We start from the raw sequence: 134396 nt of genomic DNA on the forward strand, positions 1-134396 counted from the left end.
TAAGAAAGGAGGGCTGGAACCATAGTACAGGAGGAGTAGGGCATTTGTCTTACATGTGGCCTACCAGTATTCGTTCTATCCCTGTCACCAAAGACCCTTACAGGGAGTACCTGAGACCCAACAGGAGGAATCCCTGAGCTCTTTGAGCCTAGAGCCAGGAGTAAGTCTTGAGCACCACTGGTTGTGGCCCAAAAAACAAAATAAAAAAGGTATATTGTTGAAGAGATAGTAGTGCTTGTCTTGTATGCAGTATGGTCCATAAGCCCTGCCCCCCACCCCCCAAGTACAAGGAGGTATATGGTCCAACCCCATTCTCAAGTTAAAGAGAGAGTGAAAAGCAATTGAAGAAACTTTCAAATAATCATCAACATGCAAATACAACAAAACTGACTATTGAATTAGCATTTATTTGCTAAATGAAGACACTGTGATATTTACAGTACACAAATCTAAAAATGTTAATGCTTAAAACTCAGATTTAGTCATGACAGCAGTTTCTCCTGTTGCAATCTCTTGAACATATCTCATCTGTGAAAACAAGCTGCTGGGCACACTGATTCTGTAATAAAAACTAAAGCATTAAACATCAAATCTCTGCAAAAATGAGACCATACCACTCAGATCAGTGTCTTTTTCTTTTCTGTATCACAGAAATTCAAATGTGCAATGTATTTCATGGTTCACTGAGGAAATTCACAGCTTAGAATTATATAAAGGTAAAAGAATGGATTCTTAAGGCCATTGGAAACTACTAGATGTAATTAAGAGATAAGAATATTCATATTAGATGCACCAATAATGAGAAAATATAGAAATGTCTTAGGACAATTATTCATTTTCTGGTTTCTGGTTTTCTGGTTTCCTGGTTTCTTCTGGATGTTTTCTTTTAGTTCCAAACACCTCTACAATTTCAGTCCTTATGACCCCTAGCTTTCGACAGCCACAACAGTCTTATTCTTAGTTAGTAGGTCAAAGGTTTTCTGAAGCATGATGAGTGAGCTCTTTAGCTGCAAAGAAAAAATTTCAGAATTAGATAGTTGAACCTTCCATTTTTTATGCCAAAAGTTTACATTTGCATTTAACATAATTTTATTCTCATACCCAAATGAAGGAGCATATAAAACACCCAGTTCTTTAGAGTTTTTGTCTGCATGATTGCTGCTGAGTTCCTTCCTTTTGCTGCTTTATCTTACATCTTTCCCCAATGTACCGCTGCTGTGTTTTCTATTACATGTCCATTAAACTGACTTGCTTGCTGATATATTCATATTCCTCTTCATCTCACAATAACCTACCTACCCCCACCCTCTACAAAGTGTTTTCTGGGTCACACGGGTGATGTTCAGAGGTTACTCCTGGCTTTGCACTCAGAAATCACTCCTGGAAAGCTCAGGGGATTATATGGGATGCCAGGAATTGAACCAGGGTCTGTCCTGGGTTGGCCACGTGCAAAGCAAACACCGTACCACTGTGCTATCGCTCTGGCCCCAGCCCTCTGCATAGTTTTACCTAAATATCTGGCCTCTTTTCTGTGGGGGAAGGCCACATCTGGTGGGCAGTGTTTGGGGGAACATATGTAGTACCCAGGATCAGGGTATACTGCAGACAAGGCAAGTGCCTTAACCCCTATACTACCTCTCTGGCCCTCATCCTAACATTCCCCCAAACATTTGAACTACTTGTACATTTAATGTTGTCTTTGACCATATAAATGGTCATCTGATATTTCATATAATTGTAGGCAACTTGAGAGTAAGAATATCTTTTTCTAATTGACTTATTCACCCAGAATTTATTGCTTACCTACTACATGTTCAACACAGTGCTAAGTTATGAGTATGCAATAGTGAACTCTACCTTTCTGGAGCTTACAGACAAATAAGGGTACAGAAGTAACAGGAGAAACTGTATACATGTATTCAGTTTTGATTCGAGCAAGTGGAGATGATAGTACCATTTTCTGAAATGAGGTCAATTAGAGAAAAGTTACAGGTTTAGTTTGGATTGAAAAATGATTATTTGGGGCCGGGCGGTGGCGCTAAAGGTAAGGTGCCTGCCTTGCCTGTGCTAACCTTGGACGGACCGCGGTTCGATCCCCCGGCGTCCCATATGGTCCCCCAAACCAGGAGCAACTTCTGAGCACATAGCCAGGAGTAACCCCTGAGCGTTACCAGGTGTGGCCCAAAAACCAAAAAAAAAAAAAAAAGAAAAAGAAAAATGATTATTTAGGGTACCCATTGGCATCCAGGTGAAGATGCCAGGTATGTGGCTAAAAGAGTCCAAAACTTGAGGTAAGGGTAAAGGATATGAATCTGAGAGTCACTGGCACATGAGGCAAAAGTTAAGAAAAAGGTCAAGTAAAGGAGATGATTCAACTAGCAAAAAAAAATAAATAAATAAAAATCACAATAGTGCAGATATGCAGACAGAAAGAAATCAGTCATAATGACAGTATATTGTATGATTCCACTTATATTAAAGTTCAGAATAGGACAATGCTATAGAAATGCTATAGAAAGTAAGTTAATGATTGCCAGCAGACATATAGTGTATGAGGGATAAAGTTACTGCTAATGGGTGGGTGAGGAATAAAATATTGTGGAATTAGTACTGTGAGTTGCAAAACGTTATAAATACACTAAAAATTCTTTAGAGGACTAAATGTCAATAACTACATTAAAGCTGAATTTCCACCCCATTTCATAATTGTAAAGAAAGATTGGATGCAATTCAAGAAAGAAGTGATCAGCTCCGTCAAATGCTGACATTGTAAGATGAAACTAAAAAAAGGTACATTAATTTTAAAAGCTAGAGGACACTGGGGATTTCAACTTGAGCAATATCTGTGGGAGATCTGAGGAAAGAAAACTAGGCAAGTGACCTAGTGCATTAAATGCATTAAATACGTATATTTATACGTATATTATTACGTATACATATATATTAAATACGTATATCCAATTCACACCCCCCTTTTGAAATCCCACAAAAAGATACAAGGCTATTATTTTCTTTTGGTTTTTGTTGTTGTTGTTGTTGTTTTCAGATACAAATCCAAGGAAGTGGACAAAGAAGATGGCTATGACAACAAAGTTTTTGAGACTATAAAGCAAAGTAAGGTTTCTTTGGCTTGGAAAGATTGAACTCTGCTAAAAGTAGAAGCTGAGGGGCCAGAGCGGTGGCGCAAAGTGGTAGGGCATTTGCCTGGCATGTGGCTAACCTAGGACAGACAGCGGTTCGATCCCCCAGGGTTTCATATGGTCCCCCAAGCCAGGAGTGATTTCTAAGTGCATAGCCAGGAGTAACCCCCAAGCGTCACTGGGTGTGCTCCCCCACAAAAAAAATAGAGAAGCTGAGATCCAAATTTATTCTGAAAATTGTCAAAAGTTCAATTCAGAAACCGATAACCATGATTTTCTAGAAGCAGAGTTAAATATGGATTGAAAGAAACTAAAAATTGGATGTACCTAGGCAAAAGTCTAAATTTTTATACTTCTGAAGCAGGGGTGTTAGACATAGTATGAGTTAAAATGCTTGTTTGGCATGTGGCTGACCTCAGTTTCATCCATGGTACCACATAAGATCTCCCAAACACCACTGGGAGTAACCACTGAGCACAGAGCCAGGAGTGAGATCTAAGCATGGCTGGTGTACCCCTCTTCCAAATTTTTTTACTTTTTTGGATGGGGTAGAGAGCATGGACTACACTGATACATAGAGAGCTAATATTAAACATAAAACTTTATATAGAAGAGCAACAAAAAGAAAGTGGTGATTGCATTCATCTGATATGAAAATATCTAAATCTATAACTAAGGAGAAAAAGGGATATGCAGTGAATTCTAGTGTGCTCCCAAGCTTGTTTTTGTTTTGTTTTGGTTTGTATTTTGGGGCCACACCCAAATATTCAGGGTGTATTCTTGGCTCTGCACTCAGGAATCATTTCTGGAGGTACATAGGGGACCATATGGGATCGAACCTGGAAATCAAACCTCAGTAGGCTATATGCAAGGCAAACACTGTTGGTTTTTTAAATGTCAGTGAGTACAACAGAGAAACCAACAAGGACAGTTGGCTCAAAGGAGGACATATCTTCAAATAATGATATAGTAAATATTGTCTCACAGCCATGGGAATCATACTGTTGCCAATGTTCTGAGTTCTGTTGTGCTGTTATCTACCTGTTCGAGCATCACAATTGAGTCTCGGAGCACTCCTTTTAAACGCTGCCCCTGATCTTTGTTCTTCTGAATGTTTTCTGCTCTTGACACCATATCAGAGGCTAAACTGAAAGAAAAATACCATCTGATTAGGAGAATAGCTGTTCATCCTTCATTACTAGAAAACATCAATACCCCATACATTTGCAAACAAAATAAAAAAAACCGAGACAAGTAGATGACTACAGTGTAGATGTGATACCAAAATATTTAAAACTGATAATAAGTTTTCTGCAACTAAAAATTGTATTCAAATAATATGATGAAAAAAGAGTAGGGGGTTTATAAAAGGACTTACTTTGAAGATTTTTCTTTCTGGAGGTGGAGACGATAAAAGGACTGAGTAGCATATTCTATTTTTGACAGCTTCAGAAATAGGGTCACATTCAACAAAACTAGAAACAGCAAACTAGACAGAGGAAATCAAAACTGATTAATCCACTTTAGCCAAACCCAAAGCACTGTTAATGCAGAATGCACGTGCAAAATCTTCAAAAACAAGTCTGATTGAGACTAGTTTTCAGCTCTAGTTGCTATTTAAGTCAGTGATCTCTATTTTATTGTATGAGATAATTACTTTTGTGTGTCAAATGGGCATTTAAGAAAAAGTCGAAAGGTAACTAGAATAATAGTAAGGTCTCAAATTCAGCAAAATGGGCTGCACCTAAAATCTTTTCTTCTCTGCTACAAATCCCAGTCAGCACAGTCGATATGCGACCACCAGCATAGAAATCTACCAGGTAAGCTTTCACAGTCTATTTTTGGGTGCTTTGGGCTTAAGCAATTACATGCCCATAATGTTCTACTTCAGAAAGGAAATGAAGATCAATAAAGACTTGATCTCAAATAGATCTTGTTCCCAGTAAGGAAAATCACCATTCAACAAAAATATTTTGTAGTCATTTTAAGCAAAAGAAGTATGAAATGCCAGGTATATTCAAATGGTATCATGAACAATGCTACATGCTGAATGAACTTTAGAGGGTTTTTGTTTTTGTTTTTTAATTTTTTGTTTTGGGGTCAAACCCAGCTATTCTCATGTGTTACTCATTATTCCTAGGGATAGATAGCAAGGTAAGCATCCTACTTTTGGCCCCAAATGAACTTACTTTATTGACTTTCATTACAACTTTTCTGGTCAATGTGTGTAAATATATATATATATATATATATATGTATTCTACTCATATATATGCAAGTAATGCATTTAAAATTTTCATCTGCATATGAAATTATGAAAAGTAATGCAGAAGGTCACTAATATTTGCTAACCAAAATTATCATTGTAAACTGACTTGAACAAAGTTGGGAATATTTTAAAGTTCAAAAGTACATTTTCTATGTCCTAAAATTTTTAATTAGAAAAACGGCTGATAAAATTAATTCATCACCCAAAATATTCACTCAAAGTATATCACCCAGTCAGAACCAATTCAGTTAAATCTAGTGAACTGCCTCAAGTTCCAAAAAGAATAAAAAAGATAACAGAAGCCTAACTATTACTTGTATAGTCCTATAGGACACACTGATATTCAGACAAATTGCCTTAATATTTTTAATCATGTGATTCTCAGATCACTTGCACCAAGACGATCTACAATCCGTATTTTAAAAATACTGATTTTCAATCCCTACTCCAGATATCTGGGCTCAATCTTTGGAAATGGCACTAAAAGACCTACATTTTAATAAGTGATTATAATGTGAAATAATAATGTAATTGATTAACTAATTGATCTAATCAAATAGTGAAATGACATTATTAAAATTTTACCAGCCTATATATTCCAGTTAAATTTATGGAATTTCCTATAAAACCTACAATGATAAAAATAAGAATTATTTTAAAAAGAAAAACATGGGGCCGGGCGGTGGCGCTGGAGGTAAGGTGCCTGCCTTACCTGCGCTAGCCTAGGAGACGGACCGTGGTTCGATCCCCCGGCGTCCCATATGGTCCCCCAAGCCAGGAGCGACTTCTGAGCGCATAGCCAGGAGTAACCCCTGAGCGTTACCGGGTGTGGCCCAAAAACAAAAAAAAAAAAAAAAAAAAAAGAAAAACATATTATGAATGTGTAGTCAGTATTCGCTGTGATTCAGAAAATCAAACATTAGGAATGATTAAACCAAAACATAAAATTCTGCTTTGTAAGCCAAAGTTGTCAACTAGTGGCAATATCTACATAAATGCAATAGCTACACAAAATGCATTTAAACCCTTTTGTTAACTGTAAAAGCACAAGCAAAATAACATCAAAACAAATACTTACAAAATACTCATCACCACGACCAGAGTGGTGCCATAGCTTCCCATTTCTTTTCTTGTGCCTGTAGATCGATCACACAATTAAGGCCATGTTACAATTAGAATTGTGATTATAATTGGTAACATTTGAGTTTCATTTGATAAGAGCCAGAGGAGGATTTTTAAAAACTCTTTGCAGTGATAAAGTAATTTGAAGGAATTTTACTATGCAATTTTCAAATTTTTCCATATCCCAGTAGATTTATAAATACAAGTACTTAAAAGTCAAACTCTTGGGGCTGGAGAGATAGCACAGCAGTAGGGCATTTGCCTTGCAAGTGGCTGACCCAGGACCAAAGGTGGTTCGAATGAATCCTGGCATCCCATTTGGTCCCCCGTGCCTACCAGGAGTGATTTCTGAGCAGATAGCTCAGAGTAACCCCTGAGTGCCACCAGGTGTGACCCAAAAACCAAAAGAAAAAAAAAGTGGGGGCTGGAGAGATAGCATAGAGGTAAAACGTTTGCCTTGCATGCAGAAGGACCGTGGTTTGAATCCTGGCATCCCATATGGTCCCCCGAGCCTGCCAAGAGCGATTTCTGAGCATAGAGCCAAGAGTAACCCAAAAACCAAAATAAATAAATAAATGAATAAATAAATAAAACTCTCATCCTACAAATTTGGCCTATGATGACGTTAATTTACCCTGAAATTAGATAATCAATTTACTACATCATTTATCTTTCTAAGTTGCATCCCTATAAATTATATTTGAGATGAATTTATAACATTACTTCACTCGTTTAAAATTTTTTTCTAAGGGGCTAGAGAGGTAGTACATTTGCCTTCCATACAGTCAACTGGGTTGGCAGTTGTCTCTTTAAACTTAGATATGGAGGTTTTTTTTTATTATTATTATTTGTTTTGTTTTGGGGCCACATCAAGCAGTGTCAGGGATTTCTCCTCTGCACTCAGGAATCAATCCTGGCAGACCTGGAGACTAAATAGGATGACAGTGGTTGAACCAGGATTGAACACAAACAAGGCAAGTGCCATTTCCACTATACTATCTCTCTGGCCCATAGCTCTTTAATTTTAAAAAGTTAAAGTTTGAGCAACAGAGAACAGATGAGGAAGATTAGTTTTATAAAAGAAATATTTAGAGGGGTCACACCCAGCACTGCTCAGGGCTTATGCTTGGCTCTGCACTCAGGGATCACTCCTACTGGGGCTTAGAGGATCATATAGGGTGCCTGGGACTGAACCCAGGTTAGCCATATGCAAGGCATACATCTTACCACCGTACTATTGTCCTGGTTCCAAAGAGTCTCATTTTTAACATACTATACATATCCAATACAGTATTTCTGTTGTTCATATAACTAGTATTATGCAATTGCTCCTTTATACTGTTACACTGCTTTAAAAGACTCAGATTTTGATATACATCAGAAAAGAAAGGGAGAACTGACATGTTTTATCAATAAGAAATGTATTCTAGGGCCCGGAGAGATAGCACAGCGGCGTTTGCCTTGCAAGCAGCTGATCCAGGACCAAAGGTGGTTGGTTCGAATCCCGGTGTCCCATATGGTCCCCCGTGCCTGCCAGGAGCTATTTCTGAGCAGACAGCCAGGAGTAACCCCTGAGCATCACTGGGTGTGGCCCAAATACCAAAAAAAAAAAAAAAAAAAAAAAAAGAAATGTATTCTACCTTGCTCTTGACTAACCCTACTTTAATTCCTAGAACCAGATATGGTCCACCAAACCATCTCAGGGGTGATCCCAGAGTAAGCCCTGAGCAAATTCTGGTGTTACCCAAAACTGCCTCCCAACATACACATGATATGGTTTTTGCTTGAACTAAAATCTTTCATCATGTTTCATCAGGGACCATATACCTGTAAAATCCCCTCTGGTGTCTGGGCTCACATCTCTAGAACATCCAGAAGAAAATTTAGGAATTGTTTCTACTGTTCGGTTGAATGTTCGCCTTCTCCTTCGAAGGCCAGGAACTTTTCCAGGGTCTTCTAAGGACTGATTTAACATCGATTCTTCCATTACCAAATCTGATTCTAAGGAGAAAAAAAATAATCTTTTAGAGAAACTTCTCAAATATAAGAGAAAAGGAGTTTTGTTGTTATGCTTTCAGTTTCTTTTTTAACCCATGATATGGCCTAGATTCACTTCTTACTCATAATGAAAAGTTTCAGAGACTATAATGATCCCATAATGAGGTTTCAATATTCTAGGAAGAATGAATTGTATTAATAAATGATGGGATCATCAGAGCAAATCAGCCATGTGCTACATTAAATATTAACGAAACTATATCAGTTATGGAAACAACAGGCTACCCACTTACACTGAATCACTAGAAAGATTTCCACGATATATTTTGATACTAGTCATTCTCAAAGGAAGAAGTTACATGTAATAGTTTTAATTTATAGTGAGAAATTGCAAAAAAGGAAGCACTAATAAAATCTGCCAACAACCTAGAAACCTCATTTTTGTCATCTGTTTTAACCTTTCCTTTCATCAGATTTTTTTTAATCAAAAGTATATTATTCTGTCAGAAACTAATTTTTGAGTTCCATCTTCTCTGTTCCTGATTAGGAATGTAATAATAAAAACAACCAAAGAGAAAAGAATAAAGAAAATAATCAGCCACTAGACAAAGCCTTAAATTACCCTGAGTTGACTGATTCTCAGCTTTTCTTCAACTAAAATTAACTATGTTTATGAATGCATTGACTTTGTCTTTCATATATAATTGAAGGAATACCCAAACAGCACAACTATACCACTTCCTCTGGCTTACTGCCCATCTCTTCCAAATCCATATATGTGTGTGACCCCATTGTTGAGCGACCCGCAGAAATCTAGGAGGATTCTGCCCTGGCTAGAGAATGTGGGTCCAAACACAATCCAGATCTTAGTATACATTGATGAGCATGTTCTGCAGTCTCTGTTCAGTCAGCTTCCTTGGTTCCTTAAAGGGATTCTCACAGCCTCAAACTAAGTGACTTTAACAAGTTATTTCATCTCTTTCTTCTTTAGTAAGTGGAGGAAAAAATAGGATCTCCCCACATGGTTGTAATGAATAGATAGCATATACAGCAAAGAGAAAAATGGCATATAATAAGCATTATACAAAATGTTCGTTAGATCAATAAAATTAAAAGATTACAAATTGTGTGAACAAGAAATTGTATAGAGATTGGGCATATGTCTTGCATGCGAACACTTTGATGCAATCTCCAGTACCATATGACCCCACCTCCAAACCACCATCAGTATCTCCAGAGTAATGTTAGGGTAGCCCTGGTGCTCCCCAGCACTGCACAGCCTAGGCAACTACTTGAGTCCTAGCAGTGACTCGCAGGTAGTTAACTGAGAATGACCAAAAGGGGGTCCAGAGGCCTTCTGAGAACTGCTTAGGTGATACCACCAAAAGTTTTAAATGTCTAGGTGTAGTGGTAGTTTGAACCATCCCAGTAGAAATTCTTCCTATTCAATAAAGAATCCAGTTTATAAAATATATTCTCTTTAAAAAATATATCAATCAAAATATTTACAAACCAAGCTTTTTGAAATACTCCTCCAATGAACTCCAAGAATTTTTCTCAATTAAAGACTTGACAAGAGCCCATGGTTGTTTTCTGTACTTCAAATCTGTGGAAACTCTAATCAGATAAAGAAGACAGATTATTTCTTTAAATGACATAATTTAGTTATGTTTACATTGAGATTAAATATAAGATTGTACTTAGCTAAAAGGATTCAAAGCTGTTAAGATTACAAAAAAAATTTTCCGTGACAATAACTTCCTTTAAAATTACTAAGTGCTGCTCATAATTTTATACAATTTTACTTTAAGTACTTGGCATTTTCTTTCTTTCCTTTTACTAGGCCTGAACTTAAAGGGTACAAGGGTTCATTTGTGCCACACCTGATGGTGTTTAGGGGCTATTACAGGCTCTACTTTGGGGGTCACTAGATACAATCCATACTTCTAGCAAGTAAATTATGTACTCATTTCACCTCTTTAAGCTATCATTTCCAGTCTTTCACTCTGAATTTCCTTTACTTAAATATCAATATATATTAAAAAAAGATAAATTTTCTACTTGCCAATATACTTTTAAAAGCAGTCATAAATTACTTGAAAGTAACTACACTTTAGCTAAGACTGGGCCAAGTATACCAGGGCATCATTGTTTTTTTTTTTTTGTTCGTTTTGTTTTTGCTTATGAGCCACACCTGAGAGTCCTCAGAGGTTACTCTTGGCTCTGCACTCGGGTCATTCTTGGCAGTGCTTGGAGGACTATATGGGATGCTGAGGATTGAACCCAGGTTGATCAGGTATAAGGCAAATGCTCTAATCGCTTTGTTATCTCTCTTGCCCAGAGTATCACTATTTTTTAAATGTCATCTAGTCTTGTTTACTCTGCAACAAAGTCATTTATAAATCGACATGTGATCTCCAAGGACTCTCAGCCTGTTAACCTTCAACAGATTCTGTCACTGGACATTGAGCACAGTTTTCCAACTCTCTTCCAATAGCAGCAGCTGAAATTATCAATAGAGTCTAAATTGCACAGTGCCACCATGCCAAAACATCATTTTAGATGAGGTTTTGAGTAAGGATTTCCACATTTGATTCAGCATTGCTAGACATAGTATTTTAACAATATATAAAGTTTTGTTCCATGAAGTTGCTAGTGGGATTTCAGGATAGATACATGACCAGAGGTTCTCCTCAAACTAAAACATCCATGTATAGCTCACCGTAGCCGACATTTCTGTTTGGAAGAGCGGATGATATAGTATCTGTTCAGGGTATAGAAGTAATCATGATAGGGAACGTCATGCGTCAGTACTTCTGAATCTACCAAATAGAATTGTGCTTCCCGGCTATCTTTATACAAAGTCTGCCAAAATAAGATTTTTGCGTGCACATATTTAATATATCAACTTCCGTGCCAAATTACAGCCATTAATAAATAAGTTTATATACACATATATATGTTAGTTTACATATATGTTTATAGGTACTAGGTATATAAGAATTTTTTCTCGCAAATTCTAAGAGACTTGAGAAGCCTGTATACAAAGTCAGCAGATGACTGTGCTATCTAGGACTGACAAGGGATCTGTAGAGATACTTGCTGCCTCTCTCAAATCATTATAATAACATTTTTTGTATTTTTTTTGGAATGAGGAGAAGAAAGGATCCACACTGGGGCTGAAGCGATTAGCACATCAGGCAGGGCATTTCGATTCAGGTTCAATCCCCAGCATCCCATATGGTACCCTGAGCCTGTCAGTAGTAACTTTTGAGCACTGAGTCAGGAGTAATCCCTGAGTGCCACAGGATTGGGCCAAAAATAAATAAACAACAACAAATCATTTTGTTTTAACCAGTACTTCTCAAATAGTGGGGCGTGCCCCCCAGGGTGGGCCGTGAGGCTCCATAAAGGGGAGCACATTTGACCTCGGCAAACACTGTCATAACAACCCCGTGTTTATGTCTCTGTATGTCTCTGGAGCTGAGAGTCACTGCATCCTGCTTCAAACCCTTCTTTAAAAAGCTATGCATTGCAAAGCATGCTCATTGGAGCCATTAATCCAGACATCACCACTAATTAAAAAATCAACTTAAATTATTTTATATATTTTTGTTTTGCAGGTTAAGTTTTTTTTTAATAAAAGATACTATTTACAGTCACGTGGGGGGGGCACAAAAATGTTTTCTTCTTTCTAGGGGGGCATGACAAAATAATTGAGAAGCACTGGTTTAAGCACATTAGGGGACTTGCTTTACATGTGGCTAACCTGTTTTTATCCCTGACATCCTATATAAATCCTTCAAGCACAGCTACAAATGATTTCTGAGTGCAAAGCCAGAAATAACCCCTTAACACTGAAGGATGTGGACTAACATCCCCCAAAAAAAGGGAAAAGATCCATATAATCTATAATTTTTAGCATGTAAAGAAATTTTATGCTCCTGTGGAGGAACAATTAAAGTTTGAATTGAACAAAGCAAGGACCCAACTAAAATTCATTCAAGTTTCACAAAATCATCATGTGTCCCCCACTCCCCCACCAAAAAATAATAAAGAAGAGGCAACTTGGCAAAGCAATGCTCTCCCAAATCTCCCTAAACAGGACTGAAGTAGTTACTAGTCAATCCTATCTCTTTTTTTGTTTGTTTTTTTGTTTTTGGGCCACACCCCGCATTGCTCAGGGGTTACTCCTGGCTGTCTGCTCAGAAATAGCTCCTGGCAGGCACGGGGGACCATATGGGACACCGGGATTTGAACCAACCGCCTTTGGTCCTGGATCGGCTGCTTGCAAGGCAAATGCCGCTGTGCTATCTCTCCGGGCCCCCTATCTCATTTTAACCAAGCATTTCTACCCTCCTCTGAGTTTTCTAGAAAGAGAGGCCACGCCCAGCAATATACAGGGCACCAGAAGACACTCATAGTAAAGCTCAGTCCAAAATGCCAGGTGAATGATGATTAAGAAGGTGGGACTTGTGCTCGCTTCGGCAGCACATATACTAAAATTGGAACGATACAGAGAAGATTAGCATGGCCCCTGCGCAAGGATGACACGCAAATTCGTGAAGCGTTCCATATTTTTATTCCTTTGATTTCTAATAAAATTTATTTGAGCATTCTCAAAAAAAAAAAAAAAAGAAGGTGGGACTTGGGCCCGGATCGATAGCATAGCGGTAGGGTGTTGTGCATAGCTAGAAGTAACCCCTGAGCATCACAGGATGTGATCCAAAACCAAAAAAGAAAAAAAAAAAAAAAAAAAAGAAAAGGTGGGACTCAGGCCTGAATGATATAGTACAGTGGGTAGTGTGCTTACTTTACATATGGTTTGATCCCGTGTACCCCATGGTTCCCAGGGCCCCACAAGTAATGCCTGAAAGCAGAGCCAGAAATAAGCCTCAGCACTGCCCAGTGTGCTGCTTCCCAGATGAAAAAGAGGGTGGAAATCCAGGGCCACAGTGGCTAGAGCTGGTCATGTTGGGGACCAGGCAGTGCTGGGATCAAATTCTTGGCCTTGCTACACAACTTGTACTCTAATACTTAAGTTATTTCCTAGGATCCCTATCAGGTTAAAGACTCTCCAAGGTTAGAATATCCAAAATTAGTTATTTGAAAATATGGGGAGTGGGGTGGAGGGTTGGATGTAAAATGTGTGCCCCCAGAGACAGGCAGGGGAAACAGCGGGGAGGGAAATGGAACATTGATGGTCGGAAACATTCATGGGTGAAGGTTGTATAGATTGTAAGACTGAAACTCAGGCTGAGAGATAGCACAGCAGTAGATTGTTTGCCTCCCACATGGCCTACTACAGTTTGATTCCTCGGCATCCCATATGGTCGAGCCTGTAGGAGCAATTTCTAAGCACAGAGCTAGGGAAACAGTTGAGTGTAGCCAGGTGTGGCCCCAAAACAAACAAACAAAAAGACTGAAACTCAATCATGAACAACTTTGTAACCACAGTGTTTAAATAAAAGACAATATATATATATGATATATATATCATATATATTAGCATATAAACACTAAAAATAAAAGGAAAGAAAAATATAGTTCAAAGCAAAAATAAATTATTCTATAACCCTGCTGGGCATGCTTAATGCTAACAAAAGCATATATATATTATTGGTTATTTCCTTTGACCAAAGAATCTGGTTACTCTCACTGGGCCTCAAAGTAGTATGTGTAAATTGAAAGGAAGGGATTAAACAATTGCCAATTATCTCTTCACCAGCAAAATAAATAAATAAAATAATTTTTAACGCTAATGGATGAAAGCTTCAATCAATAGTATATCTAGTTCAGATGTTAACAGATAGTTTCAAACTATTTTCGGTGTAATACACTTCAAAACAAATTGAGCAAATACCAACTCTACAGTAAATTGGGGCAACTATTAACTATTTTATCATCTCATCTTCATATACCACAGCAGCTACCTAGTTACCTGACTTTGATATGATCTAGTAAATCAGGTTCCAGCAGTGCTCCTTCTTAAAAACTACTTATTATTAAAGTTTAACCAAGTGAAAAAGGAGAAATGAACTATAGCAAACCTTCATAAACTCACCAACCAGCCAACACTAACTTTTGTTAGTCCTATTTCATCTATAACCCATCCTCATCTGCCTTTTCTCCCACCACCATCCTGACTTTTAAAGGAAATCTCAGATATTAATAAAATTTGACACATAAATCTCACTATATCTCTTTATAAGTTCTTCAGTTTGTCCCCTTGAAAGTTATTTTTCTTTAAAATATAACTATAACGTTATTATACACACAATATTAAAAATTACTTACATTTCATCAAATACAATTTACAGTTGGTATGTTTGAATTAGAATTTTGTTTATTTCATTAAAAGCCTCTTAAAACTTAGGTGGAGGAAAAAACTGAACCAGCACAATAGTTTAGTGGGAAGGTGCTTGCCTGGCATGCAGTTAACCAAGGTTTGATTCCCAGCACTACATATGATTCTGCCAGGAGTGATCCAGGAGAGCAGAGCCAGGAATGAGCCCTTAGCACTGCCAGGCATGGCCCAAATCCCAAAATTCAAAACAACCCTTGAGTGGAGGGTTGCATGCATCCAACCCAGGTTTGATCCCCAACCCAACATTTCCAGGAGTAATCCCTGAGGAGCACAAAGAATAAGCTCTAAGCATAGCCATGTGTGGGTCAAAACCCACCACCACTGCCACCAAACCCTACAGAATGCTAAGGTGCTTGCATTTCATGCTTCTAACACTGTTTTGATCCCCATTACCTTATATGGTCCCCAACACCACCAGGAATGATCCATTCCTAAGCACAAATCCAGTAATGGTTCCTGAGCACTGCTCAATATGCTTCTCAACCAAAAATGAATCTCTTATAATTATATATACATATATAGTGATTAAATCCAAGATTTCACAATGCAAAGCATGTGTTTTATCACTGAGCTTACACCCTTTCCCTTTCTTAAAACCTGTTAATATGTAACCATTCTGTTTTGTTTTGTTTTGTTTTGGGGCCATACCCCATTGTACTCAGGGGTTACTTTTGGCTCAGCACTCAGAAATTACTCCTGGCAGGCTCAAGGGACCATATGGAATGTTGAGGATTGAACTCAAGTTGGCTGCATGCAAGGCAAGTGTCCTATCTACTGTGCTATTCCTCCAGCTCCTCTCTCCTTTAATTGTTCTTGACATTTATCCATGATAAAACTTAAAAACTGTTAATGATTCACTCAAATACTGACAGAAAACACATACCTGCTTCTCAGTGGCAGTGGTACACTTGCCAGTAATTGGATTATTAAGGACTATCGTGTAGGTCATGGTTCTCAGTTGATTACCTCCAGGCTCTATATTCCATGGGGTAGATACTACATCTAATCACAGAAGACATAAACCAAATTAGTTCTAGAAATGTGAAGAATGTGACTTGAAATGGAAGAACAGATATTTTTAGATTTATTCACATATTCATTTTTGACCAATCTTCACTTCCTTATAATACAAGCTATAAGTTTAACATAAAAATAAAATAAAGGGGCCAGAGCAGTGGCGCTAGAAGTAAGGTGTCTCTGCCTTGCAAGTGTTAACCTAGGATGGGCCGTGGTTTGATCCCCTGGTGTCCCATATGGTCCCCCAAGCCAGCAGCATGAATGCATAGCCAGGAGTAACCCCTGAGTGTCAATTTCTGTGGCCCCAAAACCAAAAAAACAAAAGACTTATAAAAAATAAAATAAAGTATTGAGCATCTTCTTGAATATGGTGTATCCTATGACTCTGATTCAGATATTTATACATTGTTTTCTATTAATACCATCTTTCTCTTCTTGAGAAGATAACATTAAAAAAGTTAATTTATCTGGGGGCCGGAGAGATAGCATGGAGGTAAGGCATTTGCCTTTCATGTAGAAAGATGGTGGTTTGAATCCCGGCATCCCATATGGTCCCCTGAGCCTGCCAGGAGCGATTTCTGAGCATAGATCCAGGAGTAACCCTTGAGTGCGGCTGGGTGTGACCCACAAAGCCAAATAAATAAATAAATAAATAAAGTTAATTTATCTGAAGATATCTTTCGAAAGTCTCTACTCTCTATCAAGAGAAGTAATAGATGGTTTCTGCTTTATAAAACAGTGACAGAGCAACATTCCCACACTCTCAACACAGTGAACAAAACCATGAGACATTAATATCATGCTTCACTATGGCAACTTGTGAAGAAACTGTGTTAATGAGAAACTATGTACCTAGTGTAATTAAATTCACAGAAATAGAAAGAGAAGGGTAGACCTAGGAGTGAAGAAGGGAGAGGGAAAGGAGAATTATTGTCTGATAGGTACAGAGTTTGGGTTGAGAAAGATGAAAAAGTACTTAAGAGGCTAGATGGGCCAGAGAGGTGGTGCAGCGGTAGGGCATTTGTCTTGCACGCAGCTGACTTAGGACAGACCACAGTTTGCTCCCCTGGTGTCCCATATGGTCCCCTGAGCCAGGAGCAATTTCTGAGCGCATAGCCAGGAGTAACCCCGAGTATCACTGGTGTGGCCCAAAAAAAAAAAAAGAAGAAGAAGAAGAAGAAGAAAAAGAAAGAGGCTAGAACGATAGTATAGTGTGGGTGGGATGTTTGCCTTCCACATGCAAGGGCATTCTCAGACTCCCATATAATATGTATATATCTTAATGAATTAATGTTTTATGATAAACCATATTTAAATTGACCAAAGTAGATATTTCTCTTTACCTGTGTCAATGACTCACTTTGTGAATGTCTGCTGCATTTTAATATTAAATAGGAAGCTAAATCACGGACTTCCAAATGTTATAAAATACCTTAATTTCATCCTAGCAATATAAATCAAGTTATATAGGCTCAACCTTCTAAAGATAATACAGTACTCCCAAATTTATTTTTTTCATAAGAACATGGAACTGACCTATTATGTTTCTAGAGTTGGTAAATTTCTGCATAAAGCGTGAACTGGTGAAAAGCAATTCAAACATTCTCTCAGCACTGATGTGAAAAATACGATTGATATAAAGTCTTCCTTGAAGATCTTTCTCAGGAATATTTTCTGGTGAACAAGAGCACATAGAAATAAAAGAAAAGAAATCAAGAAAAGGTAATTTAACATTTTGTTTTACTTGTTTTATTTGGAACAGATGATTTTAAAATGTGATTAAAATGGCATATTTGAAGACATTAAAACCTAAACAGATACTATATATATATATATGTACTAAGTATGACTATATAGCTAAGCTATATATCATCAATAATTCAATTGCCAAATCCTCAAAGTTTAAGAAATATTCTTTGAACGGTATAGAATTCCAGAATATCTCATGCAAAAATAAAATACTTTGATAATGATAAGAAAAATACTGAGACAGCTGGACTGACAATTATACTAAGCAATTAGCACCCATTTCTGAGTGCAGAGACATGCAGAAAATATGTCCTAATGGCTCTAATATCGCCACTCCCTCACTGGCTCACCTGAACTGCATATCAAACTTGAATTAAAGCAGATTCCTTCAAGACATCTATCACTGTTCTCAGACAACCTATTCACAGTTCTACACATTGAAATAACAAAGAACATTCCAAAAAACATATTTTTTAGAGCTAAATGAAGTCCAATGGAATATGACAATATTTAAGGAATGTGATCATGATTGATAATTATGCATAGCAAATGAAGGAAAAATATCTGCTCATCTCTTTTCATCTACCCTGGAAACACTGTATAGAATAGCCCATGCTCTGTGGTATTTGCTATAAGTTAGGCATGTGATAAGCACATAGAAAGGAGTACTCATCTCTGCCTTACAGCGAACCTGTAAAATTAGTGCTATTGTCATCAGCTCATTGAACAAATGATAAAACTGAGGAACAGAGAACTGCCAAAGCTCCATGGTTATAATGATGAAATTTTAATTTGCTTCAATTATAGAACACATAAACTTCCGGATGGTCCTACTAAGTGTTTAGTTTAGAAGAATAAGAATTGGGTGGTGGGGGAAAGGGAAGCTAGGAATAAAAACCTAGAAATAGCATAAAGCAATCTTGATCTTAATGATTTCAAGATTGGAATTAGCTATTAATTACTAATTCCTCCAATCCCTTTTGATACAGAATAAGAACTGTGACAAAAGCTCCCCATATTTCATAAGTCATACACTAAGAATTATCTGCATGCAGCACCTGTTAATATTAACCCATGGGAGGTGGTTTTGCAAACTAAAAAGCTGTGATCAAAAAATAAGATAGTCTCAAGCTCTGCCTTCACCTCCTACTGTTGCTTTTTCTCCTTCAGTAGATGATTTGTATGATAGGGACATCAAGTTACCCTCTCCCTACATGCAAGGCTCTAGGATAAAAGCTATTCACTGCTATTTCAATAATGACTCCTTCTGTAAGTAAACTGCTAAGGTTTTGTCAGGTAACTTCTCAACCAGGACTGAGAACTAGCCTTTTCTGATTTAAAAATAGTATTTGCTATAGAAGAAATTCAGATAGTCACAAAGAGAGCAAACAAAACAGAGTGTCCTCATCAAAGGGGTACAGTATCAACTGATTTATAATATGCTCAGAACCTTGATGACTTCGTTAATGGGATGTCTAGCAAGTCTCCCAAGGCAGAGTTACTATTTTCTCCTTGCTAGATTCCATTTGTTAGAAATGACTCACTGGGGCCGGAGCAATAGCACAACAGTAGGGCATTTGCCTTGCATGCGTCCAACCCCAGATAGACCCATGTTTGATTACCTGTATCCTATATGGTCCCCGAACCTGCCAGGAGTGATTTCTGAGCACAGAGCTAGGAGTAACTCCTGAGCACTACCAGATGTAACCCAAAACCCAAAAATAAATAAATAAATAAATAAATAAATAAATAAATAAGAAATGACTCGTTCATTTCAGCCCATCTGGAGAAAAATGTTAATCTCCCCCTCTGGCAAGAGAGAAATGTGTACATACACTCTGTGCTCTCTCTCCCCCACTTTTGTTTTTAATCACTTATTTATAATAAGTTAATAGTTTTTACATGTATTATGATTTATAATAAGTGAATATATAGCATGATTACTCTGTGAATACATAGTTATTTTATTCTTTTAGGGTATGTTCTAAGAGGATTATTTTGCTGCTTAAGTTTTTTCCATTTACTATGAGGAACTCTTTCAGTTGACATTCATGTCTTTTTGACATGCTTTCTTTCTATTGAACAGCACTTCTCAATCTTTTGGCACTACAAAGTGTTTCAAGCATTGGGTAAATCCCCCACTCCAATCTCAGAGGAAGCCATTCTCTAAGAGTCCTTAAACTAGACATTTTCAAAGTTAAGTTTGTTCATATATAAGAAGGAAAAACATCATATTCACATAAGAAATTTAGTACAATGTTTTAATAATTAATTTATATCCTCTTATTAGATATTATGAGGAAAAGATAGAATTTGTGGTACTGCTACTGGATTATTAATAATAACATATAGTCTTTTGTAAGTGTATTTGTTCCAGGAAAAAGGGACTTAAGATAAACTATTTTCACCTGGGATTATTTGTGAAATTCAGAGTACTTAAAATCTCCTACCATAGGAACCGGAGTGATGGCATTTGCCTTGCACAAGGCTGACCCAGGACAGACCGCAGTTCAATCCCTCAGTGTTCCATATGGTCCCCCAAGCCAGAAGCAACTTCTGAGCACATAGCCAGGAGTAAGTCCTGAGTGTCACTGGGTGTGGCCAAAAATCCAAAATAAATAAATAAATAAACAAAAATAAAAAATAAATTCTGGGCCCGGAGAGATAGCACAGTGGTGTTTGCCTTGCAAGCAGCCGATCCAGGACCAAAGGTGGTTGGTTCGAATCCCGGTGTCCCATATGGTCCCCCGTGCCTGCCAGGAGCTATTTCTGAGCAGACAGCCAGGAGTAACCCCTGAGCACCACCGGATGTGACCCAAAAACCAAAAAATAAATAAATAAATAAAATAAAATCTCCTATTCTAGTCATATTTCCAGTAACCTATTAAATTAGCAGGTGATATTTTATCTTTTATATGTAAAAGTTGCCCTCAGCTGTATTTGAAGTGTTTGGATCCCTCGACAATGCTGTACTCAGTTATGCAGTTCTGGTGATGTAATGCTGAAACCCAGAGCTTGCATGCATGGCTTGAAGGGCCATGAGGGAGTAGAACACTGCGTAAACCAGTTCCAAGCAACTATTTCCATTTAAGAAGAAATATTATTTCCAACAATCAACTCTTAAAGAAGCCAGCAGAAATGGACAGAAAAGCAAGAAAGGTAAATAAGACAAGGAAGTGAACATGAATGGAATGGAAACCAGAGGTTAACAGAGTCTAGAGAACATGAGAAGCATCCTAGGTTCAGTATGCTAGAAAAGTTGATTTGGAACTTAGTTGAGTACCGAACAACAAACCATTTTTATATTGCTTAATTTGTTGAAAACTGGTGGCCTGCTGTCTTCTTGACTCATGTTAAGGGATGTCTTTACACCGGAAAAAACAAATGCAATGTAAGTGTCATTCAAAACCCTGGCTCAGTTATCTGTATTCAGTCTCATGCTTCTTTCTTGACATAGTAGCCTATTTAGCTGGTTTTCTCTGCCTTTCCCCAGAGGTCTATATGCCCTCACTGTTATTAATTAATAAGTATCACCTGATATTCAGATTCCTGCTTCTCTACATGGGTTAGCCTCAGCGTGTTGTGTCAGCACTCGAGCATAGATTCCAATTTTGCTTTTCTATGTGTCCCCATTCATGTCACAGGATAGGCCAATCAGACACACACACACACGCACGCTCTGAGGCCTCTCCTCTTTCATTCTAGTTGTAAATGAACCTGTGTGTATGTATATATTAGGGCCTCAACAGGTGTGTTAACTTCCACTCCACACTAAGGCCTCTTCCTTCATTCTAGTTGCAAATGAACCTGCCACTCCAAGGATGTTAGGCAGGGGTAGGAGTTAGAGTTGGGAGAGTTGGAGAAGAGGATGGATGAGAGGGACCCTTGGGCTAATACTGGAAGGAAGTGTACATTTTGGCGAAAGTTGTGTTATTGAGATGCTACATACATGAAACTATATTATGAACAGGATCCATAATATAGTTTCATGCTTTCAACACAGTAAATTACTGTACCTCGCATTAAAATTAATCATACACACACAAAAGTGATGATAGTCATATGCGCATAAAAACTAGATCACATTTATCTTTCCTTATTCTAGATATAATCAAAACTTAATATAAGGTGTATTAATATCCTTCATATAACAAAGATTAATAGAATTGAAAATGAATTCAGTAATAAAATAGATTTTAATGACTATTCTTATTAAAAATAATAACAAGAAACAGATGAAGAAAGGTTCAGGAAAATATTTGTTTTGGCGTCACTTGCCTATCTGGCCACTGGGTGCCAGAGAAGATCTTTCAAAAGTGAGAGGTACAGTCAGGTAATTAATTTCCACTGCATGCCAAAGCATGAAAGGTACCCACAATAGTCTAATCTATCTTGGGGTTTAATTATTTCAAGAAAAATTCCTCCCAATATCTTTTCAGAAGAACCCAACAACTGTCTTCTGCATGCATGCTATGACTTTAGAACAGACCATAGAAGAACATAGCAAAAGGGCAGCCATATGAGCCAGGAGAAATGTGTTTTCTTGGATCTACAATACTAGCCTCCGGAACTGTTGTGAATAAATTTCTGTTGTGTAAACCACCAGTTTGTGGTAACATAATATTTAGTCACTCTACTCTGACTAAAACAACTAGTAAATGGGAAGGATGCTACTAAGCAAATTAACACACTCTGGGATTCTTTCCTGTGAGAACGTCAGAAGCTGATGCTTCTCTGGAGATAACTGTCCTTCCTCAAAAGGTTGTCCAGCATTGCTTGTGACTAGATAGGTAAGACTGTCTGTCACAATGCCACAGAATCCTAAATGTCTCTCACACAGACCTATAGTTTTAATTTGCACTGCTACTATTAGAGGCAATATGGCATCTTTATGATATGTTCTTTTTTCTTTTTCAATTTAGTTTTTTTCTCAATATATTGAACTAAAGAATGAACTTTAGGGGCCTGAGCAATAGCACAGCAGGCAGGGTGTTTGCCTTGCATGCGGCTGACCCAGATTTGATCCCCGGCATCCCATATGGTTCCCTGAGCCTGTCACAAATTATTCTGAGCACAGAGCCAGAAGTAACCCCTAAGTGTTGCTGGGAGTGGTCCAAAGCTCCCCCCAAATATTTTGTTTGTTGAGCTATAATGACACAATGATACTTTATTGCAATGAATAAGAAATATTTTACCTTCTTCAATGGAATCTGAAGAGCTGCTTTTGTCCAGAGAAAGATATTCATATTTATTTAAATCCAGTGATTTTGATGGGACTCTACTTAGCCTCAATTCTGAAGTTAGCAAAGGACTCTTTTTCATTTGTTTCTCATTTGGGGCTTCTTCTTTCCCTAACCCCTAAAATACAAATAAATCAGTTTGAAAAACAGACTATAGACTTACATTTTACACTGATATTTTTAATGACAAAAATGTTTTGAAACACTCTAAAATATTTGTTTGCATTACATTTCTAATTATGTTTATAAGAACGCCAGCAAATTATGTTTATATATGCATATGATCATATTATATTCAAGTAGTATTCTTACAGTAATTAGCAAATTTATAAAGACCATCATCATATATGAAAAACCCATAGACAGCTAACATATAAACCACTTAAACAGAAGGGAAAGGGGGAAAAAGGACAAAAATAAGCTAAGTATTTGAGGTAAACAAGGAAAAAGAATCAAATCCAGTTAGTTTCAACCATACAAGATAAGCCCCATCATCTCAAAGAAGAGAACTCACCATCTCTCGAAACATGTAACTATTGAAGAAAATGAATGAAAATAGAGAGAAAAGTCACATAGGAGTACAGTTGGAAAAAATAATTGAAAGAAAAAATTAATCATGGTGTCTTGTAAGAATAAAAATAGTTTTGCTGTTAAGGAACTACTAAGAGAAAAGGCATGAATAGGGGCCAAGAGATAGTATGGAGGTAGAGTGTTTGCCTTGCATGCAGAAGGACGGTGGTTCAAATCCCATATGGTCCCCTGAGCCTGCCAGGAGCAATTTCTGAGCCGAGAGCCAGGAGTAACCACTGAGCGCTGCCCAGTGTGACCCAAAAACCAAAACCCAAAAACCAAAAAAAAAAAAAAAAGAAAAAAGAAAAGAAAAGGCATGAATATATACTCAATATATCTTATCTGCTCTATATTTTGTGGAAGGAGTTTACTGAAAAAGTAATTTCTGTAAAATTGTAACATTGGGCTTTAAAAATATGCTTCTGATACTAGTATTTTAGTAAAACAGTACAATAAGCTTAATGGTAGCATAAACTATAGCTCTTTCCTGGTATAAACAAAAGAAAGGAACAATTAGAATCTTACACATTCTGTCCCTTGAGTTCTTTGAAATATCACCAAGCAGCAGAAGCAGCTCCAGGGAGCATACAGATTTCCATGGGCCAACCAGAAAACAAAATAACAAATGAGACCCAAAACAGAATTTGTAAAAGGATTATACTTTCCTCATTAGAGAACTGCTTCTATAAACAGATTACTGCAAAAATCAAGACTTGATTTATTTAGGAGTTCTAGGCTACTAAATAACATCAGGAACTCTTGAACAACAGTGCTGAGTAAAGTAAGATTCCATACAAATTTCAACTGTTCTAATTAAGATATAATTCCAATAACAAGGAAAACAAATGGGGACTGGGAGACAAACATATATCAGCATAGTGGGCTGGAGGAAAAGTACATACAGTGGATAAGGTGCTTGCCTTGCATGCTGCCAGCCCAGATTCAATCACCTGCATCCCATTATGGTCCCCCAAGTCTGCCAAGAATGGTCACTGAGTGTAGAGTCAGGAGGAACTCCTGAGCACTGCCAGGTGGCCCTCCCCCAAAAATCAGTATAGAGGGGAAATATATATTTATTTGTAATGATGCAGTCATGTAACATATATGATGTTAATATGATGCTATTTCAATTAAAAAAGAAAAAAATACAAAATAGGGAAGAAGTAAACTGAAAATGCCCAATGGACTCCGGCAAAGATATTAGCAGTTTGGTGGTAGGTATGGTGAACCCCACTCCCCACAAAAAAACACACAAATATTTATACTTTTATTTTCATTTATATTTTTTAAACACCATGTTATCTCGATAAAAATAAACCTGAAAAATTGGTAAGTTCATTCATAATTACACTTGATAAAATACAGGGAGAAAAGAACTATGAAGCCCAGTAATTCACTTTAGCAGGCAGGTTAAGAAGCATCTACTGTTACTGAAATCAACTATTCAAAGTTCTCATCTCCTCACCAATACAGTTCTAACACATACAAAACTTAAAAAAAAAAAAAAAAAAAGATAAGAAGAAACAAACACATGCACTACTTTGGGGAAAAAAACAACCAGCCACCACAAACTTCTCCATCTTATATTTGTAACCATGTCTATCCCTCTTGAAAACTACCTCTGGCAACAATCTGGTAGCTCTGAACTGTAGCCACTTCCGAACAGAAACACAAACGAACCTCGTTTAACCTCTGTTGCTTCCAGATTTTAAAATCTCTTAAAATAAAAGGGAAAACAAGTTTTTCAGCATTCTGCATGTTGTATTTTATTTGTTTTTCTTTTGTGTGTGTGTGTGTGTGTGTGTGTGTAGTTTGTTTATTTTGTTTGTTTTTTGTTTTTTGCTTTGCTTTGGGGCCACAGCTCAGGATTGTCAAGGATTAGTCTGGCTCTGCATTTAGAGATCACTGCTGGCAGGCTTGGAGGACCATAGAAAGTGCTAGGGATTGAAACAGGGTCAGCCACATTAAAGTCAAGCACCCTGCCCATTCATGATACTATCATTTTGACTCTTGTTGTATTTTATGTGATCTTACATTGTGATTAATGTACAGCAGCATTAAAAAAATATTTTTAGAGAAATAATGTACTAACTCCTTTTGGTGAATTTCCATCATTTGATTCTGTTTCTGAAACCCGAATTGAGTCACGATTTGATTCACGAGTAAAACTGATAGACTTAGATAATTTTTCCTCTCTTTCTTCAAAGTCTTCCAAACTACTTCTTCCTGGACTTCTGTAAGAAATATATTACAAAAAGAGAGAAAAGAAAGAAATATATTACAGAAACATCACTTCCACATAATCAGTTCTCTTTACTGATTTAAATTTCTATTCTAAGGCATTTCAAGAAATGAAAACTTGTAACAAAAAGTATCTACTTATAACAAGATTATCTCCTAAAATCACATACAAACTTTTCATTTCTGAATATAATACATACTTATTTGAGATTTTATACATTTTGAAGGCACTAAAAAATTAAACAAGTATATGTGACCATAACAACAGTTAAAAGATTGAATATTGGGGCTAGAGTGTAGCACAGTAGTAGGGTGTTTGCCTTGCATGCAGCTGATCCAGGATGGACTTTGGTTTGATCCCCAACGTCCCATATGGTCTCCCAAGCCAGGAGTATTTCTGAGCACATAGCCAGGAGTAACCCCTGTGCATCACCAGATGTGGCCCAAAAAACAAAACAAAACAAAAAGATTGAATATTGTTTGTAATGTTTTCACTGGGCAAAGAAACAAACAAAATGAAACAAAACAAAAATTTTTGAACAAAAAATTATGAACAAAATGATGAGTAATACAAAAGGAATAATGGGTCAATACAAAAGGGATAATGGGTACTTGGGTAAAAGAGGTCAATTGCATAGTAAGAGAGAGAAACTAGACTTTGATGATGATCATAATAATATAAATATAGGAGCCAGAGAGATAGCATGGAGGTAAGGAATTTGCCTTGCATGCAGAAGGATGGTGGTTCGATCCTGGCATCCCAGATACTCCCCCAAGCCTGCCAGAAGCAATTTCTGAGCGTAGAGTCAGGAGTAACCCCTGAGTGCTGCCAGTGTGACTAAAACACCAAAAATATATCTATATATATAGATATAGGTCCTGAATTATAATTCTATAAACACAAACAACAGTGTTTTAAACCAATTTCATTTCAATAAAAAGTTAAAAAGTGGATTCAAGAGATAGTATAGTGTGTAGTATAGTGTGGAACTTACCTTTCACAAACTCAAACAGATTCCATCCCATCACCACTTATGGTCCCCAAGCCCTGCCAGGAGTGATCCCTGAGTGCAGAGCCAGAAGTAAGTAAGCCATGTGCACTACCGGGTATGGCCCAAAAAACAAGAAAATGTCTAAAAGCAAGTTATTTGCCTGAATAGTACACCTTGTATTGGTTAAATGTAAGCATTTAACAAATGCATTACTAATTTAAAAGGACAAATATATCACTCCAAGTAAAAGAATTTATTAAAACAATAAAATTTAAAATCACATAACAAGCTCATTAAAAGTGTAGATAAATATATGCTTTATCTATAGAAGAAAATTATAAACTCAGGGCCGGAGAGATAGCACAGCAGTAGGGCATTTGCCTAACACACACAGCCAACCCAGGGCAGATGGTAGTTTCCCTCGAACCTGCCAAGAGTGATTTCTTTTTTTTTTTTTTTGGTTTTTGGGCCACACCCGGCGGTGCTCAGGGGTTACTCCTGGCTGTCTGCTCAGAAATAGCTCCGGCAGGCACGGGGGACCATATGGGACACCGGGATTTGAACCAACCACCCTTGGTCCTGGATCGGCTGCTTGCAAGGCAAACACCGCTGTGCTATCTCTCTGGGCCCCCAAGAGTGATTTCTGAGCATAGAGCCAGGAGTAATCCCTGAGCGCCCCCAGGTGTGACAAAAAAAGAAAAGGAAGGAAGGAAGGAAGGAAGGAAGGAAGGAAGGAAGGAAGGAAGGAAGGAAGGAAGGAAGGAAGGAAGGAAGGAAGGAAGGAAGGAAGGAAGGGAGGAAGAAAGGGAGGGAGGGAGGGAGGGAGGGAGAGGGAGAGGGAGGGAGAGGGAGGGAGGGAGAGGGAGGGAGGGAGAGAGAGGGAGGGAGGAAGGAAGGAGAGGAGAGGAGAGGATGAAGGAATGAAGGAAGGAGGAGAGGAAGGTAGGGAGAAAGGGAAGAGGGAAGGAAAGAGAAGGGAAGAAGGAAGGAATGAAGGAAAGAAGGAAGAGAGGAAGGGAGGGAGGAAAGAAAGAAAGAAAGAAAGAAAGAAAGAAAGAAAGAAAGAAAGAAAGAAAGAAAGAAAGAAAGAAAGAAAGAAAGAAAGAAAGAAAGAAAGAAAGAAAGAAAGAAAGAAAGAAAGAAAGAAAGAAAGAAGAAGAAAGGAAGGAAAGGAAAGGAAAGGAAAGGAAGGAAGGAAGGAAGGAAGGAAGGAAGGAAGGAAGGAAGGAAGGAAGGAAGGAAGGAAGGAAGGAAAAAGAAAGAGAAAGAAAGAAAAAAGGAAGAAAGGAAGGAAAGAATGAAAGAAACAAAGAAAAAGAAAATTATAAACTTATTAAAACTTACTAAAATATAGTTAATAATGTAAAAAAAACTCTAGCTATACAATTTTTGTCTATTTAGCTTTCTTCTATATGTAATTGTGGGTTTTGGGTTTTGTTTGCTTGTTTTTTTTTTTTGATTGGTTGACTGCTAGATTTGACTTGGAGGTCACACATAAGCAGTGATCAGGGCTACTCCCAACTTGTGCTCCTTCCATGAGGTCATTCCTGGTGGTGCTCAGGAGACCATATAGTGTGGAGATGGAACCTGAGCCTCCAGACCTGATTTTGTTTTGTTTGTACATTCTTTAAGAAAATAACAGACAAAAGTATCTGCTGCCACACAGATAATAAAAAATAAAACAAATACATTTCAAGGCAGAGGGCACAGAGTTGAACCACAAAAATGATCTTCTTGCTTCTCATTTACTCCAAGTTAAGATAGTGAATCACAGAAATGGAAGCTCATAATTGTAACATGGAGCCCACCAACTGACCCATGTGTCCCTCTTGCTCTTCTCATTTCTATGAAGGATTCACATGAACACGGGGACAAGACTTGCAACACCTTTTCCTCTCAAAAAGTGATAGAATTTTTTTTTCACCCCCCCCAAAAAGTGATAGAATTTTCTTTTCTTTTCTCTTTTTTTTCGTTTTTGGGTCACACCTGGTGGCATTCAGGAGTTACTCCTGGCTCTGCACTCAGAAGTTGTTCCTGGCAGGCTTGGGGGACCATGTGAGATGCAGGGATTCAAACCAGGGTCTGTCCTGTGTTGGCCACATGCAAGGCAACTGCCTTACTGCTGTGCTATCGCTCCAGCCCCATAAAAAGTGATAGAATTTCAATCTCACTGAGAAGTTAATCCCATATAATCACTATTACATGTAGACTTAAAGCTCTTCTAAAATAAAATAAAATATCAGCCTGATACAACAAACCATATTAGTCTGAAGAAAGAAGAGGAAAAGTTGAAGAGCTTTTCAACCCCATTCTACCCTACCCAAATAATTCTTAGGCTAGCTACCCAGTAACTATTGGTCAAGGAGGGCTCTGAGGAAATCAAAGAAGAAAAATATTTCTTTAGGTCTGATCTCCTAGATGATAGTTCTTAAAAATTTTAAGAATAGAGGTAAAAGGCTGACAGAAGATACAGTAGGTATGACATTTGCCATGCATACAGTCAAGCTCTGTTTGCTCTCAGTACTACATATGGTCTCCTGAAGGCACAGAGCTATAAATAGACCATAACACTGCAGGGGGAGGCCCAAGACAAACAAAAAAGAATAGAGATAAGTTGTGAAGAAAAAAAATAGAGAAAGGAGAGTGACTTGAAAATGAAAAAAAGATGAAAGAGCACTTTCAAAGACTTGAGACAGGTTGGCTTTTTTGAAAGCCTAGAAGAATAAAAAGAGGAATGAAGAGAAAATAAAGAACTATCATATGTTCTTAGAAAGCACTATTCACCAGAAGAAAATAACTTTTCCAATAACATCTAAAAGCTGGTTGTTTCCTAGTACTTAAAGCAGCTGGTGAAAATTATTCTTTGTAGGGGCCAAAGAGACATAATAAGGGTTAAGGTACTTGCCTTGCAAATGATTGAGCCTTGTTCATCCCTAGCACCTCTTATGGTCCCCTGAGTACCACAAGAAGTGATACCTTGAGTGCAAAGCGAGGAATAAGTCCTGAAGACTTCTGGGTGTGGCTTGATTCCTAAACCCTAAATCATATCTAAGCTTGGGGCTGGAGAGATAGCATGGAGGTAAGGTATTTGCCATGTATGCAGAAGGTCGGTGTTTCGAATCCCAGCATCCCATATAGTCCCCCGAGCCTGCCAGGAGCAATTTCTGAGCATAGAGCCAGGAGTAACACCTGAGTGCTGCTGGGTGTGACCCAAAAAAACAACAACAACAAAAATCATGTGTAAGCTGAAGAAATAATACAGAGGGTAAGTAAGGCATGCTTTGCATGCAGTCAACTCCTGATTTGAATCTCCCATACAATATATCATCCCCTGCATTCAAACAGGAGTCACTTCTGAGCACAGAGCCAGGAATAGCTCCACAACACCTCTAGGTGGTGCCCATTCCTTCCATCAAATATTTATTCCTATGTAAATAAAAACAACAATAAGATATAACCTCACACCATTGAAAATATCATATACCAAAAAGATTGGACACAACCAATATTATTGGGATACAATAAAAATGAAAACCTCATTCATGCTAGGAATCCACCTTTATGGAAAACTGTACAGAGATTTCTCAAAAAAGGTCAGACTTAAGATTCAGCAATCCAATTTCTTGGAATCTACCTTCCCAAATCCATTTAAAAAGATCTATGTACACTTATGTCCTTTGTAAAATAGCCAGAATATGGAAACAACCTGTGTTCAATGACAAATGGCTAAAGGCATACAAACATCCACTGTGGAATGTGATAAAATCATGCAGTATACTGCAACTGAGATGGAATCAGAGAATATCATGTTTGTTAAATAAACTAAACCAGAAAGAGATAGAAGAACAAATAGTAAATGTTCTAACTCATCTGTGTTATAAAGAGACAAACAAAAGAATAGACAATAGGGTATAATGACAAACCCTTGACCTTGAATCTCAAAACTCAGACTACCAAACAGTATAGTGCAGGGTATGGAAGCACAGAGTAGAACTCTAGGGTGACATCAGGGCCCTGGTGTAGGGTATTGGGCACCCTGTAGAGGGGAGTGCAACAACTCTCTATACCAATACCATAAATATTAGCATATTACTTATTACTATATTACTTAACATAAAAAGTAAATTAATTTTAAAAACTAAAAACATTCCTTTTATTTTTCAAAAATTAGAAACTTTAGAGTAGCAGAAACCCTGTAGATGACCTGTCTTATTTTACAGATTAATAAACTGAGAATTATACTGCTAACAAATTTGCTGAAATTGCTCAACGACCTGGTGACAAAATCCAAATTAAAATTCAGAGCTTCTGACACCAGTCATCTTCCCAAATTAAAAATGGCTCGGGAGCCGGAGAGATAGCACAGCGCATTTGCCTTGCAAGCAGCCGACCAAGGACCTAAGGTGGTTGGTTTGAATCCCAGCATCCGGTATGGTCCTCCATACCTGCCAGGAGCTATTTCTGAACAGATAGCCAGGAGTAACCCCTGAGCACTGCCGATGTGGCCCAAAAACAAAACAAAAAAAAGAAAAGAAAAGAAAAATGGCTCAGTTCTCCAACCAGGTTCCGGAATAAAATAGTGACCACCAGTCCAGTCTGGGCTGATGCCTCTGTAGCCTACTTAGAATGGTTCTACTCAGAGGCAGTTTCCCTTTTATGTCTGAAGCCACAGCAGCCCACTGTCATACCTGACATTCTCCAATAGAAACAGCCTGACTCTACAACTTAACTTGACCAACTGTCAAGCCACCAAATTTGTTTCCCATCTATAAATCCTGGATAGTGTGGTTGCAAGTGGCCCGATGATACCTTAAAATTTAAGAGTCATGTCAGTCCAGTAGTATTACAAGAAATCTGATGGAAAAGTTACATAGAATTCTACCAAGCTTGGGGCTGGAGTGGTGGCACAGTGGTAGGGAGTTTGCCTTGCATGCGCTAACCTAGGACAGACTGCAGTTCGATACCCCAGCATGCCATATGGTTCCCCCAAGCCAGGAGCAATTTCTGAGCACAAAACCAGGAGTAACCCCTGAGCATCACTGGGTGTGGCCCCCCCCCCCAAAAAAAAAAAAAAAAAAAAAACAAAAAAAAAAAGAGTCAAAAAAAAATAAATAGAAATCTACCAAGCTCAGTAAGCCTCAATAGTCACACAAAAGGCACAACTAGAACTAACCACAGCTTTGTCAGTGTGACTTTAATAACACCTAGAAGAAATAGAAAGATTATTTCAAATAGATCCTTGTTGAAACAAAGGCTAAACCAATCAATATTCCCACTAGGGAGAGTCTCTTTCTCCCTACCTTTATGCCAGCAAAGATTGTTCTTTATCTTTCTGTTGTGTGCCTGTTTCTTTGATGAAAATTCTAAAAGTAAATCATACAGTAGCTAAAGCAATTAAGCAATCATAACCACTATCAATCTAATTTTTTTGGATTCTGCATCATTTCGAAAAGAAACTGTACCCATTAGTACTCCTCCCAGTACCTGGGAAGGTATTCAAAAATCAGTGATCTTTTGTCTTTTTTTGTTTTGTTTTGTTCTTTCATTTGGCGCAATGTTTGCTGTAGAACTTTCACAGATTTCCCCTTGTTTACATTGCTATCTTGTCAATTAAATGCATAGTCTAACAAGAGGCACTTTGAGTGGATAGAGAGATAGTTCAGTGGGCAGGGAACTTGCCTTGCTGATTCAGCCAGCCAGTATTCAATTCTGACATCTACTATGGTCCTTCAAACCCTGTCAGGAGTGATCCCTAAGCCAGAAATAAACTGAACATCACTGGGGTGTCCCCAAAACATGAACAAAAGCAAAAACAAAAAAAGGCACTTTTAATTGTAGTTTTTAAAAAACATCCTCTCTTGGGCTGGAGCAATAGCACAATGGGTAGAGCAGTGCCTTGCATGCAGCCAACCCAGATTTGATTCCCAACATCCCAGATGATCCCCCAATCCTGCCAGGAGTAATTTGTGAGCATAGAGCCAGGAGTAACCCCTGACACCAATGGGTGTGCACCCCAAAAAAAATACTCTCTTCCAAATGAATTCCCACAGTTGAAAATGATTTCTACCTGCTGTGAATTTATCACTATTATATATGCTTTTAATTCTTATCATTCTGAACTTCATATTACAGTTATTTGCATTTTCCATATAGTATAAGATCCTTTCACAAGGTACCCCATGGTTTTTGAGAGTCAACTACAAGTCAAACACAGTATTGGAGTATTCTTGAGGAAAAGTCCTATTACTCAAATTACTAACCATTAAATCTATTTTATTGTGCCACTTATAAACACAAAGATTCCATAGATCTTTCGCCAGGTCTTCAATTTAAAGTTTGCCAAAAATACTCTTTCAACAAACCCTAGGTGCCACAGATACAAATTTAATATTTCATTAGTTACCCCGTATTTTCTTACTCATTGAGCAAACTCTTCTCTTTCACTTCATTCTACCAGAAAGGCAAACTTCACTGAATTAATAAGTCTAAAATAATTTTACTCTGATTAATGTTTAGGAAATCTTGCATTGCAACATTTTTCTGTACCTTGGCTGTACATTATCCTCAATTGACAAAGACAAGTTTTCCATTTCTTCAGCATTTAAGCCTAGCTCAGTTCCATAGTTCTGCTGAAGCAGTTGCCAAAATTCCTGTCTGGTCAAGCTCTGAAATAACAGAAAAATGATGATAAGAATTTGACAGTATCAAATATTATAAAATTGTGGTAAAGTCATGAGTTTTGAGGTCAAAGTGACCTACTGGGCTGTGACTTTGATTGTCAGTTGACTTTTTTAGAACTTTGTCTTTACAGAAATGAAAAAAATTATCTGATAGAGCTGCCCCCAGGAATAAATAAAATTATTAAAGTACATAATATAGCAACTACTGTGAGGGGTAAGAGGCTCACAGTTTTATTTTTAGAAGGTAATTTATTCATAGTCTCTGGCAATAACTAATGTACAACATTAATTCTGCAATCCAACTATTCTACTTTGGCTATTAGATCATCATTCAGAGGTGATAAATTCAGCACTAATTTCAATCCAGGAATTATTTTATTATTCTAACCATTTAAAAATCTATATATGTCAACAAATTTAAAACAAATTAAGACAATTACAAGAAACTAGAATTCAAAAATTCTTGGGGGGAGGGGTTGGGTCACACCCGGCAGCACTTATGGGTTACTACTCTCGGCTCTGCACTCAGAAATCACCATTGGCAGGCTAAGGGAACCATATGGGATGCTGGAAATTGAACCAGGGTCTATCCTGTGTTGGCTGCATGCAAGGCAATTGCCTTACTGCTGTGCTATTGCTCTGGCCCTCTCTTTATTTATTAATAAAATCCAGTTGCTCTTTCTTTTTAGGTATCATACCCCTGTTAAAATCATCTGCCATGAAAAATGTGTGCATTATATAGCAAAATAATAATAATAATAACCTAATTTCTTCTTTTTTATTTTATTTTATTTTTTGGGGGGGCCACACCCGGTAATGCTCAGGGGTTACTCCTGGCTATGTGCTCAGAAGTAGCTCCTGGCTTGGGGGACCATATGGGACACCGGGAGATCAAACCGCGGTTCGTCCAAGGCTAGCGCAGGCAAGGCAGGCACCTTACCTTTAGCGCCACCGCCCGGCCCCATTTCTTCTTTTTTAACTTTTTAATGATTGATTGGTTTTTGGGCCTCATCCAGAGGTGCTCAGGAGCTACTCCTGCTCTGCACTCAGAAATTGCCCTTGGCAGGCTGGGGTGCCTATATGAGATGCCAAGAATCGAACTGGGTCCCTCCTGGGTCAGCCGCATGCAAGGCAAATGCCCTATCACTGTGCTATCTTTCTGGCCCCAATAATCTAATTTTTATAAAAATCATAAATGGTTAACACAGAATTAAGCAAAGGAGGAGCAAAACATTCGAAGTAATTGTGAGCAAAAATTTTTCTCTCATTCATTGGGAAGGTATATATTTGGTTTTTGTTTTTATATTATTTTTTTTTGTTGTTGTTGTTCTGGGATCATACCTACCTGTGCCCAGGGATCACTCCTGCCTCTGTAGTCAGGTATCACTCCCAGTGTGCTCAGGAGACCAAATGGGGTGCTGGGAATCAAACTCAGATCAGCTGCATGCAAGGCAAGCACCTTACCCTCTATCTTATGGCTCCAGCCCCTTAGATATTATTTAAAATCTACCAAATGAGGCCGGAGTTGTAGTGCAAGCAGTAGGGTGTTTGCCTTGCACACGCTGACCTAGGACAGACAGCGGTTGGATCACCCTGCATCTCATATGGTCCCCCAAGCCAGGAGTGATTTCTGAGTGCATAGTCAGGAGTAACCCCTGAGTGTCACCAGGTGTGGCCCAAAAAGAAAAATAAGAAGAAAAAAAAAAACCCTACCAAATATGTATGCCTGCACTAGATGCTAAGGAAGCTAAAAGAGCCATACAAATTAGCTCCTTATTCTCACATCATATATACTATACTTGAAGAAATATGGTGAAATATATATGACAAGTTATATTATATTTATAATATATTGTATTTAAACCCTGGTTAAACAAAAAGACTTCAGGAAATCCCTATAGAAAAGTCTAAGTAACTATCACTATGGATTAAAGGAAATCATAAAATTCTTCACCTTGGAGAAGAGCTTTCACCTGAGCTTAAGGAAGACAGAATTGGGGGACAGAAATAAAATAAATTGGGGAAGAGAAATAATAAAAAATATAAAATAATTACAAAAAGATCATAAATAATACTTGTTGTACAGTTAGCTAATAGTTTATCAGGTGGCAAAAAAAATCTTAATTCGGGGAGCTGGAGCAATATTAGAGCAGGTAAGGCATTTGCTTTGCATTTGACTGACCAGGGTTCAGTCCCCAGCACCCCCATATGGTCCCTTGAGTATGCTCAGAGTGATACATAAACACAGAGTTAGGAGAGAGTCCTTAGCACTGCTGGGTGTAGGCACCCCCCAAAAAATCTTAGGAATACAAATAGATTTGGTAGGACCAAAACATTCAGATGCCTTGAATATTTAACAATATTCCCTCTGAAGAATACCACTTTCCTTTATCATTTCCTCTTATTTCTTCCATCTGCCTTGTAGCTATGGTATCTTTGTTACATTCTATTTGATGACCTTCCTATGTTTTATGGCACCTCAAGGCAAAATGTCTCAACTTTAGAAACTAGTTCCCAATTTGTCATAGCTGGACTACTAGAATTTCACAAGAGTAACTAACAAAAATTTAGTCTTATTACCGGTATTTTTTAAATGTCAAAAAAATCCAAAGTAAACAAGATGTCTGACCTCTCTGGTGCTTAACTATGTTAACCTAGAATGTTATCTTAGACTGGAAAGAAACTGACTAGAAATAATGTCTAATAAACAATAATTTTCTGATATTTATTATTTAATATATAACCCATATTAGGTAAACATGAAGTTTTTTTAAATAATTTACACAGAAGAAAAAAATAAGAGAACCACTAGTAGCAGAAAAGTTAAAGATCCACTGTGCTTGATCCTAAAAGTACCCCCACAGATTTCTTTGGAGACTTATTTCCTCTCAGCTTTTCTCATAACACCTAGCTCATACTAATCGCTAACTTGGTCTTCCAGAGACCTTTGCTTTGAAACACTTTCAGTATCATAAATAGATGATCAACCCCATAAAAGGAAAATGAGCACTCTTTCTATATGTTAGAAGTAGAGGACCTTTTTAGGAAATTTCTTTTAAACTAATAGATATAAAACTGATCTGTAACAGAACAGAACAAGCTTAAAATACTAATAAATCTTCTTAAGAATGAAAGAAACAAAATGTAAGCAAAATTTTATGTACCTATAGAAATAAATTCTTGAAATATATTCTTTGAAATCAGGAAATACCAGTGTAATTTCAGTATACATTAAAATCTATTTGACATATTTAACCTATGGTAGATATATTATCTAAAGAGATGTAAATGACTTATAAAAACAGAACTCATTTAATTCAGCATTTTACAGTGTTAATTTGTCAAAACTAACCTTTACAAAGCTAATCAGAAATCACTCCCCCCATAAAGTGGCTATTTACAGCCAGACTGAACCTCTAAATATTAAAGCATACCTAGTCTGATGGACACAACTCTTTTAATAACCAACTGCAAAATCAGGTTTAAGTAACCTTGAGAAACAAAAACAAAAAATCTTTGAATGTGAACAAAAGCTGATCACCTACCTGTGAATAAAGAAGAGTACCTGTTTCAGCCTACAGGGCACTTTAACAAAATAAAGATGACCCAAGCAGCAATCAGATAAGACTCAAAAGTCAGAAGATCAATTTCTGGTCCCCGAACGCTTTGTATCCCTAAGTATGCTGTAATGCTACAAGGTCCATAAGCAAAGTCCCAAATATTTAATGACAACTGTGTAGAGTCACTGCTTCCATCTCCTATTTTTGTTGTAAGACATTTTTTCCCTATGAGAGACAAATTCTATTGAAGTTTAAAATGCATTCTGTATCACTTCCTGGTCTGTAGTATGAGCACCCTTCCCAGGTTGCAGGTCAGAATGCAGAATTGGAAGTTATACCTCACCCTACAGGTTCCTAAGCCACACCTACTAGAGGAGGAAGGTAAACAGGGTTTTATTAAAGGGACAGAACCTAATTTCTTCTACTTCACACACAGTAGAAACGATCAAATGAAACATCTTGCCTATTTCAATGGTATGAAATGACGATTGCAATATTATGTTAATCTCACTTTTTTCAATAATTTTTATTGTGCATGTTCATCTCACTTTTTAAAGTAACTATATTATGGATTTGATTTTCTTCTTCATGCTAATCTATCTATTCAATTCTGGAAAAATTGTTTTGCTTCTTTATATACCATTTCTTCAATACAAATGCAACAGCTCCATTCAACTAACCCTTTATAGACAGCTATCAAAGGTTACATCTCTTGAGTTTTATAAAATGGAATGTCAGGAAATAAATAGAAAGAAAAGCACCCTGTTCAAATGAAGCAATCCAGTAAGTATGAAGCACAGCTTTCAACATTAGAAAGTTTACATATTGATTGCTCCATTACCGTTTCTTTCTAGAGTTATTTTTATCTTATCCTCATAATTTCCAGTGAGGTATCTGAATTATAATAATGTGGAATGCTTATTTTATTCATTTCTAATTTATTTGCCAGAAGTTTTCTTCTAAGTGAAAAATCAAGTGACTCTAATTTCTACCTAATATTTTCATTTAATTTAATTAGGTATATGAACATAAGTGCTATATGATGAGCTACAAAGATCAGTCATGGTGTATGTGTGCATGCTAAAATCTAATATAGATTTTATAGAACAGTGATAGATTAAAATGACACTGCTGAGAACTACTCAACATGTAGTCATACTACAAAGGCTTCTACTGTCTAAGACCTGTGCTTTTGACATATTACAGTAGCTATCAATTATTGAAACCGTAGATAGATATCCAGGAGGTTGGTCCATTTCAGGTGGTGTTGGGGGGCTCATTCAATATTGGGGATCAAACCTGAGCCTCCCACATAAACAGAATGCAATAAATCCATTGAGCTATCTCTCTGGCCTAAATATTCTTGAGGATGCAGTGCTGGTGCTATTTAGGTTTTGTAGCTCTGGCAGTTACATAAGCCATTCCAGTGGGACTTGGGAGCCTCTTGGGTCACATCCAGCGGTGCTCAGGTGGCCTTGAAGGCTGTACCTTATGATGTTCAGGGCACCATGTTGTGCTGGGGATCAAACTGTGTTCAGTCACATGCAAGGCAAGCAACTTAAATCCTGAACTATCACTCCAACCCCAATACCCTTTAAAAAATATGGACCACCTCTGATTCTCAACCTGGTAATGAGAACCTGATAGTTGATGTTTGGTTCAGAAGTGCTCAGTAACCATCAAGGCTACAGCTCTCAGTGCAAGGAGTAGGGCCATACAAGGCCTGCAACTGAACTCAGGGCCTCACAATTTTAGCATGTTCCATTCCTCCTGAGCTAATCCCTAGCACTACTTCCTACCCTGCCACTTCCTAAGAGAAAAAGTCCAATCTATTATATATACCAAATAGCTATGAGAAAAATATATCTTAACTCTATTGTCTTACCAGCACTTGGGAAGTATAAGAATCTTTATTATAAACCACAGGGCGTAGAGAACAGAACTAAATTTAGTAGCATTAAGACAGAAAACAGGAGCCGGAGAGATAGCACGGTGTTTGCTTTGCATGCAGAAGGATGGTGATTCGAATCCTGGCATCCCATATGGTCCCCTGAGCGCTGCTGGGTATGACCAAAGGGAAAAAAAAAGACAGAAACAGTGGAACCAGAAAGATAGTGCAGCAGGTAAGACACTTGCTTTGTACATGGCTGACCTGGGCACTGCATATGCTTCTCTAAAATCTGCCAGGAGTGATCCCTGAGCACAAAGCCAAAACCAGAAATAGGCCCTGAGAACTGATGGGTTTGGTCTAAAAAACAAAAACAAATCAACTAGAAAACAGAACTAAAAACTGATCTGTAAGAAAACCTGACATGCAAAGTCTATGGCCAGAAAAAAAGATTAAGGTAAATATCAAGTTTAACAGAGGAAAGTCCAGAAAAAAGAATGTCATGGAATTAAAGGGAAGAAGGTCTTTCAAAAAGGAAAGACCTTGGAATGGTGTTAAATGTAACTAAAATACTAAGATAAGCTTATGCAAGGCAAATGCAAGGAATAAAGCAACCAGTCGAGTCAATTTATCACTAATGTGGTGGGCTAGTAGAGATAAAGAAGAAAATAATTGAGAGGAAAGAGGAAGATATGGATTGTGAAGAATCTCATAAACTCATGCTGAAAAAAAACATGAAGTTTACATTGTGAAAGTATAAAAAAGTCACCTGTTTCATATAGAAAAGTAACACATCAGAATTGTGTTTGTATCAGGCAAGGCAGATGCACTAGCTCCACAGCTCTGGCCCCAATTCTACTCTATTTTCACTGGGTGAAAGGTAAAATTTAATATTAAAAACCTTGGGGCCGAAGAGATAGCATGGAGGTAAAGTATTTGCCTTTCATGCAGAAGGTCAGTGGTTCGAATCCTGGCATCCCATATGGTCCCCCAAGCCTGACAGGAGCGATATCTGAGCGTAGAGCCAGGAGCAACCCCTGAGTGCTGCTGGGTGTGACCCAAAAACAAACAAACAAACAAACAAAAAAAACCACCTTGACAACTCCTGAATTTTTCTATGCTATTATGCAACCATAAAATCATTTCTTCTGGACAATCTAAATAGATAAGTGGTGCTGATTTATTGCAGGATTTCTTTCCATTTTTCTCTCTCTCTCCCTCTCTCTTTCCTCTCTCTCCCTCCCTCTCTCCCTCTTTCCTCTCTCTCTCTCCCTCCCTCTCTCCCTGTCCTCTCCTCTCCCCTCTCTCCTCTCCCTTCTCTCTCTCCTCTCCCTTCTCTCTCTCCTCTCCCCTCCCTCTCCCCTCCCCTCCCTCTCTCCCCTCTCCCTCTCTCTCCCCTCTCCCCCTCTCTCCCCTCCCCTCTCCCCCTCTCTCCCCTCCCCTCTCCCCCTCTCTCCCCTTTCCCCCTCTCTCCCCTCCCCTCTCCCCCTCTCTCCCGTCCCCTCTCCCTCTCTCCCCTCCCCTCTCCCTCTCTCCCCTCCCCTCTCCCTATCTCCCTCTCTCTCCTCCCCCTCTATCTCTCCTTCCCCCTCTCTCTCCCCTTCCCCTTCTCTCCTCCCCTCTCTCTCCCCTTCCCCTTCTCTCCTCCCCTCTCTCTCTCCTCTCCCCTCTCTCTCCTCTTCCCCCTCTCTCTCCTCTCCCCTCTCTCTCCCCTTCCCCCTCTTTCCCCCTCTCTCCCCTCTTTTCCCCTCTCTCCCCCCTCTCTCTCCTCTCTCCTCTCCCTCTCTCTCTCTCCTCTCCCCTCTCTCTCCCTCTCTCTCTCCCCTCTCTCTCCTCCCCTCTTCCCTCTCTCTCCTCTCCCCCTCTCTCTCCCCTCTTCCCTCTTCTCTCTCCCTTCTCCTCCCCCTCCCCTCTCCCTCTCCCCTTCCCCCTCCCTCTCTCACCTTCCCCCTCCTTCTCTCCCCCATCCCTCCCCCTCTCTCCCCTTCCCTCCCCCTCTCTCCCCCTTCCCTCCCTTTCTTCCCTCCCCCTTCCCTCCCTTTCTTCCCTCCCCCTTCCCCCTCCTCCTTCTCCCCTCCCCTCCCCTTCTCTCTCCTCTCTCTCTCTCTCCCTCTCTCTCTCTCCTCTCTCTCCTCTCTCTCTCTCTCTCTCTCTCTCTCTCTCTTTCTTTCTTTCTTTCTTTCTTTCTCCCTCCCTCCAGACTGTGCTCTGAGTTCAGGGATCACTCCTCATGGTGTTCACAAGATACAGGGTGCCAGGAATCGAACCCAGGTTAGTCAGGTACAAGGAACTTGCTCTACTCTCCTATCTGCTGCAGTTTCACTCTAGTCACTTATTACTAGATTTTCTACATAAATATTTTGAGAGCAGCTACACAAACTTGTATTTCAAGGCCTCATTATAATGTGCTTTTCAGAGACTAAATTCTCTTTTCATTATCTTTCCACTCCCTATACACAATGTTCCTTGTTATTTTCAGTGCATAGTAAATAGAAAAAAGTTTTTGCTAATCTGTAAAACTCAAGAGATATCCATACCGCCATGCCAATAGAGTATGAAAGAATATTAACCCTGGGCCTTGGGGGTGAATTGTGGTTATACATTAGCTCTTTCATCACTACCTTACAATCTGCCATCCTCCTACAACTAGCAAGCATTCCTCCCAATTTATTTCCCTCCTACATGCTAAAGTGTGTTGAAAATGTTCACAGGCAGTTAGCAATCAGAAAGGAAGTGGAATCAAAAAGAAAGGCCCACAAAAACAGCCGACCTTTTTTGTAAGAAAGGACAGTGACTAGCAAGGAAATGACCATGCTGGAAACTCACTTTGGTAATAAAAGAATAGTAAAGTAAAAAAAAAAAAAAATTCTGCTTTTATAACTTTCTAATTCAGTACAATTTTAGTATTCATCAAAAAACAGACTATCATTAAAAAGAGATAGGAAAGCATAGATAATTTATATTATATAATCATATTATCATAAATGTATATAACATAATTATTATATTATATAAATATTATTAAATATTATATATTACTCAATATATTTTATTAGGCATTCCATCCCTGTATAAATTCAGTTCTACCACTGAATTTTAAATGTTTTGAGTTTTACATAATGAACATCATGAGATTAAATCAAGCACAAGGGAAAATGATGCTACCAGGAGACCTGGCAAAAACAAGAAGCTGATTATAGGGCTATTGCCAATATTAAATGTTGGCAATTACTAGGCAATAGATATTTTGGAACCACTGAATATGTGGTTTGGTGGTGACCAAAGAGTTAACTGCACAAGTCTGAATGACTCTTCCTTCCAAAAGGTCTCAGAAAGTAATACTAACTTTTTTACTGACTACTACTAGAAATACAGCCTCAATACTGTTTGTGACCTAGAGTTGTACTTCAGTATGACTAAATAAAACAAGTCATGCTCTTAGGTTTGATATATTCATAACTGAGTCATAAATACATGAATGCAGAGTCAGGGAGATACTACAGCAGGTATGACACTTGTCTTGCACACACCCAACCCAGGTTAGATCTCTGTACCCACAAAAGACAACAAAAAACCCTAATATTTTGTGGAGGAACAATATGTTTTTAATATAACAGAACTCTTTCATTCTACCATCCGGTGTACCTGAATAGCTTGGCACTCAGTAAACACAGTTGCATAATCAAATGTCCTAAGAGCAAAGGTAGACTGTTTTAAGAAACAATTTACCTTTATATTGGTGAAGCCTCATAATTAAGCTCTCTCCTATCTCTGTGTGATTCTCTACTGATCAAAGTCTGTGACTCTACCTTTTTCTCCTAAGTCCTAAGTTCTTTGCCCACGTCTGGCCAAATTCCCTCAAACATATATATTCTAACAGAGTCTATTTATAACCTTGCCCTTACCCACCTCAAGAACAGAACATTATTCTGTCCTCTTAGCAAATCCCCAAAAGTTGTAGTGATATCTATCAGAATTTGGAAATTGTGGTTCTATAAATATTGAAAAATATCATATCAAGAGTGATTATGGATTATTTATTCCAACCCTTTGGGAATAAACCCTGAAGCTACTCTGTCTCTTTCAGTCTTAGAATTTAAAATTTGTGCACTTTTCTGTTTTATTAGGTTCTGAATTTAAAGATTCTCTCTCAAAATGTACTCAATTAGTTTCCTACTAGCCCCTGTGTATAAGCAAAAGAAATTCCAATTATTGAGAGGAAAATAATACAAAAAGAACATTTAAAACATATTTCCTTCTCTTCCTTTGTTGTTGTTTCTATAATGAAAAGTGAGCACACATTTGGTTGTGATAAGCTAGAAACAGTATATATTTTGTGGCACCTGGAATTCCAGTGCTAACAAACTTATCCAACTTATCCAATTTATTTTCAACCTATCCAATTTGTTTTCTTCACAAACAAGAAGTGTTGCACTGTTGAGTAACTGACAGTTCCTCTAAAAGAATATTTGACTCTGGACCCATTCTGCCTACATCATTAGTACTGGTAACTTCAAAAATAAATACCCTTAGAAATACAAAATGATAAATATTAAGGATTCAGCTTTAGCTGATTTTTTAAATTTTAACTCCTGTTATTGCTAATAACTTTATATCTATTTACTTTATACCTATTATACTTTATATTATATTATACTTTATACCTATTATACTGACTCAAGTTTCTAGAAAACTTTTTGCCTTTTTTTGTTATAACACCATGATTTACCAAGTTGTTCATATACAGTAGTTTCAGCATTAAATATTAAAACACCAATCCCACCACCAGTATGACCTTCCCTCTATTAGTCTTCCCAATTTCCCACTCACCATCCTATCTTGTCCCCTTGTAGGCATAAAAAAATTTACTTTATATTGTTTTTTACAACACAAAGGCAAATGGAATGATCAAAACTTAGATCAATAAGGATCTATTTAAAATAAACGTTACATGTCATAATGGCGTTGCTAAAGTCATTGTCTAAGGATTTACTAGGATATGTTTGGTGCCAGCTGAGCCTTCCATGTTATTTATAGGCTCACTGAGCTTTGTGTCTTCTATGTAACTTTGCCATCAGATTTCCTGTGATATCTAGATCCACACTACTATAAAATATTGAGGTGTTCTGCTGCCACATGAGGTTCTTTAGCAGTTCAAGATTTATAAGTCTACATTTATATTTATATTTATATTTATAGGAGAAGGGAAATGGGGGACAATGGTGGCAGTAAAGTTGCATTGGTGTAGAAGAGTGTGCATTTTATGGCTGAATCCCAATAACGAATATGTTTGTAACCATGGTGCTTAAATAAAGAAATTAAATATATATAAAAATTTATAAGTTTAATGAAAATTTGGTAGATTGAAAGTTTGAAAAGGTTAAGTCTAGAGAGATCATTTTCAACTATCATTGTCATAATGGTCCCTTCTCTGCCCTAACTGTACTCCCCCATCCCCTTTGTGGCAAGCTTTCTACCATGGGCAAGTTCTCCAATTGTTTTTCTCTTGTCTTAGTATTCTCACACTGTTTCTGTCCCATGAATAAGTGTGATCATTCCATGCCTGTTCCTCTCCCTCTGACTCATTTCACTCAGCATGACACTCTCCATATCTTTCCATGTATAAGCAAATTTTATGACTTCATTTTTCCTAACAGCTGTGTAATGTAGGTGTATCCTAGTTTCTTTATCCACTCATCTGTTCTCAGAGGCCCTCGGGACCAAAAAAACACAATGATAAAAACTCTTTTTTTGTTTTGTTTTGTTTTGCTTTTTACTTTGGGGCCACAACCAGTCTTGCTCAGAGGTTACTTCTAGCTCTAGATCAGTGCTTCTCAAATAGTGGGGCGCGCCCGGCTCCGTTAAGGGGGGCGCGTTTGACCTAGGCAAACACTGTCATAACAAGCTAAGCCCCCTGTTTGTGTCTCTGTATGTCTCTGGAGCTGAGAGTTGCTGTGTCCTGCTTCAAACCCCGCTTCGAAAAGCTATGCATTGAAAAACGTGCTCATTGTAGCCATTAATCCAGACATCACCTCTGATTTAAAAAAATCAGCTCAAATTATTTTATATATTTTTGTTTTGCATGTTAAATTTTTTTTAATAAAAATATTTAAAAATGTTTTCTTCTTCCTAGGGGGTCATGACAGAAAATAATTGAGAAGCACTGCTCTAGATTCAGGAATTACTCCTGGAAGTGCTTGGGAGACTATATGGGAAGCTGAGGATGGAACCCAGGTCAACTACTTAAAAAGCAAATGCCCTACCCATTGCACTATAGTTCCTGCTTTGAATATTACCTTTGTAAAAACTGGTTTGCCTTATTATTTAGGCCTTTGTTTGCAAGAAGTTATAGTATTTACTTTTGCTTTCACATTATTATAAGCAAAGATAAATATATTCTGAACTAAATTCTCCACAGATATTTTGTAAATAAAATGTTTTATTCATTTATATAAAATATTTCTAGAATTTTATAGTCATGCAAATATTGTATAAGTCTGGGTTTTGTAAAAAATACAAGCAGTAAGGCATTTGCCTTGCATGCAGCCAACCCAGGACAGATGGTGGTTCAATTCCTGGTTTCTCATATGGTCCCCCAAGCCTGCCAGGAGCAATTTCTCAGTGCAGAGCAATAACACCTGAGTACTGTCGGGTATGACCCAAAAACCAAAAAAATAAAAATAAATAAATAAAAAACAACAGATCAGGAAATCTAATTAATCAGGCGTTAAAACATTTATTGTATGCCTGAAACCAAATCATGAAAAAATTTGTAATTTCACAGTAACTAAATAAAAATATTAATAATTAAACTAACAGGCTGTTGTGATAGTACAGTGGGCAGAACATATGCCTGCATGCAGCCAACTTGGGTTTGATCCCCAGCCTCCCATATGGTCCCATGTATACCACCAGCAGTAATTCCTGAGTACAGAGCAATGAGCACTGCCAGATCTAGCTTAAAAACAAAAACAAAAATATTAAATAGGCCAGCATTTGTAGTGGTATGAGTGACCTGTGGTCTGAATTTGTGAGTTTCTGTTTGGTAAAAAAATGGCTCAGAGCTTGTAAAGTAAGTGGAAAAGGAAAATGCAAGCTAAAAAGAGAAAAAAGAATGCTGCAAAGAAATTTAGCAGACTTAAAAGTATTAAGTAGATTAAAGTAGATTAAAGATTAAAGTAGATACTGATGGGGTTTTCTTGTTTGTTCATTTGTTTTTGTTTTTTTGGCCATACCCAGCTCAGGGGTTATTCCTGGCTCTGCACTCAGAAATCCCTCCTGGCGAGAGATGAAGTCATGAAATTTTCCTATACATGGATGTACACGGAATCTATTATGCTGAGTGAAATAAGCCAGAGAGAGAGAGAAAAACGCAGAATGGTCTCACTCATCTATGGGTTTTAAGAAAAATGAAAGACATTCTTGCAATAATAATTTTTAGACACAAAAGAGAAAAGAGCTGGAAGTTCCAGCTCACCACAGGAAGCTCACCACAAAGAGTGATGAGTTTAATTAGAGAAATAACTACATTTTGAACTTTCCTAATAATGAGAATGTATGAGGGAAATGGAGAGCCTGTTTAGAGTACAGGCAGGGGTCAGGGGGGGAGGAGGGAGACTTGGGACATTGGTGATGGGAATGTTGCACTGGTGATGGGTGGCGTTCTTTACATGACTGAAACCCAAACACAATCATGTATGTAATCAAGGTGTTTAAATAAAAAAGAAAGAAAGAAAGAAAGAAAGAAATCCCTCCTGGCAAACTGAGTGGACATAAGTGTAACCCTGTCCCCAACTTCCTGTTTCCCTAACCTCTTCTTTGAGATGCTAATCCCATCTGGATGATGAGACCCACCCACACCTAGGATGGGGCAGGCTGTTTTGAACAAAGAATAAGAAAGTTTGCCTGGGGTGGGGGGAGGCAAGGGAGGTGAAGCAAAAGGCAGATAGCAGAAAGCTTAGCAGAGAAGCAGCAAGGGAGACAGAGATCCTAAAAAAAAGACGAGGTAGGCAAACCTGGAACAGAGACTCATGATGGAGAAAAGCCATGAAGGAATAAAGCAAGCTGACTCCGATGAAACTTTGACTGCTTGTGAATTATTTCTCTGCTACTACCCTTCTTCAAACTCACTGGCCAAAGGGGTTAGAAAAATAGTGCCTGGGGTGCCTCACCCAACACGTGGACTTTATGCTTTATTTTTATATTTAAATTAACACATATAGGATGCTCAGAATAGAACCCAGGTCCATCCCAGGTCAGCTACATGCAAGGCAAGTGTTCTATCACTGTGCTTTCTCTCTGGCCCCAGATACTGATGTTTTAATGAAAGATTTTCAAGAGAAAGGAATTATGGTCGTACTCCAAAGTTGTCCGAAGATCGAATGTGCAGCAAAAGATGAAAAAAAGATGACAAAAATGTAGCCTCAAATTAAGAGAAACAAAAAGACTTCTAGACTAGCATGGACAATACCACATATGGATTAACCAGAGGCAGCGGAAAAGACTAAAAGCAAAATGAGAGGAAAAGACAGACGAAAGGAAGAGTGAAAGTAGCAAAAAAATAGCTGAGGGTTTGGCCCAGTAAATCCTGAAAAAATTGAAAAAATGCCAGCCCTCTTTGCAGCAGAAAAACTTAATTCCAAAAGAAAATAATGGCTGCCAATATTTTTGGGTAGTCCAGTCCTGGGTGGTACATCCATTCTCAGGAAGGGGAAGTTTGGGGTAGGGTGGTTTGGACAGATACCTCTTTCTGCATGAACAGCAGCAGCTTAATACACAACTATACCCTCCAACAGAAATAACCCAGTTCCTAGACTTAATCTTTCAAACTTCCAACCCGCCAAATTTGATTTAGACCTATAAATCTTAAATTGTTAGGCAACCTCATGTGGCAGCAGAACACCACAATATTTTATAGTAGGTGTGAATCCAGGTATCACAGGAAATTTGATGGCAAAGTTATATAGTAATCAACTAATTTTAGTGAGTCCAAGCCATAACACAGACGTCTCTGCACCAGCCAGAGCCAGTAAGTCCTTAGACACTGATTTTAGTAACACCATGGTGGGGGGGGGGGGAGGAATATAACAGTCATTGCAATTGATCTGTGTTGATCTAAGTTTTGATCATTCCATTTGCCTCTGTGTTATAACAAGCAAAATGAAGTAAATGGTGGTGGGTGGGAGACTGGGAACACTGACTAAAATGACTGTATTATGAAAAACTTGGTGAATCACAGTGTTATAATAAATATTAAAAATATATATAAATCAAATTAAAATGTTTAGTTTTTTTTTAATTTGAAAAATGCCATATGGAACAGTTTTTTTGATAAATATGTACATTGAAGTCAGCTTTTACCAAGAGAAAAGTCTTGTTTAGCTTGACCTTTACTTCAAATCATAATTTCTCACATTTATTTTGAAAACATGAATAAAATATTTTCTTTGGTGAATGAAAGCATCCAAAGTAATTGGATGCTGTCCAATGTTCAAGAATTATCAGATAATCAAAATTCTATCAAGTATTAATGTGTTCTTAGTACTGATAAAACATGTCATACTCAGATTTGAGCTAACTCGGATGTTAAACTTATGTAATTTTAAAATACAAAAATTTTATTATGAGGTTGAAAATATAGGATAGCAGGTCAGGCACTTGCCTTGTTTGCAGCTGACTCAGGTTCAAATCCTGGCACTCTATATGGTCTCCTAAGTCTGCCAAGAGAGATCCCAGAATACAGCTGGGTCTGGTAAAAAAAAAATGCATATATATTTATAATTATGTATATATATAACTGGCTCTTGGACTTGGGAAACTATAATTTTAAGGCATGTGCCAAGTACAAGGTTGTAGCCATGCTCCCTGCTCTTTGAATTCTGGCACCACATATGTTGGTCCCCTTCATCCCCAGCATGTCCAGGCAATAGCTCTGGGCACTACCAGGTGTGTCTTACTCTCTCCACCCCTCCAATTGTGGATCTTATATAAGTGCATCTTATAATTAGTCATATCTTGGGGTTTGATGTCCTCTAATTCAAAATGAAAGATGCTTTATATGTGGTATTTGAAGAGTTTTTATTTTTATATCTTTAAGATTTTCAATAGTAAAACATGTCAGATTCTTTGGTTAATGTATATTTTTAATCTTAAATTTTTATTTAAGAAATATTGGGCCCGGAGAGATAGCACAGCGGCGTTTGCCTTGCAAGCAGCCGATCCAGGACCAAAGGTGGTTGGTTCGAATCCCGGTGTCCCATATGGTCCCCCGTGCCTGCCAGGAGCTATTTCTGAGCAGACAGCCAGGAGTAGCCTCTGAGCACCGCCGGGTGTGGCCCAAAAACAAAACAAAACAAAACAAAACAAACAAACAAACAAAAAGAAATATTAATATTTACAAACTGTGCTTTGTCTTAAAGTAAGGGATTTAGAACAACCTGATAACATTTTTATGTTATTCACTTTGTTTTGTAAGTCAATATGTTATATTTTCCAAAATAGTGATACATGTATCCCACAGATTTAAGGTTTTTTTGACATCTGCTGGGAAAATAACTTTTTGGAGATGTAATTTTGGGAAATACTATTCAGTTAAAATTCACAAATTATTTGCTTAGTGTATTCTTTTTTTTGTTTTTGTTTTTTGGGTCACACCCACAGTGCTTAGGGGTTACTCCTGGCTCTAGGCTCAGAAATCACTCCTGGCAAGCACAGGAAACCACCATATGGGATGCCGGGATTATAACCACTGTCCTTCTGCATGGAAGGCAAACAAACACCTTACCTCATGCTATCTCTCCGGCCCCTGCTAAGTGTATTCTTTTTTTTTTTTTTTTTTTTTTGGTTTTTGGGCCACACCCGGGGGTGCTCAGGGGTTACTCCTGGCTGTCTGCTCAGAAATAGCTCCTGGCAGGCACGGGGGACCATATGGGACACTGGGATTTGAACTAACCACCTTTGGTCCTAGATCAGCTGCTTGCAAGGCAAATGCCACTGTGCTATCTCTCCGGGCCCTAACTTTGATTCTTTAAGACCAGTACTCTGTGTAATAGAGTGTTGCAAAATTCTGTTAGAAATCTCTTTATAATAAAATCATTTTTGTTGAAAAAAATTAAAAAATAAGTTAAATAATTGACTCCCTATCTTCCTGGAATAAAAAAAAAATGTAACCAGTTAACAAACCAACTTTCCCCCCAATTTTTTATTTAGGAACATATCATAACTTACAATACTAATAATAATAATAATAATAATCATGTTTTGGCCATACAATGATCCAAACCCACATCTACCATCATGTCAGTGTCTCACTAGTATCAAGGTCTCCTTCTAGCTATCCCTTATCTAGCCCTTGACAAACTTAAAAAATATGTATCATTATTAAGTTGGATCACACACTTACAGTTTTAATGTATGTTGTTATCCCACCTCACCAGCATCGAAGTGTCCAAGTCCCTCAACCCCTTTCCTTAAGTTACATTCAGTCTACAGCCTTCTCTCCTTTCACTCCCCTCTCTTCTTCACATTCTCAGTTCTATAATTCAGGTCAAAGGTTTGCCATTATATGTGCTTTCCATTCTCTTAACCAATTTCAAAAAAAAAAAAAAATAGAAGACACCTGAAGCTTGTAAAATTCACAGACAATTATGACTTCTCCAAGCTTCTTGAAGAGAGCTAGCACCTAATACCTCACAAGAGGCAGCTGTTCATATAGTTGTAGATTTTACTTTGGTAAAAACAAAAACAAAAGCACTGTTCTTTAAAGATCATTAGAAGGATAAAGGAAAAGTAGGAATTGGGGTTTATTTTATTTTCTTGTTAATTTTCTGATTGAATTCTACAGTGTTTAACATTTAATGCATATATTTATTTTTGGGGTGCACCCCAGAGGTGTTCAGAGAGGCTTCTCCTGCAGGTGCTTGAGGGACTGAATTGTACACACACACACACACACACACACACACACACACACACACACACAAAGAATTCTTATGTTGAAGCCCTCAGTGTAAAGTAATGGGTCTGGACCTTTAGATCTGACTCAAGTGGCAAGAGACAGTGGCTAGAATGCATGCCTTTCAGTGGATGCCCCAGTTCAATCCCAGCACTTCATGGCTCCCAGAGCACCACCAGGTAATGGCTTCAAAGGATGAAGAAAAAAAAAAAAGCAAATAAACAAGCAAAAACGACAAGAAAGGATTTCCTTGTCTTGTTCTTATTTTAGGAGTAAAGTATTCCCCTTTTACCACTAAATGAAATGCAAGTGTGTGCTTTTAACACTGTCCTTTAACAACTCAGAGAAACCTCCTGACAGTCCTATTTTGTGAGTTTTCCTTTTAATCAGGAACAGATGTAGTTGTCTGTTTTTTCAGTATTAATAAACATTACTGTATTTTTGTCCTTTATTTCAATAATCTTAATCTATTACAATGATTTTCACATACTGGTCATCAAAATTCATTTGATGCTAAGTATGTCTACCTCCATGTTATTTCTCCAGCCCCCAAGCACTAATTTTTATATCGTAGAGTTATGACTTGTGAAATTGTTTTTATTTATCCAACTTATCTTTTTCCTTTCTTTTAAGTGTGTGCGTTGGTCCACACTTGGCTGTGTTCAGGGCCTACTCCTAGTTTATTACTCAGGAACCATTCCTTGTGGGGCTCAAAAGACCATATATGGTGCCAGTGACAGAATTTAGATCAACTCATGCAATTTAAGTACCTTCTACACTGTACTATATTGCCAGCCTCTCAGATTATTTCATTTCCCTTATGATTTCTCCTTTTACCAGCTGGTTATTTAGAACCATTATGTTCAATTTCAAGCTTCCAGAAACTACTAAAATTTATTATAAAATTATTACTAAATTTAATTATTATTAAATTCTACTATTATTTTATTCCCTAAAACTTATTAAGACTTTGCTTTATAACATAATATGTAGGCTTCGCTAGAGTCAGTTCCACATTCACTTAAGAAGACTATATATAGTTGGTTATTTTGAGCGCAGGATCTCATAAAATTCTTTAGGTTCTAAGAAGCTTATAGTTTTGTGCAAGTCTTTTATTTCCTTGTGATCTCCTGTGTTTAATCCATTTATATTTATTTGGGCATGATATCTACCATTTTGCTATTTTGTTTCCTCTGACATGTTTTTGTGACCCTTGATTCCTTATTACTGTCTTTTTGTGTAAAATATATATATATGTATATATATATATTTGTTTGTTTGTTTGTTTTGTTTTGCTTTGCTTTTTTTGGGTTTTGGGTCACACCCGGCAGCGCTCAGGGGTTACTCTTGGCTCTATGCTCAGAAATCGCTCCTGGCAGGCTCGGGGGAACATACGGGATGCCAGGATTCGAACCACTGTCCTTCTGCACACAAGGCAAATGCCTTACCTCCATGCTATCTCTCCAGCCCTGTGTGTTAAATTTTTTTTATTTAACTATTTTAATTTTCTTGATTTTTCTTTTACTATATATTTTTTCTTCTTTATTCCTAAAAAATTTCACTAAATTTTAACTCATTTTCTTGATTGTTACCCTGGGGTTCCATAAGCATTTTAACTTGTACTGTGGATTTTGTTTTGTTTCAAGTTTCTTCATAACTTAGTCAAAGTTAAACCCATATAAGTAAAAGGGGTCTTGAGACTGAAGAGATCATACAGCAGGTAAATCATTTGCCTTATATGTGGCTAACTTTAGTTTTATTCCCGGTACCACATATGCTTCCTTCCAACAGTGATCTCTGAACATAGAGAAAGGAATAAGCTTACTACAAACAGAGTAGATCTCCTCATCATGATAAATAAAATAAGTAAAAGAGGACTTCCCATTCACACATGCTGTTTTGTATACCTTTGAAGTTTGTTTTTATAATAAGCACGTTCCTCAGCTATGAACACTTACCTTGTCTAATAATACATTTTGCCACAATCTAAAGATGCTTAGATAACTTCTGTCACGGGCACCAAAAGATGTAAAGAAAAACTGCAAAGCAAAGTAACAGGACAATATTAGTATTGTGGAAAAAAGGGGATCATATCTTATCAAAGTATAATGACACTTGCTATGTTAACACAGATTAATAGGTCACTTGTTTACTTTTTATGCTCTTTTATTTAACTTTTGGCCACAGGGAAGAAAGACAGATGTACAAATAAAGCATCTTTACAAACTTTATCTTACAGCAAATACAATTTTATCTATGTTTACTGGGGAAAGGGGCTTAAAATAGAAAACTGTATTCTTTAGTTAAACAATTAAAATCGATCTAAATAATCTTATGGAAAATTTACCTTGATTACAAATATGATTTAAGAAAAATTTTTATTTTGTTTTAGATTTTACAATGAAATTTGATTTCATGACTAATTGAGTCAAGTATTCACAAAGAAAAAGGGAAAATATATAGATTTCAAAAATATCTCTCTTTTGAGGCTATAGAAATAGTACAGGAGGTAGGGCACTTGCCTTGCATGTGACTGACCTGGGCTCAATCCCAGCACCACTGATAGTCCACAGAGCCCCCTCCAAGGTGATCTCTGATACAGGGCCAGGAGTAATCCTGAGACGTAGCCAGTATACCACCCGCCAGAAAAAAATATACTTATGGTTTCAAGGATTTTATTTTATTTCTGTGGCTAGGCATGAAAATGGGGCTTACTTAAAAGCAGGACTCAGAGGCTATTCCTTGCTCTGTGCTCAGGGGACTATACGTGGTACCAAGAATCAAAGCACGGCGAGCAACATTCAAGGCAACCACCATTACCTTCTGATGTCAGAGATTGTACCCAGTTTCTTACACATGTAAGACAAACATTCTAGCACTGAAATTGATTTTATGTCATCTCTCAAATTCTTTTTAAAAAGAGAAATAATTTCTACTAATTTTAAATACCTATGTTAACACTGAACTTTGCTTTGAACACTATAAAAGAAAAAAATTCATCAAGCTATAAATGTTTGCTTTCAGCTTTACTTCCTCCTTTGCATTTCATTGATTTCTGAAGCTATATTTTAAAATAGGATTTTATGAAAAATATGGTAAATGGCAGCACTAAATATAGTCTTAGTCTATCATTTCTCCCTTCCCGCTAGTTATTTTGCACAACTGGGTAGTTTTCTTTAGGAATGAGAAACTCAGTTAAATATTCAACTTAAATAAAATAGTTGAGTGTATTTAATAGTTGAGCGTATTTTTCATATAAAGTTTCAAGGCCTATTTCCAATAAATAAATTAAAAACTTGCTACACAGTACTCTTCATGGTATAAGATATTTTATAATCAGGATACATCTAGGGGCTCTTTTATGCAGAACTAGACATGATATTTGACCTAATGATCGCTATTTACCAACACCTATAAAAATTTAAAAAATGGAAGACCATCTTAGTTAGTTGTTTCTTTTGTGCTATATCATATTACAACCCTGTGTTCCTATATATAGAGAAAATTTCAGTTCTGTTTCATTCCCACCACTGTGTTCTGCTTGCTAATTCTAACTTCTTAAATACACTATTATCAATTTTATCCACTCTTATATACAACCATCACATTTTGAACTCAATGCTCTCATTTTTCTGAGCAATCTATCATTCTGTTTTATTTCTTGTTAGATACTCAACTTCAAAAATATATTAATAAGGCCCAGAGGAATAGTACAGTGGCTTAGAGCACCTGTCTTGTAGGTGTACAGCCATGAGTTCAAATCCCCAGAGTCATATGTGCAAGTGTGATGCTGGCAGCTCTGCAGTTGGGTATCCCAGGTACCACATGTGATTTTCACATTTCACATTATAGAAAAGCATGTGCAAGTAATAAAAAGGTTGTAACACCTGGATAATATCATAACTTGATAGAAGGGTAAGCACCATAGCCAGACAGTACAAGCTCTGGGAATACCAAAACTAAAGGAGTGCAAACTTCAGTGAGCACTTTGGCTAAGTGTACAGTTCTACAATATAATGTGCAACCCCAGAGTGTGCAAAACTAAGATGTGCAACCTCTTGTCATCTCCAAATCAGTGATAATAGATGGAGGAGATAAGTAAATAATGACGAATTAATGGTTTGTAAAAACTATGTAAGGGGTGCCAAAAAGAGAGTGAGTACACAGTGAGGTGTGGCTTGCCTTGCATGCAGCACATTCAGGTTCAATGCTGGCACAATATATGATCCATAGAGTAACACCAGGATTGATTCCTGAACATAGCCAGAAGAAAGCCCAGGTGTGGACCTCAAAAAACCAAAATCTGTGTGATAAATAATGGTTCCATAACAACTTTAATTTGGTTTTGGAGACCACACCAAGTAGTAATCAGGAATTACTCTCAGCTATTTGTCTGGGATCACTTTTGATGCTCAAGAGGCCATATGTGGTGCTAGAGATAAAACCTGGTTTGGATGTACCCTCAAATAATATATCCACATATCCTCATATATCCTCATATTACTCCTCATATATCTCTCTAGCCCAAAAATAAATAATTTGAGAGTCTATCCAATCATATATCTATAGTGCACAGGTACAAAAGATATTCTAAAACCAAAAACAATAAAAAGTGCCATGTCCACTAATCATAGAGTACAAGAAAGACATTTGTGTACTTTTCCTCATGATAATAGAAAGTAATTATTTTTCTTACTGGCAAAACAAGAATAAAAACAGTGGTGAATTTTTCATCTAAGTATCAGATGAAAAAACATATCAAGGACTATAAAGTTTCTAAGAAAGTTTTGGTTCAAACAATGCTAGTTGTTATCATTATTAAAATTTAAGTGCTCAACTCTGAAATTTCATTACACATTTTAGAAACATATTGGGGCTGGAGTGGTGGCACAGCGGTAGGCCGTTTCCCTTGCACGTGGCTGACCCAGGATGAATGGTGGTTCCATCCCCAAGCATCCCATATGGTCCCCAAGCCAAGAGTGATTTCTGAGCACATAGCCAGGAGTAAACCCTGAGTGTCACTAGGTGTGCCCCCCAAAAAAGGAAACAATCATATTAAGAGCTTATGACAGCATGGTTGATCTATTTACTGTAGCACTGTTTGTAAAAATAAAACAATAGAAATGAACTAATAGTCAAAGAGCTTTATTCTAGCAAATCCATTCCAGAAAATACAGAACACCTTTTATTGTTTGTTTTTGGTCATACCTTGCAGTGCTCTCAGCTCAGAAATCACTCCTAGCAGGTCTGGAGAACTATATAGTGTTCCAGGCACTGAGCTTGGATTATCCGGGGTAGGCCGCATGCATGCAAGGTAAAGGCCCTAAGCACTATGCTGTTACTCTGGCCCCCAGAACACCTATTTAATAAACAAGGAGAGCTTTATCTAAATATTCTACCATTGCTATATCACTGGCCCAAGACTAAATTTATTTTAGCTTTTTATTATTGAAAGCTGTTGGCGGAACACAAAAATAGTATCTACATCAGAGGTGAGGTAGCATGATGGGCAGACAAACCACAGTGACCTAAAAAAGGTGACGGAAGCAAAGAATAATAGAAATTAGTCCACATGTTCAGTGTATCAGAGCACAAGTGGGTAGCCAGTACCCTCATTCCCAAGGGTAATCAGGCATATGAAATCATTGCAAGAACAGGGTAAGAGGCATGTGTCAGAATGGAGGAGGGCACGTGGAGGTAAGATGCAGTGAATATCAGAGTGCAAGCATGGGGAAAAGTGTGACCACATCCAAAGGAGCCAACATAGTCATGCCTGATTCATAGCAGGTAAGCAACACTGTGTGACAGAGACCAAAGGGTGGTTTCATGCTGAGCTGTTGAGCATGTCAGGATGAGGCAAGAAACCACACAGGACAGGCAGCAGAAATGACAGTGAGTAAATGACCTTCCAGTGGCTGGAGTGAACAGTCACAGGGGAAAAGGAATGCAAAAAAGATGTCTGGCTGAGGTTCTCAGTCCAAGCAGGATGTGAACTTGTATGTGAGGATTGCAACTCTGTGCTAGCTTCTTGAAGTATGGGTCAAATCTTGATATGAAATCATATAACTGAATGTGCAGTTACATAAAAATTAACTGATTTATTATCAATAAAAGTTTCACTTGCTCACCTCTTTCTAGAACTATATACCAGTACCATGTGAAAATTTCTTGGGTCATGTAGAATAAATTAACCCAGGTTCTACCCCCAGCACTGCATATCGTCCTCTGAGCACAGCTGGGTGAGCTCAACCATTCCTGTCCCCCACAAAACACCCCAAAACTGCTTGGACCAAAAGGGACACTAAAGGGAAAGCTTACTAAGAAGCCCTGATCATGGTGAGGTTAGCAGCAGTCTGACCCTCAGTGTCAGAAACCAGGTCAAGGACCGCAGGAATAGTAGATTGGGTAGAGTGCTTGCCTTGTATACAGTCAACCTGGTTTTGATCCCTGGCATCACATAGGACCAATCAGCACCTCCAAGAGTAATTCCTGAGCACAAAGCCAGGAGTATGCCGTGAATACTGATAGGTGGGCTCCATCCCCCCAAAACAGAAACAAAGGAAAAAAATTATTAAACAATGAATTATAAATCTGAGTAAGTCAAGACTTATGAGATCATATTCATATGAGAAAATAAAAATTGGTTTAATGAGGAGTTGCATATTTATGTAGTTTCAAAGTAGCTTTACAAAAGAAATCTTTTAGAAAAGAAATAGCTAACTTTACAGTAAAGTTTGGCAGACACCACCTTTAGTCAAGTGACCAAAATGAGAATCAGCAGAAAAAGTAGAAATCAAAATCAGGTGCTATCTGATAGCATGCAATGGAAAAACTAGAGCATCATATCCGTGGGACTTCTGCCAAAATTGCATAACTACACTTAATCACAAGGAAATATCAGATAAACACAAATGAGGGATGGCCTACGAAATAACTGGCTTGTAATCTTTAAAAGTCTGAAGGACATAAAAGTCAATGAAAGACTTTTCATTGTGCTGTTCCAGAACAAGGATATTACAGAGCATCTGACAACTAAATATGATATATATTTCTGGACTATCTATTTTCAAAATAGAAAATTATCAAAAAGGGATTGAGCTTTGAATGAGGTAATGATAAGTCTTGACTTCTTCATTTTGATGTTTTTATATTGTGGTTATGTAGAAATATGTCTGCTGAAAATAAGAGTAACTGGGATAATATCTTGGATATCTGGCCAACACCTGGGGCTTCAGTGATACCTCCTCTCAAATACTTTAGACAGAATAAAACTCTATGCTCTTCTCTTGGAATACACTTTAGGAATGAGATTGTTAAAAAATAAAAATTTGAAGTGCATTTTATTTTATTTTATTTTATTTTATTTTTTTGTGGTTTTTGGGTCACACCCGGCAGTGCTCAGGGGTTATTTCTGGCTCCAGGCTCAGAAATTGCTCCTGGCAGGCACGGGGGACCATATGGGGTGCCGGGATTTGAACCGATGACCTCCTGCATGAAAGGCAAACGCCTTACCTCCATGCTATCTCTCCAGCCCCATTGAAGTGCATTTTAAATAAATATAATAAGAGTAGGAAATATCAATACATTGAATGATTCAATGTCCTAAGAATATTTCTATAGGAGCCAGAGAGCTAGCATGGAGGTAGGGTGTTTGCCTTGCATGCAAAAGGACGGTGGTTCGAATCCCGGCATCCCATATGGTCCCTCAAGCCTGCCAGGAGTGATATCTGAGTGTAAAGCCAGGAGTAAACCCTGAGTGCTGCCGGATGTGACCCAAAAACCAATATATATATATATATATATATATATATATATATATATATATATATATTTCTATTGTTTATCTCTCCATTTTTCTTTCAGTTCCTTTTTTATTCTTCCTCTTCTTTCTCTTCATTCCCTCCCATACTTCTTTTTGCTTTTTAACTTTTTTGACCTTTTTCAGCATTATTTCTATTGTAATGAGACAAAGGTAGAAAAGTGCTCACCTTTTCACTTTCTGTAACAACCTGAATAGCATTTGGGATGAGTCGAGCAGTTTTCTCCTTGGTCATGAAGGTTATTTTCTTTAAAGCAATGGAAATCTAAACACACAAAAGAATAAAAAAAAATTGCAAAATGAGTTTTTCAGAAATAAACACAACAGCAAATACCAAATGTTACAGCAGTATGATTAAAAAATTCAGTTAAAAAACCTCAAGGAAGGCACAGGGTAGCCTTCTCTGAGAAAGTAAAGGTGAGTAGTCAGGCAATCTTCCTTTTGGTATTTGCAGGTTTTAAGGGTAATTTGTGGTTGACATGTAGAAAGGTACACAGTTTCATGTTCCACAGAAACACACATCCACAAAACAAATTCAGTCTGTCAAAAAGATGTCTCAAACCAAAATTATACATTAGAGCTTTTCTCCATTTGAATAAGTATACAAACAGCATTTAATATATTAAGAAAAACATATTCCTTTTCGTCCCCAAACTATGACTTAGCTAAGGTATTATTATTATTATTATTATTTATTATTATTATTATTTGGAATTAACCCACACAATGCTCAGGAGATACAGAAGCCCCTCCTGGTCATTCTAAGGCAATCTGGCTTATTTGAGGACCCCAGGACCCAGAGGTGCATAGTGTCCAACAATCAAAACAGTGTTGGGAACATGCTAGGTATAAGCCTTACTCCTGTATCATACTTAATGAATTTGCAAAAGGTCTTTAAGTTAATAACTTAATCCTGCAGATGAATTTCTCAGCATTGCTGGGTATCTTCCATGCAAACAGAAAGGTATATATGTTACCAATACACAACATAGCTTTTCTCTTTTTTTTAATTATTTTTTATTTATTTATTTTTTAACTTTTCTCTTAAAAGAGAAAAAGAAAAATATACACTTATACAAAGTACAAAGATACAAAATATAAATATACTTACCCCTACACAAATACAGATATAAAAATATATCTCAATTTACAATGAAGTCTAAAGTACATTCTTTTTTTTTTTTTTTTTTTTTTTTTTTGGTTTTTGGGTCACACCAGGCAGTGCTCAGGGGTTATTCCTGGCTCCAGGCTCAGAAATTGCTCCTGGCAGGCACGGGGGACCATATGGGACGCCGGGATTCGAACCGATGACCTCCTGAATGAAAGGCAAACGCTTTACCTCCATGCTATCTCTCCGGCCCCTAAAGTACATTCTTAGGAGGACTATACACATTTCTCTCTTTTTAATTACTCTTTATGAATAGATCAAATAAAAATCTCTCTTACCGTGGTTTCCCATCTGAAGATGTTGCTATAGAAACACAGCCAGTTTTCTGAAAGGTATAGTCGTCCCTGAAGCAAAATGTCCCTCTGAAGAGCACAAGCATAATCTAACACAAAAGGAACAGCTTATTCATAAAATCTGGCAACTTAATACATTTTATACTACTCTAAAACAGAAATTGTTACTGTTCACTCCTTCATACACTTTAGGCAACAAACATCAGATATTTTTCTAGGTACAATGATTACCAGAGATAGACCTTACCCTCATAGAGCACACTCTAGAGGGGAAGGAATACAATAAATCCAAAAAATATTAGTGTACTGACCAAAGTGCAATAAAAGTATCAGAGCATATAACAAGAGGTATCCAGGTTGGGGAGAGGAAGAAGTGGAAGGGTTGAGAAAATATCAGGAGGGACCTGGTCAGAGTGATAGCACAGCAGGTAGTGTGTTTGCCTTGCATGAGGCCCACCTGGGTTTGATCCCTGGCATCCCATTTGGTTCCTAGAGTCCCTTCAGGAGTGATTCCTAAGCACAGAACAGGAGTAATCCCTGAATGCTGCCAGGTGTGCCAAAATCAAACAAATTAAAAAGAAATCAGGAATTTTTTTTTCTAGAGAAATTATACAGCTGGGCCAGAGCAAAAGCACAGCAGGTAGGGCATTTGCTTTGCATATGTCTGACCCAGGATCAATTCCTGGCATCCCATATGGTCCCTCACACCAGCCAGGAGTAATTTCTGAGCACAAAGCCAGGAGTAACACCTGAGCACCACTGGGTGTGGCACACGCACAAAAAAACCAATTATACAGCTATTTAAAATCAATTAAGGATCAGCTGGACTGTGAAGTAACAACATGCACCAAAGTCTTACAAAAGAAAGAAATCTAGACATTTGGTCAAAAATTAAGGAAGAAAGACAGATCTCTGGCCTGGAGAAGCTAGACCATGTACAGGGGTTATAATTTAGCTAGATCATCACATCACAAGTGATGGCAAAGTGGAATATAGGAGATATCGGTTATGAGTTTTAAGTGAAAATTTCATGATCCTTGTGTATTATTTTGAATCACTTTATTCATGTTATAAGAATGAATTTAGTTCAGTCAGTAGGAAACCCAAGAGAAAGTTGAAGGTGTCTCCAACCAAGAGATGTTCATATAAGGAGAAAGAATAGATTTATAAATATTTAAGATGGGACTACATTAAACCAAGAAGCTTCTGCACCTTGAAGGAAGGTAACTCAGATACAAAGACTACACATGGAATTAGAATTAGAATTATTGGCTATTCACCCAATACCCATCTGATAAGGATTAATAGCTAAGATATATAAGGCATTTGTGGAACTTAACAAGGAAGAAAACATCTAATGATACAATTAAAATGGGGAGTAGAGGTGATCAGAAATTTCCTCAAGGAAGAAATAAAGTTGGCCAAAAGGCACATGAAATATGCACAGAACCATTAATCATCAAGGAGGTACCAATCAAAATAATAATGAAATATAACCTCACACCTCATACATCAAAAAGAACAAGAACAACCATGCTGGCACAAATGAGAGAAGAAAGGGCCTCTCATTCACTGCTTGGGCCTCTCATTCATTCCTTTGCCTCTCATCCACTGCTTGTGGAAATGTCAACTGGTTTAGCTTTATTGGAACCAATGTGGATATTCCTTTAAAAAAAAATGGGAGTGGAGAGATAGCATGGAGGTAAGGCATTTGCCTTTCATGCAGAAGGTCATTGGTTCAAATCCCGGCATCCCATATGGTTCCCCCCCCCCACCCCCCCACCCCCGAGCCTGTCAGGAGCGATTTCTGGTGTGGAGCCAGGAGTAATCCCTGAGTGCTGCTGGGTGTGACCCCAAAAAAACAAAAACAAAAACAAAAAATCAAGCTCCTAGCAATATTGCTCCTGGGTCTATACCCTTGGGACCCAAAATCATAATGCTGAAAAGACCTTGGCATTTTTATGTTCATTGTCACACATTCACAATAGCCAGAATCTGGAAACTTAAGTGCCCAAGAATAGATGGTACATCTACACAACAGAACACTATGCAGCCATTAGGAAAAATGAAGTCATAAAATTTGTTTATACATGGATGGCTATGAAGAGTATTCTGCTGAGCAAAATGAATCAGAGGGAGAAGGATAGATATAGTTTATACTTATTTGCGTGAGAGATATGTGTGTGTCTAAGGTAAATAGTAATGTTAAATTATCAATAATAAAAGCTATAGAAGACTACTGTGAGGTGATTTGTGTGACTGATGCATTTAAAAGTATATAAAATGTTGAAAAATTAAGGGGAAATGCGTAGTTATAAACCTTAAAAAATTTAAATTTGGCCAAATTAAATTTCTAAGCAAATATGAAAACTGAGTAAATGAACAGTCTTTCACAATACTTCTCTAAGTAAAACAAAACTGAGATGCTACCTAACCAAAAATCCTGTAAATAATTAAGCAGCCTGAGATACTCATTTACTAAAATGCACCTTTAAGCAAGCAATAAATTAAAGGTCATCTTTAGGGGTTCAGAAATGTTTATCTAAATCACTGAAACATTTATAAATTCACTGTTGCTCAAATTTCATATTAAGAATAACTGACTTAACAAATCACAGATTAGTAGGCCCTTTCCTCATAGTTTCTAAATAAATAGACCTGAGTTGGGGTGAACAATTTGCATGCCTAACAAACCTAGTGATACCAACATTACTAGTCTGTGGGTCATTCCGTGAAAGTCACTGCATTATTATGCATTAGGTATATTCCCAGCTACTATGATCAACAAGAATGTTTTAATTGAAGATAATTGTATGTAGATTGGCAGAGTATATTCAAATGGTTTTCAAAGTTTTCCTAAGACAGGTTATAATTTGTAACAAATTATAACACAATAAAATAGATTTTCAATATAATAGCTCTCTACCCCTATGCCTTATACAAGAAATAGAAAACTAAATTTCAAAGAATCACAAGAGAATTTTTCATTTATAGGGACAGGGACTGAGCTATGCCCAGCTGTGCCTTGGTCTTATTAATGACCCTGCACTCAGTGATCACTGCTAAAGGGACTCTGGGGATCATATATGGTACTGAGGATCAAATCTAGGGGATCAAATCCAGGTCAGCTACCTTCATTGCAAGTGCCCTACCCACTGTACTGTCTCTTCGGGTCTCCATTTTATTTGAAGGAAGGGGAATACTTTATGTCTTTGTCTTTTTTAATTTCCATGAAGGTAAAGGAGTACTTTACAATACTACTTAAGCATTTCAGTTCTACCTGATTTAAGTTTTATTCATAATATGATTCATTTTTTTTTTTTTTTGGTTTTTGGGCCACACCCGGCGGTGCTCAAGGGTTACTCCTGGCTGTCTGCTCAGAAATAGCTCCTGGCAGGCACGGGGGACCATATGGGACACCGGGATTCGAACCAACCACCTTTGGTCCTGGATCAGCTGCTTGCAAGGCGAACGCCGCTGTGCTATCTCTCCAGGCCAATTCATTTTATTTCTAAAATATTTTTGTTTTTTAAGCACTCAGAAAGCTTTTTCCAGTTGCAAATTATTTGAGTGCATCACCCACATTCAGATTTGTGGGTTAACCACCTAAATTTTAAAAAGCTAAGATCTGGGACTGAAGATATAGCATATAGATAGGGAACTTGATTTTCATGCAGCTGACCCAGGGTCAAAGCCTGACACCACACATGATCATGAGTCCTGCCAGAAGTGATCCTTGAGTGCAGAGCCAGGGGGTAAGCCCTGAGAACCAACAGGTATGAACTCTAAATTAAAAAAGGAAATAAAAGAAAGATCTATCATTTAAAATAAAGATGGAAAAAAATCAAATAGGGGGCTGCTTGGCAATCAGTCTCAGGATTTCATAAAAGAAAATACTTGGAGAGACAAGATATGATCTGGAAAGGAGTTAACCTGGGGCCAGCAAGATAAGCCAGTGGCCAGCAGCACATCCCCTACATATAGCATGACCCCCAAGCAACACTGGGTGTAGCCTTGACTGGGTTCAAGAATTGAACTGCCTAATCAGATAGTTAGGAGAAGCATTGAGCTTTGAAAAAGAATTATGAGGACAGAAAGATAGTATAGGGGTTCAGACGCTGCAAACAGTCCCCTGAAGCACCTGCCAGAAGTGATCCTTGAATACAAAGTCAGGTGTAAGCACAGCTGGGTGTGACCCCAAAACAAAGCAAAACTAAACAGCAACAAAAATAAGCTATACTGCCAAGACAAGCCTCCAGATTAAAGATGCCAGTTTAACTCAAAGGTTGACCCCAACAGCAGACAATTCAGCAGAAACAAAGACATTGAGAAGACTAATTAGAGACCACCACAGAGCAAAGTCTTTTCCCACAGCAATGCCTAGCAAATGATTCACAAGAACACAGAAAGCTCCAAATCAAGGCAACTTGGGGAAAGAGATATAAATGGTTATCACTCTTTGCCCCTACCTCTCTGAAGAAGCCCACATTATCTCTTAAATCATTTATCTTTAATATATATTTTTTACTCCACTATGTCTTCTCCTGAAATTCTTTCTACAAGATTGAAAAACCTTGGGACCCAGAAGCAGATTAAAGCTGGTTTCTCTCTCTCTCTCTCTCTCTCTCTCTCTCTCTCTCTCTCTCTCTCTCTCTCTCTCTCTCTCTCTCTCTCTCTCTCTGTCTCTCTCTCTCTGTCTCTGTCTCTCTCTCACCTCTCTCTCTCCTCTCTCTCTCCTTTCTCTCCTCTCTTCTCTCTCTCTCTCAATACCCTTTTTGAATTATATTACTTAAACACTGTGGTTTACATAATTGCTCACAATACATTTGCGTCTGCCATTCCATACTCCAACACCAATCCCACCTCTAGTGTAAAATTCCCTGGATTCCAAGCCTGCCTTCTTGGTAGGCATAAAATAATTTATTTTACATTGCTTGTTTATAACTAAGTGGTAATTAAATTAATTTTTTAAAACCACAGCAAGAGGGGGCTGGAGAGATGGCATGGAGGTAGGGCATTTGCCTTATGTGCAGAAGGATGATGGTTCGAATCCCAACATCCCATAAGGTCCCCAAAGCCTGCCAGGAGCGATTTCTGAGCATAGAGCTGGGAGTAACCTCTGAGCACTGCAGGGTGTGACCCAAAACCAAAAAAAAAAAAAAAAAAGCACAGCAAGAAAAATTTGTCAAAATTATTATATCTAGCAAAGGGGGTCACTAAGTCATAGTCTGAGATTTAGTAAACTATTTGTTGCTAACTGATCACTGTTACTGGCTTTGTTAACTTTAGATGGCTTTTATACTACTTTGACATCTAATTTGGTGATTAGGGTCTGGGCACTCCCTTTCCCCCAAAGAATGTCTCAGTTTTCAGTTGTGAGGCAGGTGTACCATGATTCTCCACAGTTTGTTGACATCTCTTTTGAGAATAAAATAAGTCCATGAAGCTGGCCCCTAAGCCAGTTGTGGCCTAGCTTTTTTTTTTTTCTTGCAAAGAGCATAGCCTGACCTCTGTCTAGGAACTAAAGCTCCTAAAAAATTTGGATGTTAGGGACCAACTTCCATTACAGACTTATCAAATGAGTCTTTGGTTCACTTTATATTTAAATGCCTTAAGAGGTATTAGCGAAGCCAAGTTTCCACACTATAGAAACTAAGGCAAAAAAAAAATTTTGTGTGTGAGGGGCCATACTCGGTGACGCTCAGGGGTTACTCCTGGTTATGCACTCAGAAATCGCACCTGGCTTGGGGGACCATGTGGGACGCCGGGGGATCGAACCGAAGTCCGTCCGAGGTTAGGATGGGCAAGGCAAACGCCCTACTGCTTGGGCCATGGCTCCAGTCTGACTTTTGTTTTTACTATCCCTGACTTCCCTTTGTGCTCACCCCAACAGAAACAACAATGTTTATATAAAATTGCTTCATCCATTTTATAATTTATTATTAATTGCTAGAAAATTAGACATTAACCAAGCAACACAGGTCACTGATATGTTTAATAACATAAACTTACTAGTTTTTTTTAAGATCTAAATGTTCCCAACTCTTTTCTTTTTCCATTTGCTTATATAAAATCATACCCAACAATGCTGGGTACAATGAGAATGGGTGGGCATGAAGTACTGGGGACTGAATCCAGGGCATCACACATAAAAGATAAGTACTCTACCATTTAAGCCACAGACCCAATGTCTTGAATCCCTAGACTTAGTTTAACAACTATAACATAACACAGAAAGACTAAAAATGATCATTAGAACATATAACAATGGACAAGAACTAAGTGCTGAACACAGATAAAGTGATAAGCACAGTACCCTTTTATTAACAATAGTGCAAACCATAGTGTCTAAAGGGGATTAAGTATGTGTGTATGTCTGTATGTGTGTGTGTATGTGTGTGTGTGTGTGTGAGAGAGAGAGAGAGAGAGAGAGAGAGAGGAAGAGAGAGAGAGAAAAGTAAACTGGTGAATGGTGATTTACATTGTAAGACTGAAACCCAACCATGAATAACTTTGTGATCATGATGTTTAAATAAATGGAGGAAAAAAATAACATAAGATACAATAGGGAAATCCAAATCAAGACAACAATGAGATTATCACCTTACACCAATAAGGATGGCACATATAAAAAATATTGAAAACAATATGTGTTGGCAAGGATGTGGTGGGACAGGAATTCTCATCCACTGCTGGTGGTAATGTTGCCTGGTCTAATCCCTATGGAGAACAGTATAAAGGGTTCATAGTAAACAAAAAATTGATCTGTCATAAGACCCAGCAATCCCACTTTTGAAATCTATATCCTCCAGACAGAAAAACACTGATCCAAAAGAATGTTTGCATACCACTATTCACTGCAGCACTCAGTACATCTTGGAATCAACCTAGATGTCCAACAACAGATGAGTAGGTCATGAAGATGTGTACATATATATATACACTGGAATACTATAGTGCTGTAAAGAATGATAAGTTCACTGCAACATGGATGGAACTGGAAGATATATTAAATGAAGTAAACCAGAGAAAGTAGAAATACAGAATGATATAACTTATATGTGGTATTTAGAATAACTGCAGGAAGAAATGCAGTGGTTTAAATAAGAGTCGTCTAGAATAATCTTGGCTCCAGAATATAGAGAAGGAAAGAAACTGAGAGGAGGATAAACACAAATATGGGATGACAGGGACCAAGAGATCTCAGGTGCATTGGTGGTATTAAGAAAAGACAGAACTAAATATCCAAGTTGAATATATAGAGTCAACAACAATGAAATCATGAAACTCAAACTTTAACAATCAAAACTTAAAATGGGGGCCTGTTATGCTGGCAGGCTGGGAGCAGGGGTGGTGGCAGGGGATATACTCTGGGAACACTGGTAGAGGGAAGTTGACATTGGTAGTGGGATTGAAACACTGAATGCTTGAAACCAAACTATGGAGAACTTTGTAAATCACAGTGGTTTCAATAAAAAATTAAAAACCAAGCAAACAAAAAACAACCATGGTTGGGGAAGGGCAGTAAAGCAAATGCCCAACTCACTATATTATTGCTCTGACCCCTCTGTCTTTTTTTTTGTCTTTTATCTTCCCTTTGGCAGCTGTCTCATATCAGCCCATGCATGCTGTATACTTAAAGTAGGAAAACTCTAGTTTGCATACTGACCAAATATCTTTAAAATAAAAATAATAACACATATATTAAGAAATCACTTTCTAAACAAAATGAATACTGTTTTTCTCTGAAAGTCCATTCAAAAATATGCATCTTTAAGTTGCAGAAATAACAAGACAATTGTCCTATAAAATTTTATAAAACAAAAATTCACCATACTTGGGGCCAGAAAGACAGTACAGCAGGTAGGGTGTTTGTCTTACATGTGGCCAAACAGGGTTCAGTCCCCAGCATCCCATATGGTCACCATTTCTGCCAGGGGTAATTCCTGAGTGCAGAGCTAGGAGTAACCCCTGAGCACCTTTGGGTATGGCCCGAAAAACAAAAATAAAAAAATTATTTTCACTGTACTCTGTTAAGTGTTCCCTTTTTCTGGGAAAGGTAATATACATTGAATATCAAATGTTTTCCTACAGCACTATATAAAACTATATATAAAATGTGCCAGAATAAACAATGACAAGTTATTCACCTTAGTTTCCTTTTGCTTTTGCTTTGTGTTCATAATCATTAAGATTCAGGGCTTTTTTTATGACTCTGTGCTCAGGGATCACTCCTAGTAGTGCTCAGATCACTATATATGGTGCCAAGAATTTGAACTGAGGTCAGTTGCATGCAAGTCAAGTACCTTACCTATTATAACTATCTCTCCAGCTCTAGACCCATTTTCTTTGCAATACTTAATACAAATCAGAAATGGCTCCTCCCCTTCAAATTATAACTTAGTCTTACGTTATCTAATTCTAAGTGATAAGATACTGCTTATATTGAAAAATATTTTCTGTGGGGCCAGAGCGATAGCACAATGGTAGGGCATTTGCCTTGCACGCGGCTGCCCAGAATGGACCGAGGTTCGATCCCCAAATGTTCTATATGGTCCCCCGAGCCAGGAGCAATTTCTGAGCGCATGGCCAGGAGTAATCCCTGAGCATCACTGGGTATGGCCCAAAAAACAAATTAACAAAAATTTCTGTATAGCACAAAGGCTAAAGAGTTCTACAAATACAATACTCATCATATCTACTTTTACAATAATATAGTATAAGAGTTTTGTTTGCAATGTCATTTCCTATTGTATTTTTACCTGCTATAAGTTTTTCTGTATTAGGCAGATGTGTGAACTGTTTTTTGTATTCCTCATTTCTGTCTTTATAGGTGCAACTTGAAATCTGCAAAAATAAAAAGGTTAAATATATAATTATAAACTTCATTAGATAAAATAAATTATAATGCTTTAGAAGATAAATTTTAGGGATGTGTGGCATGGGATAAATGTTAAATGTTAAAATAATCTTATTTCAATACACATTGTATTTATATTAAAAATAAATATATATGAACCACATTATATAAATAAAATTTTTATATATTTATATAAATATATTTTATATAAATAAGCATTTTAAACAGCAAAAAGATAAAAAAAAGATACTTGTAACATGATAGAGTGAGGAGTTTGGCAATGGTTTTCTACAAAAGCTAGTTAATATCTGCAAAGAAAAATCAAATAAATACATTTTATAAAAATAAACCTGTTTTAACACCAAAAGAATGAAAAAAGATATTTGTAACATGATGGAGTGAGGAGTTTGGCAAAGGTTTTCTACAAAAGCAAATATATAGTTTCAAAGAAAAATGTCAAAAGCAATTATCTCAAATAACTGGAAGTTTTTCAGAGGCAGAAATAAACTGAGTATTTGTTAATGAAAATACATTTAACTTAGGAACAGTTCTGGGAAACACTTTTCTACCAGGTATAGTCAGTGCTATAGTTCCAGGAGGGTGGATCATGAAAGTGAGCAGCTATGTTAGAGGATGCTGAGCTGATTCTGAATGAAGGACAGAAAAGCTATGCCTAGATGCAAAAAAAGAAAATTTTGTTTGATTTTGGTTTTGGTTTTGGTTTTTGGGCCATACTTGGCTTTGCTCAGGGGTTTCTTCTGACTCTGCACTCAGGAAAAACTTCTGTTGGAAATTCTGGAGTTATTCAGAAGTGTGTTACAGTTCTAAACAGGAGCAAGAAACAAGCAGAATGTCAGATAAGCAAGATCTTCTGTCAGAAACAGAAACATCTCGGAGAAGAAACAGCCCTACATGACTTAAATTAGTTCTTCCATGTATTCCTAGCTGAACACAGACTCCATTCATGTGTAGCCAACATTAAAGAGTCTTCAAACTATTCACTCATTCCTGACAGGAAACACAAGAAGTCATAGGGAAAAATAAAATTGGGAAAACTTGAAAAATGGCCTGAATGTTCAGGCTAGAAACAAGTGTTGACAAGAATATGGAGAAAGGGGGGCTGGAGAGATAGCATGGAGGTAAGGCGTTTGCCTTTCATGCAGGAGGTCATCAGTTCGAATCCCGGCGTCCCATATGGTCCCCCGTGCCTAACAGGAGCAATTTCTGAGTATGGAGCCAGGAATAACCCCTGAGCAGTGCCGTTTGTGACCCAAAAACAAAACAAAACAAAAAAAAAAGAATATGGAGAAAGGAATTCTCAAAAACTGTTGGTGGGAACATAAGATGATATAGGGAATAACCAAAAAAATTTAAAAAATATAACCACCATGTGATACATCAATCCCACTTGGTATTTATCTGAAGAATATGAAAATAACTTGAAAAGATACATGTATTCCTATGCTCACTGCAGCATTATTCACAATAGTCTAAACTGTAGTCAAAATAGCAATCTATGTGCCTGTTGACAGAAAACTGGATAAAGAAATGTGGCACTGGGGCTGGAGAGAAAGCATGGAGGTAAGGCATTTGCCTTTCATGCAGAAGGTCATTTGTTCAAATCCCGGCATCCCATATGGTCCCCCGAGCCTGCCAGGAGCGATTTTTGAGCGTGAAGCCAGGAGTAACCCCTGGAGCACTGCCAGGTATGATCCAAAAACCAAAAAAAAAAAAAAAAAGAAAGAAAGAAATGTGGCATATATGCTCAATGAACTACTCAATTATAGAAAAAAAATCTTATGTTAGACTTGAGTTAATTATACAAAGCAGAGAGAGAAGAGAAAGTAAAACATCAACTGTTTTTACCTTTCTATGGAATATACATAAACAATGCAAATAAAATTATAAAACACAATAAAAATGATTCATAGGCTCTCTGGACAAAATATTGATTCTCAGAGGGAAATAAAAGGCAGGTAAACAGAATGGGTAGAAGAAGTAAATTTTAGAATATTAAAGGCAGGGCTGAAGAGATAGCATGAGGTTGTACATTTGCCTTGCATGCAGAAGGACGGTGGTTCGAATACTGGCATCCCATATGGTCCCCTGTGCCTGCCAGGAGCGATTTCTGAGCATAGAGCCAGGAGTAACCCCTGAGCGCGGCCGGGTATGACCCAAAAACAAAACAAACAAATAAATAAATAAAAATAAAATAGAGTATTGAAGGGTACTAGAACTTTGGTAGTGGATGTGGCATAGTACATACATTTATGTAAAGTGAGGGACTATTTTTTTAAATATTAAACTATCATTAATCTCTTATAATCAGTAAAAAAATTTAGCCAGAAGCTGCAGTGCTTAGGACATACTACTATCTCCTTGCTCAGGGATCAGGCCAGGATCAACCACCAGTAGCAGCATGCAAAGCTTAATCCTTAACCCCTGTACTATCTCTTTGGTAAAAAATATCTAAAGATAAGGCTGGAGCAGTAGGGCATTTGCCTTGCACGCAGCTGACCCAGTAAAGTCCTGAGTTCGATTCCTAGCATTCCATAAGGTTCCCTGAGCCTGCCAGGAGTGGTTTCTAACCACAGAGCCAGGAGTAACCTCTGAGCACCGCACCGGGTGTGGCCCAACAAAGGGAAGAAAAAAAAATCTAAAGACAGACTATGCAAACAACTACTATAAGATTTAAGTGGTTGGGCCGGAGAGAGAGCATGGAGGTAAGGCGTTTGCCTTGCATTCGGAAGGATGGTGGTTTGAATCCCAGCATCCCATATGCCCCCCCACCACCACCAAGCCTGCCGGGGGTGATTTCTGAATGGAGAGCCAGGAGTAACCCGAGTGCCGCCGGGTGTGACCCAAAATCAAAAAAAAAAAAAAAAAAAAAGATTTAAGTGGTTATAGTTACAAGATAAAACAAACTTTGATACAAGAGAAATTACTAGAGAATAAGACTTCCATAATAACAAGAGGTATATATATATATATATATATATATATATATATATATATATATATATATATAAAACAAAAGACAATATGAACTTTTTAAATGATTTTTTAAATGTTTTTTAAATGTTCTTTAAAATCCCCTGGAAAATAACTCCACCAGTACTTTTGTGTTTCCCTCTCTCACCAGGAACCCCAGATTTCCGAGAAGATCGGAATCACTTGGGCATATGTGAAACACCAGGGGAAAAGCTGCTTGTCCTGGGCGCTCCCTAAGGCACTGAGGCCTTTCTCACTGGGAGCAACAGCAGAAATATCTGATCCCCACAGCATCTGCAGCAACAAAAGAATCTAATCATGACCTTGCATATACCATGCAAGAGCTTTAAGCCACTGAGCCATCTTCTGGGCCCCTTGATCCACTTTCCCCTTTGTTGCTGTGGCTACAATGATCAGAGGTCACACCCCATTTGATTGAGGTGGATGCTCACATTAGGTTGTGATGCTCACTGGAGGTTCACACACTTTATTTTTTTAGTCACGGAGTTTGCACAAATTCTCACTGGGGCTGCATTACTTGTGATGTGATTGAGTGATTGCACATATTTAGTTGTAGGATTCAGCAGGGATCATATATATATATATACATATATATGTGTATATATATAAATACCTTAGAAAGAAAGGGAGAAGAGAAAAGGAAAAAAAGTAAAGAGAAGAGTAGAAAAGAAAAAAGAAGAAGAAAAAATAAAAAAGAAAGTAGTGAGAAGAGAGGAGAGAATAGCAAGGGAATGCTAGTTTGCTTGAATGTGTTCAAAGAATAGAGCCTGTAGTTTAAGTCTGTACGTCTCAGTTACTGCTTCGGTGGTCTGACTGGTCACGTGCTTCAATTCCTAAAAGAAGGTGTAACCTAGAGATAAAGTGTATGTTAAAGAGTTTTCTCGGGGCCATCTCGTAGTGCAAGCTAGGTATGGTATCTCGTGTGGTATCCCGTGCTGCCATCTTAGTTTGTCCGCCATTTGTATCCAAGGACGCCTGAAGAAAGCTGAAGGAAGTCGCCGGGGGTGGAGCAAAGCTGTTCGCTAGTCTCACCATTTTTATTGCAGTGTCTTTTTTATTGTTAAGCTATAAGTAAAATTACTTTTACTAGTAAACTCCCTTATCAGATACTTGATTGGCAAATCTATTCTCATTATGTCAGTTGACTTTTCTTTTTCTTCACAAACTGGTTGAAATGCAACAAGTTCTACAGCTGACCCTTGAACAGCATCAGTTTGAACTTGCAGGTCCACTCACATATGGATTTTCCCCCCAGCCTCAAGTTTTGCATTCATGGATTTAACCAGTCTTTGATGTCAGTTAGTTGAATCAATAATTGAACTCTTCACAAATATGTACAGCTAACTGTAAGTTAAATGTGGATTTTCAACTATGCATGTAGCTGATGCCTCTAATCTCCAATTGTTCAAGGGTCAATTGTAATAATGAGGTACAATTTGTAAATTTTTCTATCACCATTTGAGCTTTTGATGTCATATCTAATAAAGATCATATCTAATCTAAAGATTAAAAATATTTAAATGTGGGGCCGGCAAGGTGGCGCTAGAGGTAAGGTGTCTGCCTTGCAAGCGCCAGCCAAGGAAGGACCATGGTTCAATCCCCCGGCGTCCCATATGGTCCCCCCAAAGCCAGGGGCAATTTCTGAGCGCTTAGCCAGGAGTAAACCCCTGAGCATCAAACGGGTGTGGCCTGAAAAAATAAAACAAACAAACAAACAAAAATATTTAAATGTATATTTTCTTCTAAGAGTCCTACAATTTAAACTCTTACATCAAGGCATATGATGTACTTTGCACAGTCTTTTACATAGTATGAAGAAAAGTTCTGATTTATTCATGTGAATATATAGATGCTCCAACATTGATTGTTCAAAAGGCTTTTTCCCATTAATATTTCTCCCATTACATTGTTTTAGCACCCTTGTCAAAATCAATTGAAGATTTAAGTCCACTAGTAGAGGGTTCACCTCTGGACTCCCAACTTTACTGTGTTAATTTTCATGTTTTGACTACTGTAGTTCTATTTTTTGTGTGTGTGGTTTTTGGGTCACACTCGGCAGTGCTCAGGGGTTATTTCTGGCTCCACGCTCAGAAATTGCTCCTGGCAGGCACAGGGGACCATATGGGATGCTGGGATTCGAACCAATGACCTCCTGCATGAAAGGCAAACGCCTTACCTCCATGCTATGTCTCCAGCCCCAGTTCTATTATTATTATTATTATTATTATTATTTTAAAGAATACTGTAGTTCGGGGCCGGAGAGATAGCATGGAGGTAAGGCGTTTGCCTTTCATGCAGGAGATCATCGGTTCGAATCCTGGCGTCCCATATCATGCCTGCCAGGAGCAATTTCTGAGCCTGGAGCCAGGAATAACCCCTGAGCACTGCTGGGTGTGACCCAAAAACCAAAAAAAAAAAAAAAAAAAAAAAGAATACTGTAGTTCTGTAGTAAGTTTCGAAATTGGAGCTGGCCGTCTTTCAACTTTGCTCTATTTTTTGTTCGCTCTATTTTTTGTTGTTATTGTCCTTTTGAGTGTGGGGAGGCAACACTCAGTGACAACAAAGGCATATTTATGGCTCTATGCTCAGGGATTACTCCTGATAGTCTCAGAGGATCATTCAGGTAGACAAATGCAAGACAAGCACCCTACAACTATATTATTTCTCCAGCCCCAAATTTTATTATTTTTATAGATTGACTTAAATAATAGGAGTTACTTGCATTACCATATGGATTTAAAATAGTTGTACATTTTCACAAAAAGTTATTTTAAATTTTGATGTGGATGACACTGATTTGGTAGATCAGCTTGGGAAGCTTTATTATTCTGACAATAATAAATCTTCTAATTTAAAAATTAGAATAAGGATGACTTTCCACTTATTTTTTATCAATTTCTCTCACCTATACCCCCTGAGCACTACTTGAGAAGCATATTTCTCCAAAATTTCTTTCAATGAGGTCGAGTTTTCAGTGCTCAAATATCATGCTTCACTAGTTAAATTATCCCTAAGTATTTTATTTATTTGGTTCTACTGCAATTGGGATTTTTGTTTTCAGATTTCTCATAGCCTGATATAAGTTTTCAATCAATTTTGCTTTTAGTCATACAAAATGATTTAGAAAAAAATCCCACAATTTTTGGGTAAAGAGTTTTTGAAAAATTTGTGTTGATTCTTCTTCAATTATTCTTTGTTAGAACCAGCCAGTGAAGCCCTTTTTGTAAGACTTTTTGGGGGAAAGAAATTGGGCCACACGCAATGAAGTTCAGGGGTTACTCCTGGCTATGTGCTCAGAAATTGCTCCTGGCTTGGGGGACCATATGGGACACGGGGGATTGAACCGTGATCCGTCCTAGGCTAGCACAGGCAAGGCAGATGCCTTACCATTTGCGCCACCACTCCAGCCCCTGTAAGTTTGTTTGTTTTTTTTTTTCCCGTTTGTAAAAATTGTTAACTTGGTCTGGTATTTTTTGTTTTAACTAATTAAATCTGTCCTTTATAGGTTTCCTATAAACCTAAAATCTAGGTTTCCTAAGGTATTATTACAAATACAATAAATTAGCTAAAATGTAAATACTGAATATAAATATAAAGTACCTTGGAACTTACAATGAGATAAATCATATAATTGGTCATCCCCAAACAAATATAGAGAAATTGAATTTAATAACAGCATTAAACTAAACATGCAGCTATCAGATGAACAGCAATTGCCCAACTAGGAACATTTCCCAGAGAAGACAACTTGTCATAGAAACTTGTTCATGGATGTTTATAGCAGTTTCTTCCATTGTAGCCAAAAACTGAAAACAATTTATATATTCTTCAATGGAGGAAAGGTTAAACTAATGTAGATCCATGGTTTAGACTTAGCATAGAATTACTAAGCATTAAAAAAAAAAAAGGAAATAAAGGGGCCAGAGAGAAAACACAGCGGTAGGGCGTTTGCCTTGCACACAGCTGATTCAGGACGAAGGGTGGATAGAATCTCTGCGTGATATGATCCCCCGAACCTGCCAGGAGCGACTTCTGAGCAGAGAGCCAGGAGTAACCCCTGAGTGTTGCCAGGTGTGACCCCAAACAAACAAACAAACAAAAATGGAAATAGAAATCAAAGAGCTAGAGCCAGAGCGGTGGCACGTAGTGGTAAGGCATCTGCCTTGCCGGGACTAGCCTAGGACAGACCCGCAGTTAAATTCCCTGGCGTCAATATGGTCCCCCAAGTCAGGAGAGATTTCCGAGCACATAATCAGGAGTAATCCCTGAGCATCACCACGTGTGCCCCCCGCAAAAAAAAATTCAGAGATAATAGTGGGCAAGGTGCTTGCATTGTATACAATCTACCCAGGTTCAAACCTGGTACTACATCTGATCTTCAAGGTCCCACCAGGAATGATCCCTGAGACAGAGCCAGTAGTAAGCTGGGCGTGACCCCACCCCAATTTTTTAAGTTAAAAAAATTTTAAGAAAAATCCTTGGCACATAAAACAAAATAGATCTCCAAAGAATTAGAAATGAAAACAGTGTATATAATAGAAAACACACTAAATGAATCTATTTCTGTAATATTTTTGAAATAACAACTAGTAAAGTGAAATAGGTTAGTAATTATAGGGGCCAGCGCGGTAGTGCAGCAGTAGGATGTTTGCCCTGCACACAGCTGATCCAGGACAGACTTTAGTTCGATCCCAACGTCCCATATGGTCCCCCAAGCCAGGTGCGATTTCTGAACGCATAGCCAGGAGTAACCCCTGAGCATCACTGGGTGTGGCCCAAAATAACCCCCCCAAAAAAGATTAATAATTATAATGCTCTAGTGGGATGCAGTGATCAAAGAAATGTGACCATATCGATAAAAAGGAAATAGTCTTTATCTTAATTTTATTGATAACAATATGCTAATTGTGATTCTGTACTCGAGATTTACAACATAACCATGAAGTAAAATGTTTAATGTGTACTAGGGGTTGGAGCAATAGTACAGTGATTAGAGCACTTAATTTGCATGCAGCCAAACCAGTTCAATTCCCCAAAATCCCATACAATCTTTGGAGTACTGCCAAGGGGATCTGTGATCCCTAAGGACAGAGTCAGAAGTAAGTCCTGAGTAATACCACATGTGGTAATGACTATTTTAATACCTTTAAAACCATTTGAAAATCTAAATTATCTCAAACTAAAAGTTAAAAGTAAAGGAGAAAAAAGTTGTTAGAAAGGGAAATATTTTAAATAATTTTAAGGCAAATTCATAGGACAGCATTCTATTCCCTTTATGATTTTTCCTTCAACAATCAATAGCATATTTTACTGCATTTTAATCTCATTAGATAAATCATGAAATAGCATTTACTTATTGATCATAGTGTGACTTGAGTAACAGACACTAACTTTCTGACGCAGTTCATAGAATCAGTGTTGTTTGGTGATTATTGTTGTTTGGGGGGGGGGGATTGGGTTTAGTGCTATACCTGGGGATGTTCAGGGGTTACTCCTGGCTCTGCATTCAGAAATTACTACTTGCAGGCTTGGAGAGGGGTGGAGAGGGAGTTATATGGAACATTGAATGCTGGAGAGGAGATCAAACCTGGGTTGGCCTTGCGTTATCTCTTCAGCCCCAGGGATGAGAGTTTTTAAGCTCACATCTTAAAACATAGCTCACATATTTAAAATGTAGATAAAAAAATACAGAGCATAATTTTCCATAGCTTAGATTTAATTATTACATACTATTTAAATTTCTCATTGCCTTTCAGTCTCAATAGGACATGCTTAGAATAAAGTAAATCTTAACAATTCAATAATCCGTTACTATTTTAGTTATTTTCTACATGTTGCATGTTAACTTACTGATAGAGTACTTTCTTTGCAGTTATGGTATTTTTCCAAAATAATTTTCCATGTTATGTGATTATCTTTAAAGAACTTAGAACTTTTTTGTTTTGTTTTGTTTTGTTTTTGGACCACACCCGGTGACGCTCAGGGGTTACTCCTGGCTATGAGCTCAGAAATCGCTCCTGATTCGGGGGACCATATGGGATGCTAGGGGATTGAACTGAAGTCGATCCTAGGTTAGTATTAGTGTATGTAAGGCAAATGCCCTACTACTTGCGCCACAGCTCCAGCCCCCAAAAACTTTATTTTTAATAAAACAAAAATTCTCTTCTTTAGTCCCTACATTACAGTGGACAATGACAAATAAAACTTTACAAAAAAGATTAGGATAATAGTCTAGATCCTGTTTCTACAATAAGATTTTTGTCCTTACAAAATTTATCTTTAGCAGATTCCATCTTGTAAATGTCACAGGCTGTTCCTTTAGCAGATTCCATCTTGTAAATGTCACAGGCTGTTCTCAGGTCTCACCTTGCTCACCTATAACCATAGGGCACTCTGTCCTAAGACTTCTTACAGTTGCCTTTGAGGCTATTACATTTCCTAAGATTTTCTTTGATCCTCTCAGTTCCTATTGCTGTTGCCTGCTCTACCACATTAAGTTCTAAACATTGCAGAATTTTCTTCTCTGTCCATAATCACATTTGGTCTCTAGAAATCTTTCTTACATTGTTGATATTCAAAGACTTCCCAAATCACTTATACCTTTTTTTTTTTTTTGGTTTTTAGGCCACACTCAGAGGCGGTCAGAGGTTACTCATGGCTCTGCATTCAGAAATCATTCCCGGCAGGCTCAGGGAACCATATGAGATGCCAGGTATCAAACCTGGGTCTGTCCCAGGTTGGCAGCATGTAAGGCAAACACCCTACTGCTGTGCTATCGCTCTGGGCCCTCACTTCTACCTTCATTTTATGTCTGCTGAGACTCAAATTATATACCTAATAGCTTAACAGCCATTTCTACTTGTATATTAAGTATTCGTCTCCAACTTAAAAACAAAAACATGGGGCTGGAGCAGAGCCACAGCAGTTAAGGTATTTGCCTTGCAAACATCTGACCTAGGACAGACTACAGTTTGATCCCCAGAGTCCCATATGGTCCCCCAAGCCAGGAGTGATTTCTGAGCGCATAGCCAGGAGTAACCCCTGAGTGTCACCGGGTATGGCCCCAAAATAAAAATAAAAATCTTACTTGGTTTGTCAACTCCCTCCACAACCCAAACTTATCCCTCTCCCAGTGTTTCTCTTTTCCAAATTTATAGGTTTCTCACCTTCTGTGAACTCCATAATGCTGACCAATAGTAGCCTAGAAATAATCATCCTCAATCTTTCTCATTTTTTTTTACTTATAATATCTCATCCTATTGACAAGTTGTGTGTTGAAAGCCAATCTCATTTCTATCTCAATTCTGCCTCGTTCCTTTATTAGAACACTGCCTATACTTACTCTTCCTTCTCTTTTGTGTACTTTTACGTCCTTCAGCCCCACATCTCAAATGGCACCTCCTTTGCCTTACATGAGGTAAACCAGGGATTAACCTCTGGTACCACATATGGTCCCTGAACATGGTCAGGAGTGATCCTTGAGCACAGAGTCACAAAAAAGACTTGAATACTGCTTGGTGTGGCCCCAAAACAAAACAAAAACATAAGGCAACTCAAAAAGCCTGATCTATTGTATGATTCCATTTAGTTGCCATCAATAAAAAATTAATTTACTTTTTTTATTTGGAAAATCCAAATGCTGTCACTATTTAGAAAAATTTAACAGGTTTATTTTGTATTTTAAAAGCTGAACTAGGACGGGAGAGAGCACAGCAGTAGGACATTTGCCTTGCATGCCACCAACCTGGGACAGACCCAAATTCGATCCCTGGCATCCCATGTGGTCCCTGAACACTGAGCCTGCCAGGAGCAATTTCTGAGTGCAGAGCCAAGAGTAATCTCTGAGCACCAACGGATGTGGCCCAAAAGCCAATCAATCAATAAATAAAGTTTTATAAAAAAATTAAAAGCTGAACTACTGAAACTTGTTTTCTGAAACATTCTGACATGTATGAATGCTTTATGTCTCCTCATTTATCTTAAAATTTTACACACAAATGAAAATGGAAGGACTGCCAATACCTAGTGTTTCTGTTTGTCTGGTTTTGGCTTTGGGGATACACTAACAGTGCTTCAAGCTTACTCTTAACTCTGTGCTCAGGGATCACACCTAGTAAGAGTCAGGGCAACATATAGGATGCCAATAACAAATCCAGTTCAGTTAAATGTAAAGCAAGTAACCTAACTATCACTCTGGCCTCCCAATACCTGATCTGTGATTTTTATTTTTTATTTTTTTATTTTTACTTTTTAGGCTATACCCTGTGACACTCAGAGGTTACTCCTGGCTGTGTGCTCAGAATTTGCTCCTGACTTGGGGGGACCATATGGGACTCCAGAGGAATAGAACCAAGGTCTGTCCTAGATTGACCATGTGCAAAGCAAACACCCTACTGCTATGCTATCGCTCCAGCCCATCTCATTTTTTTTTTACTTGTAATCATATAGTTAGGTTTCTTTCTTTGATCAGGAATGGGGGTGAAGCCAGTGGAGGTGAGGAGATTCTAACATTCAGAACTACCAATCAGAGGAGAAGAGAAAAATCTATTAAATTTTTTTTTACAAATAAAATGTTTCTCATCATAGTGGATTCTTAAGCACATTCTCCACATATGCAGTATGCTAGCTGGATTAGTTGAGCATAACTGTCCCATGTTCCAGGCACCTTCAAAAAGGCCAGCCAAACAGGCCTCACCTGAAAAAAACATAGTTTCCCCATACTATATTTCTGTAAATAACAGCACACACACACACACACACACACACACACACACACACACACACCAATTTGTTGCTAGAGTGCATACTGAGTATGTGGGAGGCCCAGGTTTAATCCCCACACCATATGGTCTCCTGAGCAAGGTGTTATTTCAGGTATGGGCCAAAAACCAAACATAAAAAAAGGGTTGTGTTTTTTTTCCTAGTCTTACTTTCACAGAAGTATAATTCTGCCAGGGTCATGGTATTACAAAGAGTTCTCAATTCTAATTTGTATGCATCCAAAGCATCATCTTCTACCCCAGAGTGGCAATTAAAGCTGTAGTAACTGAGACTAATAAATTCCTCTGGGCTGTTACTTCATCAGCTCATGTGCTTACAACTCAGTTCCCTCTTCTCTTTTAGTCCTTAGAGTTTTCTCTTGCTATTTTGTGGGCCCAGTCAAGTATTTTGAAAAACGTTTGTGATGTTTCAACCATTCTTTCTAAAGGTACTCTCTAACAAAAAATTAAATAGGCCTCACTCCATATTGCCAGAAATAATAGCTCTTATTCCTTATCCTTAAACCTAAGGGTATCTTTCTTCCACACAATATCTCTGGTCAAACTTATTTTATTGAAGAAATATTTCAATCCAACAGAAATTAGAATTTTTTAAATCAATTTTCAAAAGAAAAATCTGAAATAAACATAGGCATGTTGAAGAAAACATTATATAATTACTGAAAACCTTTAAAGTTGCTAACTTATATTACAATAATGTAATTGTAATTATGCTGCACATAGAAAATTTAGTGTGGGGTCAGAAAGATATTATAGTGGCTATGATGTTTGCCTTGCATATGGTCGACCCGGGTTCAATCCTCAGCGTTCCATATGGTCCTTCGAGTGCCACCAAGAATAATTCTGAATCTAAAGCCAAGAGTAATCCTTAAGCATTACTAGGTGTGGCCTCCACCAAAATAAAAATAGTGCAACATAATTAATCCTCCTTATGTAATTATAAACCAGGGTAATTTTTAAAAATAATAAGACTTTGGTCAGATTTGCTCTCTCATGTATAACTAGAAAAGTTTACCTATTAATAACATATAACTTTGATTATGCCAAAGTCAATGATAAAGCTCAGAATCAAAACTTCTGGTTTTACATACAATTAGAAAACCTTGAGTATGATCTAGGAAAATTTATACCTAAATAATTTCTACAAAAAACAAGTATACATATTATTATGTTACATATACAAACATATAGACATGTTTGTTTTTCTTTAGGTTTTTTCTTTTGTAATGTATTTTTACTACAGTCAAAAGCAAAAGTATAAAAGTTTATATAATATTAAATTTATTTTAAATTATCTTTCTAAATTTTACTTACTTTTTACCATTACATTAGGATTTGAGTTAATATTAGAACTTATTCAGCTGGAAAAATAGACAGGAAGTAAGTCAACTTGCCTTGCATGTGCTTAGATCCCAGGCACTGCATGCGGTGTTCCCACACTCCCTACTCCCCAGCACTGTCGAGGCTCACACCTAAGTACAAAGTCAAAAACAGCCCTCGATACTGCTGATTGTGGCCCCCAAGCAAAAAAAATTTTATTTATTTTTTTTGTTTTTTGGGTCACACCCGGCAGCGCTCAGGGGTTTCTCCTGGCTCCATGCTAAAAATCGCTCCTGACAGGCTCAGGAGACCATATGGGATGCCAGGATTTGAACCATCAACCTTCTGCATGCAAGGCAAGAGCCTTACCTCCATGCTATCTCTCTGGCCCCAAACAAATAAAATTAAAAAAAAAAATTATCTCCAGGAGCCCAGAAAAACAGTACAACAATGAGGGTGACAATTGACCCAGATTTTATCCTAAGCACCATCCATATACTGCTCTAAATTCCACCAGGAGTGACCCCTGAGCACTGAGTCAGGAGTAATCCTGAACACAGCTGGATGTGGGGCTCCTTCCAAAAAAAAAAGTTTAACAGTTAAAATTATACTTTTATATTATAGGATTGAAATTGTTATCAATCAATAATAGCTATTCAATCTTACTATCTGTTATTTATGATATCCTATTGTCAAAAAAAACATTTAACAGATCTATTAATCAGCAAAAAAATTAAAAGAATAAAGGCTCAAAGAAAATCAGTTTAAAGAAAAAAACCTCTTTAGGGCCCAGAGATGCAACTCATAGGGCTAGAGCACATTCTGTGCCTACAAGGGGAATACTTAGCTCCATGTTATGCTCCCATGAGCAAAGAGTAGCCCCTGAGCATCACTGGGTAAAGCCCCCAAATAACAAATAAAAAAAATTACATAAATTTTGACTCATTTTTTTGTATTCATTTAAGTTTTCACAATTTTTTTTAATTTGAGGGAAAGCATCAAAATATATTTTTCTTTTTTTGTTTTGGTTTTGGTTTTGGGTCACACCTGGCAGCACTCAGGAGTTACTCCTGGCTCTATGCTCAGAAATCGCTCCTGGCAGGCTCAGATGACCATATGGGATGCCGGGATTCAAGCCACCAACCTTCTGCATGCAAGGCAAACACACTACCTCCATGCTATCTCTCCAGCCCCAAAATATATTTTTTAATAATTCAAACAGATCTTATGCAGTACTTTTCTTTTTTTTTTTTTTTTTTTTTTTTTTTTTTGGGTCACACCCGGCGGTGCTCAGGGGTTACTCCTGGCTGTCTGCTCAGAAATAGCTCTTGGCAGGCACGGGGGACCATATGGGACACCGGGATTCGAACCAACCACCTTTGGTTCTGCATTGGCTGCTTGCAAGGCAAACACCGCTGTGCTATCTCTCCAGGCCCTTATGCAGTACTTTTTAAAATCATTTTATGTCAGATATTTTGTTGCTTTAGTGATGATGGGGGACTCCTAAGCAATGCTCAGGGCCTTTTCCAGAGAGAATCAAAACAGTTCAGTGCTTGAACCAAGAAGCACCAGGGTGTGCCAAGACAGTGTTGGAGTGGGAGTATGAATGCCAAGATGGACTCTGTGGCCTCAGGCATGTAAGAAATGTACTCCAACTCTTAAAGCTAACTCCTGGTTCACCTGAGAAAAGGTGATCCTAGATAAGAGAGATAGTGCAGCAGATAAGTCTTGCTCTGAAAACCTGGATTCAATATTCAGCACCCGATATGATTCATTGAGCTCAAAGGGAGCGAATATCCTGAACACAGAGCCTAGGGTGAGCTCTGAGCACTGCCAGCATGGCCCAGAAGCAAAAGTAAAGGTGCTTCATATGAATGTGCCAGTTTTTTTTTTTTAATAACTGACAAAAGTTATCTTAAAATGGGTGTTATAGCACCTCTCTCTACACCTTCTTTCTTTTATTTATTCAAGACCCACCAGTGTGGCAAAGCTATGACCTAATCCCTAATTTTGTAAATAAAGCCACTGATGTCAGGTTAAACAACATATTCAAGAGAACCGCATAGTGAAACTATGGACACAGTGCATACATCCTGCCTAGATGTTGGTTCCCAATCTCTAGTTCATTCAATGACATCAAGCTGCCCACTAAATTCACAACTGTAAAGCAATGGACCAGCCAGACCAGAAAATACTAAGCAGTAAACTGTCGTATCTCTGGAGCATAATTCTAAGTATCAAAACTTTTAAAAGTGGTAAAAATCTTCCTATAGTAAATGGGCATAAATCAAGTTTCCTTGGAAGTTTCATTGAAAGAACTAAAAGTCCTTTAACTCTTGGTTAAACGGTTTTTATGTGCTCCCTGACTGTTATCCAGTTACGATATGGGACTTGTGATACTTCTGGGTCACTTTGTATACTCTGCTATCATATTGTACTCATTCTAAGTCCACTCTACTGCTGGGAAAAGTAAATGAGACACATGGGGGTTAGTGGGAAAAAAAGATCTAGTTAAGGAGCAGAGAGAGAGAGAACAATCTTTCTCCTTTTTCTTCCCAGCCTAATGTTTTTCCAATGCCAGGGATAAAAAGCAGGTCTCTTGCAAGGTATATGTTTTACCATTACATCTTTGTCCTACTTCCAAAGCTAGTACAGTGGGTAGGTAGGGTGCTAGCCTTGCATGCAGCTAACCTGGATTTGATCTCCTACATTCCATATGGTCCCCCCCCCAAGCCCACCACAAGTGATTCTTGAGGGCAGAGCTAGGAGTTGCCCCTGACCATCACTGGGTGTGATCCAAAACAAACAAACAAAAAACCAGACATATAAACCCATCGATCCTACTAGTTATTGTAGAAATGTATTAAAAACCAGTTCAGTTCTATACACTTTTGGCCTCCACATTAAGGAATACAGGTTGTTATACATTTTTAACTCTTCTTTTATCATTTCATGCTACTATGCATATGTTTTTACCAAGAAACTCCCCTCTCTCCAACATTCTGTTCAACCACAATAAGGAAACTAATATAATGAGGCTTATAAAAACTAGGTCCAAAATATATTCAGACTCCAAAAGACTTGAGGAATTAACCTACTATAAGATAGATCAGTATAAACTTTGATTTTGATTTTTGGGATATTATTGGCTTTTCTTCAGTTCTAATCTTTAATTTGTATTTAATAAGACAACTTACTAACAAATTCATATTTTAACTATACATGCCTTACAAGTTCTATAAATCTTACTTATGTTACATTATATTAAATTCTATTAAATAACTCATAGTAGAAATTGCTATGTTTTCAATTAGCCCTTGACTATATAATAAATGTTAGCAATCACAGAGGAACAGAAATACTATTCTTATATATAAAAAAAAAAAAAACTACACCTGAGCAGTAATATGAGTTTTCAGTAGGGAAACCTGAGCCTCGCCAGATTATATAACCACAGGAGCACAATGCAATATAACATGAAACTCCTGACTTAAAACTTCCCATTCACCTAAAGCTGATTAAGTCTCATTCTTATCCAAGACAGTAAAAAACAAAAGGCTACTATATAATTACTATATGCTTCAGGTCAAATAAAACTTCCTTACAGGTAAAGGACATAATTATTTAAATCAAAATTACAAAAAGTAGCTGATCTTTCAGCAATTCTAAGAATAAGGTTTCTACATAATGATATTCTTTTGCCAACACAGTGAACAACAATAAACTGGAATCCAATTCTCTAGTTTGCTTTCATGGACTTTGAAGAAGTCACTATAAAAACCAGACAACAGGGCCAAAGATATAGTACAGCAGAGAGGGCGCTTGCTTGCCTTGCACACAGCCAACGCAGATTAGATCTGAGCATTTTATACAATCCCCAAACCCGCCAGGAGTTAATCCCGGATGCAAAACCAGAGGTAACCTCTGAGCACAGCGAACTGTGGCCCCAAAACAAAATAAAACAAAACAAGACAAAAATAAAACCAGACAATAGTGCCTTCTAGTGGCCAAAGGAGAGCACAATCATGACTGTCTGGGACAACAGATAAAACTAAACTTAAAAAGCAAAACTATCACGGTGTTTAAATAAAGATATTATTAAAAAGAAAAAAGAAAAAAGAAAAACTAAATGTCAATAAGAAAAGTTATATATTACATGAAATATTATATAACTAAAGAAAACTTGCACACACAATTAAAATGTAGATATGATAAATATAGAAATATTACCCAAAAGCTCCAGTCATTACTCCAGTTATGAAAATTTGGCTGTTTTTTAGCTGACACCATATTCTCATCCACAACTGGACTAGGAGTTTCCTCTAACTCTTCCTGTGATTCTGTGGCAAGGCTTGAATCTCCTTTACTTAATACCTGAAAACAAGTATGAAACAATTTTAATTATTTATTAAGAATGCTCATTTGGGGCCCAGAGAGATAGCACAGCGGCGTTTGCCTTGAAAGCAGTTGATCCAGGACCAAAGGTGGTTGGTTCAAATCCCGGTGTCCCATATGGTCCCCCGTGCCTGCCAGGAGCTATTTCTGAGCAGACAGCAGGTATAACCCCTGAGCACTGCCGGGTGTGGCCCAAAAACAAAAAACAAACAAACAAAAAAAAAAGAATGCTCATTTGGGGGAAAATATAAATTAATTTTCAAAGGATAATAAGCTTTTAGAAAAATAATAGTTTCCCTATAATTAAAAATTTATATAGATGGTAAACATTTCCTACCACAACTTGTTAGGTAGTTCAGTTAGTACTAGGGATGAAAAAAAAAAAAAAGAAAAAATCAAGGGAATAAACAATATCAAAATATAACATACCCTCAGGACCAGAGCTATAGCACAGTGGTGGATGTTTGCCTTGCACACAGAAAACCCAGAAAGAACCTGGGTTCAAGTCTCCAGCAGCCCATAAATGGTCCTCTGAGCCTGTCAGAAGCAAATTCTGAGTTCAAAGCCAGGAGTAACCCCAAGTTTTGGGTATGACCCAATTCTCCACCCCCCAAAAAAAGATAATACACCCTTGGTCTCAGATCACAAAGCTCAAGTTATCAAGTATAAGGCAAGAGATGGGAGAGCATGAAGAGGAGGGAAGTGACAACGGAACAGTGGTAGAAAGACTTAGATACTTGGATGGTGATAGTGGGCAACAGTCACTTTGTATATCAGTGCCATGAAAGTGTTATAACCATGTCATCAAAACAGACATTTTAAATAATAAGATGCAATGGGAATGTCAATTGTTTCCATATCTTTAGAGAATAATTTTCAATGCTTAAGCAGTGGTCCTCAAACTATGGCCCGAGGGCCACATACTGTATTTGTATCTGTTTTGTTTCTTCATTGCAAAATAAGATATATGCAGTGTGCATAAGAATTCGTTCATAAGTTTTGTTTTTACTATAGTCAGACCCTCCAATGAACTGGTCCCCTGTTTAAAAAGTTTGAGGACTCCTGCTTAATAGGATCGAAGATGATTATAGACAATCCAATAATTCAGTGTGCACATGGAGGCAAGAACATTTATAATTCTTAGAAAGTGAAAACACCATGACTGTACACTGGTAGGGAAACTGGCAAACATATTGTGATTAATTAAAAATTAGTGAAGTTAAAATAGATGAAATAGATGATTCAGATATCTAAACTAGTCATTGATGCTCCACCCCATCTATAGCATATTCAGGAGAAAGATTTATACACTGTGCAAGATTCAGACTCAATTCACCCAAAAAAGTCACAATGGAGTTTAATGGAGGGTCAGAGAGATAGCATAGCGGTAGGGCGTTTGCTTTGCATGCAGACGGATGGTGGTTCAAATCCCGGCATCCCATATGATCCCCTGAGCCTGCCAGGAGTGATTTCTGAGCACAGAGCCAGGAGTAACCCCTGAGCACTGCCAGCTGTGATACAAAAACCAAAATAAATAAATAAATACATAAATACATAAATAAAGAAAAGAGACATGGAGTTCTGAAGGTATTTTTGACAAAAAGTTGGGTCCACAGCAGTTCTCAGGGGATTAGGGGAGCACTCCCCAAAGGGATCAATATTATAGCTGGCCAGAATCTTACAGCTTGGGGTGCATGTGGTGATGGGAATAAATGTAAGGACTTTCACGTGCCAGTCATGTGTACCAGCCTGCTATTTCCCCAGACCTCTGTGAACTAAAATCTTGATCCTAAGGATTATGTGCGAAAGTATCCATGGCATCCACATGCCACAGCAAAGGAGTAATTAAAAGTCACTTTAGGGACTGGTGAGGTGGCGCTAGAGGTAAGGTGTCTGCCTTGCAAGCGCTAGCCTAGGAAGGACCACGGTTCGATCCCCTGGCGTCCCATATGGTCCCCCCAAGCCAGGGGCAATTTCTGAGCGCTTAGCCAGGAGTAACCCCTGAGCATCAAACGGTGTGGCCCGAAAAACAAACAAACAAACAAACAAAAAGTCACTTTAAGCCTGCAGGTCTTATACTCTATAAAGTAACCACTGCCATGGGGAAGCACATTATCCTGGCTTTAATTGATTTGAGTCTTTTAAGAAATGGAAACATGTAAGTACAAAAGAGTAGGGGCCAGAGAAATACTACAAAGGGTAGGGCTTTTGCCTTGCCCATGGCAGACCTGGGTTCAATCCCTGGAACCAGATCTGGTCCTCCTGAGCATAGGAAGTAGTGCTTAGCATAAAATATCAGAGAGAAGCACATTCATTAATCATAGAAAAGAAAAAGCAAATCAAAGAAATAAAGTTGAGTACACAAAGGATTAAAAATGAAAAAGAAATAGAAGTTCACAGTTTGAATGTTGGAAATCCAAACTATATTAAAATAACTTAATAAACAAAAGACAAAAGGCTAGCTTTGTATTTCTACAATGTAGGTTTTAAATTAGCTTCAATAAATGCTGAAATCCATAAGATGGCAAATCTTTATGGCTTTAATCAATACTGGCTCAAACAGCACTCATCCAGGGAAATCCTATTACATTTAAACAAGGTGTCCTTTATAATTTTAGATAATTATACAATATAAAGTAGTCAATAAATTGATATGCTTTTACCTTTTCCACTACAACTCTTGACTCACTTAAATTCTCTGCTTTCATAAGCATTCATCTAAAAATATGTAATATGAAGCTCAGAGAAATAGTCAATGATTTTATTTCATTGATAAAGATAGCAAAAGCAAAATAAGCTAAATCGAGCAAACTACATCAAGCAAAAAAGTTTTTGCAATGAAAGAAACTAAAGAGCTAAAAGAGACACCTTACTAAATGGGAGAAAATATTAGCACACCATACATCAGATAAAGGCCAATATCCAAAATATATAAAGTACTCATGAAGTTCTACAACAAGAAAACCAGTATAACTCTACTCAAAACATTGAAGTGAGACGGCCAGAGCAGTGGTGCAGCGGTAGGGCATTTGCCTTGCACATGGCTGACCTAGAACGGACCGAGGTTCATTCCTCTGGTGTCCCATATGGTCCCCAAGGCCAGGAGTGATTTCTGAGTGCAGAGCAAGGAGTAACCCCTGAGTGTCACCAGGTGTGGCCCAAAAGTCCAAAATAAAAAAAGAATAAAATGATTTAAAATAAAAACATTGAGGTGAGATCAATATACTTCTCTTAAAAAAGACATATAAACAGCCTATATGCATATAAAACAGTATTCATCATCCTCAAGAAATGCATTGCATAACAATGAGAAACCACCTCACAACAGAAAGAATGTCATATATATATATGGAAACTTGGGGGCTGGAGCAATAATACAGTGGGTAAAATATTTTCCTTGCACATGGCAGATCCAATTTCAATCACCTGCATCCTATATGGTCCCCCCGAATCTGCCAGAAGTAATCTCTGAAAGCAGAGCCAGGAATAATCCAGAGGCACTGTTGAGTGAGCCCCCCCACCCCCGCAAAAAAAAAAAAAAAAAAAAAAAAAAAGAAAGAAACCAAAAACAAAACAATACAAAGTGGAAACAACCCATGTTAGCAGAGATGCTATGAGAAAGAAACCTGCATTCGCTATTGGTGGGAAGGTTGTCTAGTTTCTATAGGAAATATGGAGATTCCTCAAGAAATTAAAATTGAGTTCTCATATGTATCACAGATTCCTATTCTTAGGATTTATCCCAAGGATACAAAAACATTCATTCAAAAATACATAGGCACACTTCTCTTCATTAGAGCACTAAGTACAATAGCCAGGATATGAAAACAACCCAAATATCTAATGATAGATAAAGAAGTTGTAGTGTATGGGAAGATGAAATCTTGCCTCTGTTACAATATGGACGGTGCCTGAGGGCATCATGTTAATTAAAGAAATCAGTGGCGTAGGGCTGGAGCAATAGCACAGCAAGTAGGAAGTTTGCCTTGCATGCAGCCAGACTGAGTTTGATTTCCAAAAGTCCCCCAAGGCCTCCAGTGATTCCTGAACAGAGAACCACAAAAACAAAAGCTCACAAAAACAGGATAGACCAAAGCCCCACATAGAGAATAAGCTGGGTAGATTCCTGGAAATTATTTGGTAAATCCTTGACAATATTTAAAATAACAACTATTGACTCTTCCACCAGTACTCATAACATTTAAACCAACACAAGTTGGTTTGTTTTGGTTTTGGGGTGTTTTTTGTTTGTTTGTTTGTTTGTTTGGTTGGTTGGTTTTTGGCAGTGTCAGGACTCAAACCAAGGGCCTCCCACATTACATGGCAAGTGCTCTAGCATTAAGTCACTATCTATGACAGTGGTCTCAAACTCGCGGCCCGCGGGCCGTTTGCGGCCCTCTGTACAACATTTTGTGGCCCGCGGCCCGCCTTCAAATATCGCAGTATTTGCGATTATTCGCTTACCGAATAATCGCAATAAAAATCGCATTAGTAAGGAAAAAATTGCATTAAACATTTGCATTCCCCGAGCAGCTCCGTTCAGGGTATGCAAATGTTTAATGCGATTTTTTTGCTATTTTTTTTCTTACTAATGCGATTTTTTATTGCGAATATTCGGTAAGAGAAATCCCTTATGCGGCCCTGCCTCACCCCGACTTTGCCTCCTGCGGCCCCAAGGTAAATTGAGTTTGAGACCCCTGATCTATGAGGAGTGTAGGAATTCTGTAGACATTATATTCCTCATTTACAGCTTTTACTTAAGTTCATTTATGCAGCTACCGACAAATCAGCCCACTAAGATTGTGAACCCCTCCTCCCAAGAAAGATTCTAGGATGCATCAAAAGTGTAAGGAGCGGGGCTCCTTCTCTTAGACACAGAAGCAATACAAACAACCCTTCTCTGCTTGGTATTAGCAGCTTTTTACTTACTTGTTTGGGGTAGAGGGAGAGTATTTTGGATCACACACAACGGTATTCAGAAGCTACCCCTGGCTCTGTGACTGGGGTTGAGGGGGCAGGAGGCATTCCTGGCAGTGCTCAGGAAACACATATGATGGCTGAGGTTAAAATCAGGATGGGCTACACGCAAGGCAAGTGCCTTAACCCCTTTCTATCTCTCAATCCTATTAGCAAGTTCTTCCAATGGCATTTCGAATCTCTTGCTACCTATCATGTCCATAAATAGTCTAGAACCTTCTAACCCAGAAAACACTCTCGCTATACTGCTTTGTTTAGGGAATAGTAAGAAAGGCAAGCAGACTAAGCTTGTACACTGCAGGTCTTAGATTTGCCTTTGTTTGAGCCCACAGATGCAAATCTGGAAGGCCCTGTAATAAGCCCATTCTTTGTTCATTCAATAATAACCTGAGTGCCTCGACTGTTTTATAAACACTGTCATGCTTATTCAAGTAAAAGGCAAAGAATTGGTTCCCCTTCTCTAAAAGGAAATCCCTCCATCCAACCAACGTCAAAGTCATGATCAAGAAAAGTGTTCGGATCTGCAGGCACGCCTGCAACAAAGCAAAGGCCAGCTTCCCTCCGAAGAAGAAAACTCAGCAAGTTTGACCAAGTAGGACAGTCAACAAAAGAGAGTTGAAACCCAAAACTTGGTCCGTAGCAAAATGATTTCAACTAGCTAAAGGAGAAGAGGGGGGGCGGGAGCTTTTTCTCAAGTGTTGAGGGTTAAGGGAAGGGATTAGGGTCGGATCTGCAGGGTCGGTTTTGCAAGGCAAAGAGACCTCTGGACTTCTGGGGACCAAATGCCAGCACTCCGCCTCCCCTGAGAAGGCTCCACCGCAGCCCAAGGCGGGAAGGGTTTGCAGAAAAGCATCGAGAACAACTTGACAAATGACTCCGAGGAGCTCCAAGAGAAAAAGGGAGAACTAAATTATCATGAACCCCAACAACTCAGTTGAGGGCAATTGCCACGCCAAGCCTGGACTAGGGAGCCACCCCGACCAGGCAGGCACCACTTACCTGGCCGACGGTCTGTGGGCCCCCCTCCATCGCGGCTCCCGGGGTACAGCGCAGGCCCACTGCTGAGAAGGGGCGTCCCGGCGAGACCCCGGTCCCACCCCCACTGCGCTCCGGAGTTGGCCCGGACGCCTCCCGAGCCCGTCCTCCGAGAGCTGCGGCCTGTCCTCCGCCCTCTGCTGGCAGTTAAGGGCTCCTGCGGGCCTAATTAAAATGAACATTATTTATTTGTTAGCCCTGTGAGCATATCACTAATAAGTGGGGACCCCCCCCCACTTCTCTCATCTAGCAGACAAAAATGTAAAACCATCAGCGTTGACTTATAATCAAAAGGAAACTATGTTCTATGCAGCAGACATGCAGTAAAATAGTACCAACGTGGAATCAATTACTGCTATGGGGGCCAGAGAGATAGCATGGAGGCAGGGTGTTTGCCTTGCATGCAGAAGGACGGTGATTCGAATCCTGGCATCCCATATGGTCCCCTGAGCCTGCCAGGAGCAATTTCTGAGCATAGAGCCAGGAGGAACCCCTGAGCGCTGCCGGGTGTGACCCAAAAACCAAAAACCAAACAAACAAAAACCAAAAAAACTCTGTTAAGCATCAAGAGAGCCAGTCTCAGATCTGAGCAATAGACACATAATCGACAGGTCCCCGTATAAACTTAGGACTAATACTTTTTGTTTGTTTGTTTGTTTGTTTCTGGGTCACACCCGGCGGTGCTTAAGGGTTACTCCTGGCTCTGTGCTCAGAAATTGCTCCTGGCAGGCTCAGGGGACCATATGGGATGCCGGGATTCAAACCAAAGTCCTTCTGCAAGCAAAGGCAAATGCCCTACCTCCATACTATCTCTCTGGCCCCTAGGACTGATACTTTAAAATTTTTTGTTTGTGCCTGCTTCAGCATCACTTATCATTAGGGAAATACAAATCAAGACAAGATAATCATCTCACACCAGTGAAAATGGCACATACCAAAAATAATTGGAACAATCTGTGCTGGTGAAAAAGGAACTCTCTTCTGCGGCTAATGGGAATATTGTCTGGTTCAACGACTGTGGAGAAAAGGTATGGGGAGTCTTCAGAAAACTTAGAATCGAGCTGCTATGTAACCCAGCAGTTCCACTTAGAGACATCTATCCCAGGCCTTAGAAACATTCATTCAAAAGAATGTATGCACACCATTATTTATTTCTGCAATAGTACAATAGCTAAAACCTGGAATCACTCATATTTTATACCATTTGATAAGTGTCCAGCCACAGATGAATAAATTACAATGATGTGGTATCATTACACAACGAATACAATGGAGCTGCAAGTAACAATGACACTATGCAATTTACTGAGCCTTGTTTTGAACTGGAAGATACCATGTTGAAAAAAGTAAGCCAGAAGAAAGATAAACACAGGATTATCTCCCTTATCTGTGATATACAGAATAACTGGATGGAAAAATGCAATGTAGTAAAGGAGGGGAGAATGCCTAGACCACCCTTGACCCCAGAGCTTAGGGAATACAGAGAAAGAAAGAAATCAAGATAGAAGATGAGAAAAGGAAGTAATGGGGGGGGGGGGAGAAAAGGAAGAAATGGAACAGGGGCGAGGGCTTCCATTATATAGCTGATATGGAAAAGTGATACAGCTACAAATGCAAAGCACAGATTCAACAACACTGAAAACATGAAATATAAGTTGCAACCACCAGCCTTTATAAGAAGTCAAGGTGGCAGGCGGGTGTGTGTGTGTGTGTGTGTGTGTGTGTGTGTGTGTGTGTGTGTGTGTGTGTGTAGATGATGGCTATAGGAATACTGGTGGTTGGAGTTGACACTGGTGGTAGAGTAGGTTTTAAAATACTATATGCCTAAAACTCAACTATTAATAACTTTGTAAATCGTTGTTCTTTATCTAAATCATTTTTAATTTGTCTGTGCCTTCTATTTCTCAGTCGATATTATTTAGGTTCGGAGAGTTTTTAATAATAATAAAAATCTATATCCTATAAATGCAAGCCAGAAGCCCATTTCCAGAAATAACGTTTGTTTTACTGTTTCTTCCTTTTTTGTTTTATTTTGTTTGTTTTGTTTTTTATTTTTGGGTCACACCCATTAACGCTCAGGGATTACTCCTGGCTAAGCGCTCAGAAATCGCTCCTGGCTTGGGGGAACCATATGGGACACCGGGGGATGGAACCGTGCGTGGTCTGTCCTAGGCTAGCGCTTGCAAGGCAGACGCCTAAAAGCGCCACCGTTCTGGCCCCTAGAACACTGTTTCTTTCAGGGTAAAAATATTACCTTGTAACAAAGCATAGAATAGCCATTTCCCATTTGTTGATGTTGGCACACTGCTCTCACAATCAAATTTGTCTGCAACTGTTGCCAAGTTGGAAAGTTCACTTTGGTCAGCAAATAAATCCTTTCTCTGACTTTTATTGAGACATTTTATTTCTTTCAACATCCTGAAGGACAATCTTTACAAGAGATCAGGATGAACCTTTGTGTTTACCTACCTCCAAATCGCTGGGCCTATCATGGTTTATAAAAGCAAATCACCTATCAAGCTCCTTACCACACTTTATGTGCCATAGTCTGTTACCATGAGCAAGAAGTACATAGCATAGGGCTTTTGTCCTTTAAGAAAGGAGTGGAAGTCCTGGCTGGTGAAAAAACTTCTGAGTGTTACAGATTCTGGTGCCCTCGACACCAAAAACAAGCAAACAAAACAACTCAACGATGTTTTCTATAGAAAACATTCTAGAAAATTTAGGGAGTCTGAATGCAATGTGTATGAGTTGCTTTTAAAAAATAATTAGCAATCTTTGGGTTCATTTACTGACATTTATATGTGGACGATATTTTGTGGCTAAATCTATTAGTAAATGTATGCTCGTTCTACTTTCAAATATTTCATAAAAAGCCACAGACTAAATGTAAGCAACATTAGTGTCAAATTCATGACAAGGTAAGTACATTTTCCCCTTATCTGCAGAGCTTCCAAAAAAGAAAACTAATCTTAATATATATTCCAATCTGTACCATATTTCCTTCCATGTTCTATAGTAACCACACATTCATATTTTCTCCCTGGTCACCTGACCTGTAATCTAATGATCAAAACTCATACCCTGGGGCTGGAGCGATAGCACAGCGGTATGGCGTTTGCCTTGCACGTGGCTGACCCAGGATGGAACTGGGTAAGGTACCTGGCTTCCCATATGGTCCCCAAAGGCAATGGGCAACTTCTGAGCGCATAGCCAAGAGTAACCCCTGAGAGTCGCCAGATGTGACCCCCAAACAAACAAAAAACAACAAAACAACAACAAAACTCATAACTTATTCCAGATAATCTATATTTTCTTGCATTAAGAAACCAAAAGGGGGCTGGAGAGGTGGTGCAAGCGGTAAAGCATCTGCCTTGCCCACACTAACTGAGGACGGAGAGGGGTTTGATCCCCCAGCATCCCATATGGTCCCCCAACCCAGGAGCGATTTCTGAGAGTATAGCCAGGAGTAACCCCTGAGCGTCAACGGGTGTGCCCCCCCCCAAAAAAAAATGATGAGGCCAGAGAGATAGCACAAAAATAGGGGTGTTTGCCTTGCACAGGCCGACCCAGGACAGATGGTGATTCAATTCCCGGCATCCCTGAGCCTGCCAGGGGCAATTTTTGAGCGAAGAGCCAGGAGTAACCTCTGGAAGTTGCCGGGTGTGACCAAAAAACAAAACAAAACAACAACAAAAGGAGATGGGGCTGAGAGATAGTAAGTGCAAGTAAGGCACTTTGCCAGCACATGGCTATCCTGGGTTCAAGCCCAGATACTAAAATGGTTCCGGAGCCTACCAGGAACAGGCTTAGAGCTAGCTCAGAACCAGGAATAAGCTGAAAGTAACTCAAAAACCAAACCAAATCAACCAACAAATAAAAATAATAAGACTGGCCTGGGGCTGATAGTTCGGATGCTGTAGCTATCTTCTGGGAGAAGCCATCAAGTTACATTCTTTGACACTGACTGGACCAAAGTAGAACCTCCCAAATACTTCTGTAGTGACAAAAGCCTAAGATTTCCTAGTTTGACAGGACTGGTCGGTCGGTAGACACTGCACAATGGAGCTCTGTGATCTACATTCACCCTTCTCTTCATGGCCATTCTAAAACAACAATGAGGTAACATTTCTGCACTTCTCTGTATTATGATGCATGTCCCTTGTTGTCAAGTTGGCTGTACATGTCCTCCATACCCCCTCACAAAGATGTATGAGTTCTCCTGAAAACTTCTTAAATATATAGGCTGTTACATAGCCCAAAGCAGCCTATAACCAGACCAAACTTTCTCCTTTTTTTGTTTTGTTTCTGTTTTAATGTCACTCAGTGGAGCTCATGGGCGATTCCTGGCTGTGTTCTGAGCACCATGCATGCCAGGAATCAATCCTGCATGCAATGCTGATTTTTGCTATAATTCATCCCACCTGTCCTCACACACACACACACACACACACACACACACACACACACACACACACACACACACACACACACCTTCCCTCCCTTTTCTGCTATTGCAGTGCACTGTTGCATTTGGAACTTGGTTTAGGAATCAGGGTCACACTGGCAGAGATCTAATCAGACTCAGAGATTGGGCCCTGAATAAGATTCAAAGGAGTTTCATGCATGAAAGACCAGCACTGTCACATCTCTGGGACCCTGCTGGGCCAGTACAGTACTGCATCATGCTGTTCTCAAACATGCTTCTAAGTGTTTAAAGGGTCGAAAAGATGAAAATAACCTGAGAAAGATGCTGAGGTTCTCCTAAACAAATTACTACTCAGGGTTCAGACCCAAGTTAGTATGAATAAACTGAGCACATTCAGATTCTAGATCCAGTAGGGGTTTGGGACTCTTAAAAAGACACCATATGTTTTTGTATAGGCACAGTAGATAAGGGGAAATCATGGACTCAGACACAAGATCTTATCTTCTTTTTTTTATTATTATTTTAATTATGACAACAAAGATGCAAAGAAAGAGGACAGGGTAAAGTTACAGTGGAAGCACAATCACCCATAAACAGAATTCTCGGTAGTCCCATCGATGATATCCCAGCCTTGAACTTTCAGCCAAAGAACATTAAGAAAAACAAAACTGAACCCATGTACAATACAATTACTTTGTCCCTCAAATCCCCAGTTGTAGTACATACTATTTCTTAGCAGCACACAATATAATCTAAAGACATTAGACTTATGTAACTCCTTAAACATTGAGGGCAAAGTACATTTATCTAGTTCCATGCACATGCTTACTAGTTTAAATTAACCTCAAAAGTTTTAGTGGGTTGTTTTTCTTAAGGATTGGAGTCAAGGAAACATAGTAAAAAATGGTGTTAGAGTGGCATTTGTTTGCATAGGCCCACCAAAATATAAGGGACATAGAAAGAAAAATTATGGTCTAAATACAAGGAGACCCTACCCCTGAAGTTTCCTGGCACAGGACTGACTCTAGGCTCCAGGCAAACTAGTTTGTCCAATCCAAGTCATCGTCTGTAGTGGCAATACACCTCCATTCCTCACATAGTCTCTGTTGTTGGTATCATGCTTCTGTATTAAAGATCCTGGAGTCTGCATATCCCATATTGCAGTCAGGATGGTGCAGAGCATCCTCTCGTTTCACCTCACACTTAAGGGGCAATAGAGAGAACCATGTCCTGTAGAGCAGGTCATTGTTGTTGTCAAGTCTTCTCAGTGTAAATGGAAGTCTCTTTTTTGGAGGTCGATGTCAGACCCTTGGTAGTGTCTTTCCTGGTAGAGGACTGCTTCCAGCTGTTGCTATAAAAGACCTTGGATGTTTTGTAGATAGCTTGCCTGGTTCCAGTGTGAATGGAGGATGCCCATTCTTCTGAGGCCTGTGCCAGGTCATTATATCAATGTTCAGGGTGTAAGGTACATTGTACTGAGATTTATAAGATAAGAACTTATCTGTATGTATAGTGTTTTCTCATTTTAATGTGTCAATGCAAACAAGGACATGCCATGAAGCGTTATCGGCGCATCTGGAGGCAATAGGAACAAGACCAGCAATTTCCATGACATAGATCAATCATAGGCATCAAACTGAGGGACAGTTCCACCAACAATCCTTACTGAACAGCTTACAAAGAAAAGACAAGATGAAAAGTGGATAGAAACATCATAGTAGAAGAATATATAGAGAGTTACAGCAGTTAAAGAAAATACACATAAAATATTCAAAAGACATATGTGTTCAATATGTGTTCAATTTATGTCCTTCTAAATAGTTCTGGGATTGTTAGATCCACTGTATGTCTTTGGTCATAGATTAGAACTGTGTGTTACTGAAGTTAAGAAGGGTAAATTTGGGGTACTGATGGTTGGGAGGAGTATATGTTCGCCCCCTTGCGGTTTGCAACATGTAGACTGGTATGAAATTGCCAGTGATAGCCTGAGTATAGCTGAGCAGCTATCTGCCACCCCCCAGCCAACCAAACTCCACCCCTTAAGCCAACCTCTGGAGCCGGCCTGGGAGTGGGGAAAACCCAGGGTGCCCCATCATCTCCTCCCAGGAACCCACCTGGAGATCCAGAGAAAAGAGGGAGAGGGGGGTCGGGTGACCCAGGTCCAGGCCCCCCTACCCTAGGCCGGGCCAAGAGGCCCCTGGCACATGTGGAGGTCTGCCAGGGACCAGCCCGTGCCGGCTAAAAATCCTGCTCCGGGAAGGGAGAAAGACCCTCCAGATCTTATCTTCTAAGGATAAGAACTCATACTTTTTATACAAGGGTGCCTTCCATCCTGGACATATGTCATGTGGATACAACTCAGTCTCCACAAGATTGGACAGTGTTAATTCATTCTCAAGTCCCAGATCCCAGATGTAGAACTGAAACAAACCCCAGCAACAACACCAGCAACTAAGCTTCATTAGGAGATATACTTGTGCCAGTGTTAATATGACAATGAGGACAGCGAGGAAATGACAACTAGACTTAAGACCAGAAGGCCCTATCACATCACATCACCTAACTAAGTGGAAATCAGAAGATGTATCCTCCTTTGAACTATGAAAAATAAGAGCGCTAACTACAGAAAACTGATTTTGACAACTGTAACTGGGCAGAACGTACCTTGAGATCATTAAGGAAAACCCTACCCTGGGCTATAGCCCAGGTCTCCTACAAAAATCAAGATTTCTTAGTGCAGAGGCGCAATTCTGACAACAGAGACTGAGCAGAACCTTTGGAACCATAATTTCCTAGACTGTGGCTTAGGGAACAAGCAAAAACATGGAGCACATGATACAAAAAACGGAACACACCAACAATGTTGGAACAGTACCTCTAGAACCTTAAAGACTCTATCCTAGGCCTTGTCCTAGGACCTGCACAAATACCAAGATTGCTTGCTACAATGGCCTTATTTTCTCATCCACAACCGAGAGGAAAGGTTCCTGACACCACAAAACAAAACAAAACAAAACAAAAAATAAAAACCAAAAAACTGGGATATAGCAATGAGAAGGTATGGAGCCAGTGGTTGTTCCCATGACAATATGCTTCAAGAGTGGAGAAACCCTGAATCTCTTAGGCCACGGGAATTTCCTTCCTTCCCCAATACTTACTGTGCCTATACAAAAAAAAAAAAAAAAAATGGTTGGGTAACACCAAGTCCTGCCACTGCACCACTTTTTCCGGCTTTGTTTTGCTTTATTTTTTTTTTTTTTGTTTTTTGATATTATCTCACTTCTCTTTTTTCTTCCACTTTTTTCTTTTTCACTTTTGTGGATATTATTTGGTGATTTTTTTTTCTATTTTAGTAGTTGATACCAAGTTTTTTCTTCCCTTTTCCTTAACCTTTTTATCTCCAACAGAATAGCATAACTTGAATCATTCAACCTCATAAATTGAGGGGGAAAAGAATGATACCAGGACCAGTCATATGAACATGTAATGTAAATAAAAAATGACCAGACTGGAACACCAAACAGAATAGATACCCAACCTATAACAAGCTGTAAGGTGGAAACCAGTTACACTAGGATTTTGTGGGGGTGGGGGGGTAAAAGAGGGATATGTGAGAGACAAGCTGGGAACAGGAGTGGAGGGAGAACAACATTGGTGGTGGAAAGCCCTTTATTCATTGTCACTATGTACTGTAAATAATTCTGTGTAATGAACTTCAGTCACAATAAAAAATATGTGACTAAAAAAACAAAAAAAGAGGGGCCGGGCGGTGGCGCTGAAGGTAAGGTGCCTGCCTTGCCTGCGCTAGCCTAGGACGGATCGCGGTTCGATCCCCCGGCGTCCCATATGGTCCCCCAAGAAGCCAGGAGCAACTTCTGAGCGCATAGCCAGGAGTAACCCCTGAGCGTCACAGGGTATGGCCCAAAAACCAAAAAAAAAAAAAAAAAAAAAAAAAAAAAAGAAGTATATATAAAATCTTTAAAAGGGTAAAGGTGGGGCCGGAGAGGTGGCGCTAGAGGTAAGGTGTCTGCCTTGCATGCGCTAGCATAGGATGAACCGTGGTTCGATCCCCGGCGTCCCATATGGTCCCCCAAGCCAGGAGTGATTTCTGAGTGCATAGCCAAGAGTAACCCCTGAGCATCAAACAGGTGTGGCTCAAAAACCAAAAAAAAAAAAAAGGGGGGGGGTAAAGGTTATTCACATTGAAAATAGGTGTTATCACTGAAAACATAAGATCTAAGCTATAACCACCAAACTTTGTAATGTTCTTGTCAAGGTAGCAGGCTGGGGGTGAGGGGCTAGAGAATATGGGATGATGAATTATGGGAGCACTGGCGCTGAAATTGACACTGATGGTGAGATTTGTGTTGAAATGTTATATGTCTGAAACTCAACTATCAATAACTGTGTAAATCCTAACCCTATAACTAAATAAAAAGACTTAAAGGAATCACCATAAGAGAAAAACTAATCATGCCAATAAAATATAAATAGCTTTTAAAACACAAAATTCTATTTTATTTTATTTCTGTTTATTTGTTTGTTTTTGGGCCAAACCTGGTGATGCTCAGGGGTTACTCCTGGCTTGGGGGACCTATGGGATGTTGAGGGATCGAACTGCAGGTCTGTCCTAGGCTAGTGCGGGCAAGGCAGACGCCTTACTGCTTGCGCCACTGCTCCTGCCTCCAAAACACCACATTTTAAATGGACTATAATATTATATCTTTGAGGCCTAGAATTTGGTTCAGTGGCAGAACTGCTGCCTTTCATGTGAAATTCTGGGCTCAGTTCTCAGCAACATACTCACATACACATTTTGGCATATTAAAATACATGGAAATTTATTAAAACATTAAACCCACACAATAACTTGGATTAATTTCAAGAACAGAATGTCAAGTGAAAAAAGTCAGTCATGGGGCTGAAGAGCTAACTCAAACAGCTAGTGTGTATATTTTGCATCCAGGAGGCCCAAGTTCCATCCTTGTCACTGGATAGGTCCCCAAGCACGGAGCAGGAGGTAGCCCCCAGTATCACTAGGCGCCCCTCCAAAAGTCAGTTGTAGAAAAATACTTGCAGTAAGAGGCAATTTATACAATTTCAGAACCTATCAAAAATTATATTGCAATAAAGTTACAAAAGACAAACAGTAAAAAAAAATAACAACAACAAAAGAGAAACAAAAAAACATTAAGCACCAATTTTCCTTTAAGAGGAAAGGAAAAGGGATAGAATCAGGAAGATACACAAGAACTTTAAACTAGATGAAGACTATAATTGATTTAGTCATTCTGAATACTATATGTAAGTCACACACACACACACACACACACACACACACACACACACACACATTTCATTACAGGCATTCATGGTTTAGCCCCGAGGTATGTAGTCAGCTTATTCTAGGATGTGAAATTACACAGTGACAAAATCACCTCATGACACACTTTTGAGAACAAATCCCTCTCATTAAACAACATATGACTGTGTATAATAAGTGTGAATCCTCCATATTTAATAACAAACAGTCCTTTGTCAAAAGAAGACCTATCCTAGATAAAATGAATGAAGATCATAGGTATAATACCCATTGGGGAGACAAAATAAAATCACTGAAGTTTAAAACTGTCTGAGCTCAAGTTTTTAGTTTGTTGTTGTTGTTGTGGGGTCAGGAAGCCTCCCCAGCAAGCTTGGGTCCCAGGATCCCCTCCCCATGATACCCTAGTGGGCTGTGGGGCTGACAGTTTTAGTACTTGGCCTGGAAGCATGCACACCACCTTGAGAACTTCCTCCTCTCCCTGTCATATCATCTCCTACTGCCTGTGTTTTTGTTTTTTTTTATAGAGAAGAATAGACACTAACACTCTTCCCCACACACATACACACAGCCACAAAATAAAGCAAAGGGTCATACTTTGGAAGAGGAACCCTGAATTCACTCCCTGGCACCAGATGATCCCCTGAGCACTGCGAGGTACAATCCAAAATACAAAAAGTTAATACACAGACTGGATGTCTTGTGGAGACTGAAATTAAGTTTTGCCCAGATCAGAACCCTAACCATATTACCTTATTTTACCTTAATTCTTACTTTCTTTTTTTTTTAAATATGGAACACTTCATGAATTTGCGTGTCACCATCACGCAGGTAATCTTCTCTGTATCATTTCAATTTTTGTATACATGCTGCTGAAGCGAGCACTTTAATTATTATTTTATTTTATGTTTTTTTGGTTTTTGGGTCACACCGGCAGCGCTCAGGGATTCCTCCTGGCTCTATGCTCAGAAATTGCTCCTGGCAGGCTTGAGGGACCATATAGGATGCCGGGATTCGAACGACCGTCCTTCTGCATGCAAGGCAAACACCCTACTTCCATGCTATCTGTCCGACTCCCTTAATTATTTCTTTTTTTTTTTTCTTTTTTTTTTTTTTTTTTTTGGGTCACACCCGGAGGTGCTCAGGGGTTACTCCTGGCTGTCTGCTCAGAAATAGCTCCTGGCAGGCACGGGGGACCATATGGGACACCGGGATTCGAACCAACCACCTTTGGTCCTGGATGGGCTGCTTGCAAGGCAAACGCCGCTGTGCTATCTCTCCGGGCCCCCTTAATTATTTCTTGACTCTAAATTCATCCACATTGGGTGGAGTGAGAGTGGGTGGAAGGGAGTTAAGCTTTCAACACATTAATTTGAGGAAGAAGGGGGCTTGGTGCTGAGGGCTCACTCCTGACTCTGATCTCAAGGATCATCCCTAGCATGAGTGAGAGAACCACATGCCATGCCGGGAATTCAGCTGGGATAATCCACAAGTGTCTAAACCTGGTTTTGATCCCTGGCACCACATATGATCCCTGGAGCCCTGTCAGGTATCATCCCCTGAGCACAGAGCTAGGAATAAGCCTTGAGCACCAAGCACCACAGCTGTGGCTCAAAAACAAAACAAAACAATAATCCAGACAAACAAACAAAAAACAGGGGACTGAGCAATAACACAGTAAGTTGGGTGTTTGCCTTGCACACACCAGACCAGGCATTCTATATGGTCCCCCTCAGCCTACCAGGAGTAATTTCTGAGCATAGAGTCAGAAACTGCCCTGAACACTGCTGGGTAGGTCCCCAAAAGAAAAACAAAACAAAACAAAACAAACAGAAACAAATAAAACACAAATAAAGGGAGATGGTTTCACCTTCTTGAAAGACCAATAAGAGTGCAGAATGTGGGGCTGGAGCAATAGCATAGCGGTAAGGCGTTTGCCTTGCATGCAGCTACCACAGAATGAACCCAGTTAGAACCCTGGCATCCCATATGATCCCCCAAACCTGCCAGGAGCAATTTTTTTGTTTTTGGTTTTTGAGTCACACCCGGTAGCACTCAGGGGTTATTCCTGGCTCTATGCTCAGAAATCGCTCCTGGCAGGCATGGGGGACCATATGGGATGCCGGGATTCGAACCACCGTCCTTCTGCATGCAAGGCAAATGCCCTACTTCCATGCTATCTCTCTGGCTTTGCCAGGAGCAATTTCTGAGCAGAGAGCCAGGAGTAACTCCTGAACGCCGCCGAATGTAACCCAAAAACCGAAAACCAAAAAAATAAAAGGAGTGCAGAGTGTAACCCTTCAGTAACTAAAAGGAGTTCACAGCTATACCCATGTAAAACTCCTCTGGCTAGCTTAATTCTATGCAATCTCTCTCTATGCAAAACTCACTGAGAAATAAGTGTTATAATCACAGAACCTCATTCAACAAATTTTAACTATGAGTAAAAATCAAATACTTGTTGACAAAAATTAAACTAAAAATAAATTGTGATTACCCATGTTTCTTTAGTCTCTGATATTACCTCACTGTGACTATAAATAAACTAAATGAAGAAATTACCAAAAAAATAATTTCTGAAGAATGAGAACATAATTATCATGGATTATTTTTGAAAAATGGGAAGAGAACCAACAAGTATGATTGTTTAAACATAGATTATAAGAAATCACTATTTAGATGCTTTTACTATACTTGAGCTACTATACTGCTTTTTTAGTAAATCTGCTTATATATATATGGGTTTGTTTCTTCTTGAACCCCACTAAATAATTCTTTCTGACTCATGGGACCAGTAGGTAGCCAGAAAAGGGGTAGAAGAAGAAAACATTAAGAGGACAAACACTCTTGGACCATATTTTTGATTATAGTTTAGTCCTGGTTCCCAAATAATGCAGAATTCCCAAATAATGCCAGGACCCCTGAAACTTGGGGCCAAAGCAATAGCACGGTGGTAGGGCATTTGCCTTGAATGTGGCAGATCCAGGATGAACCCAGGTTCGATTCCCGGGATCCCATATTGCCAGGAGCAATTTCTGAGCACAGAGCCAGGAGTAACCCCTGAACCAGGAGTAGTCCCTGAGTGCCACCAGGTGCCAACTCCCCCCACCCAAAAAAAAAAAAAAAGCAAAACAAAACAAATTCTTACAAAGCGCAGGGATCCTGATGTGAAAGTTTGACAGGAAGACTCAGGGCTAGAAGTTGCTGCTGGAAGTCTTTATTTGCTTTCTGCCTCATCAACCTCTCCCTGCACAGGAATATTGATACTTGCTCTGCAGCTTTCTGTTCCCTTTTCTGTCAACTGAAAAACAATAATTGTCAATACATATGTAGGTGTATTAAAACAAGGTACTAATTCACACAAAAGTCAAGTCAGAGTCATGTTTATCCTCAAAGGTAGGAGGTAAAAGAGAGACATACAGAGGCACCTGAATGTTCTATTTCCCAATTTGAGCAATGTGTACATACATATTATGTCCTTTTATAAAACTGTATAAATAATATATATTCTTATGTATACATGATGCAGATTTTACTTTTAAGTACACTAAAGAAGAATAAACTTAATCTTTTTATTTAAGCATTGATCATTAACTGTTGGGTTGACAAAATTTTTAGTTTTGATTTGAGTTGTTTTTATAAGATGCAAGGGTCAACAAAACAGTTTTGAATAACAGATATAACATGCGGAAAAAATGGTATAAGGAGATAATACATCTTAGGAGACTAAGATGAGAGAGATCATCTGTACAAAAAATCCTTAGTAATTGAGAAAATTTAAGGATTATGTGCAGTAGAAGCTAATGTTGGGCTATAAAGAAGTGTAAGCTGAGAGAGTTCTTACAACATTTGCTGAAGATTGGATTTCCAGATTCAAGTTTCATTAAACCATGAATTATTCAAATCTATCTTAAGCCAATTTCTGAAATGGGAAGCCTTATAATAGCACCATACCTATGCTATTAAATAAACATATCTAAATATGACCTACTTATACACTTCTCCTGTACTTTTGCCTTAATGGTACCTATTAATCTCACAATTAAAAATAATTTGAAAGGTTATACCTGGGAGTTTTCAGGACTTACTCTTAGTGCTGTGCTCTGAGGTCATTCCTGCTGGGGCTTGGGGAAACCATATGTGGTATTTGGGGTCAAACCCAAGTCAGCTGAGTGCAAGTTTCTTAATACCTGTACTCTCTCTCTAACCTAACAATATAGCATTGCTATTTTATTCTTACTGGACAGGGATCAAATCTGGACCTCACAATATAAATCAAGTGCACTGTCACTGAGCCATATCACTGGCCCCAGCATAGCTATTTTAGCTAGTAATGCATCATTTCCACAAATGTTTTAAATTATATTTAGCAAAAGGCTTTCTAATAGAATATTGCTAGTGTAATTAAATTCAGACATCAGGGCCGGGTGGTGGCGCTAAAGGTAAGGTGCCTGCCTTGCCTGCGCTAGCCTTGGACGGATCGCGGTTCGATCCCCCGGTGTCCCATATGGTCCCCCAAGCCAGGAGCAACTTCTGAGCACATAGCCAGGAGTAACCCCTGAGCGTTACCGGGTGTGGCCCAAAAACCAAAAAAAAAAAAAAAAAATTCAGACATCATCAAACACATGTAGGTGATTTTTAATTTCCTCCTTGGAAATTAGCCAGATTTAGAAACGACATAATCTATTTTATTGAGACTAACAGACCACAGAAGTATATATGCATATATATCTAGTAAAATAGATATACATAAATACATATCTCTAGTAAAATAATTAGCAGTTTAGCACTTATAATCATGGATATGTGTTAATTCTGTCCACTAAAGGTGAGAATAGAAAATGTTTTCATTGTGTTTAGAACCCAGTGACAAAGTCATAATTTTAAGAAAAATAAAAGTAATTTTTACAACAATCCTCAGAGACAATGAGAGGAGGGCTGGAACTTCCAGCTCACTTCATGAAGCTCACCACAAAGAGTGGTGAGCGCAGTTATAGAAATAACTACATTGAGAACTACCATAATCATGTGAATGAATGAGGGAACTGGAAAGCCTGTCTAGAGTACAGGTGGGGGTGGGGTGGGATGGAGGGAGATTTGGGACATTGGTGGTGGGAATGTTGCACTGGTGAGGGGGGTGTTCTTTACATGATTGAAACCTAATCACAATAATATTTGTAATCAAGATGTTTAAAAATAAAAAATATTTTAAAAAAGAACTATAAAATACATAGGAGAGAGAGAGTGGGAGAGAGGAGAGAGAGTGTGTAGCTATGTTGTTTGGAAATGATAAAAGAATACTATATATCTGTGAGTATACCTTAGTCCACAAAATTACAATAGATACAACTCCTAGAAAATAGCATCATAGAGCTTTCTGACAATATTTATAATTAATAAATTATTCAATTAATTTTTTATTAATTTTTGGTCCACAGATGGCAATTTCCAAGGTTAGTTCCTCACTCTGCACTCAGAAATTGCTCCTGGTAGTTCTCAGGGGACCATATGGAATGCCAGGGATCAAATCTAGGTTAGCTTTATGCAAGAAAAATTACCTAACCACTGTAGAATTACTCTGGGCCCTTACGATTAATTTTAACACATACACATGCAAAACATCTGCAAGATTTTTGTAAATATTTATTATTATCACCATAGACCTTGTATTAGTGGTGTAGAACAACTACAAGTAAACATGAAAAAGCTGATAATTCAATTTTAAAATGTGAAAAATACAAATATTTCATATAGCCAATAATATATTTGCACTCAACTTCATCAATCATAAGAAAAAAATCTAAACAGTGAAGAATGACAATATCTTCCTGATAGAAAATTCTATATAGGTTTGCTGTCCAGGAGCTGAATGGAAGACATTGAAAATGAGGAATAAACAGATGGGTATGTGATGGTCTTAGGTCCAGTTTACTAGCCCGTGAATGGAAAAGGCCTTATATAAAAGATATAAACTTATTTAAACCACATAATTCTTGTATTTCTGACACTAAATCTGAATCTAATACTAAAAGGTATTTTTATTACCCTTCTTTTACTAATGTAAATACAGAGAGGTTATTATGAATTCAGTGTCAAAAAGTTGCTAAATAGCAGAGTTGGGATTAGAAGCTGGAAAATCTAATTTAAGAGTTTATGCTTTTACCTACCAGGTTATTTAGTCCTCCAGATATTAAAGTCTACTGGAATAAGAGCAACTTGTGATTTTTAAAATATGAGATCATTGTTGTATAAAATTCTCAAGATATAAAGGGGATAGCAATAAAATAGCAATGCAGGTTATTTTAGGTTTTCAGTCTTTGGTCACAAATAGTGTTCAGAAGCTCCTTTTGGATCTGTGGTTAAGGATCACTCTTGGTAGTGCTCAGGAATTCATGTGCAGAACCGGGGATAGAACCAAGGCTGGCAGTGTGAAAGGCAACTCTCTTACCCACTGTACTATCTCTCCAGTCCCCATACAGCTATGTTTTCTTCAGGGGTTACTCCTGGCTTGGGGGACCATATGGGACGCCGGGGGATCGAACCGCCATCCTTTCAAGGCTAGCGCAGGTAAGGCAGGCACCTTACCTCTAGCGCCAGCGCTCGGCTCCAATTAATGAGTTTTTTTTTTTTTTTAGCTCCTGGCAGGCATGGGGGACCATATGGGACACCGGGATTCGAACCAACCACCTTTGGTCCTGGATCGGCTGCTTGCAAGGCAAACGCCGCTGTGCTATCTCTCCGGGCCCTCATACAGCTATGTTTTAAGGTCTAGAAAGAAGTATGCATATACATACATTTAGTTAAATGTCTAATTGTAATTCAGAAAATCTTTTTTTTTTTTTTTTTTTTTGGTTTTTTGGGCCACACCCGTTTGACGCTCAGGGGTTACTCCTGGCTATGCACTCAGAGATCGCCCCTGGCTTGGGGGGACCATATGGGACGCCGGGGGATCGAACCACGGTCCGTCCTATGCTAGCGCTTGCAAGGCAGACACCTTACCTCTAGCGCCACCTTCCCGGTCCCACAGAAATTCTTTTTAAAAAGAACTAGCCCATTTTTCTTGGTTCTCCTCTCATGCTTTTTAAAATCGTCATATTATTTAAGTCAATATTGATTATACCTTGACCTCAGCTTGTGTAAAGAATGTTTCTCCTTCTGCTCAATTATTGATTCAATAATTTACATTTCTGCTTATACATTTTTATAAATTAGTTTCTCTCATCAAAATACATTTTGAGATATAAAATTTGTTATGTATTTATATGCAAATTCTGAGTCAAAATATGAGATATAAATATATGAAATACAAAATTTGAGATATATGATATAAAAGATAAAATTTTGAAATATAAATTATGGTATAGATACCATGTATTTGTATGTTTTCTTCACTCTGCACTCAGAATCACTCTTTGTTTTTTTTAATTGCTTTATTTAAGCACCATGATTACAAAATTATTTATTGTTGGGTTTCAGTCATGCAATGTACTCCATCTTCACAGTGTACATCACTGATGTTTTCAAATTCCCATCCACACTCCCCTACCCTGCTTTGATCTACCTAGGGCAGACAAATTCTCTCGCTCTGCCTTCCTCCCTCTCTCTCTCTCTCTCTCTCTCTCTCTCTCTCTCTCTCTCTCTCTCTCTCTCTCTCTCTCTCTCTCTCTCTCTCTCTCTCTCTCTCTCTCTCCTCTCTCGTGCTCTCTTTCCCTCTCTTCCTCATTCCCTCCCTCCCTCTCCTTTTTGACACTGTGGTTTGCACTATTGTTAATGGAGGGATGCCTTGCCTGTTTTTTCTCCACTTTTAGCACCTAGTTCTTGTCCAGAACAATCAGTTCCAACTGTCCTTATCCAAGTAGAGCCTCTCTACTTTAGCTACACTCACCGCTCTTCGTGGCAAGCTTTCTACCCTGGGCTGGACCTCCTGATCTTTGTCTCTACTGTCTCTGAGTTATTAACATGCTATCTCTTATTTTTCTTATATCCACAAGTGAGTGAAATTTTTCTGTTTCTAACTTTCCCTCTGGCTCATTTCACTCAGTATAATAGTCTCCATGCTTATCCATGTATAAGCACATTTCTTTTTGTTTTGTTTTGGTTTTTGGGCCACACCCGGCGGTGCTCAGGGGTTACTCCTGGCTGAAATAGCTCATGGCAGGCACGAGGGACCATATGGGACACCAGGATTCGAACCAACCACCTTTGGTCCTGGATCGGCTGCTTGCAAGGCAAACGCCGCTGTGCTATCTCTCCTGGCCCATATAAGTACATTTCATGATTTTATTTTTACTAACAGCTGCATAGTATTCCATTGTGTAGATGTACCACAGTTCTTTAGCAACTCATCTGGTTATGTTTAGGGCTTACTTAATGCGGACTTAAAACCATATGTGCTGCTAGTGATCAAACCAGATCAGCTGTGTGTAAGGCAAGCATTCTTTTTACGGCACTATAGCTCCAGTCCTGTATGTATAAATTTAAAAAATGTATTACCCCCATCACACTACTAGAAATCACCATTATATTATTACTGCACATATTTTTTATATTTTCACATTCATTTGGGGGTGGAGGGCACATCTGGCTGTTTCTAATGTAACCATGTCATACTGGGAATTGAATTGGGAATTTCCACATGCAAAGCATGTGTTCCAGATTTTTTGTTTTTGCTCCACAGCGGCAATGCTCAGGGGTTACTCCTAGCTCTGTGCGCAGACATCGCTCCTGGCAGGCTCGAGGACTATATGGGATGCCAAAAATCAACACTGGGACCATCCTGGTCTGCTGCGAGCAAGACAAAAGCCTTATCTCTGTATTATAACTCCGGCAACATGCTGGAATCCAACGTGAGTCCTTCCCAGGTCGGCAGCATGCAAGGCAAATGCCCTACCACTGTTCTATCGCTCTGGCCCCCTCAACGTTTTTGTTTTTGTTTTGGCTTTTGGGTCACACCCGGCAGCGCTCATGGGTTACTCCTGGTTCTATGCTCAGAAATCGCCACTGGCAGGCTCAGAGCACCATATGGGATGCTGGATTCTAACCACCATCCTTCTGCATGCAAGGCAAACTGCTACCTCCATGCTATTTCCGGCCCCTTGTGTTCCAGCTTTTTTGTTTGTTTGTTTTGTTTTTGGGGCCACACCCGTTTGATGCTCAGGGGTTACTCCTGGCTAAGTGCTCAGAAATTGCCCCTGGCTTGCTTGGGGATTGAACAGTGGTCTTTCCTTGGCTAGTGCTTGCAAGGCAGACACCTTACCTCTAGCGCCACCTCACTGGCCCCTAAAACTCTTTTTTTTATTTTTTATTTTTTTTTTCTAAAACTCTTTTTTTGTTTTGTTTTGTTTTGTTTTTAGGCCACACCCGGCAGAGCTCAGGGGTTACTCCTGGCTGTCTGCTCAGAAATAGCTCCTGGCAGGCACGGGGAACCTACCTCCTTTGGTCCTGGATCGGATGCTTGCAAGGCAAACGCCGCTGTGCTCTCTCTGGCCCCATATTCCAGCTTTTTAAGCCATCTCTCCAGCCTTTTTTTTTTTTTAATTTCTTTCCATTGAATATTTACTTACTTTTTTTCAAATTATATATTTGAAATTCCTTCCATAGGAAAAAAATTTGACACTTTCATAATGTACACTTGTAATATAGATGCTCTGTTCACGTCTCAACCTTGAAGTTTAAAAATTCAAGAAGTTTAATGAGCAACTTTTATATATATTCACATGAAATATCTTTGATTATTTCCTTGGGTTTTGAAGTAAAAACTGGACTCAAGAGTGTGAGTAGTTTTTGTTTGTTTTATTTTTCCCAATCTGGTGGTAATCTCTTGCCAGTGTCTGGGGAACTGGATAGATCCAGTAAAGAAAAAAGCGTCTGAAGCTTGCACAGCAAGCACCTTAACTCCAGTGTTTTCTCTCCAACAGTGTTTGAATGTTTTTTTTTGTGTGTTTTTTATTTTTTATTTTTGCCCAACCTGTGTGAATGTTTTTAAATACAAGAGAGTGAGTTTCTATTTATTTAGGTTGACTTTTAATCTATCGTATAACAAACATTATGTATAATATATGTAACAGACACATTCAGAAACAATCTCAATTTCTCAAGAGGTGATTATTAACAGTTGAATGCCATGAGATAAAAATTAAATGCAATCCAACTAATAAGACATTTTAGAAACAATCTTACGTATTCCAATTTCTGCTGATAAGTTAACTATTTGTTTATACTTCCAAAATGCAATAGTCCATTTGAAAGGTTAAAATGATATGTAAGAGGGGGCCGGAGAGATAGCATGGAGGTAAGGCATTTGTCTTTCATGCAGAAGGTCATCAGTTCGAATCCCGGCATCCCATATGGTCTCCTGTGCCTGCCAGGAGCAATTTCTGAGCATGGAGCCATGAGTATCCCCTGAGCACTGTCGGGTGTGACCCAAAAACCACACACACACACACACACACACACACACACACACACACACACACACACACAAGTAAAATGATATGTAAGAGGATACTTAAAAGAAGTAAACAGCACAAATCATCAGATAAACACGGGAACTTGAAGTTAATAGGCACTTAAAGTAAAGTAATTGCTGCTAAGTGGTGATTTTAGTTTTAAATTGCAGGCAGCAAAGACAAAAAAAGAGAACATGTTAGCATTTACTTTAGACATGACATACTTTAATTTTTATCACTACAATTGCTACTTAAACATATACCTTTCAGGTCTGTTCAAATTTTATGTAAGCTGAGCCTGTGTAAAAATGAGAAGTGTTAACTGTAAATTTTCACAAGTGTGTGTGTGGACAAGAAATCAAATTCAATGTCCAATATCTTGTGCCCACTATTATACCTTTTGAAGGGATAACAACTGAAAATGTGCATACAGTTGTATCCTTTTGCTTTTCTGTTCTTTGTCTTGAGACTTTTGGAGACACACTTGGTGGTGGCACAGGGAACAGAAGGTGGTGGCCAAGACTGAAGCTGGGTTGCCTGTGTGTAAGGTAAGCAAGCATCTTCCCTGGTGTACTATCTCTCTAGCCCCTAAGGGTTGTATTCTTGGCATGCACACAAGACATGTGATGAGACAGTGTGAAGATTGTGATAGCAAAACGAAAACCTATCAATCACGCAAGTATTCACCAAAAAGATGTTCATGAAATAGATGTGACACATTCTCACAGACACTTCACTTGCAGCCATTTAGAAGTAGGTAGACTTCTTATTTTAATATAATGGATGCTGTAAATACATAATAGAAAGAAATATACATGAACTCTTTTGCCAAAAACTAGGACAGGAGCCAGAGAGATAGCACAGTGGTAAGACGTTTGCCTTGCCTGCCCAGACCCAAACCGGTCGGTGGTTCGATTCCTGGCATCCCATGTATCCCCAGTGCCTGCCAGAGCCAGGAGTAACCTGAGCACCACCGGGGTGACCCAAAAACAAAAAATAAAAACAAAAACCTAGGACAGTGACTAGTTGCACAAAATTAAATAAATGAGAAAAGTCCCCTTAATGAGGTAAAAAGATGGGCCCGGAGAGATAGCACAGTGGCGTTTGCCTTGCAAGCAGCCGATTCAGGACCAAAGGTGGTTGGTTCGAATCCCGGTGTCCCATATGGTCCCCTGTGCCTGCCAGGAGCTATTTCTGAGCAGACAGCCAGGAGTAACCCCTGAGCACCGCCGGGTGTGGCCTAAAAACCAAAAAAAAAATTGAGGTAAAAAGATAAGACACAGGTGTGCAAAGACAATAAGAATTCACGAGAGAGAGAGAGAGAGAGAGAGAGAGAGAGAGAGAGAGAGAGAGAGAGAGAGAGAGAGAGAGAGAGAGACAGAGACAGAGACAGAGAGACAGAGAGAGAGAGAGACAGAGAGAGAGAGGCGCCACAACAGCGACTCCCAGCTCTACACTATAAAATACAACGATGGAACCGAACTTGAACTGAAGGAGAATGCTATCAAGCCTTTGACTTCCTTTAAACAAAGGAAAAGTGGTTCCACTTCCAGTTCTCCTTCCAGACGCCGTGGCAGTCGGTCAAGGTCTCGGTCCCGTTCCTGGTCCCCTGGCCGGTCACCCCAAAATCCCCACTGATTAGCATCTTCACACAAGGTTGTTATTCCCAATATTAAGGAAATGAGGAAGGAAATACTGGAAGTTAAATTGACTCCACTGGTATTGAAGCCATTTGGAAATAGCACTCACAGATACAGTGGGGAGTCAGAGCATGTGGAGAAGAATGACATTCCTTGTAAAAACACACAGGAATCACTCCGGGTGGTGCTCAGGGAACCAAATGGGACGACAGCCATTGAACCCAGGCCACCTATATGTATGGATAAATTATCACAAGACTGTAGTAAGTAGCTACATGGCTACACAAGACAGCCTACGCCCAAGAAGAGAAGAGGTCAAATTAAAAGACGTTGATTTTAAGGAAGAGAAAATAATACTATGGTTTTTCTTCAGATCGCATAAATCTTTTACCTTTTACTAAAGATTTCCGTGGAGAGGAACAATTCTGAGTTTTTAACCAATTTTTGAGGCCATGCTCTAGCAAGGCTGACAAAAAAAAGGAAGAGAAAATGGTTATGAAAGGACCTCCATCATCAAGAATCTTGGAAGCGACGGCAACGGCACAGAAAAAAGAGTTTGGAAGAGTCCTTGGTATGCTTCTCTTCATGTTTGGCCTGCCTGTCTTCATTTTCCTGTTGTTGTTGATGTGTGAAAAGCAGGACTTCAGCCTTCTGAATTTCCCTCCTCCTCTGCCAGCTCTGACTGACTTATGGCAGACCAGAGTGTTTGGGATCTACTTTCTCTGGTTTTTCATTCAGGCTCTGTTCCATGCACTGCCAATAGGGAAGGTTTTAGAAAGAACAACTCTTTCTGATGGAAGAAGACTCAAGTATAGATTAAATGGATTCTATGCTTTTCTCCTAACAGCTCTAGATCTCTCTTATGGGCCTTGACTTGGACTAGTGTACAGACATTTCAAGCAGTTTTCCCTGGCCGCCATTGTGTTTTCTGTGGTCTTGAGTTTTATCTCTACATCCGAGCTTTGAAAGCACCACAGGACAAACTGTCTCCTGCCAGCTCTGGAAATGCCATCTCTGATTTGTTTATTGGCCAGGAATTAAATCCTCGGATTGGCTCCTTTGATCTCAAATACTTTTGCGAATTGCGCCCTGGATTGATTGAATGGGTGATGATTAACTTGGTGATGCTAATGGCTGAGATGAAGACCCAAAATCGAGAGGCTCCATCATTAGCAATGGTTCAGGTGAATCGTTTCCAGCCTTTATAGGTGGTAGATTCTCTCTGGAATGAGGAGGCTATATTGACAACCATGGACATTAAACACCATAGATTTGGATTTATGCTGGCTTTTGGAGATTTGGTATGGGTTCCTTTCATCTACAGCTTCCAAGCCTTTTATCTAGTCAGTCATCCACATGAAATATCCTGGCCTCTAGCCTCACTCATTATTGCTCTGAAACTTTCTAGATATGTGATCTTCCCGATGTGCAAATAATCAGAAAAATGCATTCCAGAAGAGTCCTGCTGATCCAAAGCTTGCATATTTAAAAACCATTTATACATCAACGGGAAAAAATCCCTTCGTTTCTGGATGGTGGGGCTTTGTTCATCACCCCAATAACTTAAGTGATCTCATCATAGCCCTGGTGTTTTTACTTTCTAATATATTATAGCTGGTTATTTTTTTTTCTTCTGTTGTTTGGTTTGGATTTTGGTTTTGGGCCACACTTGACAATGACTGGGCTTACTCCTGGCTCTCTACTTTTGATCTGGTGGGTTTTCAGGGATCCTACAGGGTACTGGGGATGAAATTCAAATTAGTTACATGCAAAGCAAACACCATACCAAAAGTATTATCTCTCTTAACTAATTCTAAAAAGTATTCTGAAAAGTATAAAAATAAAGTAATGATAGTTCTACCCAAAAAGTTACAAATGCATCTACAAATTTTTTCACACACCATAAAAGGTAAGTCACCACCACTGATGAGACTTTGGTTAAGAAACTCTATTTCTTGGGGCAGGTGAGATAGCATGGAAGTAAGGTGTTTGCCTTTCATGCAGAAGGACGGTGGTTCGAATCTTGGCATCCCATATGGTCCCCTGTGCCTGCCAGGGGAATTTATTTGCATAGAGCCAGGAGTAACCCTGAGCGCTGCTGGATGTGACCCAAAAACCAAAAAAAAAAAAAAAAAAGAAACTCTATTTCTTATAAATATTTAGGATGTATATTTTTATTTTAAATCATATTATTTTGAAAGCAAAAATTATTTTTCTGGCAGCAAGGGAAAATGGACCATTTTCAAATATGTGTACAAATCAATCTATTTCTAATATTTAGTATTCTAACAGAATAGATTAGAACTGTACAATATGCAAATAGAAACTATTGATGTATTATTTAATTAACATGTGTTATAACAATAAATATTTAATATGTCTATGACTACTATATAACTAATACAATGAGAGACCAGATATACCTAAACTCATATTTCATAAACTATAAAGTTTGTTGGAACAGTAAGGTAAGGTGTTTGTCGGGCATGTGGCCAACAAGGGTTAAACCTCCATTTTTTAAAATTTTTTAATTTTTGGAGGGGGGGTTTTGGGAGCATACCCGGTGACACTTAGGGGTTACTCCTGGCTTGGGGGAACATATGAGATGCCACGGGATAGAACTATAGTCAGTCCTAAGTCTTTGCTTGGATTTTATTACATGTTTATTGAGCACCTACCAAGGAAAAAGGCACAGTGGGTAACAGGGAAGGAAGAGACTGAATAAAAGGAGCTTTCGGTGGCTTTAAAACATTAAACAATAAAACAAAACAAAGTCAGTGTTCAAAATGGTAACTCTACGAACATATAAGAAATGATTGGAATGTGGGTGAAGGAGTAACTAATGTGGAAGAAACAGAGACTAGGCAGCTGGAAAGTAATTTCTGTGCCTGACTCAGCTGAGTTCAGCTAAGTCTAGATAGAAATACTGGAAGAGGATTTAAAAAAAAAAATAGGGATGAGGGTTGGGGGAAAGGAGATTACATCAAGAGCAAAACCAAACCTTGTGCCCCAGAACAATTTAGGCAGGGATAATGAATGTTCTTCAGTCTTTTAAGATGCACTGAGAACAAAACAGAATAATTCACTCAATAAAACACAATTTGCAATTCAATAAGATCTCAAATAGGCCAAAGTAGGGAGGGATATAGGAGAAATAGAATGAAGGGGTCTCTGGAAAATGGTGGAGAGAAGTAGACAGTCTAGTTAGGGTGTGTACTGGAATGCTTTTTGCATAAAACCCTATCATTAACAGCATTGTAAATCACAGGGCCTAAAATAAAATAAAATATTCAAAAAGTCTGACTAACTTTGGGAGCCAGTGATAGTACAATGGGTAGGGCACTTGTCTAGTATACATGGGTAACCTGAGTTTGATCTCTGGCATCGCATATGGTTCCCTGAGGCCACCGGTTGTGAGCCAGGAGTAACCATTAGTACCACGGGACTCACCCCACAAACAACAACAAAAAAGGGTGTGTATGTGCTCGGTGCAAAGTAATTGTACAGGAGATAGGGTGGTTGGCTTGCAAACAGAAGACCCAGGTTTGGTCCTCAGCACCTCATTGTTCAGCCTAGACTGCTAGGAGTGATTCCTGAGCACAGAGCCTGGAATAAGCCCTTCAGCCCTGAGCCCTAGAATACTCCCACAGCTTCTTTCTTTTTTTCTTTTCTTTTCTTTTCTTTTCTTTTCTTTTCTTTTCTTTTCTTTTCTTTTCTTTTCTTCCCTTCCTTCCTTCCTTCCTTCCTTCCTTTCTTCCTTCCTTCCTTCCTTCCTCCCTCCCTCCCTTTTCCTTCCTTCCTTCCTTCCTTCCTTCCTTCCTTCCTTCCTTCCTTCCTTCCTTCCTTCCTTCCTTCCTTCCTTCCTCCCTCCCTCCCTCCCTCCCTTTTCCTTCCTTCCTTCCTTCCTTCCTTCCTTCCTTCCTTCCTTCCTTCCTTCCTTCCTTCCTCCCTCCCTTCCTTTTCCTACCTTCCTTCCTTCCTTCCTTCCTTCCTCCCTCCCTTTTCCTTCCTTCCTTCCTTCCTTCCTTCCTTCCTTCCTTCCTTCCTTCCTTCCTTCCTTCCTTCCTTCCTTCCTTCCTCTTTCTCTTCCTTCCTGCCTTCCTTCCTTTCCTCTCTCTCTTCTCCCCCAGAATACTCCCACAGCTCCCCCTTTTCTCTCTCTCCTCTCTCTCTCTCTCTCTCCCCCAAAGTGGGAGGGCGTACAATGAAATGACTAATAATCTGCTTTAATGCACTAAAAGGATTTTTGTACTCCATTTCAACACTAGATGTGAAGATTTCCCTACACCAACAAGCAATTTTCCAGCAGACTATCTGGAAACAGCTACAGATCAAAGTAAAGGGCCCAATCTTCCAAGACCACCTTTCCCTTCTTCAGAGAACTGTAGTAAACCCACAGAAAAAAATATCTGTTTTTCTGAAAGGTCATAAATCAGAGGTTCTCATGACCTCCATTTGCGTCACAAATTTACCAGTGTTTCACAGAACAGGACTTACTAGGCTGCCTTTTACTAGAAAAGTATGCAACTCAAGTGTTGTTGTTCTCATTAATCTCCCAGAATGGGAAATTAATTCCCATACTCTAGCTGAAAATAATCCAGACAGAGAGCAACGTCCAAAAGGGGCCACCAGCTCGGATGTCCAGTCCCTCTCTGCCTACTTCCAGCCAGCTGCTCAACTACCCCAACCCACCCCGAAATTCAAGCTCCAACTTTTTACTTATCTCTCAACAGCGCCCCTGCAGGTCGTATATGGAACAACACCAGACAGGCTTTTCCTAGATAACACTAATTCCCCCTTCTTTAGGAAAGCCAACAGTACCCTAAAGTAACACAACATAAATCCTAAAAGTAAAAATTAAAATGGGGAAGAACTTTCATTACAACAGTCAAAAGAAGGCTAGTATCAAATATATATTCAATATATATTGAAAAACACTAAAGATGAATTTTCTACAGCCCCCTTTTTTCTCTCCTCTCCTCTTTCCCCTCTCCTCTCTCCCTCAAAAAAAATTTAATAATCGGGTCCGGGCGGTGGCGCTAGAGGTAAGGTGCCTGCCTTGCCTGCGCTAGCCTTGGATGGACTGCGGTTCGATCCTCTGGTGTCCCATATGGTCCCCCAAGCCAGGAGCGACTTCTGAGCGCATAGCCAGGAGTAACCCCTGAGCATCACCAGGTGTGGCCCAAAAACAAAAACAAAAAAAAAAAATTATAATCAACAAAGTCGGAGGGCATACAGTGACGTGACCAATAATCTCTTCCAATGCACTAAACAGGGGTGGTGAGCAGGATTTTTACCCTCACTCAAAATGGCAAAATGCAATATGTGTTTAATATATTATTGTTAAAATTAGATGCTTTTGTGTGAGTGTTTGTCTGTTTTGGCAGGTCACTGAGTGATGTGGCTCTCTGACTCTCACAGTTTAAAATTTTGGCTCTTTGTGTCGAATTTGTTTGCCACCCCTGCGTGACTAAAAGGATTTTTGTACTCCATTTTAACACTAGGAGTGAATACTTCCCTACACCAACAAGCAATTTTCCAGCAGACTGTCTGAAGACAGCTACAATCAAAGTAAAGGGCCCAATCTTTCCCTTCTTCAGAGAACTGTAGTAAACTCACAGCACTATCTGTTTTCTTTAAAGGTCATAAATCAGAGGTTCTCATGACCTCCATTTGCGTCACAAATTTAACAGAGACTTTGACACAGAACAGGACTTACTTACCAGGCTGCTTTTTACTAGAAAAGTATGCAACTCAAGTGCTGTTGTTCCTCATCAATCTCCCAGAATGGAGATGAGGAGCACTGTGAAAGGAGTCCACCTAAAAAGTATCATTATGCCAAGATTATCTATTCATTTCCATCTTGAAACCTAAATTGAAGAAAATAAAGCAAATATGTTAGAATAAAAGTCATTAAATGAATATACCTAAATAAATCATTATATAACAACATTAATATGAGAAAAATTTTTTTCAGGTGAATCTTGAGGAGTAACTACTCACAAATTAAATTGTAAAATTTTATGATTAACTGTGATCTAGAGCAATAATAAAATTAAGACATAAAAATCACCATACAAGAAACTGAAATGGAAATCCATCGTTTTCTTTTTTTTGGTGGGGGGAGGATCACACTCCTGGCTCTAGGCTCAGAAATTGTTTCTGGCAGGCTCCAGGGAACATATGGGATGCCGGGATTTGAACCACCATCCTTATGCATGAAAGGCAAACGCCTTATCTCCATGGTATCTCTCCGGCACCAAAATCCATCATTTTCAACCCTTTTCAGCTGTGAAAAGAACCAGAGAGCATTAATAGTAACTGAAAAGGAAGTGAAATGATGATCCGGCATTCATTGTAGATCTCCGGGAAGTGTGGATTTTACCGATATATTAGGGACTCTTTTAATCTTCTTGTCATCAAAATTGACCCATTGTTGTCTTGCAGCAATTTTACAGTATGATGTACAGTGCCCATAGTAAATTTTACCATAATTAGTTTGATACTGATGATAAGTTGTATTTCTCAATCTTGCTTTTAATGTCTGGAGTGAATTCTACTAAATTGAGGTCTTCGAAAGGAAAATCCACATTAGTGTGTAGTTTTTTAATTTTTTTTGCCATCAAAAGCAAAATGTTTCAAATTTATTATTAGTACTGGAGGCAGTTTCCATATGTATGTTTTCTTTAAAAAATTCCTTCTACTGTTGCAGTTATTGCAATAAACTTTGTTATCATCTCTTAACTCTTCTTTTTTAAAAATTCAAAGAGGCATTCCTGTGATGTACATTTATCTGTAGACATGACAGCCAGGGACAAATGAACAAACATCTCATAAACCATAGACTTTTGGTGACATGTGAGGCACTGAAGTATAGATTTGAACTATCCTTGAAAGATATCATAAATAATAGACTCATGAGCCATTTGGTGTTCTGGCCCAGATCATTCATAATTTTCATTGTCATAGGTGTTTAGATTTATCTGTTATCGAAATTTCATTAAGCAAATCCTGTTGTAGGCCCTCTATGAGAAACATCAATAGTTCATGTGGATCCTGTTATTTGTGTCCAGCAAACTGTTCATTAAGTAAGCCAATTGTTACTTTGAAGCTTTCAGGGTTACTATATTTATGATATTCATTTCCCATGGTTTTGATGATCTGACCAAATTCTTTGGCTAATTTACCTTTATGTCCCATTGGATTTTTCCTGTTAATTTTTTTTCACTTTGTATTTAGAATCACTCTTAGTTTTCTTTTTAAGTTGCTTTATTTAAGCACCATGATTACAAAATTATTCATTGTTGGGTTTCAGTCATGCAGTGTTCACCATCTTCACCAGTGTATGTCACTAATGTCTCCAGATTCCCATCTACAGTCCCATACCCTGCCTTAATCTAGCTAGGGCAGACAAATTCTCTCGCTCTGCCTTCTCTCTTGCTCTGCCTTCTCTCTTGCTCTGCTTTCTCTCTCTCTCTCTCTCTCTCTCTCTCTCTCTCTCTCTCTCTCTCTCTCTCTCTCTCTCTCTCTCTCTCTCTCTCTCTCCCCTCCTCTCCTTTTTGACACTGTGATTTGCACTATTGTTAATGGAGGGATGCCTTGCCTGTCTTTTCTTCACTTTAAGCACCTAGTTCTTGTCCAGAACAATCAGTTCCAACCGTCCTTATCCAAGTAGAGCCTCTCTACTTTAGCTACACTCACCGCTCTTCGTGGCAAGCTTTCTACCCTGGGCTGGACCTCCTGATCTTTGTCTCTACTGTCTCTGAGTTATTAACATACTACCTCTTATTTTTCTTATATACCACAAGTGAGTGAAATTTTTCTATGTTTCTAACTTTCCCTCTGGCTCATTTCACTCAGCATAATAGTCTCCATGTCTATCCATGTATAAGCACATTTCATGATTTCATTTTTACTAACAGCTGCATAGTATTCCATTGTGTAGATATACCATAGTTCTTTAGCCTGTTGTCTCATCTGTTGTCAGGCACCTGAGTTGTTTCCACATTCTAGCTACTGTGAATAATGCTGCGCTGAACATAGGGGTGCAGAGGGCATTTTTGTATTGTGTTTTTATGTTGCTGGGGTATATCCCTAGAAGTGGTATTTCTGGGTCATATGGAAACTCAATTTCTAGCTTTTTGAGGTATGTCAGAGCAGTCTGCATCCTCACCAGCAGTGAAAGAGATCCTTCCTCCCTGCATCCATGCCTTCACTGGTTATTCTTGGGTTTTTTTGCAATGTGTGCTAGTCTCTGTTGTGTGAGATGATGTATCATTGTTGTTTTGATTTGCATCTCCCTGAAAATTAATCAGGAGTCGCTCATGGCAAATTGGGAGACCATATGAATTCCCAGGAAGTGAACATGGGTTGACTGCATGCAAGGTAAGCATCCTACCTACTGTACTATTACTCTGGCCTACATATACATATATATAATTATCTTTTCATTTTTTTGCAGGAGAGCCCACACCTGGTGGTACTCAGGTGTTTCTCTTGACTCCTGATGGACTTTGGGAACCATAGGTATGCCAAGGATTAAACCTAGGTTAGCAGTGTGCAAGGCAAACACCTTACTGGCTGTACTATCTCTCCAACCACCTATCTTTTATTTAAAGAAAAAAAAATTGTAACTAAAGTAATAAAATAATGAATAAAATTTTCAAATTAGTTGGTCACAGATCCTGATATAAAATACAGATTTGTGGGGTATAATGCATAATATCATTTGAGCTATAAAGATATAAGTGCTAAAGCAGTTGTACTGAAAAAACTGTGAAGCTGTTTATGCATCTGTGTTAATTATAATATGTATAAGTGTTTACATATATAAGTATAGATATATATAGATATACATATATGGTATAGATTTATACCACATGATTTATATATAATTTATTATATATTTTATATACTGTATATAAATCACATGATATAAATCTATACCATATAAGTATATGTATTTGTTTGCTATTGGGACACACTTGGCGACTCTCAGTGTTTACTCTTGGTTCTACTCAAGGATCACTCCTAGCAAGACTAGGGGGACCATATGAAGTAGTGGCAATAGAATCTGGTTGGCTGAATGCAAGGCAAGTACCCTAGCCACTATATTATTTCTCCAACACTGATCTGTTATTTTTTGTATTTAATATTTTCTTTTAAAATGACTCACTTGGGGGATGAAGTGATAGCACAGCACAGTAAGGATACTTGCCTGCACACGGCCAACCCAGGTTGATTCCCACCATTCCATATGATCCCCCAAGCCTGCCAGGAGCGATTCCTGAGCGCAGGGCCAGGAGTAACCCCCAAGTGCTATCATGTGTGGCCCCAAATCAAACAGAAACAAAAGCAAAAAAAGTCTCACTTAAACCAGTGATAGTTTGGCCTCTTCCCGAGATAAGTCCTTGAAATTTTAGATAACCATTGCACATTAAAGTTTCTTCTGTTCATCTCTTCCTGAAACCATCCTATGTACAAATCAAAAATTAAGAAAAACCTTTTCCAGCTGCCAAGACTGGTTAGTAGATACTGACTAAATGGTTAGTAGATATTGCCAGTTCTTTGTGGTTAAGAGCCACCTGACTTGAGGTCCCAGTTTATGGGTAACCTGAATCACAAGCCAGACAGGGGAGGGATCATAAAGTATGGCCATTATAGCCATCTACATGTCAACTATATGGTCATATTTGCTTTAGAGCCTCCCCCATCACAGTGGTGAACAGTGCAGGAAGTCCTCATTAAGTGACCTACTGTATACTTAATTTTCCCTTTATATCCAACTCTGGTTGACTCCCTTGCTTTCTCAAGAGTTGATTCCTAATGAACAACTTGTATGCGTATGTCCATCACATCATCTGTTTGCAAAGAACCCAACTTGCATCACCAAGTTTAAGGATATACTGTGTAAAATATTTTTTATTGAACACATGCCAAAAGTCTTCATAAAGACTTTTAAAAAAGGGCTGGAGGGGAGCCACAGATGCCTGTTTCCCTGCTCAGGGGCTTTTGCGGTAGATTGGCTTTACGTGTTTACAGAAGTTGTCATGAACATTTTTCTTACTCTTTGACTGTCAGAGCCGAGCTGCTGGAGATAAGCCCATGCTGCTGGTGTCCACAGGGTCTTGCAGGGATTCTTGGAAGCTTGAGGAATACTGCTTAGTTGATTAGAGCTGAAGGTGTTCCTTGCAGCAGAGTAAATAAAGCTTATGGCCCACCACCTAGGATAAGAAAAGAAAAGGGGATGCTGGAGTGATTACAGTATAGCAGGTAGGATGGGCTCAATCCCTTGCGTTCAGCCCTTCTGGCTACTTGAACACCATCAGAAGTGACTCCTGAGCACAAAGCCAAAAGTAATCACTGAGAACAAAAACCACAAAAATACTTTTAAAAATAGCAGGCAACTTAGCTTCCCGGAGCAGGATTTTCAGCCGGCCCGGACGGGCAGCTGGCAGGCCCCCCATGGGCCAGCGGCCTTTTTGTCCGGCCTAGGGTCAGGGGGGCCCGGACTTGGGTCACCCGACCCCCCTCTCCCCCATTCCTCCGGATCTCCAGGTGGGTTTCTGGGAGGAGCTGACGGGGCACCCTGCGTTTTCCCCACTCCCAGGCCGGGCCAGGACACTGGCCTAGGGTGGGGCTCCAGTCCCGGAGCTTCGGGCTTGGGAGGGTCTCTCTCCCTTCCCGGAGCAGGATTTTCAGCCGGCCCGGACGGGCAGCTGGCAGGCCCCCCATGGGCCAGCGGCCTTTTTGTCCGGCCTAGGGTCAGGGGGGCCCGGACTTGGGTCACCCGACCCCCCTCTCCCCCACTCCTCCGGATCTCCAGGTGGGTTTCTGGGAGGAGCTGACGGGGCACCCTGGGTTTTCCCCACTCCCAGGCCGGGCCGGGACACTGGCCTAGGGTGGGGCTCCAGTCCCGGAGCTTCGGGCTTGGGAGGGTCTCTCTCCCTTCCCGGAGCAGGATTTTCAGCCGGCCCGGACGGGCAGCTGGCAGGCCCCCCATGGGCCAGCGGCCTTTTTGTCCGGCCTAGGGTCAGGGGGGCCCGGACTTGGGTCACCCGACCCCCCTCTCCCCCATTCCTCTGGATCTCCAGGTGGGTTTCTGGGAGGAGCTGACGGGGCACCCTGGGTTTTCCCCACTCCCAGGCCTGGCCGGGACACTGGCCTAGGGTGGGGCTCCAGTCCCGGAGCTTCGGGCTTGGGAGGGTCTCTCTCCCTTCCCGGAGCAGGATTTTCAGCCGGCCCGGACGGGCAGCTGGCAGGCCCCCCATGGGCCAGCGGCCTTTTTGTCCGGCCTAGGGTCAGGGGGGCCCGGACTTGGGTCACCCGACCCCCCTCTCCCCCATTCCTCTGGATCTCCAGGTGGGTTTCTGGGAGGAGCTGACGGGGCACCCTGGGTTTTCCCCACTCCCAGGCCTGGCCGGGACACTGGCCTAGGGTGGGGCTCCAGTCCCGGAGCTTCGGGCTTGGGAGGGTCTCTCTCCCTTCCCGGAGCAGGATTTTCAGCCGGCCCGGATGGGCAGCTGGCAGGCCCCCCATGGGCCAGCGGCCTTTTTGTCCGGCCTAGGGTCAGGGGGGCCCGGACTTGGGTCACCCGACCCCCCTCTCCCCCATTCCTCCGGATCTCCAGGTGGGTTTCTGGGAGGAGCTGACGGGGCACCCTGGGTTTTCCCCACTCCCAGGCCGGGCCGGGACACTGGCCTAGGGTGGAGCTTAGGGGGTAGAGTTCGATCTGGTGGGTGGCAGATAGCTGCTCAGCTATACTCAGTCTGTCACTGGTAATTTCATACCAGTCTACATTTTGAAAACCGCGCAAGGGCTAGCGCCCCCGCGCGAATATTTGCTCCTTCCAACCATTACTACCCCAGATTTACCCTTCTTAACTTCAGTAACACATAGTTCTATTCTCTGACCTAAGACATACAGTATATCTAACAAATCACAGAACTATTTAGAAGGACACAAATTGAACACATATATCTTTTGAATTTTTTATTTTCTTTAACTGATGTAACTCTCTATATATTCTTCTACCCATGATGTTTCTATTCACTTTTCATCTTGTCTATTCTTTGTAAGCTGTACAGTAAGGATTGTTGGTGGAACTGTCCCTCAGTTTGATGCCTATGATTGAACTATGTCATGGAAATTGCTGGTCTTGTTCCTATTGCCTCCAGATGCACCAATAACGCCCCATGGCATTGATCCTTGTTTGCATAGACACATTAAAGTGGGAAAACACCATACATACAGATAAGTTCTTATCTAATAAATCTCAGTACAATGTACCTTACACCCTGAACATTGATATAATGACCTGGCACAGGCATCGGAAGAATGGGCATCCTCCATTCACGCCGGAACCAGGCAAGCTATCTACGAAACATCCAAGGTCTTTTACAGCAACAGCTGGAAGCAGTCTTCTACCAGGAAAGACACTATCAAGGGTCTGACATCGACCCCCTAAAAAGAGACTTCCGTTTACACTGAGAAGACTTGACAACATCAATGACCTGCTCTATAGGACATGGTTCTCTCTAGTGCCCCTTAAGTGTGAGGTGAAACGAGAGGATGCTCTGCACCATCCTGACTGCAATATGGGATATGCAGACTCCAGGATCTTTAATACAGAAGTATGATACCAACAACAGAGACTATGTGAGGAATGGAGGTGTATTGCCACTACAGACGATGACTCGAATTGGACAAACTAATTCGCCTGGAGCCTAGAGTCAGTCCTGTGCCAGGAAACTTCAGGGTTAGGGTCTCCTTGTATTTAGACCATAATTTGTCTTTCCATGTCCCTTATGTTTTGATGGGCCTATGCAAACAAATGCCACTTTAATACCATTTTTTATTATGTTCCCTTGACTCTAATTCTTAAGAAAAACAAGCCACTATAACTTTTGAGGTTAACTTAAACTAGTTTGTATGTACATGGAACTAGAGAAATGTACTTTGCCCTCAATGTGTAAGGAGCTACATAAGTCTAATGTCTTTAGATTATATTGTGTGCTGCTAAGAAATAGTATGTACTACAACTGGGGATTTGAGGGACAAGGAATTGTATTGTACATGGGTTCAGTTTTGTTTTTATTAATGCTCTTTGGCTGAAAGTTCAAGGCTGGGATATCGATGGGACTACCGAGAATTCTGTTTATGGGTGATTGGGCTTTCACTGTAACTTTACCCTGTCCTCTTCTTTACATCTTTGTTGTCATAATTAAAATAAAAAAAAAATAGCAGGCAACTTAAAAAATAAAGACCATGAATATGATTTCATTTAATTGAGGACAGTTTTACTTTATATAATATCTCTAAAACTTTGTATAATTTTAGGTCCTCAAGCAAATCTAAAATTCTGGCTATATGGGAATTGGTAATACTATAAGGATTAATGAGATTATTAAAATATCGAACAAAGAAAGTACTTTAAAGGATTAGAGCAAATAGATTTTTGAATCCCAAGACAAATGCTGTTTTTAGTAAGTGAAGTTTAATTATCTTTTTATAATTAGATTCACAAACTAATATATGACAAAATTCAAATGTTGCAGAATTTGATTACTTAGAATCCCTGGCTTTTTTTTTTAAATAGTTAACAGAAACGTATGGTCTATGCAGTAAAAGATTGAAATTATTCTAACAAAATTCTGTGAAATCTACAGGTATAGCAATTATCACGACCAAATATTATTATTTAGTTTGCCCTATTGCTAGAATATTCTGAATCTTGGAACATGTATGGATGAGAGAACAGTGTCTAAAGCTGATACCAAAGGAAATATGAATAGAATAAAAATATTTGTATTCCAAAACTTGCTCAAATGGGATGGATTATATGGTTTGTTAAAGTGATTCCTATTCAGTTGCTTTAATGGAGTCTAAGAATCTGTTATTAACAACAAATATCATATGTTTCTTATATTCAGATAAGCTTACAAAATAGATAATTAAAATAAATAAGTTCTTAGCCTCAGTCTTCTAATCCGTGAAGACTATGATACTGTGAAACCAAGAGCTGGAGGGACTCCATTTTGTCAATCTCTTACCATTTAAAGTTAAGTTTTCATTTAGGCTAATAAGGCTGTTTCCATTTAAAGGCTGTTTCTTTTTTTTGTTTTTTGGGCCACACCTGTTTGATGCTCAGGGGTTACTCCTGGCTAAGTGCTCAGAAATTGCCCCTGGCTTGGGGGGACCACATGGGACACCGGGGATTGAACCGCAGTCCTTCCTTGGCTAGCACTTGCAAGGCAGACACCTTACCTCTAGCGCCACCTCGTAAAGGCTAAGTTTCTATCCCAAGAATAACAATGCAAACCCCAAGGTCCTATAGCCGCCTTAGACACCTAGCCATAATAGGACATGATGAAACACCCTAGAAACACCCTAGACAACAGTCAATCAAATTAAAGGTAAAGACATCCTGCTTCTAGTTCAATAGAACCTGGCATGTGACCCCTGGTGGGATCGCCTCCTGAGGGAGGTGGCCCTGATTGGTCAGTTTGTAGCTTGTTGATGGAATAAAGCTTTCCTTTGCTTTATTCCAATTGTGGTCTCCTCCTTTGACCCACTAGGTGTAATCTCTGAGAATCAGCAGGTATGGTTCCTTCCCATATGAAATCTGTGGGCTGGGAAGAAGGCTCAATAGCAAAGTGCAAGCTTTATCTACAGGAGACCTTGTTTGTTCTTTAACAACTCACATTTAAAAAAATTAGCTAAGAAATTAAAAATGTTCAGGGGCTGGAGTGATAACACAGTGGGTAGGGCACTTGCTTTGCATGCACCGAATGGAGTTTCATCCCTTGCATTCCATATGATCCCCTGAGCCTGCGAGGAATAATTTGTGAGTGCAGAACCAAGAGTAACTCTTGAGTGATGCCAGGTGCGGCCTCAAAACAAACAAAAAATTCATATTATGTAAAATCTAGGAGCATGTTAGAAGCATCATTATACATTTTTTAATGTAAAACTATATTAAATATGTAAAAATCCTATGTAATCATTACTTTTGGGAAAGCTATATGACATAAAGAACGGTGCTTAAACCATGTGCATGATTTCTTTACTTTTCTTTTTTTGTTTTAGGGCCACACCTGATGGTGTTCAGGGGATGCTTCTGGCCCTGTGATCAGAAATTGTTCCTGTCAGTCTGAAGACCATATAGGATGCTGGAAATTGAACTGCCATTTACCCTGGGTCAGCTGCGTGCAAGGCAATTGCCCTACCATTGTGCTATCTGTCCAGCCCCTGTGTGCATGATTTTTTTTCATAAAATGAAAGCACCCATTTAAATAAGACCCACATCAAGAACAGGAATGTTATCTATGTTCAATAAACCTTAAATGCCGTCCAGTCATTAAAACTTTGTTTTCTACCATGAGTTACTATTTATTTTGGGGTGGGTGTGGGCAACATTCAACAGTGCTCAGAGCTCCTGGCTCTGCACTCAGAAATAACACCTGGCAGGCTCAGGGAACCATATGGGATGCCAGGGATCAAATCTGGGTCAGTCCTGGGTAAGTCCGCATGCAAGAGAAACAGCTTACCAGCCCACTATTATCTTTTTTTTTTTTTTTTTTTTGGTTTTTGGGCCACACCCGATAATGCTCAGGGGTTACTCCTGGCTATGCGATCAGAAGTCACTCCTGGCTTGGGGGACCATATAAGACGCCAGAGGATCGAACTGCAGTCCGTCCTAGGCTAGCGCTGGCAAGGCAGACACCTTACCTCTAGCGCCACCCCACCAGCCCCTATCTTTTTTTTTCTTAATTTGCTTTATTTAAAGAGCATGCATCACATAGTTTGCATAGTTCATCACAACACACAAATATATACACAATTCTTTTCTTTTCTTTTCTTTTCTTTTTCTTCGAATTTTGGACCAAATCCAGTGATGCTCAGGGGTTACTCCTGGTTTTGTGTTCAGTAATCGCTCAGGGAACCATATGGATCACCATCACCGGGAATTGAACCCAGGTCCATCCTGGGTTAGCTACGTGCAAGGACAACACCCTACTGCTGTGCTATCGCTTCGCCTCCACAGCACTTATTTTTGAGGTAAGTGGGAGTGAAATTATTTAAAAAGATAAAAGAAAAAAAATGAAGGGGAAAAACAGCAACAAGAAAATATCAAAAATATTGTATTTCACAATAGGTCATTAAGTCATTGTCAAAGGTTTAGTAAACTTTTGTTGTTAGTAGACCATTCTGCTACTACATTTGTTTTTGAATATTATGTGGTTTCAAATTCTGGTGCGTTCCTATGGGAATATAAGTATTAAACAAAAATGTAGTAGTTTCCAATGGAGTTGTTCCTGGATCATATTCACAGTTGAGTGGTCCAGAAATTCCTAGTATTATTGCTTGGAATAAATGGGCTTTTTTTTTTTTTTTTTTTTTTTTTTTTGGTTTTTGGGTCACACACCGGCAGTGCTCAGGGGTTACTCCTGGCGTTTGCCTTGCATGGGGAAGACCTGTGACGAACCCAGTTTTGATTCCAGCATCCCATATGGTCCCCCAAATCTACCAAGAGTGATTTCTGAGCAGAGTCAGGAGTAACCCCTGAGTACTGCCAGGTGTGACCTCAAAAAATTAAAAAAGTTCTGGTGATATTAGTTTTGGTCAGACTGGTGTTTCTGCAGAGTTGCAGAGGAGTGACTTCAGCAAGCCAGAAACTGGGCTTGCCCTCTCCCGAGATTGCCAGCTTTCAACTGTGTGGTCAATGTTACCATACTTTTTCATGGCTTTGTCTACATCTTTTTCTGGGTGGGCACACTCGGCAGCACTCAGGGGTTACTCCTCGCTCTGCACTCAGAAATTACTCCTGGAATGCTGAGGAAACCATATGGGATTCTGAGGATTAAATGCAGGTAGGCTGCGTGTAAGGCAAATGACCTACCCATTATGATATCACTCCAGCCCCTATTTACATCTCTTTCGAGAACAGAGTGAGTCTATAGAACTAGTCTGTGCAGACATGGCAACTGTGTCCAGGGGGATGGGTTTAGTAGGCAGCACTTCCAGAGTACAAGAAGGGGGGACGGTACCCACCCTCCCAGAAAGTCCTGTGATCTCTGCCCAAATGCTGGCATACCTGTAGTTGTTAGATTGGTGTCTGTAGATAGCTGTAGAAGAGTGGTGAAGCAGGGCCATCATCTTAAGAATCTCAAACATTAATTTCATGCTATTAAATTCCATAAAAGTAAATCATATAGCATTATTTTGATTTCTTTCAATGTTTCCAACATTTATAGTTACACTAATTTTCTTTATGATTCAAATATATCATTTCCTCTATGATATGAATGTAGTATGATCTACTACCTAAACTCTCAAACTACTATTTGGGTACTTTACAGTTTGTGGTTGTTACAGATAGTAATAACGAATATTTTGGTAGTTTGTGACTATGTATATGCCTGCATTTCTGTTGTGTATAAATTTATAAATTCATGTCATATGTCATTAGGCACTTGTTTTTTAGTAGCCAAATATGGAACTGAAAATATCTTTATTAAAATTAATTAAAATAATCTAAAATAAGAACTTTCGGGATGGAGAAGATCGGAAGTTTCTTCCTCCGCCCCGGTTGCTCCGGTGGGGTGCCGGGCTCCTCTGCTCCTCCATGTGAGGCCTTCTGGGCTAGGGGGCTGGGGTTGGGGCAGGGGGGCCGTTAGCATGGTCCCTTGGGCCCCCTGGGCGGCTTCGGGCCCATGCCCCGGGGGCGATGGTGGTCTACCTCTGTGGCCAGGCCCTGGGGCTTCAGAGGGGGCTGCGTTTGCGGGTACTCCTGCCGCCGGCCGCCTGCGCCCGCACCTGTTCCTCCGCCCCCCGCCGGGTCCCCTCCACCTCGTGGCCCTGGCCGCGTCCTCCAAGGCCCAGGACATGGCCCAGGCTCTGATCGTGGCGACATCCACAATTGCCTCCGCCACGTGGAGGGGGACCGCAGGCGCCCGCCGCACCAGAATCCTACGCAACCTGGGCGAGGTCTGCCATCATCCGAAGGCGCTGCCTGTCCTCCCAGCTCGGGCTCATCCTTGTGGTGCTGGCAGAAGTCGAGGTGCTCGGGGAAGACTGCCAGGCCTGCCTCCTCGACCTGCAGTGCAGCCTTCTGCTCGCACAAATCAGGCATTTTTTTGTGATGTGGACACAATCAGCGGCACTTAGGGGTTATTTCTGGCTCTCTGCTCAGGAATCACTCCTAGCACAGGGGACCAGATGGGATGCCGGGATTTGAACCATTGAGGGTCCTGTGTTGGCCTCTTGCAAGGCAAACAACCTACCACTGTGCTGTCTTTCCAGCCCAGGTACTTTTTGTTTGTTTGTTTATTTTTTGGACCACACCCAATGGTGCTCAGGGGTGACACCTGGCTCTGTGCTCAGAAATTAGTCCTGGCAGTGCCCAGGGGAACAATATGGGATGCCAGAGATTGAAACCAGGTTGGCTGCATCCAAGGCACCTACCTACGGTGCTATTGCTCTGGCCACAATTAGGAACTTTTTTTTTTTTTTTTTTTTTTGGTTTTTGGGCCACACCCGGCGGTGCTCAGGGGTTACTCCTGGAAGGCACGGGGGACCATATGGGACACTGGGATTCGAACCAACCAGCTTAGGTTCTGGATCGGCTGCTTGCAAGGCAAACACCGCTGTGCTATCTCTCCGAGCCCACAATTAGACACTTCTAATTTAACTTCTAAGATTCTACCAGAATCATTCTTGAGTGTATACACAAAAATGCATGACAGTGGGTTGGTTCCTAACCTCCTCATATGCAGTTTGTCTTGGCCATACTCAGCAGAGCTCAGAATCACTCCTGGAGGGACTGGGGAAATATGGGGTGATGGGATTGTATAGGGGTCAGCCACGAACAAGGCAAATACCCTAGCTACTGTACAAGGGCTCCAAACTCAACATGAGCTATTTTGTGCCCTTCCTTTTTTAGTTCTTTTAATACGTATAATACAGCATCACATTGTACTTTTAATTATTCTTGGTCTAGACTAGAGACTACATACGACAGTGCTCAGGATTTTGGTGCACATCCAGCAGTGCTCCTGGCTCCTGGCAGTGCACCACTCTTGGTGATGCTAAGGGTTCTATACGAAGTGACAGAATTCAAACCTGGGTACCCATATGTAATGCAAGTGAATTATTCTATGTTACTCTATCTCTTCAATACCCTTCACATTGCAATTTTAATATGTATTTCCCTAATGATTAAAAGCTAACATCTGGGGCAACAGAAATAGTAGAGCAGGTAGGGTATTTGTCTTGTATGTAGCCAACCTGGATTTGATCCCTCACATTCCATCTGGTTCTCTTAGCCCACCAGGAGTAACCTGTGCATACTTCTGGGTGTGGCCCAGAAACAAAAGAAACTAAACATCTTTTTTATTTATTGTCTGTTGTTAGATGAATTTCTTTAAGATTCTAGAATTAGGTAAGATAGCTATTATTGTTCACATTCTTATCCTCTTTATAACTATGACTTTTGGTTATAAAACAGGCATGGGGGGGGTGGGAAGCAAACCAGGGACATTGGTAGCAGAAAATTTGTGAAGAGATGGTGTTGGGAATAGTATACTCAAAATTCAGACATGAACAACTTTGTAACTGTCTATCTCAGGGTGAGCTAATTAAAAAAGGAAATAAGGGGCCGGAGAGATAGCATGGAGGTAAGGCGTTTGCCTTTCATGCAGGAGGTCATCGGTTCGAATCCCGGCGCCCCATATGGTCCCCTGTGCCTGCCAGGAGCAATTTCTGAGCCTGGAGCCAGGAATAACCCCTGAGCACTGCCAGGTGTGACCCAAAAACCAAAAAAAAAAAAAAAAAAAAAAAAAAGGAAATAAACCATCTTTACAGTGACAAAGGGAAAAGGCTCAAAAGGACCAGTACACATACATGCCAGGTTTGATACCTGGCACCATAAGTTCTCCTGAGTATTGCAACTGAAGTAATCCCTCAATCACTCTTCCAGGATTGGCCCCCTTCTCCAAAGAAAGCATTATATTTTCCCCATTTCAAGTAGTCGTCAATGGGGCAGGAGTGGTGGTGCAAGCAGTAGGGTGTTTGCCTTGCACGCACTAACCTATGAGGAACCGAAGTTCGCAGCC

The 134396-nt window shown here is 39.1% G+C and overlaps 1 protein-coding gene, 2 non-coding genes and 2 pseudogenes across 3 annotated transcripts; 3 read left to right on the plus strand and 2 right to left on the minus strand.

Annotated features, from left to right (window-relative positions):
- Window positions 1-302: 302 nt before the first annotated feature.
- Window positions 303-92547, minus strand: GRAMD1C (GRAM domain containing 1C). The gene is made up of 18 exons (XM_049785771.1): window positions 92410-92547; window positions 86269-86412; window positions 68829-68913; window positions 60052-60155; window positions 58775-58870; window positions 52745-52825; window positions 33252-33370; window positions 25565-25706; window positions 22858-23020; window positions 17450-17587; window positions 15780-15898; window positions 11252-11394; window positions 10043-10146; window positions 8359-8532; window positions 6488-6545; window positions 4519-4629; window positions 4182-4287; window positions 303-1007 (listed from the first exon to the last, which is right to left on the minus strand). The coding sequence occupies exons 1-18, from the start codon at window positions 92437-92439 to the stop codon at window positions 927-929; spliced, it is 1998 nt and encodes a 665-aa protein (XP_049641728.1). The 5' UTR covers window positions 92440-92547; the 3' UTR covers window positions 303-926.
- On the plus strand, window positions 13005-13111 carry LOC126026569 (U6 spliceosomal RNA). Its single transcript, XR_007501792.1, has one exon. It is a non-coding gene; the product is annotated as a U6 spliceosomal RNA (small nuclear RNA).
- A 10433-nt stretch (window positions 92548-102980) lies between the features above and the next one.
- LOC126026909 (uncharacterized) lies at window positions 102981-103079 on the minus strand (annotated as a pseudogene).
- A 10988-nt stretch (window positions 103080-114067) lies between these two features.
- On the plus strand, window positions 114068-115896 carry LOC126025782 (delta(14)-sterol reductase LBR-like; annotated as a pseudogene).
- Window positions 114636-114749, plus strand: LOC126026559 (U5 spliceosomal RNA). The gene has a single exon (XR_007501782.1). It is a non-coding gene; the product is annotated as a U5 spliceosomal RNA (small nuclear RNA).
- Window positions 115897-134396: the final 18500 nt, after the last annotated feature.

Source organism: Suncus etruscus, chromosome 13 (genome assembly GCF_024139225.1).
Source record: "Suncus etruscus isolate mSunEtr1 chromosome 13, mSunEtr1.pri.cur, whole genome shotgun sequence".
Taxonomy (NCBI): domain Eukaryota; kingdom Metazoa; phylum Chordata; class Mammalia; order Eulipotyphla; family Soricidae; genus Suncus; species Suncus etruscus.

Bases quoted from the DNA above. Each gene is read 5' to 3' on its own strand.
- GRAMD1C (XM_049785771.1), bottom strand. From the start codon at position 92,439: ATGGAGGGGGGCCCACAGACCGTCGGCCAG. The intron at 23,021-25,564 runs GTTAGTACATTA...TTTGTATTTTAG, and splicing joins ATGGAAATTCACCAAAAGGA to GGGTTAGGGAAAGAAGAAGC. The intron at 15,899-17,449 runs GTCAGTTCCATG...TTCTGTGATTAG, and splicing joins CAACTCTAGAAACATAATAG to ATGTAGTATCTACCCCATGG.